At 38.9% G+C, this 144,179-nt stretch overlaps 1 long non-coding RNA gene across 1 annotated transcript; it reads left to right on the top strand.

Moving 5' to 3' along the window:
- Positions 1 to 79,231: 79,231 nt before the first annotated feature.
- On the top strand, positions 79,232 to 130,928 carry LOC126203820 (uncharacterized). The gene is made up of 3 exons (XR_007540381.1): positions 79,232 to 79,348; positions 80,731 to 80,863; positions 130,746 to 130,928. It is a non-coding gene; the product is annotated as an uncharacterized LOC126203820 (long non-coding RNA).
- Positions 130,929 to 144,179: the final 13,251 nt, after the last annotated feature.

The raw sequence follows: 144,179 nt of genomic DNA, 5'->3' as shown, positions 1-144,179 counted from the left end.
GATCAGAATTAACAAGCATTAACAAGAATATACTATACACATCGTATGATAGCGGTCTTAACTAATTTTTTCTTTCAGAATACGAGGCGATCGATGCACGCTGTCAGACAGAAATACACATCTTAGTTTTAGTGATGAAATATGCTAGAAATAAGAAACTCTATACTAGGATTAGTTGTATGAAGTAAATGCTAATATGAATAATTAAGTGTCTTTTTTTCAGATGATAATGAATGATGATGAATAGTTATATGAAGAATATGCTAATATGAATAATGAAGTTTTTCTTTGCAGGTGATGATAGTGATGAAGTTATGGTAATATGAATAATGAAGTTTTTGTTTGCAGATGATGATAATGATGACATTTATATATTTACTGTTAGTTAAGAAATGCTATGTAGTTATTTAAGTATTTGTTGCAGTTCCTTTTCACAGTATGTCTTATGTCGCATGGTATAATGACTGAATGTTTTGGAAAAGACAGCTAGAATACATACATATTGAGTACACGTTTCATTACCTGTTAATTCGAAGTTCACTACTTTTCAGCATAATATGCATTTCTTTTTTCAGCTCAATAATCCAGTTTTTATTTTTTCCAGGAGATGCTTTTCATGATATTAATATGCTATAAACACTTAGTTATGAAACCTGTTCTAATACTTGCATTTTTTTACTCATTTGTGTGTATCACTCATGAATGTGATCATATATACTCTACTTGTTTCATAACCTTGCTACAGCTGACTCATGATGAATGACGTTATTAATCCTTATTTCCAGCAATAAGTCAAAAGCAAATATTTTCACGCCACAGCAATTAATTATCGATCGCAACGCAATGCACTGCTAGCACAAAAAAATCTATTACCAGTCCCAGCTTTTACCGGTATACAACCAAATAATGCTACCAATTTTAGATATATTTCTAGTCCTTAATGTAACGCAAATTACTCTGATGTATTGATTCCATTATGTTTATGTATTATTGTAATACAGACTTTTAATAATAGTTCCAATGTCTTATATTTTAAATTTGTCTTATGTCACTTACATGATATCATATATGAATACCAGTAGCTTGATGCTACACTCATTAGCTCCTGTTTTGAATGATGACTTCTGAATAATACTGAATAATGTTTTGTAAAACTATATGAATACTTTGTAACTGGCCAATGAGTGCCAATAATTACTGCAATCAGATGAGTTATGAAAAGTGTTTTGTAATATTCAATACTTGCTACATGTTTAGTAACTGGCCAATGAATGCCACTGTTTACTGTAATATGATGACTTATGTATAAATGCTATGCCATTAATTAACTCTTGCTTTGAATGGTGACTTCTGAATGATGCATAAAAATGGTTTGTAACTGGCCAATGAGTGCCAATATTTACTGTAATCAGATGACTTATGAATAATGTTCTGTAATACTCCATACATAGTACAGAAATGTTTAGTAACTAGGCAATGAGTGCCAACAATTACTCAAATCAGTTGATAGACTAGTGTAATTCTCAAAGATGACTAGCATAAGACTTAATGTCCTTCACCTTCTGACCTAATTACCAGAAATTACTGCAATATCCGTTTGTCCTGTCCATCCTCATGATCATGGAGCACTATATTTGGTTTTTGCACTAATTCTACGTTGGTGAAAGAAAATGGATTCTACAAGAATGTGGTGTTGACAAATCATGCTGTCCACCACCTTGAACGATGGAGATGTTATTATGGTCCTACTGTTTGGTGTACCTAATGTACTACCAAAATGATAACATACAATATTAATACAACATTTCAGTGTCTTGGCTACACTGATAAATACTTCAGGGAAGAGAACTTCAGACTGTCTCACTTGGTGTTGTGCTTCTGTAGAAAGATAGAGACTTTCAGTGCAGCTATGTGCAACCTACTGTGCTACAACCATGATGCAATCCTTCCCATTCCTTTCCTAGTTCTTGTAAAATGCTAAAGATTTTTACAGTGCATGTGCACTTTATTTCATTTGTTAATAAGATCAGTTGTCCTAAAATACTAAAGATTTATAAAGTGCTTGTGCACTTTATGTCATTTGTTAATATATTTTGTATTCAGTGCGTGTGCACTTTATTTCACTTCATGATATGTTATGTAAGCATGCTAAAGACATATACAGTGCATGTGCACTTTATGTCATTTGTTAATATGTTTTGTACTCATTGCATATACATTTTGTCATTTCTTGATATGTTCTGTTCTCAGTGCATGTGCACTCTATTTCATTTCACGTTCTGCACTTATATATATGTATATACTCTGTGACTGTAGACTTAGTTAATTAAGTAGATTATAGAAAAATTTGTTGCTCATGGCAAGTCCAATTGAGTCACCATCGCTGCCAAATTTTTGCCCCCAGTGGAGGGTTATGTAAGAGGTCCAAGCAGATGTAATTTCGATGTATTGCTCACGCGCTGCCTGTGATATGCAAGGTATAAGAGAATCGCAGACCAGAGAGCTGTGTTGACTGCAGTAGGAACTGTGTAGCTGTAGCAGTAAGTTGTTGCTAGCGAGCAGTCTGGTGTATCATGTTGGCTGGGCCGGTCGTGGTGCAGCGATGCCGGAGCCTGAGCATTATTGTATAAGGTAAAAGCAGCCTCGCGCATATGTAGTATTGTTATCTCAAGTCCCATGTAAATGTTTTAAAAATCTCCTAATAATAATCTTTCTAATAAAAAATAACTTTTAACAGCCATTCATTTCAGTTTAAAGAATTTACTAATTTCTCCAATCCATGATCATCCCGATTATTGCAATAGAAAAATCAGTTGTTTCCTTTCATAAATGACAAATCTATCGGCCAGCGTTGCACAGGGCTGTGCCAGAAAAATTTATTGTGAGAGCAGATATATATGCATTATCTGGCGACTTCATTGAGGTAAGACTTTTTCTTTTTTATTCAGAATGATCTTTCAGGGCCATGACGCAGCACTGCCTACGTCCAAAATTTACCAAGTTAAATCCACAGTCAATTATTGAAAAGTTATAAGTGAGCGACAATTTAATAGAGAGTTAGTTACATTGTATTATTACCAGGTTACTGAATTTTTTTTGTTGGGATGTTACACTGAATGTGAACGACATAATTATAATTTTTTACTGTTTAGAAGTTTAGGAAGTTTTCTGTTTTGAGATTACACTAAATGAGGATATTATTTTATAGTATTTATTTTATTTTGTGGGGAGGTTACAATATCCTGTTGGGATTAGAACTTCCCGCCATTTTTCTGGGGGAGAGGAGGGGAGAGGTGTTAGGTTAGTGGAGGTAGCGCAATTGACCTATCTTCCCACCAAAATCCGCCATCCTGGATGATGTCATGCGCTGTCTACACGCCACCATCTTGGATGACATCATCACCGCCATCTTGGATACATCTGGCAACAATGGAATGTGGGGTGGAAACCGCCTTGCACCAATACTCACTGCAACTGGCATCTCACCTCGCAGCATCCCTTGGACGGGTTGTGTTAAGGCAAACAGTGTACAGAAGGCTTCAACAGAGTGGCCTTTATTGTTGGAGAGCTGGTGCCTGTTTACCTCTAGGGGGTTTATCTCTAGGAAGGGAACATCTAGAGTGGAGCTGTCAACATGCCACCTGGTCAGTCAAACGGTGGACCTATGTTCTTTTCACAGATGAGCCCCTATTTGGTCTGGAGAGTGATTCTAGATGGATTCGCTTCTGGAGGTCAAGTCGAACATGATTTCAGGACCAAAAGTTTCTGGAAAGAGACCAGTATCGAGGAGGTGAAAGAATGCAACTGTGAAAACAATGCATTCGCTTACAGATAACTTTTCTGCTACCAGTCACGTGTGTCTTTCATTCATTTTTCGCAAGATGCGTCTCGCAAAATGATTCCCATTTCCAAGTGCGTTTTCTCTGTGTACTATGCTATTTTTACGTTTTGATGTGAGAGGTTCTGCTCCGTTTCGTCGAATTTACTGCAATATATAAAAAAACGTTCATTATTTATTTAGTTACCGATTTTTATTTGCAGTTAGTTGCGAAATTTGGAAGAACTTGTATTTATCAGTTTTCTTATGGCTCATTTGTGCAGAGTCTTGCAAAAGTTAAACATCATACACAATTTTCTATGCGTAGTATACATCGAAATTAACATGAATAAACAAACAGTTAGAAAGATGTTTTTAGGTATAGTCGAGGGGGATAATGTTACAGGTCTTCCACAGGGTATGATGTGTTTTTGTACACACAGCATTTATCTTAACAATCTGGGTCATTATTTGCCTACATCTATTTTGAAATGGTGTTTATTTCTATGTGCTACTACTTTTATTTGAGTATATTGTCAAAGCATTGAATGAAATTCACTGATTCACTTTCAAGTTTTTCGTTTACCATTTTATCTTTAAATTTTCTGTAATGTGAATGGCATTTTTTTTAGTTACTGAATTTCCAGTTAGAATGCAATGCACAGTTGTTTTAGGAATTCCAGTGAGCTCCTTAATTAACCTGGAAGATGCACAATCATAATTTCCAAGAATTTCAGCCACATTTGAACAGTTTCTTTGACTCGATCTGTCGATGATACTTCAGAACGTGGATCGTTTTCAATGCTCTCTCTACCATCACTGTGCCTTGCATACCACTTAAAAACGATTTTACGACCTTCACCCAATTTCAAACAAAACTTTATGTTCGCACGTCGTGCCAGTGCCCCTTCATAGCTCCAAGTTCAAAGCATTACTGTTAAGGTTTCTATTATTACGAGCAATCTGTGATCCCAGCACTGTTAAATTTAGAACGGAAAGTTAGTCGAAGTGCCGCACTTCAGTCCACTACTAGCCGAGGGACACTAAGAGACACTATTCGTGACATCACGAGCCTCTAGCTAACTGGGCTATTAGCAGCCAGAGGATCCAGTGCATCTGCATCTATGTCTACATCGATACACTGCAAACCACTGCTAAGCGCATGGCGGAGGTTAGGTACTATTGTACCAGTTATTAGGGTTTTTCCCCGTTGAATTCACATACGGAGCGCGGGAAGAATGATCATTTGAATGTCTCTTTGCCTATTGTAATTGTTCTAATATTGTTCTCATCATCCCTATGTGAGCGATACATAGGAGGTTGTTGTATTTTCTTAGTGTCATTATTTAAAGCTAGTTCTTGAAACTTCATTAGTAAACTTCCTCAGAATAGTTTGCTTCTACCTTCAAGAGACTGCCAGTTCAATCTCTTCACCATCACTTACTCCCATGGGTCAAAGAAGCTTGTAACCACTCATGCTGCCCTTCTCTGTACACTTGGTTAGCCACAACTGAGCCTATGTGATAATTCCATTTTGTATCCCTACAAAGTGCTAAACCCAGGAATGTGTATGCATTGGCTGGTATCAACTGCAATCTATTGATATTATAGCCATAGGTTCACCAAGATGTGAAATCGTGCATTTCACATCTTTGAACATTTAAAGCAAGTTGCTAACTTTGGCACCACTTAGAAATCTGATCAAGGCCAGACTTAATATTAATGCATTTTCTTTCACACTGTAACTTATTATGGATAAATGCATCTTCTGTAACAAGTCTGCATTTACTTTTAATACTGTCTGTAAGCTCATTAATATACAATATGAACAGCATGGTTCCCAACATACTTTCCTGGGGCACACCCAAAGTAACTTCTACTTCTGATGATAACTCTCCATCCCAGATAACATTCTGTATCCTCCCTACCAAAAAGTCCTCAATCATGTCTCAGGTTCCACTTCATACCTCATATCATCAAACTTTTGACAGTAAGTTTTGGTGTGATACTGAATCAAATGCTTTTCTGAAACCAACAAATACTCCACCTGACTATCTCGATCCAAAGCTTTCAGTATGTCATGTTATAAAAGTGCGAGTTGTGTTTCTTGTGATACATGTCTTCAGAATTCATGCTGATTGGCATGAAGGAGGTCATTCTGTTCAAGGTACCTAATTATGTTTGAGCTCAAACCGTATTCTATGATTCTATAATAAAAAATCAATGTCATATACATTGCACAGTACTTTCGCGAATCACTTCTATAATCCTTGTAGACAGGTGTTACCCATGCTTTTGTCCAATTATTGGGCATGGTTTTTTGTTCAAGGAATCTACAATAAATTATAGTTAGGAGAGAGGCTGACTCAGCACAGATTCAATATGAGTAATAAGTGGGTACATTCAGCAGACTAAGGGAGTATTTAATGATGAAACCCACCCACTAGCAAAGACAAAATATAAAAAATTCAATCAATAAAAACTTACATAAGGAATTCCAGATTAAGAAATTCAGTATTGTTGTTTTTAGTTTTCTTCATTCCTTTATATTTTAGTTTGATGTTAACATCATCAAAATATTTAAACTCCAAGGCAGATTTATTATCAAGCTTCACACAAATTTTCTCCCCATACTAGCTTTTAAGTATTCAAAGCCTGTAATGTAACACAATTCATTTATTTCTAGCTCACAAATCTTTCAAAACAAATTAGAACTGCTTGTATTGTTAAGCTTCATAATTAGAGTATCCATTTATGTAAAATAAAAAATAATAACATTAAAAATTTTCTCTCAAAATTCTATGCTGATAATCACATGTTAAGTTTTTCTTACCTTACATGACAATGTAGGCAATTGTATCATTCAGAATTTTATCATTAAAAGTTGAAACTAATTTCATTGTAGTTTTCTGTGAGGCTAACACATTCATTCTCCTAGGCATATTTATGATGTAGATAAGACAATTTTCAATAAAACTGAAGGGATTTATATTGACATCATTGCTCAGTTGAGTGACTGAAAATCGAGGGAAGCATCATACGCTTCCCCATAATTATTTGGTGGATTTAGGTCCCACAATTCTTGAGGAAAAACTTCGTTTCATCCATTCTTCATACAGATATTCTGTAATTTAATATGATAGAATAAAGAAGAATCAATTAGCTGACTATTTTTACAATTAGTTTAAAACACGACAAAAAATAAATTAACATATATCAAATTCTGATGAATTGTAATAAGTACTAATAGCTAGTTGTTAATACCTTTTTCCTTTTAATGCAGATTTTTCAACTGAAAGGAATTAGAATTTTTTGATTCTTTAGTCTTTCTTCTTTTAGTTGTAGTGAATATTCTTGTTCATATGCTACAACTGGAACACGAATTTCCATAGAGTCTACTACAATTTTACCTTCTTTTGGAAGTATATTCTTTACTTCGATACCAGCATCGTTTTTATCAGCCTATCCACGAATAGCATCTCCAGCACTTGAACTCCAAGTAAAAATTACTGTTGAATCTCCTAACCAAATCACTTCTTTATAGTCTCTGAAAAATCCACCAAACAAATCTAGAAGAAAAAGTACTTCATTTTTCTTATTTTTTATCTTGTCATTATTATGGACATAACCTTCCATGGTTAACTCACAAGCTATAGTCGAAATCAATAGCATAAGAAAAGGTGAAGAACTGAATGGATGTTCCATTCTAGACAAAATATTGCTTCCTTTCTTTTTAGTGATGACTTTGAACAATTTTGCCTCATAGTTATCAATTAATTTTTTATTGAATTTTCCATCATATGATCGAATATCTGTACCATCATCTCATATAATACGAAAGCTCATATACCACTGAGCATGATTAGGATGAAACCACCCATCTCCAATATTTATATAAATCTCTGTGCTCTTGTTAGGGAGATTTAGATTATTTTTAGTCTTTTTGGTCTTCTCATTCACTGGAAAAGAGTAAAATTGATAACTCTCGATTTTGTTCATGATTTAATAAGAATAAAATTTATCAAGCCATTTCTAAAATTACTGTTACATAAGCACAATTAAAGTCAATCAAATTACGATTTTCATCAGTTACAAGTAATTTCTAAATCCTGCATTAGTTCAAAAATTGGAATATTTACAGGATGATGTGGTTTATGAATTATTGGTCTACCAGATTCTGCATGAAAAAAAATTATAAGATTCTCTAAAAAAATGATCTGTATGCTTTACAGACATTCCATCAGCTAGTTTGAAATTTAATGAATTAATTCTAATTGAATAATTTTAGGAAGATTTTTACCAACAGTTATTCCATTTGCATAAATAATTTGGTTATTAAATCCTAGCACACTCGCAATTTTATCTTCTTTTATATCCAATTACAACTTAACATCACTCTCAATAGTAACTCTGTTTAAAATTACATCTGCTTTAAAGTGAATATTTGGATTTTTCAAATGAATAACTTTTTTCTAAATTTTTTAAACTATAGGAATTTCCATTGTCTCTCCATTGCAATACAGTTCATTATTTTCCGACATAATATTTGGTGTTAAACAAGTTGTGGAACATTACTAAAGCCACCTCGTGTAGTTACAGTAACTCGTTTTTTGAGAACAGATAACTTACCACTTAACCGAAATATTGTACTCACTTACTACTAAACAATTTTATTAAATAAATGAAACCTGATTGTGAACCTAAAATAAAAATTTCAGAAATGAAATTAAAAAATAAACATGGTAAACTTTTACAAAATTCTATTTGAGGTGGAATAATAGGATCATGTGGATCAAGAAAATCTACATTATTGATCAACAGTTATACTCTAGCTCCAGAATGGTTGAATTTGAATAAAATTAATCATGTATATGTTTCTACAAAAAGTTTAGATCAAATCTAGTATCAAGAATTTATAAAGAGAAATGCAAAAATTGAAGATTAACACAATAAACAGTTACCACTTTTAATGAACATAATGAAGAAATTATTCAAATAGATCAATGTCTAGATTGTCCAGTAGTAGTATTTGATGACATCATTCTTGAAATTTAAAGTACAGTAAGAGAATATTTTACTTCAGATAGAAATAAAGGAATAAATTGTTCTTATTTAAGTCAAACTATTCAAAAATACCAGAACAGTCAGTCAGAGTTAATTTTAATTTTTTACATACTTTCAGACAAGATGACACAAATTTAGACCATACTTGTCTTGAGTTTGTTGGTGGTGATCCGAAGTTTGATGATTTAAAGAAATGTGTAGTACATGTTGGAATGACGAATTTTGATTTTTTACAGTAGACATGACTGGAAAATAGAATGTAATAAAATACAGGATTTCATAATGTTAAGAAATGTTCAGCTAATGTTTTTTCATCTCTAATAAATATGTGCAAAATACAACAAAGAAGTTGTTAAAAAGCTACATGAGACTAAAGTAACTAATTACAGAAAAGTTTAAAAATGGAAGAAACAACCAAGAATAGAATATGAAAAATTTTAAAAAGAAGCTTAACAAGAAACCGATGCAACTGTACAAGTAAATCAAGGAATCTAAAGATTAGGTGATAATTTAAAAGCAATTTAAGAAAAAGAGAAGCTGATAACCAAATGGTTCCTTATTCTCATAATCAGGTAGAAGAAATTAATGATATGCCACCAATTAAACAATGTGATAGTGATAAAAGGAATTATACATTAAGTGAATCAGAAATGTAGTATTTATTAGTGAAATATGAAGAAGAGAGAAAAACTCATGGTGAAATAAGAGGAGTGATGCTAGAGAAATAAATGTAAGTGAAAGATTGCTAAAATATATTAACCATAGTGAGGATAAAGTTTCTGGGTTAAGACTTGTTGGCTCATTTAAATTTGTTGGTAAATTACCAGTAGAATTCAATGGTGATAAATTGAAATTTGGTAATAGGACATATAAAGGTACAGATGGGCAATGAACCTTTTAACTAAAACACAAATAAATATGGAAGAAATGAATACACTACTTACAGGTTCTGATTTACCAAATTATGCAGATATACTCAGGAGCATTATATTGTGAAAAGATCCAAATCAAATCAAATCAAGTAGAAGTATTAAATATAGTTATTTGATAAAAGGAATTATTGAAGTCTGTTTCCTAAAATTAGCAATAGATTTAGACTCAAGTATAGATGAGGAAACAGATGAAGGTTTAATTAAAAACATTGAGAAAAACCGGTTGAATAGGTCTGGATGTTCATTGTCCACCAATTAATTGATAGAATAGCAGTAATTCATAGAGAAGAATTAGCTAGAAATAAAAATTATCACAATGAAAAAGTGGGAATAATATAAATGTTAAGAAATAAATTTGATGATTTCATAGTCAACAATCAGAAGGAATCCCAAATTTGATCATAATTTTGAATAATCCTCTACACACATTTTGTAAAAGTGAAAAACATGGTAAAGGTTTAGTCAATTAGGTTTTACATAATTCACCAATGCCAGAGATGCGTCTACCAGGGTATGGATGTCTTACTACATTAGAAGAAAGATTAGCACATGGTGATCCACAAATAAATAAGTTAGATGAAGAATGTAAAACACAGGATATTGCTTGCTGGGATAACAAAGATTTAGAAAAAAGACACGGAGCAGATAAAGAACTTCAGGTACTGCCAAAAGGTAGAATGCATGCAAGTGATGCTTCATTAGGAGAAAAATTAGCAGCAACTGCAGTTACAGAAATGATGTATGGAAACAGAAAATTAGGTATGGGATTAGGCATTGATGACAATGTGTGGGGAGTGTAAAAATATTAATAATTATAAATTTTTAATCTGTATAAATGAATAACTTTACAATTGATTATAGTTTGCTACCAAGTGGCTAAGCTACACCGAAATCTATTAAAATTGAACTGCATAATGAACAAGTACATTGTATTGAATCATTTTTACAGATTCACAAAAAAGAAAGAGAGTTAAGAAAACTGGCGGAAATTTACTTATTACATTAGGTGTTCTAGTTGTGAAAAATATTGTGGAATATCTAACAAAAAAGAAACATGAAGGCAGATTTCTTCCATTATTATTAGCTGCATTACCATGTCTAGGAACACTAGTACACTTGCTGGTGGATCTGCAGCAATTGCAATTATAAACAAGAAAAACGCTGATAAGGAATTAGAAGAATAAGAAAGACGTAATCCAGCAATGGAAAGGAAAGGTACTGGATCCACAAAAAAATAAAAAAAATAATCGTTTTTCTCTCCTTACGCATTAAGTAATTTCCATACAGAAAATTAGTAAAACATGTAATAACTAATTATTTTTGTGCCATTTTCACGATTTATGAATTATCAAGTCATCCTAGAGAATATGAAGTTGGAATAGTTAATTTAGATATATTTGATCATGTTGGTACTAATTGGATTTGTTATTTTAAAAATAATTGTACAAATTTTTTTATCAATTTGGTGTTATACCAATTCAATTAGTTTGGGAAAAACTGAACTGTACTACAATACTGAGGGAATACAAAATTTTGATTGAATCAGTTTGTGGACATTTACACCCATTTGCTTTAAAACTGTTAAGAGACAATTACAAGTTTAATGATATTTTGACATTAATAAATGGAGATTTTGGAAATAAGCTTAATAACGATTTAGAAAAAATAAAAGATTTTCAATCATTAGGACAGAAAATAATTGTTAATTAATTTCAGGAATATTCAATCATTAGTGGACTCAACAAAAATTAATGTATTTCAGCAATTTCAGAAAGAATTTAATGCCACTTTTATGTGACTAGAGGTTATATTGGTCTTAAGGGTAGAAGAAATGTGGATGTAAGTCATCCAATAGATTCAAAAGATGTAGTGAATGAACAATATTTACAGAATGAGTTATCAAATCTGGTTACAAAACCTAAATAGCCAAGTATTCCAACACAACTCTATATTCATGTAATTAAAGAAGTATTGAAAAATTTTGTTACAAAATCTGAATAGAGGAAGATTTGTCTCAGATTTAAAGCAAGGTAATGGTAATTATAAAGTTATTATCAAACATCATAATAAAGAAATAAATAACATGAAAACAAGTCTTCATCATGCATTAGACAAAATAGATTTACTACAAAGTAAATGTAATTTATAAGGTTCGAAAATTGGTAAAGATGTAGAAGTACTGACATGTTTGGAATAAAATTAAAACTGTAATAAATTCTTATTCTATATGAATGAATAATTTAATCACATCTGTTATTTGCAGTGCAAATAATTTACTGAAACACATAATCCTCACAGAGTCACCACTAAAAATGGAAGACAGAACATTGAAGGCCTTTGTTCAGTATGTAAATGAGAAAAGAGGAAATTCGTTATAAAATTTGTAGGTGGTCTCTTCATTATTCGTGAGCAAATTATTAACAAATTACACAAAACTGATGAGAAAAATTAAAAAAAGAAGAAATTTTGTTATACTTACTTTAGATTTATGACAAGTGGAAATGGATTCTGGAATATTAAATGGAATTTCAAATAATAAAGTTGCGCAATGGCTAGCACACTGGAATCATATTTGGGAGGATGATGGTTCAATCCTGCATTCAGCCATAATGATTTAGGTTTTCCATGATTTCCCTAAATCGCTCCACATGCCATGATGTTCCTTTGAAAGGACACAGCTGACTTCCTTCCCTGTCCTTCTCTAGTCCAATGAGACCGATGATATCGTTATTTGGTCCCCTCCCACAAACAACCCAAAACAAAAATAAATAAACTAAATAAATATTTATTTACGGTTATAGAGGTTTTTCAAAATTTTCTGGGGCTATTCCAGTATAAAAATAAATATGATTATTTCGAAGAAATATTTAAAAATAAATCACCAAAAATTTACAAATAGATGATGGTGAAGAATTTTATTATAAATATTTACAAGAATTGCTGAAAAATATAATGTTACCCATTATTCAACTTTTACAGAATTAGTAGCATCTGCTATTGCAAGGTTTAATGGAACTTTCAAGGAAAAGGTGAGGAGGAGATTAAGTCTTCAAGTAAATTACGGATTGGCTGGATTAGTTTCGAAATTATAACTATAGAAATGAAACCAACAGAAGTTAATGAAAACATTTATAAACTTACTACTATAGTATCAAATGAAAAACGAAATTTAAAAAAAAGATGAAGGTAGAATCAGTGAAATTAAAGGACTTTATGAAAAGGTTTATTCTGCCATCTGCTTGACAGAAATTTTCGAAACTGAAGATGTTATTTATTCTAATCTAATCACATTCAGAATGAGATTTTCACTCTGCAGTGGAGTGTGTGCTGATATGAAACTTCCTGGCAGATTAAAACTGTGTGCACGACCGAGACTCGAACTCGGGACTTTTGCCTTTCGTGGGCAAGTGCTCTACCATCTGAGCCACCGAAGCACGACTCACGCCCGGTACTCACAGCTCTACTTCTGCCAGTATCTCGTCTCCTACCTTCCAAACTTTACAGAAGCTCTCCTGCGAACCTTGCAGAACTAGCACACCTGAAAGAAAGGATATAGCGGAGACATGGCTAAGCCACAGCCTGGGGGATGTTTCCAGAATGAGAGTTTCACTCTGCAGCGGAGTGTGTGCCGATATGAAACTTCCTGGCAGATTAAAACTGTGTGCCCGACCGAGACTCGAACTCAGGACTTTTGCCTTTTGCGGGCAAGTGCTCTACCATCTGAGCTACCGAGTACTTGCCCGCGAAAGGCAAAAGTCCCGACTTCGAGTCTCGGTCGGGCACACAGTTTTAATATGCCAGGAAGTTTCATACCAGCGCACACTCCGCTGCAGAGTGAAAATCTCACTCTGGAAACATCCCCCAGGCTGTGGCTAAGCCATGTCTCCGCTATATCCTTTCTTTCAGGAGTGCTAGTTCTGCAAGGTTCGCAGGAGAGCTTCTGTAAAGTTTGGAAGGTAGGAACGAGATACTGGCAGAAGTAGAGCTGTGAGTACCGGGCGTGAGTCGTGCTTCGGTAGCTCAGATGGTAGAACACTTGCCCGCAAAAGGAAAAAGTCCTGAGTTCGAGTCTCGGTCGGGCACACAGTTTTAATCTGCCAGGAAGTTTCATAACCACATTCAATTTGAAAGATATTGAAGGACATTTTTATGTACAATAATTACAGAAAACAAAATATCCAGATGTATATCTTGTTCAAAAAGTTTTCATAGGAAAGGCGATAAGGTTTTTTGTTAAATGGCAGGGCTTTGATAATTCACATAGTAGTTAGGTAGGAAGAAGTAAAGAAGTTTTTAAAATATTAATAAAAAATTTTCTACAAAAATAGCTAAACTAAGAATGGAAAAACTTGCACTTTCATTTTTTCTGGCCTTATGTTATCCAAATGACAATGAAGAAGATATAGTCTGTAATTTATGAACCAATTAACATACGAAAATGTGACTTATTTAAATATTCCCAATGGAGAAGAAGTTTGTATTAATTATGAATACTGCAGAAAACAGATCATACATACTTAAACTGAGTGGCCGATTTTTTCGACTGCCGAATTCCTTTATATTTACAAAAGTTTAATTCTTGTGAGGTAGATGAATAGCTGGGTTTAAAAATGAATTAGAAGGTTCTTTACATCATTAATCAATTCTTCTTGTGAAAAATTATACAAAGTACTGACATAATTTTTATGGCAAGTAATTCTTAATGTTTCTTACATTCAGTGATATAAATATACTGAAGCTGGTAAATAATTATTTCTTAAAAATTCTTTACAATTTAGATGTCTATTTCTGATAATATCTATTTGATTTTCTGCATTTTTAAATTGTGTTCAAAAAAGAAGATATTCATAATTAATATTATATAAACTTAAAACAACAAAAGTTTTTCTTAAATTTTTATCACGTAGTTGATGAACAACATTAGGTAAAAGTGCATTTATTTCGCTGTTTTTTCTATTTATTACATCTAAACCCATATTAGCTGCTTCTTCCAAGTTTGGTATTCGTTTCTCGACCAATTTACTTATTTCTCGTAAATATTTTATTTGATTTTTGGGAATCTACTATTTATTTTCTAATCTTATATTCACCTTTTCCACGAATTGCTGGTAAAAATTCTTCAGTTACCCAAACTTCAAAGTTTTCTGCTTTTTTCCTTTTTATTTCATAATTAAAGAACATAATTCAGGTTCATTAAGAAAACTTTTTCAGGATACAAGAGGAATGAATTGATCTCCTTTAAATTTTTATATTTAATATGATGCTGTTCTCTAACATGATCTCTAATTGCCTTCCTTCTGTTCGTAAATTCTAAAAGCATGGCAACATCTTTTCCTTTAAACGATGGATTATTATTTTTATCCGTAATTATATACATTTGCTTCCCACTGTATGCCTTAGCAGGCATACCCATAATTTCGTCATAAATATTTTTTCTCCTCTCGCTTATTCCATCAACAATATCATTCGACTGGCTAGAGAATTTCTCAGTAAAATAAGATAAACAGTTGAAGTGAATATTGTACATTTCTTTACTTTTATCTACTCTGTTTACACCAAAATAAATATTAAGTATATGTTCTACTAATTTATAATCTGTACATTCATATTTTCTGACATAAAATATTTTATCTTGTTTAGGTCTTCCACAATTATAACTGGATAATCTTCCTGAATGTTGGTTTTTGGACAATACACCACCAACTTGAAAATAATTTTCATAGCTTATTGCTTGGATATGACTATGTGAGTAATTTGTTCTTTCTTCATCTCTACTACATCAGAAACTCAATTTTTAGCTATAGAGATTCCTCGCGTTTTGTTGTATTTCTACCTCTTGTTGTTCAATAATTGTTTTAGATTTATCTTTTTTAACAATTGCCATATACTTCAGACAATCGAATAAAATTTCTTCCAATGTAATGTAATATTTCTTGAATTCTTTAAATTAGTTTGTATTGAATGTAATGACTGAATTTTTAAAAATGTCATCAATTAATAAAATCCATTTCTTTTGAACAACATTACTTGGTCTCAAAGTTTTTATTTAATTTTGAATAAATTCAAATTCGAGCAGTAGTGGATCATCATTTTTTATTTCGTTAAATGAAATTTCGTTATCTTTCAGGAATGAACATAAATTCTGTTATTCTTGTTTCATATTTGTCTAGGGTAAATTTTTACCCTCGGGAATTCCATACTGAAAATATAAAATATCATTAGTTATAACACTTTTTATTTCATCTGACTATTACAATAGGCATTTAAAAAGCATTTCCAAAGATGAACACTCTAAACTGTTTTTATCTATAAAAAGTGATATGTGATAAGTCAAACAAAAAATGTATAAATCGTCTAGAATTTAAAACTTCTGATTGTTTTTACTTGAACCGTAGGCTAAAAGCAAACTATATAGTAGGTGTAACACTTGTATTTTGGATTACTATAAACAGCGAACTAAAATTAATAGAATTCCAAGTGATGACGATGAACAACAAACAGACTGTAAAAATGCATAGGTTGTGAAGAAATTAAAGAGTTTCGTTGTTGTTCAACTAGGAACAAGCTCTCAAGCAAATGTAAGATTTGTCAACTAGAAGATAACCTAAAATGAAAAATGGTGTGTAAATGTGGAAAAGAAATAATTACAAGTGATCTCAAAATACATATACTCAGCCAAACATATAAAAATAATTGAAGGTAAAATTTAATTAATTAAGGATTAACATTTTTTCACTTCTCATGTTTTGCAAACCTAATTTTTTTATCTCTGTTAAATATGGACTAAAAATCGAAGCTTTGCTAAGAAATTTTACAGTCACTCAACTCCATGATCATTGCAGAAGGAATAATTTAAAACTGTAAACATCCTGCCACTCTTGTTACTTGACAAGGTTTAAAAAACTGTCTATTTCTGTTGGATTTACTTTCCTATTAGTATGTAATTATATGTGACATTTGTTTGAGTACCAAGGCCTTTTAATGTTAAAATTTGTGCATCATGTTTTGAAAGGCCATTCACTCTTTTACTAACAAAATGCCCATGTAGTAATGAAGAATGAATAAAAATATTGTCTATGTCTGTGCTACTGTTCCCCTGCACCCTAGTTGGAAACAACACAGTTTGCCTCAGATCAAAGACCTACCAACATTCTTTTTCTTGCTTCATCATACACAAAATTTATATTGATGTCACCACATATAACTAATTTTTGGTACTTCCTACAAAGTGAATCAAGAACCCTCTCTAGCTTCAGCAGAAATGCTCTCAAGTCAGAGTTAGGGGGCCTATAAGCAACAACAATTAGAAGTTTAGTATCACCAAATTTGAAATGACCCTCCACAACATTCAAATATCTGTTCAGTGCAGTACCGTGATATGTATATGGACTAAAATAGAATACTGTTTGTTACATACATTGCCACACCCCCACCCTGCAAGGAACTCCTTGAAAAACAGCCAGCTAATCTGTATCCTGAGATACCAATTAAGTTTTTGACATACCTTCTGTGAATTCCTCACCCCAGACACTTTTCTCTTATTAGGTCATAGGCCAGAGGCAAGGTACTCTAACAAATTCCTCACATGGATGTTATTTCAGATTTCTATTTATATGTTTCTAATAAGTGCCTGGGCAATGATAACCCACCCGGTGTCTGGCTGTGAGAAGCTAAACAGATTCTTAAAGGGTGACAATTATTGAACTATATGAAAAAACCGTAAATTAGTTACAAACTACAGCGTGCACACACTTCATTCAACATTGCAACCTCCCCACACGAAATAATTAAATGAATTTAAATAGGATTAATGAATGTGATTCTATTTTAGTGTAACCTCCCCACAAAATTTTTGTATTTATAATCTCCGTGCTGAAATGCATTCACATTTAATGTACCGACAAAATTCTTTTCTCATTTAATGTAAGATCGAAACAGAAAAATTCGTAAACCCCCCCCCCCAAAAAAAAAATTCAGTAACCTGGTAAATTTTAGGACGACAGCAGTGCTGCGTCGTGGACCTATAAGATCATTCTGAATAAAAAAGCAAAAATTCTTACCTCAATAAAAACGGCGAATATATCTGCTCTTACTTAACATTTTTCCGGCACACCTCCATGCAATGCTGGCCTACACATTTCTGATTTGTGAAAGGAAGCAACTGATTTTTTTGAAATGAATGCTTTTTTTAAAAAAAATACTTTATATTACAAAAATTATTATTAGGACATTTTTTTTAAAACATTTGGATGACAGTTCAGATACATTACTAGATATGCGCGAGGCTGCTTTTTACCTTATACAATAATACTCAGGCTCCGGCATCGCTGCACCGCGACCGGCCCAGCCAACACGATACACCAGACCAGAGCAGACTAGCGACAACCGCAGACTCGCGACTAGTAACAACTTACTGCTACAGCTACACAGTTCCTAATCAGTCAACACTGCTCTCTGGTCAGCGATTCTCTTACACCTTGTATATCGCAGGCAGCGCATACCTCTTACAACATGTAAACATCACTACAGCTTTTCGGATTTAGGCTGACATGTTCGATTGACCTACTATGATTGGCGATGATGTGGCACAGACAAAGAGCGAAATTCTTTATGACCCACTGAAGTGTCGGAATGTCAATTCTGTCGATGACCTCATGACTGGCGGTTTTCAGCTCAGCAATGGCTTTGGGGTTACTGACGTACACCGTGTCTTTAATATAGCCCCACAAAAAGGAGTCACGTGTTCAGATCCGGAAAATATGGCAACCAACCGAGGCCCATACCAGTGGCCTCTGGGTACCCCAGAGCCTGAATGCGGTCCCCAAAGTTCTCCTCCAGGACATCATTCTCCTGCTTTGATGGTGTCGAGCTCCATCTTGAATGAACCATATCTTGTCTATTCAGGGTCACTTTAGATAGTGGAGATGAAATCAACTTCCAGAACCTTCACATACCGTTCAGTAGTCACCGTGCCTTCAAGGAATATTGCACCGATTATTCCACAACTGGATATTGCACACTACACAGTCACCTGTTGAGGGCGAAGAGACTTCCTGATCGCGAAATGCGGATTCTCAGTCCCCCAAATGAACCAATTTTGCTTATTGACGAACCCATCAAAATGAAAGTGGGGTTAGTCACTAAGCCAGACCATATTCGCATCAAAGTCTTGTTCTTCAGTTCTGTGGACAATAGTGTTGGCGAAAAACAATCGCTTTTCCATGACTAAGGGGCTTGATGGCTGATGGGTTTGTGTTTGTATTTTGTATAGTAAGAGAGGCAGGTCCTCAACAACAATTTGTCGCAGTGTCTCCCGCTTGATTCCCAACTGTTGTGCAGCTCGTCTGATCTATTTCCTGGGGCTGGTTTGAAGCACCGCACGTGTCTTCTCGATGTTTCCAGGAGTTTACACCCTTTGTGGAAGACCGACGTTGACAGCAGTGTCATCACGAACACCACCCGTTGTCTCAAGCTTCCTTCTCAATTGTTAACATGTTTGGACCGGTTGTCTTCAGCTTGAACTCTGTCGAAAACTTCCTTTGATCCGCAGTTTGGCTGTAATTGCTCGCATAGTAGGCGTTCACAGGCTCTATACGCTCAGGCACCCTGTACCGTGACATTTTCAAGTGCAAATTGCTGACAACAAGGCGCACGTGAGTGAGCATACTGATTCCAATCATGCCCCAGTGCCAACCATGCAGTGTGAACGTCCTAAAGCAAACCGTTCAGAAGTTATTTCGATTTTATTTCATACAGTTCAACAATTGTCACCCTATATATTATAGTGTAACAATTCATAATAGTCTCAGGTGGAAATAAAATGTCATTTATTTCCATATAATGTTGACAAAATAAGTCTGCAATAGTTCTTTTGTTATTCATTTCAAGAAAGTAATGTTGTCAACATGGTATACGTATCATCATACCTAAAATTCTGCGATAAAAGTCGGTAACAATGGTTTGCTTGCAAGGCTTGGTGTCAAAGCTTTATAGACTAACAGTGATCGTAACATGGGTCACATGGTGTCCACTGTCTTGAGTTACTGCGATGGTATGAGTGAAGGGTCTGAAAACGTACGTAATGTAATCGGTTATCGCTGTGTATACTGCTAACAATGACTGGTTTTGCTGTTGAAGTTAAGATGCCTCAATTCACTGTTGATTGTGCATAGTTTATATTTCTAGCCCTTCAGTTAGTGTGCAACGGTTTGAAGTACTTAGACGTGGAAAAAGAGTGCACCCGGAGCTCGGAAGGAAGTAAAGAACACTCAAAATCACAAAAGTGGGTAGGAAAATGAAGCAAAATTTAAGTGTCGGCTACAACGTAGAAAAAAGGCCGATAATTTTAGATACATTGTTTGTGAAAAGATTTCCGAATATAGTGCGAGTTTTGTATATGTGTATCACATTTATTAAGGTATAATAGTGGAGTATTAGCATGGAAAAGAGTCTGTCTAGTATCAGACAAAAACAAAAATTGTCAAAACAGACAATTCAACCCAAAGGCACATTCCAAAAATAACAAAAAACACAGATATCTACCAAAAAGCAGGAATATACCAATTACAGTGCAACACATGTGATGGAAGGTATATAGGACAAACCAGCAGAACATTTGACACCCAGTACAAAGAACGTATCAGAGCATGGAATATGAAACAAGCCAATCAACTTTTGCAGAACATTTGAGAGAAAATAACTACAAACCTACTGCAAGAGAAAATTATATGAAAATAATTAGAATAAATAATGAAAGCCATATCTTAACATTACAGGAAAATTATCATATATACAAAACAAAGGCTAAAAAGAAACAACTGCTAAATGACCAAGTAAAGATGACTAACAACTCACTGTTTACACTAATTGATCATATAATAGACAGAAATCCCAACAAATGATTACACATCTGATTCCTCTCATAAGTATATACAGGAACATATGTAATAATAATAATAATAATTATTATTATTATTATTATTATTATTATTATTATTATTATCATTAAGAATAAATAAATGAATAAAAAATAGTAGTAAAAATAAAATAAATAATTTTTATTTTATTAAAGAAAATAAAATTAAAAAAGAAATCTCTCTCCGTCTCTAATACACACACACACACACACACACACACACACATTCATAAAACAGTTAAATGCAGAAAACTGGTAATGTTGGTAACACTCAGAAAAACAAATGAAATTCTGTATTAGAAAGATGGCAGTTACAGTGATGCGTAATGTAAACAGTGAACTGAAAGTGAACTGTAAGATGTCCACCTGGTTGCCAGATGAGAAAAAGCAGTTTTCTTAGATGCATTGAATTAGAAGTTACCTGTAAGTAACTTTCCATTTAAGAAAAAAACGTTAAGGAACTGTTTTTAAATCTATAACCTAGATGTGAAACCATAACCTATGTGTAAAAATGGACAAATCGTGTAATATTTCAGGACACCCACTGAAGATGCCTTGTAAAAAAGGCGAAACGCGTCTGGATGCATAAATAAAAATTTCGATGTGCAGCAGGCAAAAAAGACATTTTCTTTGAAACAACTGCAATTTGTCTAGTATCTACTGGTATCTCCTGCTTATTATAGCTTCTGTCTCCTGAATTAGAGACTGTTGCACCTGGGAACATCGGCCTTTCCCACGGGACGGACTGTGTGGGTTGTGACATGAGAGACTAGTGCACTTACGAAGGCATAACAGATAGGCATTTTACCGTGCTCAATAGGTTAAGGGACTACAACTTGTGGGTGATACTGGTGCGAAGTACTCTGTGCATTGGGGAGTTGTACGTACAGACGTACTTGTAGATGGAAGTGACTGTTGACTGCCAGCAAGAGGTTGTAGTGCTTTGATAATGTCACACAGACTCCCTTATTGGCACGTGGAGGTTGATGGGCCTCTTACAATTAACGGCTCTTTTATCTCGCGCACCGACTGCGCCGCCACCATTAAAAGGGCGCCGGCCTTTCCCCGCGGGCGCACATCAACAAGAGAGGATCCGGCACGGCGATGGCGGCGGCAATGGCGACCCCAGGTTTCTTTCTTGTGGCGCTGCTGGTGCTGCCTGCCGTCCTCGTGGGCGCAGATCAGTCCGTCGTCGTTAAGGATGAGAGTAAAGTGGAAGTGAACATCGGCAAAGGCAAGGAAGGTCAGTTACTTCTACAGATTATTTTATTCGCTTATCTGAATCTGCAGCTGTATCTACACTCCGCAGGTCACCTGATGGTGTGTGGAGAAGAGTACTTCGGGTTCCACTCTCAGCTCCCACATTCCCTGTTCCAGTTGCGAATGGTGCATGGGAAGAACGGTCGTCGATAGCCCTCCAAACTGGCTCTAATTTCTCGTTTTGTTCATTTCGCGAAACATTCTTGGGAGGAACTAATTTGTTGTCCGACTCTTCCCAGAACGCACTGTCTCAGAATTTCAGGATTAAACCTCTAAATGACTCCCAACGCCTCTCTTATAACATCTGCCATTGGAGTTTATTGAGAAGCTTCGTAATCTTCCCGCGCCGTTTAGACGATCCTGTGAGAAAAGGCTGTCCGTTGGATCTTGTCTGTCTCTTCCATTAATCCAACCTGGTAAAGGTTGACAAACAGTACGCAAGACTTGCTCCAACCAGTGATTTGTAAGTCATTTCTTTCGAGGATGAATTACATTTCCTTAAGATTCTACCTATCAGTGTCAGTCTGGCATCTGCTTCTCCTAATATTTGTTTTATGTGCTCATTCCAATATTAAGCTCGTTCCGCTTAGTTACTTCTAGATATTTTACGGTAGTTACTGTTTCCAGCAATCTGTCGCCAATAGTGCAATTGTACGGTAATGGATTTCTACTCCTGTGTATGCGCTAAGTGGGTCCAACGCTTCCACTCAGTCTCTTATTGCCCAGTCTGGTGTGCCAGCTGAACATAGAATGAGATTTTCACCCTGCAGCGGAGTGTGCGCTGATATGAAACTTCCTGGCAGATTAAAACTGTGTGCCGGGCCGAGACTCGAAATCGGTACCTTGGCCTTTCGCGGGCAAGTGCCCTACCAACTGAGCTACCCAAGCACGACTCACGCCCCGTCCTCACAGCTTTACTTCCGCCAGTATCTCATCTCCTACCTTCCAAACTTTACAGAAGCTCTCCTGCGAACCATGTAGGACTAGCACTCCTGAAAGAAAGGATATTGCGGAGACTTGGCTTAGCCACAGCCTGGGGGATGTTTCCAGAATGACATTTTCACTCTGCAGCGGAGTGTGCGCTGATATGAAACTTCCTAGCAGATTAAAACTGTGTTTCATAAGCGTACACTCCACTGCAGAGTGAAAATCTCATTCTGGAAACATCCCCCAGGCTGTGGCTAAGCCATGTCAACGCAATATCCTTTCTTTCGAGAGTGCTAGTACTGCATGGTTCGCAGGAGAGCTTCTGTAAAGTTTGGAAGGTAGGAGACGAGATACTGGCGCAAGTAAAGCTGTGAGGACGGGGCGTGAGTCGTGCTTGGTTAGCTCAGTTGGTAGAGCACTGATCCGCGAAAGGCAAAGGTCCCGATTTCGAGTCTCGGTCCGGCACACAATTTTAATCTGCTAGGAAGTTTCAGCTGAACATAGCTAAACGAAAGCCGAAGTTTTAAATTTCATTTTCAAGGAATCGTTCGCACGGGAGAATCGCGTAAACATACCGTCCTTTGACCCTCGATCAGACTCCCGCTTGGACGACATCATCACTGACGTAAAGAAAGAACTGAATGATTTGAAAGCGAATAAATCACCAGGTCCGGTTGGAATCCCAATCCGATTTTACAAAGAGCACTCTACTTCATTGGCCCCTTATGTAGTCTGCATTTATCGTGTCTCTCGCCCGGTACAAAGTTCCAGGTGACTGGAAAAAAGCACAGGGTGTCCTTTATATAAGAAGGGTAAAATAACGGACCCACAAAATTACAAACCAATATCCCTAACTTCGGTTTGCTGCAGAATCTTTGAACATATTCTCAGTTCGAGTGTATTGAACTTAATAAATGATTTGGCGGACGGGGTGGGCAGCAATCTGCAGTTGTTCGCTGGTGATGCTGTCGTGTACGGTAAGGTGCCGAAGTTGAGGGACCGTAGGAAGATACTAGGTGGCTTAGAGAAAATTTCCAGTTGGTGTGATGAATGGCAGCTAGCTCTAAATGTGGACAAATGTAGGTTAATGAGGATGAGTGGGAAGAAGAAAACCTGCAATGTTCTTATACAGTAGTACTAGTGTCCTGCTTGACACATTCAAGTCGTTTAAATATCTGGCGTAACGTTGCAAAGCGATATGAAATGGAATGAGCAAGTGACAATTGTAGTATGGAAGGTAAATGATCGGCTTTGGTTTATTGAGAGAATTTTGGGAAAGAGTTGTTCACCTGTAGACTAAGGACAAATTGAGACGCGTATAGCACACGTGACGTGACACGACACTACAAAGCGACGCGCACGTTCGCGCTGCTCCTGCGCTTATTGGAATGCGTACACATTGTTTGCTCGCGCCGGTTAGCGACGTTATGCGCTGACACAATCGAAGCGCGCCCACCATGTAATGTTTCTTAAACGGTTTTACAGAAACTATTCGGTAAAAATATTTGATTTTTGCGTTACTTGTAGCGTTAGATGTCAGCTTCGTGGTGAAGTGATCGTCACCTCGCTAATGGTCATATTTATTGTGATATACCCATTTAAGTAAGACACTGAGCAAAATTGGAAAAGAGTGTAATGAACATTCGTACCCGCTATGATTGTACGTCTTTAAACAATTATACTAGACTGTGCTTAAACTGACACACAATATTTTTAGCGCGACGCAATCTGACTTTCAATAATCCCTACAAAAGAATGGCCCTGACTAACATTAACCTATACCTTTCACAAATCACTTACCTCACAAAAATCTTCGTTACTCGAACTACTGCAATACAGCGAGTACCACTACTGTCAGCTACATAAAAGATTCAAACTACGGAAGGCACTAACTACTGATAGGCATAGTTGGCAAATGAAAGATTTTAATGGAGAACAAACAATGTATTTACCTTAATAGTGTTGAAAAATCATAATATACATAGCAGTTCATGACATCCAGTCTTACAAATTTCAAAACTCCGCCATTTCTCTCCCCACATCCACCTATGCTGGCGGCTCAGCTCCAACTGCGCAACGCTACGCGCTGTTCATATCCAGCTGCCCAACACTACAATGGCAGACAACAATGCAAACTATCCACAGACTGCACACAGCACAGCCAGTGATTTTCATACAGAGCGCTACGTAACGTTGCCAATAAGAAAACATAAACAGCCTACTTACATAGCCCCCTTGCCCCCCACAAAAAATTTTACAAATTGTTTTGGGCACTGGCCAATACAGAATTGAAAAATTTTTTCATAATTGTAGTAAGAAAGATATCAAATGCACACACTTACTAATACAATGTTGGTCGAAAGTTAAAATTTTCTCACAGTCCATAAGGACAGTCCTGATCATTCATTACAGTAAAATTGCAGTTTTTTTTTTCTCAAAGTCTGAGCAGTAAAAGACAATGCACATGGAAGTAGTGGATTTCCAGGCAGTCTTGAAGAAGTAGTGTTGTCCCTCCAACGGAAAGACAGTGCTGACTATTGACATGCTGACAGGTAATGGGCCACAACAGAGCAAACCCACAGCAGAGTCATTCGACGTTTTGAAGAATATTGGTAGGTAGGTCATCACAGAGTAGACCCACTGTAGTCCTGGTAGAGATTACGGTATTAGTGGGCCATCAAAGATGCAGACCCACTGCAGTCCTTGTAGAAATAATGGTATTGATGGATCATCAAAGGTGTAGACCCACTGTAGTCCTTGTAGAGATGGCCAGCAGCCATCTGCTGCGACTGTGCTGGTGCACAATCACCATCGAAGAGTCTTGCGGAGAATATAGCAAGTCCATAAACCACCACATGTCCACTCACAAAAAATTTGTTTGAAATGTCCTTAGAACCAGCAATGCTGTTATCCAGTCCCTTGCTGAATTATTAACACACGTGCAAACGCTATCAGTCCCTACTTCTCACATATTGTCCATATACTATGACCAACAGAAACGTGTGCAGTGAAATGGAACTTACAAGTTAATAATATGATAAACTGGTGTCAATTACAATGTTATAACATAAGAATACAATTACAAAGGTACAAAATACATCATTAAAGAACATAACAATACAGATAACATTTGTAGCACAGGCTTTACAAAAGAATCGAAATAACATATACATCAATGTTACAGGAATTATGACATAAGTTCATACATAAAAGATCAGAATAACGTTTGAAACATCAACTTCACACATGAGCATTAAAACAAAACAGAATAAATAATGTCTAAACATCTTTACAAAGTAAATAACATATTATTAATGCCTATTATATTTGAGGATAACAGTATTCCTCATCATAGTGAATGTAGCTTAGTATTAGAAGAGAAAAAACTCTATGAAACAGTGCACAGGAAGAAAACAAATACACAAGGGTACACAAACACATAGTGGGATAACACAAAGGGAAAGGACAGGGTTTGTTTTCAGTGTGACATTTGGTACTGTGGTCCAACCCAAAGCTTCATTCCATAGATCTTTCGTCTTATTTCAACATTTGTTTTCACCAAAACATCCTATCCAAGCATGCTTTCTGTATTTATATGTTCACATATTTCTTACCTCATTATTTATTTTCCATTATCTTACATCATTTATTTCCAAGGAAATCCTATCTATACCTCTTTTCTGTATTCTAACCATATTTCTTTCAAAATAATTATGGCTCATTGTACAATACTCATTTTGGCCCAAATAGTTTTCATATAACTTCTCAATGCATTTCTTCCAATTTATCACAACCCATTCTCACATATAGCCTACCCCATCTTAAGCTAACTTAAATCTACTGAGCTCAGATGCTAAACTAAGGAACGAGGCAATGCAGCAGCACAAAACAGTTAACACAAACAGCAATAAAAAAAATGTAAATTGTCAAAGCAAGCTACGTTAAATCTAAATTACCAAGCAATGCAACATTACAACTAATATGAGCCAATGTCCAGCAACAAGAAAAAAAAATCAGTAGTAAAACTAGCTTAACAGAGTAATACAAAGTGAAATTTAGTAGCACTATGCCTGGCAAAGAGCAGCAGCAAATGCAATAACTTATATCTAAACATGACAAAGCTCAAACAGAAAGAATAGTAACCTAAAGACAACAATGCATATAAGGGAAATGTCTATACACATCTTAATGTCTATGTAATTTAAGTGGTGCACCACAAGAAGTTATTCTACCAAAAAAATTACCAAGTAGTTGAAAAGAAAATTCCGTATGCAATTCCTGTGAAGGGAAATGTCTTTTTATGCTCCTTCGTTTTTTTTGAATAGATCATAAAATTATTTACTGGATCTGTAGGCATAAAATATTTATATTAGTACATCAATTAAATTTTATTTTAACCAATGCTGCAGTGCAGCTAGAAACAAGATATTAAACAAAATGAGTAAATAAATACATAAAGCAGGCCATATGGCATTTCTCTCAACTAGCAAGACAATAGCCGTGAAATGTTTCTCATCATTTCATTAGGCATTTTAGTAAATATAAATTAAGAGCTCCACAGTATAATCATATGTTTTCAAGTTTGAGCGTGTCGTATTTGCGATGCTTTCTACAAAGGAATGTCAATAGCGAGGATAATGACCTCCCCTTTTTTTTTCTACCTGTGCCTCTGAAAAGGCACACACTTATGGCTTTTTCTCCAGGCATCTGACACAGCTGGGTGCCCACGACGCATTACATGCAGGTGGTCACTTAACTTTCTTACGGAAATATTTACGACAGCAGTTTCCGCTACAGTGACAGTCTCATATAAAAATATTTCACAGGTCAAGAATTTGCGTTACAAATCTGTAGAAACAAAATCCTATGAATATAACAGTGTTCAAAAAATTTTCGTCGGCATTGTAATGTATTCAGGCATTTACATACATTTCATAACTCTTAAAGTACGATTCTTGGTTTCCAACAACCTTTTTCACTAACCAGAGTCCGTAACCACTTCTCATTATTCCTTACCTTATTCGTCAACACTTCTTCAATATTTCATCATAACAGATATGTGGCATAATCAAATAACTCATATAGCATCAGCTTATTAATCATAAACATACCGCAACAGCATAATACACATAGTCATCATAATAATAACATCATAACACCTCAGTCAACTCTCAAAATCGTCGTAGCTTCCTCCAATAATTTCAAAACCTAAAAAAAAAATCTCTGCTCATTTAAATAGTGTCATATACCTCAAATGTACTTTAAAAATCATGCTCCCTTACCAAATACATCATTCAAAGCTCTCATAGTATCACAATGGTTCCGAAAAAATACGAACAGTTCACAAAGTACAGACGAAATACAATTTCATAAGTGTGAAGTTATCCATCTGTGTAATTGCGTAAACATATGTCACTGATGTAGTAAAAAAATGTTTGTTTCTCTGTTAAATAATCAGATAGCTGTGTAATTCTGTGTTCGAGAAATATGGTACCGATGAGTAAAGATGTATAAGCAAATAACATATTAGCTAGGGCTCCTTGTGCTTGCCAAACACGATACACAAAGTAAGCGTGTACCCCCCTGAGGATTAATGTAATTATACCCTCAGGTGTTACAGATTACAGCAATGGAATGAAATGTATTACGGAAAACCTTTGTATCATTGTACTTTAAATATCTTTAAAAATAAATTTTTTAAGTACAAAATTAATCACTCAAATACGTGTACTGTAGCGCTAAACTGTGCGTCTTGTTGTAAGACAATCTCTGTGGAAGTGTCGTAGTTATCGTCCTCCGAAAGCTAAGTTCTGTAGAAGTCAATGTACTTACCTCATTATAAACAAAAGTGAAATGCTTTACGTATAGATATCTTAGTTATTACGCTTATTGCCGTGATGAAGAAAGTACTGTGCTGTAACGTATTGTTGTGCTACTTAAAAGGCTGTCTCATTGTAGCTATACCACAAAGTTACTACTAAAACATGTTTTACTTTCCAGAATAATACAGAAAAACTGTGCAGATATAAAACAGAAACACCGCAAAAGCAACATTGTACATTGTCACCTATTAGTAGCGTCGTGATAAAATCGTGTAGCTGTCACATAAACTAACCACTGTGTCATCTGCTATCTCACAGTACTTTAAATCCAGAATGTATTTTCAAGTAAACCAAAATGTTGCATTAAAATCTCATTAGCAGTACCAGTATATGTTCTAAGTATGTAAGCCTTATAGTCGTTATATAATCGTGCAACTAACATGCAAGAATGTACAAATAACAACACTGTGTCGTCTGTTCACTATAAAAATGCATTCGTAATTTCTGTTTAAAAATGTTCGATAGGTTCTAGACTGGATAGTTAACTTCAAAACATTGTTGCATGTTAACAGTTTTTCAGTGTGACAAATTGTAATAATGCGTGAAGTGAAAGTTTTATGGCAAAGACTAAGTTAAAAAACAGATTATCTTTCAATAAACGGTTTTACATGAGAAATGTCGTGGAAACCTTTACTCTTCCTAGTACACAGAGTTTCAACTTCAACGCAATTATCGTGTGGTATACGTCGGTAAAGAATACTGGAATTTTTCTCAAGGTTAGCGTCTATGTTATTTTTTCTCTGAGCCAGCCGGCGCACGCGGCTGCCTGCGGTGCGAGTCATTGTCTGTCTCTTTGTTGGCGCGCGCCGTTATTGGGATTAGGAGACCGAACTTCTACAAATTCACCTTGCCGAGAAGGCCCTGCCCTGTTTGAAGCTCGCCAGTTCTGATGCAATTCAGCTCTGTCGTTACGATCACATCGTCTGTCGTCATGTCGGTAGATTCCATAGTTTCTTTCTCGCCAGTCACGTGGTGGGGAATTTCTTCCTGAATCGTAACTGTGCGCTGAACTGTTGCGTCTGAAGTTATTCTGTCTCCCTTGATAATAATTGTTTGTGTTCCCATATTGTCTGTTTCTATGGTAATCTCTGTCATATTCATTACTACGGAAATGCGATCTTTCTCTGTAACTATTATTACTCTGCCAGTGGTTGTCATATGGGTGGTGTCTGTTTTGGTCACGATTTGCGTTGTAAGAATAGACTTGTCGTGTCCAGTTATTGTTTCTGACGTCACGGAATTGTGACGGATGTGACCTGTAGTGAATGTTTTCCTGTTTTCGCATCCCGCGACTGTCTGTGTCAATTTCTAGTTCTTGTAAGAGTCCCTGAAAATCTTCAATGTCGTCTTTGCAACGTCCAGCCAAAATAATATTTCGTAAATGTTCAGGTAATTTGATTAAGCAAATGCGGATGAGTTCTGAGGGGCTGTATGGGTTTGACAGGTACTGATTCTTGTGCAACATGTCTTCAAAATATTTCACAAGACTGGAAAATTCTGATTGTTCGAAGTGTTTCATCATTATGATGCTATGTTTTACTCGGTCTTGTGTAGCTTGAGACCAATATGCTGAGAGGAAGGCATGGTAAAATTCTCCTTCACTGTGACAGTCGTGAATGACCGATCGCATTCTTACAGCTGGTTCATTCTCTAAGTAGCCACACATAAATTCTAATCTATGCTCTAATGACCAGTTCGGAGGAAAACAATGAGAGAATTGATGGAGCCACGCTTGTGGATGAATGTCGTTGCCGGAATTCTTAAATGTTTTGAATTTACGTGTAGTAATGAACAGCTTATAGTCAAAATCATCATGTCGGCGAGTCGCATGTCGGTCATTATTACGTCGTTTCGGCGGTTCCATCTCAAAATTCGGTGTGCCTTGCCAATTTCTTTCATAATTTCCGAAGGGTCCTGTGTTATTATTTTGTGGTTGTTCCATATTTCTAAATCCCTCTTCCCGTATTGGAGCGCGAGTGACCTCTGAAATACGTAATTCTTGTATTACCTGAGTCGGCTGATCTTGTACTTCCCAGATTTCTCTTTGGTGTTGCGTATTAATTTGATTCTGATTTTGTTTGAATTTCCTAATTTGTTCGCACCCTTCTGTGTCATTAAAGACTACCGGTTTTGTGTCATTCAGATTATCATCTACCTTCATAGATAAGTTAGTGAACTGATCCGAAAGTTCGGCTACTTTCTCCGATAGTGAACACATTTCCTCAGTGTGTTTTTCTGAACCAAGTTTCAGAGTGTCCATTTGTGTTGAAATCGAATCTACTGTGTCCTTTAAGTTTTCTTGAGTTTTTGCAAGTTGTGTAACCGAATCGGTAGATGCAACTGAGTCAATTTTAGCCCACAAGGTCTCATGATTTTCATGAACAATGGTTTGCAGTTCTTTTATGGCTGCTTCGTGATTCTGTAATGCATTTTCATGCCGCGAAAAAATAGGTTGAAAATGCTCACAAATTTGTGTTTTTACGTTGTTACAGACTTTTTGACATTTCGATTCGATTTTATGTAACTCAGTATTTAAATATTCACGTGTTTGTTCAAGCGTGGTGTGAAGATTTTGTTCCATTGCGTCTAACTGTTGCTGTGTTTGTCTCTGGTGTTGTTCCATTGTGTCTAACTTTTGAAGCTTTTGCTGTGTTTGTCTCTGGTGTTGTTCCATTGTGTCTAACTTTTGAAGCTTTTGCTGTGTTTGTCTCTGATTTTGTTCCATTTGTTGCATTAGCTGTAATAACAATGCATTAGTGTCTGGAATCTGTTCCTTTACGCTTTTCGGCAGTGCATTTGCACCGGCAACATTCACATTTTGACAAGCAGAAAATGTGTCTTGACTTATTTGAGAAAACGGTGAGGACGCAAAACCTGAATCTACAGTATCTGCAAAATTGTGTCCTGTCATTTCGGATTCCTGAGGCGAGCTATTGCCGACCGATCGATCGATAATGCTTCCCTGTTCACTAATTGTTTCACTGCCTACGCCATTGTTTGCCACCCACTCCATTTCCCTATGCACAATTACCAAATTACTATGTTGAACATTAGTTAATTCATTACACGGTGGCGCTAACACACTGCTTTCGTCTTCACTGTCATTTCTCAGTTTACTTTGGAGCCTAGTATTAAGTTTTTCACACGCCATTATTGTCACAATATTTCACACGACAACACAGAAAAACACAATTTGAAGAACAAAAATAAGAGAACACATTAACATAGCACTGAAAATGATATCTAGTTAATTGCAAGCGCAGCTGCAAAATACTTGGTGCAAATCTACATGCATGCCACACCTGTTTTACTGTACAACAATGAAAGACTGCAACTACAAAGGAGATTCTCTCTACAATTACGCGCTAGCAATAAACAAAATCTACACTAATTACACAAACTACAAGAAAAAAATCAGAAGATTCCAGTGAGGTATCCTCGGCTAAGGGTCGACATAAGAAACGTCCCCTTTTGAAAAATTATAAAAGTGACTGGGCTTAAACTGACACACAATATTTTTAGCGCGACGCAATCTGACTTTCAATAATCCCTACAAAAGAATGGCCCTGACTAACATTAACCTATACCTTTCACAAATCACTTACCTCACAAAAATCTTCGTTACTCGAACTACTGCAATACAGCGAGCACCACTACTGCCAGCTAAATAAAAGATTCAAACTACGGAAGGCACTTACTACTGATAGGCATAGTTAGCAAATGAAAGATTTTAATAGAGAACAAACAATGTATTTACCTTAATAGTGTTGAAAAATCATAATATACATAGCAGTTCATGACATCCAGTCTTACAAATTTCAAAACTCCGCCATTTCTCTCCCCACATCCACCTCTGCTGGCGGCTCACCTCCAACTGCGCAACGCTACGCGCTGTTAACATCCGGCTGCCCAACACTACAATAGCCGACAACAATGCAAACGAGCCACAGACTGCACACAGCACAGCACACAGCACACAGCACAGCACACAGAGCGCTACGTAACGTTGCCAATAAGAAAACATAAACAGCCTACTTACAATGCGTGTTACATCATATGTTGCTGCGTATGAAATTTAACTAATATATTGCATTTTTCTTCAGGCTTTTGAGGAAGTCTGTATCTACATCTACATCTACATCGATACTCTGCAAATCACGTTTAAGTGCCTAGCAGAGGGTTCATCGAACCACCTTCACAATTCTCTATTATTCCAATTTCGTATAGACATGTGCACTAATATCTAGTCTTTAAAATATTATTTTAAAGACAAGAAAACATTTTATTAACTTTATAATTACACCCTGGATACGAAAAAAAACACATTTACCACAAAACACAGAAGTTACACAAAAGCAAAGAATAAAGATATTGACAGCAGAGTCATGGAGCAGCACATAAACATAGACCTCAAGGAATTTTCTTCTTTTCTTTTAATAGTGTGTTATCACAACCGTTTACTATTCGCGTGGGCTCATGAACTAACTGCTCTGAACCTTTTTTTTTTTTTTTAAGATCGTACCTAGAGCGTTCGCTCCAGATAGCACGTCCACGAGAATTAAATATTCATAAGACCTCTCATACACCCTAAAACGCTCGAGACATCAAAACGAGATTTTGGCGAATGATAGAACCCAAGAAGGAGAGCATTTTGACAGATTGTCAACATCTGTGGCGATATATCAGGGATTATAGCTTTTATTTCTTTTCACCCCGGTGACTGTAACTTTTTAAGAGCCTACGATTGCTAATGAAACGAAAATTCCTTAGTATGAAAATACACATGAAATGTCTTCTCTTATGTTACTGGAAACCGATACATTGAGGTTTTCTGTAAGCTATTGATCTCTCTAGTCACCAATTGCTCGTTTAATGAGACACTCTGTTTCAGAATTGTGTAGCAATAGCTGCTGCACGGTGAGATTGTGAAAATTATACTGGGTTTTGGCAAAAGAAATACAATTAAACCCGTCAACAAGAGAAATGTAGCCGTTAGTAGTAAACGAGAAAAGATTAACAACTAACACAAAAATAACTCGTCAATTCTGTTGCATTTTTGGTTGAATCCCCGTAATCCATTGTTTTTTTTTTTTTTTTTAACACTGAACGACTGGAATGGAAACTTATAAAAGGGTTTTATTTCTGTTCTTCATCTGAGCAAGATCAAAACAATGATGGGTGCACCTTTCAGGCGGAGTGAGGCGCACATGCCAGACGATGGTTACTCACCTATGTCCTGCCAAACTGATAATGTGTGGTTCGCGTAAAGAATAACAGTTATTGAGAAAAATAAACAAATGATCTATCGCACAGCACGATGGTCAGCGTACTGGCAGCAGCTGAGAATGATGCGCGTGACAGGAATACTGGAGCTACCCCAGGTCTGCCTTTTGCGGTGAAGAGTTCACGTTGTTCTAAAAAAACATTGTCACGAATGTAAGCCTGCCTCGTCAGCAACACATTTCAGTAAATTAAATATATCATACCACCGGACTAATCTGTTGTTGTTGTTGTGGTCTTCAGTCCTGAGACTGGTTTGATGCAGCTCTCCATGCTACTCTATCCTGTGCAAGCTTCTTCATCTCCCAGTACTTACTGCAACCTACATCCTTCTGAATCTGCTTAATGTATTCATCTCTTGGTCTCCCTCTACGATTTTTGCCCTCCACGCTGCCCTCCAATGCTAAACTTGTGATCCCTTGATGCCTCAGAACATGTCCTACCAACCGGTCCCTTCTTTTTGTTAAGTTGTGCCCCAAATTCCTTTTCTCCCCAATTCTGTTCAATACCTCCTCATTAGTTATGTGATCTACCCATCTAATCTTCAGCATTCTTCTGTAGCACCACATTTCGAAAGCTTCTATTTTCTTCTTGTCCAAAGTATTTATCGTCCATGTTTCTCTTCCATACATGGCTACACTCCATACAAATACTTTCAGAAACGACTTCCTGACACTTAAACCTATACTCGATGTTAACAAATTTCTCTTCTTCAGAAACGCTTTCCTTGCCATTGCCAGTCTACATTTTATATCTTCTCCACTTCAACCATCATCAGTTATTTTGCTCCCCAAATAGCAAAACTCCTTTACTACTTTAAGTGTCTCATTTCCTAATCTAATTTATCTGCAGCTCGTGGTCGTGCGGTGGCGTTCTCGCTTCCCACGCCCGGGTTCCCGGGTTCGATTCCCGGCGGGGTCAGGGATTTTCTCTGCTTCGTGACGACTGGGTATTGTGTGATGTCCTTAGGTTAGTTAGGTTTAAGTAGATATAAGTTCTAGGGGACAGATGACCATAGATGTTAAGTCCCATAGTGCTCAGAGCCATTTGAACCTAATGTAATTTCCTCAGCATTGCCCGACTTAATTCGACTACATTCCATTATCCTCGTTTTGCTTTTGTTGATGTTCATCTTGTATCCTCCTTTCAAGACACCATCCATTCCGTTCAACTGCTCTTCCAAGTCCTTTGCTGTCTCTGACAGAATTACAATGTCATCGGCGAACCTCAAAGTTTTAATTTCTTCTCCATGGTTTTTAATACCTAACCCAAATTTTTCTTTTGTTTCCTTTACTGCTTGCTCAATATACAGATTGAATAACATCGGGGAGAGGCTACCACCCTGCCTCACTCCCTACACAGCCACTGCTTCCCTTTCATGCCCCTCGACTCTTATAACTGCCATCTGGTTTGTGTACAAATTGTAAATAGCCTTTCGCTACCTGTATTTTACCCCTGCCACCTTTAGAATTTGAAAGAGAGTATTCCAGTCACATTGTCAAAAGCTTTCTCTAAGTCTACAAATGCTAGAAACGTAGGATTGCCTTTCCTTAATCTTTCTTCTAAGATAAGTCATAAGGTCAGTATTGCCTCACGTGTTGCAACATTTCTACTGAATCCAAACTGATCTTCCCCGAAGTCGGCTTCTACCAGTTTTTCCATTCGTCTATAAAGAATTCGCATTAGTATTTTGCAGCTGTGACTTATTAAACTGATAGTTTGGTAATTTTCACATCTGTTAACACCTGCTTTCTTTGGGATTAGAATTATTATATTCTTCTTGAAGTCTGAGAGTATTTCGCCTGTCGCATACATCTTGCTCACCAGATAGTAGAGTTTTGTCAGGACTGGCTCTCCCAAGGCCGTCAGTAGTTCTAATGGCCTGTTGTCTACTCCCGGGGCCTTGTTTCGACTCAGGTCTTTCACTACTGTGTCAAATTCTTCACGCAGTATCGTATCTCCCATTTCATCTTCATCTACACCCTCTTCCATTTCCATAATATTGTCCTCAAGTACATTGCCCTTGTATAGGCCCTGTATATACTCCTTCCACCTTTCTGCTTTCCCTTCTTTGCTTAGAACTGGGTTTCAAAATGGTTGAAATGGCTCTGAGCACTATGGGACTTAACTACTGTGGTCATCAGTCCCCTAGAACTTAGAACTACTTAAACCTAACTAACCTAAAGACATCACACACATCCATGCCCTAGGCAGGATTCGAAACTGCGACCGCAGCAGTCGCGCGAGAACTGGGTTTCCATCTGAGCTCTTGATATTCATACAAGTGGTTCTCTTTTCTCCAAAGGTCTCTTTAATTTTCCTGTAGGCAGTATCTATCTTACCCCTAGCGATATATGTCTCTACATCCTTACATTTGTCCTCTAGCCATCCCTGCTTAGCCATTTTGCACTTCCTCTAGGACACCCATACTTTCGGATAATACCGAGTGCATTGTTCGTATGTATAGCCTTTTGTGCACTTAATTTATCGATGATGATACCGAAATACTGTTTCTCTACACTATGCGCCAATTAAAACATTGTCATTCAGGGGAGTTTCTCGACTGTTTCTAGTTTACAGTGAAGGTGTGGTGTCTGCATGCATGTAGTATAAAGTCTCTTATTACATTCATATCCGAGTAATCACAGTGAAATTCATCTACTTCAGATCTAGGACGCTTTGTAGCGGGAGCACAAACGGGACATATCCATGGAAATTTCCACTTTTCGAAGTTTTGTAATGGGTTATACAGAAATGTCAGTATAGGTAGCACGCAGACATACTTATTTCACTGTATAATATTTAAAATTTCCGGCCTTGCTTATTGACCTCTCGAATTTATAATATTATTTCCTATTTCACTACCCTTGAGATGAATTGCCTGTCGAAAGTATAATCCCAGTGGCGAATGGCTCACCATTCATTGAACTGTGCATTGTTCTTGACAAAAGAAAAGCAAAAACGAAATAAAACAGCAAAACTATATAGATATAAATAACTGAAAAATGTAATCAACTAATGAAAAAGGACCAAAGAGCTTAAATGGCAGAAAACGAAACACAACTCAAAGACAGTAAAGTTCAGTAATAAGGCAATATTTTTCGGACGGCCAACACTACCACCGACGATATGCGGAATGCCTGAGGCAGCATACGGCAGGACCGCTTTCCCGCTCCCCGCCTCACCCCTCCCGTAGTGCTCACGTGGCGCGCGGCGCAAGAAACTGTGCCGCAACCACAACGCCGCGCGACCCGGCGCAGGCGCGTGTCGCGACAACGCCGCACCGCTTCCCAATTGAACCTCTTGAGTTACAAAAATGCGCCCTGCGCGGTGCCGCGCGCTCTACAAGCGTCTCAATTTGCGCGTAGGGTAAAGGATACTGCGTATAAGACCTAACTCAAAAAATGGTTCAAATGGCTCTGAATACTATGAGACTTAACATCTGAGGTCATCAGTCCCCTAGAACTTAGAACTACTTAAACCTAACTAACGTAAGGACATCACACACATCCAAGCCCAAGGCAGGATTAGAACTGTGGGGCGGCGTATTAGAAAAAATATGATTGCTGTATAAATGTTTGAATGTAAAATCAGTTCCTATTATTTAGAATGTTATTTATGCTGTCTTTCGCCGTTTTCAACACTGGCTCTCTAATTACACTTTAGCAACCAGAAAGTGATTAGCAAAACGTGAAGCCTGTAATTAGAATTCCTAGTGCCCACTTCATCTGAGAATACAATTATAGCTGCAGCTTATAGCTCTGAGGAATTAGGAGATTGTCCGGGATTTATAATCAAAAACGATATTCCAAAATAGTTGAGTATATTCTGAAAGTCACAGATGAAAAACAAAAGTATCCATACAACCTAACTAACAGAGCAGTTCAGAGTCTAATGCGCTGATGCAACTATAAATGTGTGAATTAAATGTTAAAATGAATGCTCGCCATAATTTGATGATTAGTTTCATCAAACACCACGCTAAATAATGGTAGAATGTTTGTCCCGCGGCGGCACGTGAAAATACGACAATACACAAACTGAAGCTAGATAATGAAAGTCAACCCAGAATTAACATTTCACTCGCAAATGATTTCATGGTTACACGTATCTCGAGTAACTTAATACGGCATCCGAGGCTGTTTGTAGCAATGATACCGACGCGACGTGACTCCCGACACAGATGGCGTGTTATTCAGCATCTGCAGAGAACTGGGGCCTTGCTTCCTTGCGCAGCGTTCTTATATATAAAGCTGCGGTGCGGACGGCTAAGGGAACGCCTGACCAAATCGGCTCTCCCGACTAGCCGCTGGGCTAGTAATGCACCACTTTCAGTTACCTAATAAATCATAGCTTCTCTTGCTGATGGCCAATGAAGCTCTTAATTTAAATGAGCATTCAGCACGCAGGTAAGTATTGATAATAAAATTTTGACGTGGCTAAGTTAAATATTTTGGGCGAGAGAATTAATTTAATTACACTGCACGCAGTAGACGAGCTCTGAACTGGCCCTTTGGAGATACGCTATCGCTATTGTTTTATAGGTATTCAAATGAAACTTTTCACATCTTCATAGTTATAGCGGATCTCCAACCTACTTAAATATAAACATCCTAGCCTTATTTACTAGCCTACTTAATCTATCTTGCTTCCTTAAGTTTTGAGACGAAAACCAGAAAATCATGAATTTCCACTAAAATCTTAATTTGTGAAATCCAAAGTACTGTTTTTATTAAATTATTATGAAAGATGAATTTAAATATAAATTTTGAAGTCTCTAGCTCTTTTCTGTTGCGCCAATGATTTTTACAGAAAAACGTCCAAATTTCGAAAATGGCTAAAGTTATCGAACTGATATTCAACACATATTAATTTAGTATTACTCCTGACATGCTAGAAAATTTTTAGGTTATTTGCTTGATTTTTAAAGTATTGCGCAACATTTATGACATCAGAGCTAGTTACAGCAGACTAGCTGTCACACAATGGAAAGACTGATGAGAATTTACTACAGCGTGAGTAGGCTGCTTCCCTACATCACCCTCTACTTAAATTTTTTTATGAATGTTAATGAATGAAAAAAAATTTAATTACAAAAAGGGAAGCAAGAGTACAGCTTAACTTCCTATGAAAATTTAAAATTGAAATGTAAACATGTATAAACATTAAAAGAAAACTGATTACCTACATTAATTATTTAAATTGCGGGCATGTTCACTGCCTCTTAAGCAACATTATTACTCAAATTTTTAAGCAAAGTCCATGAAATACTTTGGCATACATATTGCCTTAGACAAACAAACACATACAATATGAAAAATTATGAAAATCTCAAATCCATTAAATACATTTTTACATACACAAATTCAGAGAAAATAACATGATACATAAACACATGATTATCTCTTAGCAGTCTTTTCTAAACCTGAAAGAAAATTTCACAAATAATTTTTACACACGTGGTTGTAGCCGCTCTGGCTGGCATCCTACACTTCCATTCCCAAGGGTAGACGAGGGAAGTTGCTATGGTGTGCGTCCTTCACGTTCACTCTAAATTACATGGGGAAAGGGGAGGGGTCACTGTGAGTTGTGTCCAAGTCACTCCACGCTTTCACGCAGCTACCAGGCTGCCATTATCTGGTTTGTCCTGTAGACCAAACAAAAAGAGTGCCTCAGACTCCGTTCACTTAATATCTAAGGGTGGGTCACAATGAAATGGGGATATACGAGGTGTGGCTAGAAAAAAACCGGACTAGTACTGGTGAAACAATAAAACGAATGCAATAAGGCTGAAAGTCGCGTGGCCTGTCACGTGACTCTCGCTCCGCCTACTGCTCGAGTTTCATCTGCCTCCTGCACTCAGTCTGCCCGTGGCGTCTCTTTTAAGTAGTTGACGTTTTGTCTGTGCGTCGGAAAATGTTGAGTGTACAGAAAGAACAGTGTGTTAACATCAAATTTTGTTTCAAACTAGGAAAATCTGCAAGTGAAACGTTTGTAATGTTACAACAAGTGTACGGCGATGATTGTTTATAGCGAACACAAGTGTTTGAGTGGTTTAAACGATTTAAAGATGGCCGCGAAGACACCAGTGATGACACTCGCACTGGCAGACCATTGTCAGCAAAAACTGATGCAAACATTGAAAAAATCGGTAAACTTGTTCGACAAGATCGCCGTTTAACAATCAGAGCAGTGTCTGAGTTAACAGGAGTTTTTTCTAGCCACACCTCGTATACATTTTATCCTTCAATATTTTGCTGGAACATAGTTAACAGAACCTTTTTAATTTTGCTCTTACGGTTACTTAACTGTCATAAAATCGTTAAACAAATGGCTCAAAACGCCTTTAGTCATGTACTAAAGAAAATTTATGCTCTTAAGGCATACAATCATAAATCCTATTTAATCTGAATTTATTATTTCTGGGCCAGAACACTGAACCAATGCTCGGTACGTTCCTGATACATTTGTATTTTATTCATTTAGCTGACTCATCTTCGATTAACTTATTCTTAGAGATAGTATGAGTATATTTGATTATTAGTTGTTTTCTCAGCTTCTTTGTACATGTGAGTAACTTTTGGTAATAGTACAGTTCTGAGTGTTCAAAACGCACTACGTTTAGTTGACTACTAAATCCACTTATTGGTCCTCTGCTGCTGTGTCGGTTCCACATCTGCAATTATGTACTTACATACTCGAAGTGTATTTATGCTGAGCTAAAATAATGTTTCACGTCTGCCATTATGTTACTTATTTACTTTGCTAGTGTATGAACTTAAGTAATACTCACTCTATTAAAATTTAAAGCACAGGATAGCACATTTATTTCATATCCATAGTGTATTGCAGCTGATCAGTTTGCTCACGTGGCAATCCATTTCCACTCGATTGGACGCTGAAACCACAGGTAGTCTCTCTCGACCTACCACTGAAGTGCATCAAGTAATTATGGACGTGCGTAATGCTAAATTCCTTAAACCTATAGGACACCATGAGCTGCTCTGTCTCATTTAACATAAGGGTACCTATGGTCGCATTCACGCCTCCAACTCATAACCTCAATACGTGTAGGTGTGTCCTCTCACACACTACACCAAATAACGGCCAGCTCCAACCTTATAAATACTTCAGGGACGTGTCCTTCACGTCTCAACCACAAACACTACAATTCTATTACACTGCCATTCCTTGCTACACAAGGTGAGTTCATTCTTACAATTTATCTGCATATTTTTCATATTACTAAGCAATCTCTTTTACTATTAATTAGTTAGCTCTACAGCATACAATAGGTTTCACTGCCACTTCAGATCCTGTTTGTACACGAATTTGTACATCTTTTTAAAATATTATTGTGGGACCATTTCCAATAAAACAACACTTTGTACTTACTATATTACCAGGGTTCTATACATAATTGTTACTCAAATACATTTTATCTTAATTACATCATACTTCTCTGTTGTTTATGTCACTGTTAGGTATGTCACAGGTATTTTTCTTCACTAAACGGTGGATAGAATGGTTACATAACTCATGGCTTGATAGCCATGACGGAAATTTTTTGCATTAGAGAGTAAGCGCCGAAATTTTTGTAGACAGGAAAGATGAAGAGTGAGTGAGACCTGAAGAGGAAAGAAGATCTCACACAGCTGGGGCTGCACAGCTGCCACACTGTGTAGAGGTTACAGAACAACCTCCTCCCTACAGCATTCATTAGCTTAATGCTGGCTTGATAGTCATACCGGAAAATTTAATGTGCTGGAAAGAAGAGGTCGAAATTTTTGGGGACAGGAAAGATGAAGAATGAGTGAGACCTGAAATGGGAAAGAAGATCTCACACAGCTGGAACTGCGCAGCTGCCACACTGTGTAGAGGTTACAGAACAACCTCCTCCCTACAGCATTCATTAGTTTCAGAAAATTTTCGTAATGGAAAGAAGGGGTCGAAATTTTTGTAGATAGGAAAGATGAAGATTGAGTGAGACCTGAAATGGGAAAGAAGATCTCACACAACTGGGACTGCACAGCTGCCACACTGTGTAGAGGTTACAGAACAACCTCCTCCCTACAGCATTCATTAGCTTATTATTGGTTTGATTACCATACCAGAAAATTTAATGCTGGAAAGAAGAGGTCGAAATTTTTGTAGATAGGAAAGATGAAGAATGAGTGAGACCTGAAAAGGAAAGACGATCTCACACAGCTGGGACTGCACAGCTGCCACACTGTGTAGAGGTTACAGAACAACCTCCTCCCTACAGCAATCATTCATAACCTTTGACCACGCCACATCGATCTGAAAATACTTTATGATGCCTTTTTAGAACCTGTCTCAGTTCTTCCTTCTGATTAGCTGCAATTTTGTCGATTTCCTGCAATTTAGCTTCTATTTTGTCCAAAATAATTGCTTCTTCTTCTTCTTCTGTGTTCAGCTTACTGTTACTAAGATTAACACTTTTGTCCCAATACCTCCTATTTTTCAGAACTCGTATAGGCAGCTCCCAAGTTTCATCATCAGTTACTACATGTTTATCACTAAAAGGTACTGTAATTACTCCGGTTATTGGCAAGACCATTCTTAACTGGCTTCTTTCAAAGTCAACAACACTCTGATATTTCGACAAGAAATCTATGTCAATTAAAACCTCAATACTGAGATTGTTTACAATTAAGCATGGATGATCAATTAAATTACCATTAATGTTAAAGGGCAGCAAAGCTTCTTGCTTTACCGTTTTTGACACCTTGCCAGTAGCACCAATTATTCTTAGTCCTGATACCCTCATTACTGTAAGCTGGTCTTTACCAGGTAATGCATCAAAGAAGGACTGAGATATCGCACTCACCTCACTTCCACTGTCTAAGAGACAACGTACATTGATACCCAACATATTCACTATTATTATAGGGTGGCTTATTCTAGGTTGTACAGGTGGTTCCTCAAACTCATCCAATAGTTCCTTTTGGATTTGTCTCCAACCAAAGTGATCGACATCTGTCTTCATTACATTTAGGTCACAGTGTGTAGGGGTTTCCTGAATTACATTTTCAGCTGCCTTTTCCAGTCGGTCTATTAATTTCAAATCGAAACACCGCACGACTTCATTACATTTAGTTTGCTGAACATAACCCAAATTACTGTAGTCTGAGCGATTCTGCATCTCCAGACCGGGCATATCACTAGTTACAGCTAAAACACTTTCTTTATTATCGTCGGGTTCCTTCTCAAGTGACAACTGGTCACAGCTACTGGGTTCATCGACCCCCAACAGTCTACCCTCTACATTCTCATTTATCTCCTGCCCTAAATCTATTAGTACATTATCAATATCCTGCACAGGCACTTTAGATAAGAGCACATCATCTTCATCGTAAATATAAGCATGAATTTCTTCTGCTTCTTCACCTGACAATTCAGTATTTTGTAGCTCTTCCCTACCATTACACTGCTGCGCCTTCTCTTTCTCTTCCCACTTAGAAAGCGTCTCTAACACGGTATCTATCAAATACTGTGAGTGATCTAATATTTCTGTTGTATTCTTAGATGCTACCGACTCTTCATCCACATGTTCAGTTTGAGTATTCTGATCTGTCTTACCAATTATTGTAATTTCTGGCTCAGGAAAAGTAACCGCCTGGTGAGCGCCAGTGTCCTCATAGACGGGAACTTGTTTTCCTGTCTCGGCCTACTACAGTTTCCTTTATTTATATTATAGTTAACTGGCACAGCATTGCTTTCCGTACTGTTGTTTACATGCATAATTCTGTTTGGAACAAAATTATTATCACTTGGATGCCACTGTTGGTTCTGATAATAATTTTCCAATTCCTACCTCTCTTAGGATGGCGAACACCTACTGTTCTGATGTTTACATTGCCATTTTGCTCGTTCCTAAAATTACTACTATTGTTATTAGCATTTCTGTAATTACGTGCTTGCTCCTCATTGGCAGCAACACGTTCTACTCGTTCCAGATACTCAATGAAACGATCCAGATTGTCTCTAGGGGCAGATATAATTCTAGTTTGCCAATACCATGGCAGTTTGGCTTCAAGACCTAGTATTATCATTTCAGGTTTTAATTTTTCGGCCAAATGTGACAAACGTGAAATCCATGACCTAGCAAACTCTTTAATTGATTCCTTGCCTGTATTGAAGCGTTTTCCACTCCAAAATCCTCTCAACACTTCATTTTGCTTATTACTAGACCAATACTCATTAATGAAAGCTGTTTTAAACTCCGCTAATGTTTTACACTTCAACATAACATCAGCTGACCAACGCATGGCGTCACCTGCTAAATGGCTTCAAATAAATGAGATTTTCTCTCGTTCAGACCAAGTTGGTGGAATCACATCTTCAAAATCGTTCCAGAAATCTAGCGGGTGGATATTTTTATCTGGATCGAACCGCAAGAACTGCCGACACCCGATAAAAGCGGCGTTTGCAGCTACAACTTGTTGTATACTACCATTACCAGAAGTTACTGAAGCTACTTTACTCTCAATGTTAACAATGTCAGTACTAATATTTTCTACTTTCATTTCAACATTATCTACTCTTTGTACAATATGAGTAGTATCAGTTTTGATTGCGTCTGCTTCTGCTTGACATATGTTTACTTTTATGTTAACATCTTTAAACCTATCTGAGCACAGTTCAGATTCCGCCTCGATCTTTTCTGTTAACTTGTGCTCCAGCTTCGCATCTTCCATTTGGAAGTCTTTGCGAACCTCAGCAACTTCGGATTTTGCTGTTTTATACATTTTAGAAAATTGTTGAGCAACCTTTTTCTTAATATTCTCATAATTGTAATCAATTTTATAATTCAAACTGTCTAGATCCTCTTTCAACTTATTGCAACCAGCCTTGAAGGTATCGTCCATTACCTCCAATCGTTTATTAAAATTAGTTTGGCTGGCCACAATTTCATACTTTAATTCAGCATTATTGGATTCTAATTTATTGTCCATTGCCTCAAACCGTTTATTAAAATTTGTTTGGCTGGCCACAATTTCAGACTTTAATTCAGCTGTCATTTTTGCATTACTGGCTGACATTTTTGCATTACTGGCAGCTATTGCTTGTAATATAACATTTAAATCAACAGCCCCAGCATCTTTGGGTTGCTCACTAGCTGGCTTATTATCACACTCAGGTGACGAAAAAGTAGCTCCAACACCAGAATCATCAAAACTAAATGAAACTTCTGATTGATTAGTCATATCTAACTTCTCCTTCTTAAACTGTACCATCTCTGTTGACTGTTTCATTTTTAATTCATCAAAGAAACTATCATCCAATAAATTTACAATTTCTAATTTCTGCTTTACTACAGGGGTCTCTATTATTGAATCATTGCCCCTTCGCACACTACTGTCAGGAGACAATACTTCATATTTCACTTTAACATTACTACACTCCTGGAAATTGAAATAAGAACACCGTGAATTCATTGTCCCAGGAAGGGGAAACTTTATTGACACATTCCTGGGGTCAGATACATCACATGATCACACCGACAGAACCACAGGCACATAGACACAGGCAACAGAGCATGCACAATGTCGGCACTAGTACAGTGTATATCCACCTTTCGCAGCAATGCAGGCTGCTATTCTCCCATGGAGACGATCGTAGAGATGCTGGATGTAGTCCTGTGAAACGGCTTGCCATGCCATTTCCACCTGGCGCCTCAGTTGGACCAGCGTTCGTGCTGGACGTGCAGACCGCGTGAGACGACGCTTCATCCAGTCCCAAACATGCTCAATGGGGGACAGATCCGGAGATCTTGCTGGCCAGGGTAGTTGACTTACACCTTCTAGAGCACGTTGGGTGGCACGGGATACATGCGGACGTGCATTGTCCTGTTGGAACAGCAAGTTCCCTTGCCGGTCTAGGAATGGTAGAACGATGGGTTCGATGACGGTTTGGATGTACCGTGCACTATTCAGTGTCCCCTCGACGATCACCAGTGGTGTACGGCCAGTGTAGGAGATCGCTCCCCACACCATGATGCCGGGTGTTGGCCCTGTGTGCCTCGGTCGTATGCAGTCCTGATTGTGGCGCTCACCTGCACGGCGCCAAACACGCATACGACCATCATTGGCACCAAGGCAGAAGCGACTCTCATCGCTGAAGACGACACGTCTCCATTCGTCCCTCCATTCACGCCTGTCGCGACACCACTGGAGGCGGGCTGCACGATGTTGGGGCGTGAGCGGAAGACGGCCTAACGGTGTGCGGGACCGTAGCCCAGCTTCATGGAGACGGTTGCGAATGGTCCTCGCCGATACCCCAGGAGCAACAGTGTCCCTAATTTGCTGGGAAGTGGCGGTGCGGTCCCCTACGGCACTGCGTAGGATCCTACGGTCTTGGCGTGCATCCGTGCGTCGCTGCGGTCCGGTCCCAGGTCGACGGGAACGTGCACCTTCCGCCGACCACTGGCGACAACATCGATGTACTGTGGAGACCTCACGCCCCACGTGTTGAGCAATTCGGCTGTACGTCCACCCGGCCTCCCGCATGCCCACTGTACGCCCTCGCTCAAAGTCCGTCAACTGCACATACGGTTTACGTCCACGCTGTCGCGGCATGCTACCAGTGTTAAAGACTGCGATGGAGCTCCGTATGCCACGGCAAACTGGCTGACACTGACGGCGGCGGTGCACAAATGCTGCGCAGCTAGCGCCATTCGACAGCCAACACCGCGGTTCCTGGTGTGTCCGCTGTGCCGTGCGTGTGATCATTGCTTGTACCGCCCTCTCGCAGTGTCCGGAGCAAGTATGGTGGGTCTGACACACCGGTGTCAATGTGTTCTTTTTTCCATTTCCAGGAGTGTACTTTCATGCATGTTTACACTTGAACCGTTGCCTGTATTTACAGTTCCCTCAACAGACATAGGTTCTGATTTAAGTTTAACCTCAGTTTCTTTTGGCGGTTCCATCGCCGACAGTCTTTTAGTGCAGGTTAGTAAAATTTTTAACAGCTTTTCACTTAACTTAGTTCCTTCTGCACGACGTATGGCGTTGCCTGCGTGGTGTACCAGGATTACTGAAGCGACGCAGCACGTTGAACTGCAGACGGCACTCCGACGGCTGTTGTGTGTTTGCATGGCCCGCAATTGCAGGCGCGGTTCCGGCTGCTCCGGCGGACAACTGCGGTACGGCGAAACTGGCTTCTCTCGATGCCTGCAGCGCCGCTAGACTCAGTGCCAGCTCCATCAATCCAGATGCGTTGTTAATCCAATTGCGTCGTCCACATGCACACGTAACACTTTCACTGTTCTATTACTCAACTGCGTGTCGCATTTCATTCGCGAATCCGAATAGTAAAAAAATCACTTTCACTTTTACTCAGTTTATTTCCAGGCCGATGCACCATATGTGGGGCGGCGGTTATTGGAAAAAATATGATTGCTGTATAAATGTTTGAATGTAAAATCAGTTCCTATTATTTAGAATGTTATTTATGCTGTCTTTCGCCGTTTTCAACACTGGCTCTCTAATTACACTTTAGCAACCAGAAAGTGATTAGCAAAACGTGAAGCCTGTAATTAGAATTCCTAGTGCCCACTTCATCTGAGAATACAATTATAGCTGCAGCTTATAGCTCTGAGGAATTAGGAGATTGTCCGGGATTTATAATCAAAAACGATATTCCAAAATAGTTGAGTATATTCTGAAAGTCACAGATGAAAAACAAAAGTATCCATACAACCTAACTAACAGAGCAGTTCAGAGTCTAATGCGCTGATGCAACTATAAATGTGTGAATTAAATGTTAAAATGAATGCTCGCCATAATTTGATGATTAGTTTCATCAAACACCACGCTAAATAATGGTAGAATGTTTGTCCCGCAGCGGCACGTGAAAATACGACAATACACAAACTGAAGCTAGATAATGAAAGTCAACCCAGAATTAACATTTCACTCGCAAATGATTTCATGGTTACGCGTATCTTGAGTAACTTAATACGGCATCCGAGGCTGTTTGTAGCAATGATACCGACGCGACGTGACTCCCGACACAGATGGCGTGTTATTCAGCATCTGGAGAGAACTGGGGCCTTGCTTCCTTGCGCAGCGTTCTTACATATAAAGCCGCGGTGCGGACGGCTAAGGGAATGCCTGATCAAATCGGCTCTCCCGACTAGCCGCTGGGCTAGTAATGTACCACTTTCAGTTACCTAATAAATCATAGCTTCTCTTGCTGATGGCCAATGAAGCTCTTAATTTAAATGAGCATTCAGCACGCAGGTAAGTATTGATAATAAAATTTTGACGTGGCTAAGTTAAATATTTTGGGCGAGAGAATTAATTTAATTACACTGCACGCAGTAGACGAGCTCTGAACTGGCCCTTTGGAGATACGCTATCGCTATTGTTTTATAGGTATTCAAATGAAACTTTTCACATCTTCATAGTTATAGCGGATCTCCAACCTACTTAAATACAAACATCCTAGCCTTATTTACTAGCCTACTTAATCTATCTTGCTTCCTTAAGTTTTGAGACGAAAACCAGAAAATCATGAATTTCCACTAAAATCTTAATTTGTGAAATCCAAAGTACTGTTTTTATTAAATTATTATGAAAGATGAATTTAAATATAAATTTTGAATTCTCTAGCTCTTTTCTGTTGCGCCAATGATTTTTACAGAAAAACGTCCAAATTTCGAAAATGGCTAAAGTTATCGAACTGATATTCAACACATATTAATTTAGTATTACTCCTGACATGCTAGAAAATTTTTAGGTTATTTGCTTGATTTTTAAAGTGTTGCGCAACATTTATGACGTCAGAGCTAGTTACAGCAGACTAGCTGGCACACAATGGAAAGACTGATGAGAATTTACTACAGCGTGAGTAGGCTGCTTCCCTACAGAACCTGCGACCGTATCGGTCGCGCGGTTCCGGACTGTAGCGCCTAGAACCGCTCGGCCACTCTGGCCGGCCGTATAGGACCTATTGCTGAGTACTGCTCGAGTGTTTGGGATCCGTACCAGGTCGGAAAGACATCGAAGCAGTTGAGAATCAGGCTGCTAGATTTGCTACCTCGTAGGCGTGAACAACACGTCAGTGTTACGGAGATGCTTCGGGAACTCAAAGAGGAAGCCTGGGGGAAGGCGACGTTCTTTTCGAATAACAGTGTTGAGAAAATTTAGAGAACCGGCATCTGAAGCTGACGGCCAAACGGTTCTACTGCTGCCGTGATACATTGCACGTAAAGACCTCAAAGATAACAGACGATAATTCAGGGCTGATACGCAGGCACATAGACACTCTCATCTAGACACTCTTCTCCTCGCTATATTTGCGGGTGGAAAACGGAAGGAAATGGCTGGTAGTGGTACAGGGTACACTCCGCCACGCAACATACGGTGCGTTGCAGAGTATCTATGTACACTACTGGCCATTAAAATTGCTACATCAAGAAGAAATGCAGATGCTAAACGGGTATTCATTGGACAAATACATTATACTAGAACTGAGATGTCATTACATTTTCACGCAATTGGGTGGATAAATCCTGAGAAACCAGTACCCAGAACAACCACCTCTGGCCGTAATAACGGCCTTGATACGCTTGGCCATTGAGTCAAACAGAGCTTGGATGGCGTGTACAGGTACAGCTGCCCATGCAGCTTCAACACGATACCACAGTTCATCAAGAATAGTGACGCGTATTGTGACGAGCCACTTGCTCGGCCACCATTGCCCACACGTTTTCAATTAGTCCATGCTGACGCTCTGGAGAATGAGCTGGCCAGGGCAGCAGTCGAACATTTTCTGAATCCAGAAAGGCCCGTACAGGACCTGCAACATGCGGTCGTGCATTATCCTGCTGAAATATAGGGTTTCGCAGGGATCGAATGAAGGGTAGAGCCACGGTTCGTAACACATCTGAAATGTAACGTCCACTGTTCAAAGTGCCGTCAATGCTAATAAGAGGTGACCGAGACGTGTAACCAATGGCACCCCATACCATCACGCCGGGTGATACGCCAGAATGGTGATAACGAATGCAAGCTTCCAATGTGCGTTCACCACGATGTCGCCAAACAAGGATGCGACCATCATGGTGCTGTAAACAGAACCTAGATTCATCCGAAAAAATGACGTTTTGCCATTCGTGCACCCAGGTTCGTCGTTGAGTACAACATCGCAGGTGCTTCTGTCTGTGATGCAGCGTCAAGGCTAACCGCAGCCATGGTCTCCGAGCTGATAGTCCTTGCTGCTGCAAACGTCGTCGAACTGTTCGTGCAGATGGTTGTTGTCTCGCAAATGTCCCCATCTGTTGACTCAGGGATCGAGATGTGGCTGCACGATCCGTTACAGCCATGCGGATAAGATGCCTGTCATCTCGACTGCTAGTGATACGAGGCCGTTGAGATACAGCACGGCGTTCCGTATTACCCTCCTGAACCCACCGATTGCCTGTTCTGCTGACAGTCATTGGATCTCGACCAACGCGAGTAGCAATGTCGCGATATGATAAACCGCAATAGCGTTAGGCTACAATCCGACCTTTATCAAAGTCGGAATCGTGATGGTACGCATTTCTCTTCCTTACACGAGGCACCACAACAACGTTTCACTAGGCAACGCTGGTCAAATGCTGTTTGTGTATGAGGAATCGGTTGGAAACTCTCCTCATGTCGGCACGTTGTAGGTGTCGCCACCGCCGCCAACCTTGTGTGAATGCTCTGAAAAGTTAATCATTTGCATATCACAGCATCTTCTTCCTGTCGGTTAAATTTCGCGTCTGTAGCACGTCATGTTCGTAGTGTAGCAGTTTTAATGGCCAGTAATGTACATTTATAGTTATGTTTATATGTCCTACGACCCTTTCTGAAAACGAGAATGAATTTCGCTTTTGTTTTTCAGTTCAAACGTACCCTTCGATGCTCCAGGTAACTACGAACAACTGGTGCTAGAAGAGGTGCAAGTTCTTTCGCATAATTTCTGTAGAATCTTACATGTATCTCATCTGTTCCTGACGTCTTTCCACTGCTAAGCGACTGTAGTTGCTTTTCTATTTCGGTTGTTTCAATGTGATACATGTACCTTTGTGAACTTATCATTTCTGAGAATGCATGCTGTTACAGCGTGATTACCTGTAAATACCACATTAATGCAATAAATGCTCAAAATGATGTCCGTCAACCTCAATGCATTTGGCAATACGTGTAGCGACATTCCTCTCAACAGCGAGTAGTTCTCCCACCGTATGTTCGCACATGCATTGACAATGCGCTGACGGATGTTGTCAGGCGTTGTCGGTGGATCACGATAGCAAATATCCTTCAACTTTCCCCACAGAAAGAAATCCGGGGACGTCAGATCCGGTGAACGTGCGGGCCGTTGTATGGTGCTTCGATGACCAGTCCACCTGTCATGACATATGCTATTCAATACCGCTTCAACCGCACGGGAGCTATGTGCCGGACATCCATCATGTTGGAAGTACATCGGCATTCTGTCATGCAGTGAAACATCTTGTAGTAACATCGATAGAACATTACGTAGGAAATCAGCATACATTGCACCATTTAGATCGCCATAGATAAAATGGGGGCCAATTATCCTTCCTTTCATAATGCCGCACCATACATTAACCCGCCAAGGTCGCTGATGTTCCACTTGTCGCAGCCGTCGTGGATTTTCCGTTGCCCAATAGTGCATATTACGCCGGATTACGTTACCGCTGTTGGTGAATGGCGCTTCGTCGCTAAATAGAACGCGTATAAAAAATTTGTCATCGTCCCGTAATTTCTCTTGTGCCCAGTGGCAGAATTGTACACCACGTTCAGAGTCGCCGCCATGCACTTCCTTGTGCATAGAAATATGGTACGGGTGCAATCGATGTTGATGTAGCATTCTCAACACCGACGTTTTTGAGATTCCCGATTCTCGCGCAATTTGTCTGCTACTGATGTGCGGACTACCCGCGACAGCAGCTGAAACACCTATTTAGGCATCATCATTTGTTGCAGGTCGTGGTTGACGTTTCACACGAGGCTGAACACTTCCTGTTTCCTTAATTAACGTAACTATCCGGCGAACGGTCCGGACACTTGGCTGATGTCATCCAGGATACCGAGCAGCATACTTAGCACCCGCCCGTTGGGCATTTTGATCACAATAGCCATACATCAACACGATATCGACCTTTTCCGCAATTGGTAAATGGTCCATTTTAACACGGGTAATGTACCACGAAGCAAATACCGTCCCCACTGGCGGAATGTTACGTGATGCCACGTATTTATACGTTTGTGACTATTACAGCGCCATCTATCACAAATCGAAAAAAGTGGTCCAACTAAAACATTCATATTTCTTTAAGTACTACACGAATATGTAATAAAAATGGGGGTTCCTATGTTAAAAAACGCATTTGCTATCCCTTTGACCTATGGCAGCGCCATCTAGGGGGCCAACCATGGTTAATCCGAACATGAGAAATGTTAGTCTGAGGATGGACAACTGTGTGGTAAACTGCTGTACTTACACACGATTTTAATTTACGCAGTACAGTAAACATATATTAGAAAAATTGGCAAGAAAACATTAGGTTTAAACAACGCATAACGATTGGAGAAAAGCTGTCAAACTTACTAAAATACAGCAGAAATTTTATTCCTTTTTTTTTAGAGGACAAAAACTCAGCCATTGTTTTTTGCGACATCGTCTCATAAACATCAAATCAGCAGGTGTAGAAGTAGGCTATTGCTCCAAATAACTAGTGCTAGGTCAAGGTCTTCTGCTGCGTTACCGTGTGGCACCAGCTCTTCTTTGTCGCTTTCAGGCTCATTGTCACTTCCGTCACAGCAGTCCACTTCTTCCTGGTCTTGAGTCACAGCAGCAACTAAATCAGCGTCAGTAGGGTTCTCCACACATGTCCCATCCACTCATCTACTTCTCCTTCACTAGCTTCTTCATATCCAGGGATTGTCTGCATCATTTGTAGTAGATTTTCCTCTTCATTTGCAACTAGATTGTCCTGAAATTCATGAGATGTCCACTGTTTACTCCACGATTTTCTCTCTGAAATATTCTGCCATGCCTCAGCGGCCCAATAAACAGCATCCTTCACATTGGTCTTTTTCATTTTGTCCACTAAAGGAATGCTATCATCATGGATCAGCATTCTTAAAAATTGTTTTCTGTGAGTCAATTTCAATGTTTGCAGTACGCCCTGGTCCATCGGCTGTAGAAGTGGCGTAACATTCGGCGCAAAAACTTCGCCAAAATTTCTCCGTCACATAATTCCTCAGTGCTAGGGTTAGAAAGCACGTTATCAATCAAAAGGATTAAATGGGAAGACACATGATGTTCCTTAGAAAACCGTTGAACAGAGGGAACAAGCTGGCCGTGAAACCATTCTTTGAACAGCTTACCATCGATCCATGCTTTTTTCTGGTTGTGATAATATACAGGTAGGGACTTGATGTTGCAGTTTTTAAAAGCTCTGGGCCTAGCAGTTTTGCCGTTCAGCATTAAAGGCAGCTTGTTATTACCAGCAGCGTTGCTGCACATTTAATAAAGTCACACGATCTTTGCACATTTTAAAACCAAGAGCATGGTCTTCTGTTTTTGAAGCCAGGCTTTTTGTGTCAATGCCCTAAAATTAAGGCCAGTCTCATCAGCGTTATGTATTTGTTGGAGAGAATACTTTCCCTCTCTTTTCATTTTTTCAAACTCACTCAAGTATTCCTACACTGCATCATGGTGATGGATTCCATGACGTTCTTTGAATCTGTCCAACCAACCCGTACTCACACTAAAAGACTCATCACCACTCATTAACTTGTTCAGGTAAACAGCCTTCTCCTGAACCAGTGCTCCACTCAAACGTGTTACCCTTTCCCTTTCCTGCGTAAACCAAAGGAAAGGAGCTCCATCCACTTTATCGTACTGGGATTGTTTCAAAATCTGCCGAATTTTGAGTATTTTTCCTGAAGACGTAGCACGGGACTGTTCAAGCTTCACTCGGTTCTTCTGTCAATCACAAATGGTTGCTTTACCAACACCCAGTTCCATTGCCAGTTTAGATATATTCTCACTATTGTCTATCCACTTCAAAGCATTCAGTTTTTCTTTGGGGGTTAACGTTGTATGTTTGTGTTCACTCGTGATGAAAATATGTACACCACTATACCTGAACGAATACAGTACAACTGTTACGCGTGCCAGCAGTCAATAACTGACATAACCAACCGCTTTGCAAGCCAACTGGCAGTGCATTGACCTCAGACTCTACAAAGGGTCGCAACAATGTACAACAAGAAGGGCAGGGAATGAGAGTGAGCCATTGTTCCCACACTTGTTCCCATTTGTTACCATGGTGTCCCTACTTATCTGCTTGGTATACTTCATTCTAGAAACTTGTCACCATAATTCCGGCTAATCTGAACAAGTCGGTAATCTGAACAGGGTCCAGTCCCAGTTACTTCGTATTAATGGGACTCTATATGCTTTTTTACAAAAGTGTTTTCCGAGTTTCTTGTAATTAGAACGCTCATAGCTTCAGCAAATTGAAATATTTTACTGCTGTCATTGCTTATATTTAGGTCATTTACATAGAGTAAGGACAGAACAGGACCCATTACTGATCCTTGTGGCACACCAAATTTAACAGTCAGTAGCTTGGAACTATATTTCCTAATGACATTATTCCTTTCCTCATCTATTTCCACATATTGGTCCCTGTTCTTAAGATAAGAGCTGAGCCAGTTGTTAGCTGTTCCCATAATGCTAAGATTTTCTATCTTGTGTAGCAATTTGTCATGATTTATGGTGTCAGATGCCTTTTTCAAATCAAAAAATATGCCCATGGTAAGTTTTTTCTTGTCTAATGCTATCAGCACCTCTAACAGAAAGGAGTGAACTGCTGATTGGTTGAACAGTTTGCTCTAAATCCAAGTTGAGATTCTGACAGAATGCCATTATCCTCTAAGAAGTCTGTGAGTCTCTTATTGAAGAGCCTGTCTAATATTTGTGAGAAAACAGACAGAAGTGTCAATGGTCTTGAGTTGGAAATATCATCTTTGTTTCCTTTCTTGTACAATTGCTTACTATTTCTATTTTCAAACATGATGGTTAAGTTCCTGTAGCAAAAGGTAGGTTACATAGGTGAGTTAAGGGCTCAGTAATCAAGTCCCCAGATTTCTTTATAATGAAAGGGGGTATATCATCTATGCCTGTAGAGTGTTTCATTTTGAGACTTTTTATTGTAACTGGTACTTCTTCTACATTTGTTGGGCACAGAAGCATTGATTTTCTTGAGAATTTTTCCCCTGTTTCTGTATGCTGTCTTCTATTGGAGGTCTGTTGTAGTAATTTCTCTCTTACATTGATAAAATAGTTATTAAACATATTAGCTACTTCCTCTGGGTTATTAATGTTTTCCAAGCCAGCCTTTAATACAATATTATTAACTCTGTTTTTGTCAGATTGGGTCTCTTTCTTTACAACTTGCCAGATTGCTATGATTTTTTTAAGAATTTTCTAAATATTTATCACTGTCTCATTTCTTTGCCTCCTTTATTATTTTATTTAAGATAGATTTATATTTTTTGAAGTAATTATCAGACTCTCAAGTTGTGTTTAACTTCTTGCAATATTGTGTACATACCATTTTCTAGCACAAGATTTCCTTATACCACTAGTAATCCACTTGTTGCATTTAGTGGTTTGGATTGTTTTGACTTTCATTGGAAAAGCAAGATCAAAATAGTATTTAAAAATATTCACGAATGTCTGAAACTTATCAGAAATATTTTCTGTACAATACACTAGCTCCCATGATTCTTGTTGGAGATAATTCTGGAATTTTTGTACTGCAGCAGTACTGAAAGTTCTGCCCATATTTGTAGTCTTCCTCATATAATTACATGACGGATTAGTGTTTACACAAAAGCTCATAGCCTCTGGATGATGGTCTGCCAGTCCAGCTATAATTACAACTGATGTATATTTTGTTTTGGAGCTAATTATTATTTGGTCTATGGTAGCACTAGAATGATTCATTTCACGTGTAGGGGAGTGGATTGTAATCTCCAAATTATTGGCTGTTAATATGTTCATCAACTCAGGTTTTGAATTGCTTCACTTATTAAAGTCTACATCGAGGTCTCCACATATAAGAACTGTTTTTGATTTGTTACTATTTTATTTAGTAAAGTATCAAGCTGAGTGTTAAATTTTTTAAGTGGCTATCTGGAGACCTATATAAACATATTACAATTAACTTGAATGCTGGAATTTCTATGCCTGATATCTCAAAATCTTTCTCAGTGTTTAAGGATTTAACATTGTGTAAGTTATTGAATTTGTTATTTTTCTTTGTGTATATGCAGTTCCCTCCATGTGTAAACTGATTTCTACAAGTTTGTGCTGCTAACACATAATTTGTTATTTTCACTGTATTTAACTCATTTTCTTTCAGCCAGTGCTCAGTTAAGCAAAGTATATTAACATTTCTGAGTTCACTTGATAGCAAGATTTCCAGCCCTCTTACTTTATTCCTAAGTGATTGTTTATTCTGATGAAGAAGAGTGACCTGATGAGATTTTAGGTTTGTTCTGTTTGTACTTGGTTTACACTTACCTTTATTCCTGAATTTAAATTGTGTGGGAAAACTGCCTTCTCATCTAGAAGCGTGAGTTGGTTTTCTCCGTTGGTCATAAAATGTCCTGATGGTGAAAAGGGGCATTTCTCATCGCTTTGGTCATTCTTCTTGTGTGGTTGATGTGGTTTCTGTTTTTACTTCAAGGACTGCTGCTGGAGGTGTTGTTGATAGGTGCACTATTTATCCTAATTTGGTCTTGAGACCTTTTGGGAATAAAAAATCTTGCAGATGACATGGTCGCCTTACATTTCTTCTCACTGGAATTGCTGAACTTCCTCCTGTAGCTGGGGTGGTAGTAGTTGATTGTTGCTATTCACTGATACATGTTAAAATTAGATGTCCTTGGTGATACTTTTGAGACTGGATCTGCTGTTGTCGTTAGTGGGTCTCCTGTAGGTACTGCTTCTGGTTTCCAGTGCCCAGTTCTTCTTTTGTGTCTTGAATATCTTCAGGTGTGGCACTTGGTTGAGTTGCTATTTTTGGGTTAAATGCTTTTGCTGGTATCACAGCCTGGTTTAGTCTATGTAGTTTTGTTTTGCTGTGTCTTCTTTGAGTAATGAAGGTGTAGTAGAGTTCTTTCTTGCGGCTCCTCATCTATCTTTCCTCACTATTGAGTTGGATAAGTCTGTTTCTGCTGTTGATTTTTCTTGTGTTTTTACTGTCATATTTGCTGAAAAGTCTTCACATTGTATGTATGTTAGAGCTGGTATTTGCAGATTGCCTTCCATTCGCAAGTGAACTCCATGCTTTGTATAATCACTTCTCCTGAGGAACGTATTGACATTCATTACCATTACATGCTCACAATTTTTTGCAGTGCTCATTGAGAATTTGTTAACAGCATAGATTCACTTGTTCAGTTTTGGTACATCATATCTGTACGGAATTGTGCACAAGATTACTTTTGTTATATTGAATGTTATCCTTTCAAAATGGAGTAAGAAGGTATATTAAGTTTTTACTACAGACAGAATTCTGAAAAGTGTTCCTAGGTAAAACACTCACCCCTAATTGGCTGAGCAACCCTTTCTGGTTCACTTCTTTTTCTCATTTGTGGATGACCACCTACAAAACAGTTGAAGGGAACTGGGGGCAAACCGTCACCCTGTCTGGCACCTGCTGTAATAGAGGAGAGCTGTACAGTATTGACCGACACAAGTTTTTTGCTTCACTGTGTAACTGTGGTGGTTGATCTTAATGCTAATACACTATTCTCTTATCTCAAGGTATGTTTTATGGATAGCACAGTGTAATGGCTTTTTATTTTTAGTTATAGTACTTAACCATATCAAAAGTAAAGAAACTACAAGGTTTGTAGACAGTATCTTGTGGTATAACTCATGGTCTTTTCTGTGATAATATCTACTTTTAATCTCTTCTCTTTGGTGATGATCTCTTTCTTTTACAACTGTTGAAAACACTTCATCAGCATCCGTTGTGGTCATTTTGTTTGACATAGCGTTACTCACAGCCATTTTCATGTACCCTTCATTCCATGATCCTCTTACTTTCCTCTCATTCTCCAGCTTTGAAATCTCAAAAAAGTAGGAATAATGAAAAATAATTTAAAAATGGAAATTACTTCTAGCTGAATCTGAAAGGCAGTTGGGTGGTCAGTACTGCACAACAAACATGCAGTTGGATCTAGTCAAAATGTATGTTCTTTTATAGAAATTATCATGAAACATTTGTTAGATGCCATTCCTTACATAACACTGACAACCAAAATATAGCAATGAAATTAATTTTAAAATGGGTACCACTGCCCTCAAAGTATCTTCCTTGTGCTAAGACCTACAGCAACACTGTCATGCACTAAGAGCAGACAAAGTGCTGAAGAAAGGAAGAAGACATCCAACTCCAGTGCACATGGATACAGAAGGTTGCTTCTGCTTACTGTGCTCTTCTGCCATTTGGAGGCGGAAAGGGAAATCACAGTAGTGGCTGATACTGTTAGCCCGGCCGATACTAAATTCCTCTCCCTATAAAACTCCTTGGACAGCCACCCTGTAAATTTTACTTTCTAACGAGTCCCTGTTAACACTTGCTTGATAATTTCCATTGTTTTGGTGTTCACTCTGAAATATATTTGTTAAATAGCACTTTCTTACAGCTTAATTGGTACACTTTTTTTTAATGTACCAGGTAGTTGTAACTAAAGTACAGCTACTCATGGAGTTCCAGCATGGGCTGTAATTATCGTATGGCAGCTAAACTTGCTAGATATTCTGATGTGTTAATGCAGAACAAATTTACGTTGGAAATAATTAGTTCGAATTCTGGCTGTCAGGTGCAAATCTGGTGCTGTGAATGCAAGAAAGACATGTAGAAATGTTTTGATATGTAATATATAAGGAAAAGGATGTGGGCAGTAAAAGTCCAGCAAAGTGAGAAAGGCACAATGATGATTGTATTGTTAACCACCACCATCATTATCCATTCTGTATCAGCACTTGAGATGTTGACAAGATGCTGTACAGCACCAGATTTACACCTGGAGGCCAAAATTGGAACTAATTTCTTTCCAGGGTAGATTTTTTCCACATTAAAGCATTAGCATATCAACCAAGTTTCGCTGACATATGATATTTCCACTCCACACTCGACCTCCTTGAATAACTGCAGTTTAATTGTAACCACTCAGTACAAAAACTATGACTAGATCTTTGCAGAGATATTTTTCTGGCACTCTTCTCAGGCTACAGATCTGCTCCAAGCATGATATTATATTCTTTCCTGAAGACCGATTAATATTCCTCAAGCTGAAAATCCAAGCTGGTACTGCTAATACCATCAAGACAAGCTCCAAGTTTTCTTATTTCTGGGAAGGCTCTTGAAGTAAGATGACATGATGTTAATATGAAAGATTTCGCTCACTTCAGATTCTCCTGTTATGAGCTGCTTAGCAGCCACTTTTTCCTGAAATTGTCATCTCTTCCATCTTGCGCACGCATGACAGTGTATAGAATTTCTGCACACTGTGAAGAAAATGGTTCCTGGAGATTTACTATGATCGTGAATTTGTAAGGTGTTTAAAAGAAAACTGCATGAAGAAAATTAATATTGTATAAACCCCAATAATCTGTTTCACTTCCGGAAACTTCAAAAGCACACCTCTATATGAGAAGTTCTTGAATGCTGTTAAAATCTTGGTAATGAAATCTTTTGATAGTGGAAAACAGTAAAACACCCTGAAGCTAATTTGATAAATAATGACACAGTGTACTGTAATTTTTCTTACCAGTAACAGTTAAACCCAGATAAATTTGCATCTGAACATGCATGAATGGGAATATGACATTAAGTGGCATGTAAACAAAGATTGCATACTTTGACAACTGCCAGATTCAAAGTTTCCTCGAATATGCTAACTTGAACCAATGGTGCATAAGCTACTTCTTTGTAATTGGTTGGTGTAAATAATGTCAATGGCAAATGCCTCAATTTATACATTATGCCACATTTCGCAGTGCAACACATGAATTTTCCAGTCTAAATTTCTGTATATACACATCAAAGCACACCCTTCCAAAAGACACATACCATGCGTGCAACGACTAGTACAAATACACTGAGAAGCAAAATCAAAAATATGATGGCAATAACTACTGTTATGGGTGTGATCAACAATCACTGAAGGTGAACAGTCTTTAAAATATGCTGCTTTTATTTACAGAGAGAAACATTAAGAGGCTATTACAAGGCATAAAGCAATTAAATTGGTTACAATTGTGTTTCTCGAAGAGAGAAACATTTTTGATTCTTATCTTTTCTGGGTCAGGATGATGTGGTGTCAGTGGTAGAAGCAGTTTGAAGTTGCTGATATGAATGCTATAAGTTCATCCAGTCATGTCCTTGGCATTAAAATATCATATTTTCTTACAACCTGTTTCAGCTGGCAGTGGTATAAGTGGTGTAGCATCCAATTGTCATAGGCTGGAGCAAATTAACTGCTTATGCAGCACCTGAAGGTCATATTAGTTCAACTGCAACTGTCATACATGATAGTTTGGCACAGTCCTCATGATGTGTTAAAATTAAGACTCCATTTGTTATAACGTGCCAATTACAGAGTTAGACAGTCCATCTACTATTAACATTCATGGTGCATAATAACACTGTTCCCACTAAAACAGTCATTTATGTAGCAACACGGTTCACAGTTTCCACATTGGCAGTTAGTGTTTCAGCACACGTCATATATCGTAGTCAAGACAATGAGCAATAATTAAATTCACAGTTTGTGTAATGCAACTCAATTGTAAACTGATGACAATACTCTCTGTTTGTGAGTGCGTTGTCACTGCCACAAGCACCATTCCACAAAAACCAACAGTGTTTGCGTAATGCAACGTCTATTTAGAATATCCATCTTAAAGTCAAATTTCAAACTGGTCTAACACAAAAAAGTCTGGTATTAATATTGCATTAAATGCATACCATTACTATGCTCAGTACTTCCTTCCGTACCACCATGCTTATGCACCATCTGCTACTGACTGCCTCACTGTTCGACCTGACAACTATCGATATCTCTCTCTCTCTCCACAGTTCTTACAAAACGTCAGCCTACTGCATTCTGTTTCACACAATACATTTAAGAAAACTATTTGAAAGATAATGAGAAACCAAAGCCAACTCTCTATGTAAGGAATTCGTATAGAAAATAGCACAGTAAACATAGTCATACACACTTCATGTTCTACACTATATAACCAAAAGAAAAATATTCTACACCATCAGAAATATATCTATGGAGTACAAGGTAGTAAAAGAAAGGAGAAAAAACTATAGCTCATTATCACCCATGGCATCACAACACATCGCTGTTATATGCCGTGCAGGTTTGTTACTATTGTGATTTGTCCTGTACCGATAGGGAGGTCACTCGTGATGTTATTTGTAACCTTAGTCACAGTTGCCAGGAGCACTACTTATAAGTAGAACACCACACTTAAAAAGATTTCTGCATTTTAGGTCAAAGCAAAGCACTACTGGGTACCCATTAGAGATGTCTGTGAAACAATAGAGTTAACATCCATCATGCCATCAAGAACAGTTGCGATTAATGACTGTGTCCGCATTATCACATCAACCAGGGAAGTTGTTTGACATGTGGATCTGAATCGTAGTAATGTGGTAATTATGTGGAATCAGTGCCAGTTGACAGCTAGCGTTGAGTACTTGCAATACACAGGCTATCCACGTTCGACAGATGTACGGGTGATCGATTCCTACAGCTTTTGCATCAAAGGAAGCATGAGCTGAGTGCTCCAGAACTAAATTTGGTGTTCAAAGAGGCTACAGGACATCATCATAAGATCAGACGGTCAGCAAATAGCTGTATGATTCAAATCTCCACTCCCAATGATCATGGCAAGCACCACATCATACACAACTCCATAGACTCCATTACAGATGGGCAAGGAGTCATACAGAATGGACAGCCCAGGATTGCCATTGGGTGTTGTTTAGGGACAAAACTCAGATTTGTTTGTATGCTGATAATTATGAAGAATGTGTTTGGAGACATCCCAGTAATATCGAATGCTTTCCACACTGTGTCCAATATGTGCAACAAGATGGTGGGAGAGTGATGTTCCTGAGTGGAATTACATGGTACCATTGTACAACTCTTGTGATTGTTCATGGTAATCCCACTGCTCTGCTGTACAGGGGCAATATACTGCAACCATAAGAAGTGCCATATGGCTAACATTTTGATGACGATTTCATCCTGATGCATGATAATTTGCGTGCTCTCATCATACCATTCTTGTGTACACATTCTTCTGGCATGCTAGGATCACCAGAATGATGTAGCCTGCCTGTTCCCTGGCATGAGCCAAATTGAATGTGAGTGTGATCAGATGAAACAAGCTGTTTTTGGACGTCGACAACCACCAAGTACTCTGTGCGACTTGTGCAGAATCCCCGTAATAATGATGGGACAGTTTGAACCCGGGCTGGCTTGATGATGCCTTTGGTGGTACGCTATGATGGATTCAAGACATCATTGGAGCAAGGGGACATTCCACCATGTATTGACGATGCTCAGGAGTGCTGTGAAAAACCCCTCGTCGGAATTAAACAATACTGTCGTTACACAAATGTTTGTTTTTATGATTGGGGATCTGGACACACAGGAAATGATACGTATGCATGCCTCAGAGCCGATATTTGTTTCCTGTGCCATGAATTTCAAAATAAAGGAGTTAGTGTGTACATTTTTGCTTGGAGTTCTCTATAGATTGTTCTCTAATCTCAGAATGCTTTCACCTTCTCAAGATTTCTTCAGTCCGTTATGAGCATGTGCCTATTTCAGTGTTGTAGTGGAGAACTTTCCAGAGGTACTCCCTTACATATTTATCAGCTTGTTTGTGCAAAACATTGTGCCAAGCTGCTGAAAATCTCTTGCAATCTTTAGTTCAGATTCTCCTTAGAATATTCTGCATTTCTATGAATCAAAGGTACTCATGTCCATAAAACAAGTCGCTGTAATGCAAATGTTCAATTACCCTGCTTCTCCATTTTGTCCAGAGCTGTTTCAATATTCCATTCTCTTGCAGAGTTCCTTTGTTGATAATTAACTTCTTGGTTTGTAATCTTCATCTGATGGCAGTCGACTTTGGGGTATCTGATCCTATCACTACAATTGGATCCGACCCCCATCATACGTGCTTATCTTCAGACTGAAGAGCGAGCAGGTAAATCCCTAATCTCCCTATTCAGCTATGTTGCAAGGTGCAACTGCAAGTTTTTTCAGGAGATTAATACCAACTCTTCCACAACATGTCTCTTAAATCCATGTTTATTTTTCAATAAATGCATTAAAACAAATCAAATTAAATATATTAGTACGCAACAGTAATACACACAAACAGAATCTACATAAATCACAGCACTGCTAGACAGGGAAGTGATTGTTTCACTGGTGGCCATTAATACAGCAACACCATGAAAGGAATTTAACCACAACAAACTGGAATAAAGTATACTACATGTTTAGATAACAAATAGTTACCATTTCAGTGCAATCAAGCAAAGTAGCATGGAGTAAAGCCATCGGCATTCTTTGAGTAAGGTAAAACTTTACAGCAAGTTGATAAGCATCTACCATTTGATGAACATCATCGTTCCAATTGGTGTAAGTATCTGCATCAGCTGGGATACTGAGAAGAAAGTCACTCCCCCGGAGATCTTAGATACTGAATTAAGGATTCTTTGCAAAGGATTTGATGACAGCTAAGGGGTGTGATCTTGCCAAATGAATCCTGGGTGTTGGGCATGGCAAAAATCATTAATGATATGCAGATGGAGAAAGACAGATTCACTAACCACGGAATTAAAATCTTGGCCCAAGTGAATCTAAGTTTATTACAACAATTCTCAGTGTGTACATGTCAAATGTAACATTAACATGAATTTCAGTTGGGCCCACAATAAAAGCAACAGTTAATTAGGGCAAATAAGTGAGATGGAATTTGCACTAATTAACTTGGCAAAGTTGTCAGAAAAGGAATTGGTGATTTCAGAAATATTTAATACGCTAACAACCTGTCACGGGAAACATAGCCTCTGGTTGTTACACAGTGATTGTAAGATCATACCGAACAGAGAATGAAGAACAAACATGCAACTGATCCCACTAGTCTGGTCATGGACAAGCCCAAATGAATTTAATTTAGTGACAAAAAATGCTCACCTTTAATCCTCCCTAAGGCCAGTATTACACTATCAAATTTCTTTGCCAAAATTGATATGTCAAATATTTATGTCAAAGAAATTTGATGGTGTAATAGGGAATTCTGTCAAATGTTGCCTGTCATCAAATAAATATGATCAAACCTGGGGCCTTGCTGTAGATTTGATCACAAAAGTCGTTTGTCTTCTGTTCACTGCAATTTGAAATGTAACTGCTTGGAGCACTGGTGTCACTACAGCTATTTTATGTCTCTGTAGTGTGTTTGTAAATATAGCTCAAAAGGTGGTGTATTCCTTTGACTCTTTTTTTTATATTTTTAATAAACTTGCCTCAACAAGGTTGGGGTTGAGCAAGAGGCACAGTGCATGCTATTAATTGTGTGTTGATGGGCAAGTGGAATATGCTGCAGGTGACATCATGTTTACAATCACAGCTACAGCCATCCACCTTGACATCTGGAAACATCCAGGCAGCTTTTCAGCAAGCCAGAATAGAAAATAAATTTTTTTTGTAGTTTTCCATTCTACATTGTTTATCCTTGAACTCTAGATGCCACAAGTTAAAAAGCGCTTCATCTGTTTCATACTTCTTATTATTTTTGTAGTTGTTGGAACACTTAATTCCATTATTCAAAAATTAAAGTAGTTCTTATTGCCCGTATAGTGTACTAAACATTTATTTACATTCACGTATTGCCCCTTCAGTGCTTTATAAATAGCTTCAGACCTTTCTGGAATTATTTTGGTTAATATGCAATGTGATATTCGAGTGCTGTGTTGTAAACTAGACTAGCTCTCTCCTGTGTCAAGAAATCCCAATGTCACAGTTTGCCTGTCTTCTGCACATAAAGTGTTCCTCAAAAGACTCCTCTCTTTTGTAATATGAGAAGCCGCTTTACTGAGCAAATACTCAAATACACTCTCACCCATACGTAAGTAACTTATGTCCTCCATTAGCAGCTCGCATAACTCATTTTGCTGAATGCTTTTACTATCTTGACGTAATACTTATGGCTTCATCCAGTTATGTTTCCTTTTTTTCTGCCACTTTTCTTCCAAATACACACACAGTGCAATTGTGGTACTAGCAACTGCAGTGCATAATAAGAGGTTGTTGTCCGCCATCTTGCAATTTGATGAAAAATATGATGACAGTGTGATACCCTTTATTAGCATGACGTCAAATATCTTTGTCAAATATCTTTATCAAATAAATTTGATGAATATTTGATCATATCATTGCTCAAATCTTTGTCAAAGAAATACGATAGTGTAATACTGGCCTAACCAGCCAATGGCTGCCAGCACCACTCGTTGAATGATGCACAGATTGTCTCTCAGAGCAGAAGTTTCTCTCACTGATGCATCTCATTGCTGAGCGCCTATATCTACATCTACATCTACATCTACATCCATACTATGCAAGCCACCTGAAGGTGTGTGGCGGAGGGTACCTCGAGTACCTCTATAGGTTCTTCCTTCTATTCCAGTCTCGTATTGTTCGTGGAAAGAAGGATTGTCGGTATGCCTCTGTCTGGGCTCTAATCTCTCTGATTTTATCCTCATGGTCTCTTCGCGAGATATACGTAGGAGGAAGCAATATACTGCTTGACTCCTCGGTGAAGGTATGTTATCGAAGCTTCAACAAAAGCCCGTACCGAGCTACTGAAAGTCTCTCCTGCAGAGTCTTCCACTGGAGTTTATCTATCATCCCCGTAACGCTTTCGCGATTACCAAATGATCCTGTAACAGAGCGCGCTGCTCTCCGTTGGATCTTCTCTATCTCTTCTATCAACCCTATCTGGTACGGATCCCACACTGCTGAGCAGTATTCAAGCATTGGGCGAACAAGCGTACTGTAACCTACTTCCTTTGCTTTCGGATTGCATTTCCTTAGGATTCTTGCAATGAATCTCAGTCTGGCATCTGCTTTACCGACGGTTAATTTTATTTGGTCATTCCATTTTAGATCACTCCTAATGCCTACTCCCAGATAATTTATGGAATTAACTGCTTCTAGTTGCTGGCCTGTTATATTGTAGCTAAATGATAACGGATCTTTCTTCCTAGGTATTTGCAGCACATTACACTTGTCTACATTGAGATTCAATTGCCATTCCCTGCACCATGCGTCAATTCGCTTCAGATCCTCCTGCATTTCAGTACAATTTTCCATTGTTACAACCTCTCGATATACCACAGCATCATCCGCAAAAAGCTTCAGTGAACTTCCGATGTCATCCACAAGGTCATTTATGTATATTGTGAATAGCAACGGTCCTACGACATTCCCCTGTGGCACACCTGAAATCACTCTTACTTTGGAAGACTTCTCTCCATTGAGAATGACATGCTGCATTCTGTTATCTAGGAACTCTTCAATCCAATCACACAATTGGTCTGATAGTCCATATGCTCTTACTTTGTTCATTAAACGACTGTGGGGAACTGTATCGAACGCCTTGCGGAAGTCAAGAAACACAGCATCTACCTTGGAAACCATGTCTATGGCCCTCTAAGTCTCGTGGACGAATAGCGCGAGCTGGGTTTCACACGATCGTCTTTCTCGAAACCCATGCTGATTCCTACAGAGTAGATTTCTAGTCTCCAGAAAAGTCTTTATACTCAAACATAATACGTGTTCCAAAATTCTACAACTAATAGACGTTAGAGATATAGGTCTATAGTTCTGCACATCTGTTCGATGTCCCTTCTTGAAAATGAGGATGACCTGTGCCCTTTTCCAATCCTTTGGAATGCTACGCTCTTCTAGAGACCTACGGTACACCGCTGCAAGAAGGGGGGCAAGTTCCTTCGCATACTCCATGTAAAATCGAACTGGTATCCCATCAGGTCCAGCGGTCTTTCCTCTTTTGAGTGATCTTAATTATTTCTCTATTCCTCTGTCATCTATTTCGATATTTACCATTTTGTCATCTGTGCGACCATCTAGAGAAGGAACTATAGTGCAGTCTTCCTCTGCGAAACAGCTTTGGAAAAAGACATTTAGTATTTCGACCTTTAGTCTGTCATCCTCTGTTTCAGTACAATTTTGGTCACAGAGTGTCTGGACATTTTGTTTTGATCCACCTACCGCTTTGACATAAGACCAAAATTTCTTAGGATTTTCTGCGAGGTCAGTACATAGAACTTTACTTTCAAATTCATTGAACGCCTCTTGCATAGCCCTCCTCACACTACATTTCGCTTCGCATAATTGTCTGCAAGGCTTTAGCTATGTTTATGTTTGCTGTGAAGTTCCCTTTGCTTCCGCAGCAGTTTTCTAACTCAGTTGTTGTACCACGGTGGCTCTTTTCGATCTCTTACGATCTTGCTTGGCACATACTCATCTAACACATATTGTACGATGGTTTTGAACTTTGTCCACTGATCCTCAACACTATCTGTACTTGAGACAAAACCTTTGTGTTGAGCCATCAGCTACTCTGAAATCTGCTTTTTGTCACTTTTGCTAAACAGAAAAATCTTCCTACCTTTTTTAATATTTCTATTTACGGCTGAAATCATCGATGCAGTAACCGCTTTATGATCGCTGATTCCCTGTTCTGCATTAACTGTTTCAAATAGTTCGGGTCTGTTTGTCACCAGAACGTCTAATAAGTTATCGCCACGAGTTGGTTCTCTTTTTAACTGCTCAAGGTAGTTTTCAGATAAAGCACTTCAAAAATTTCACTGGATTCTTTGTCCCTGCCACCCATTATGAACGTTTGAATCTCCCAGTCTATATCCGGCAAATTAAAATCTCCACCCAGAACTATAACATGGTGGGGAAATCTACTCGAAATATTTTCCAAATTATCCTTCAGGTGCTCAGCCACAACAGTTGCTGAGGCAGGGGGCCTATAGAGACATCCAATTACCATGTCTGAGCCTGCTTTAACCGTGACCTTCATCCAAATTATTTCACATTTCGTATCTCCATCAATTTCCTTCGATACCATTGCACTTCTTATCGCTATAAACATGCCTCACCCTTCACTGTCCAGCCTGGCTCTGTGGTATACATTCCAATCTGAGTTTAGAATTTCATTACTGTTTACATCTGGTTTCAGCCAACTTTCTGTCCCTAGTACTATGTGGGCATTGTGACCGTTTATTAATGAGAGTAGTTCTGGGACCTTTCTATAGCGCTCGTGCAGTTTACTATTAGCAGATTAATATTGTTATTCCCTGTTGCATTTTGCCTACTCCTACCTTGCTGCGTCTCAGGAGGCGTCTTGTCGGGCCTAGGGAGGGAATTCTCTAACCTAAAAAATCCACATGTGCACTCCACACGTACTCCGCTACCCTTGTAGCCGCTTCCTGCGTGTAGTGCACGCCTGACCTATTCAGGGGGACCCTACATTTCTCCTCCTGATACCGGAGATCGAGAAATTTGCACCCCAGATCCCCACAGAATCGTCTGAGCCTCTGGTTTAATGCTTCCACTCGGCTCCAAACCAAAGGACTGCGATCGTTTCTGGGAACGATACTACAAATAGTTAGCTCAGATTCCACCCCACAAGCGAGGCTTTCTGTCTTCACCAACTCCGCCAACCGCCTGTTTGAACTGAGGATGACCTCTGAACCCAGATGGCAGGAGTCATTGGTGTCGACATGAGCAACAGTGCTCTCTATCGCCGCTTGCAGGGCTTCCTCCACATTTTGGATGAGACCCCCTGGCAAGCAGACAGAGTGAACACTGGCCTTCTTCCCCAACCTTTCCGCTATTTCCCTAAGGGGCTCCATTACCCGCCTAACGTTGGAGCTCCCAATCACTAATAAACCCCTCCCCCGTGTGTCTGCTCAGACCTTGCTGAAGGAGCGGCCACATGTCCACTCACAGGCAGAGCGGGCGACGTCACACGGCCAGCCTCCACATTGACCCTCCCCCTCGTGTGCTGCGAACGCCGTTGAACCTGCCACTCCCCTTGGGGAGAGGGTGGCCGAACCACGCCCGGTACCCGCGAAGATGCCTCGACAGCAGGGACAGTGGGTGAAGCATGTAACACCTGGGGTGTACCATGCGACGCACCAGACTCCCCACTGCCGCTACACACTGAAGCAGCAGCCTGAAGACGGCTGACCGCGGCCATCAATACGTTCAGCTGTTCGCAAACAGTGGCCAACTCCTCCTGCGTCCGTACACAGCAGTCACACATCCTATCCATCCTAAGAAATCAATTTACTGTATAGAGTTAATCAACTTTTAACTAGACTGATAATTCACTAAAGGTGGCTGATAGTTGACTAAACTGTGGTTAGTAGACACTTCTTGTAGAAAACAATGAAAATAGCACTACCTGTCTCTGGACTTTATTCAAAACAAACACTAGCGCTACTGGCACTGTGGCTGACTAAAGGGACTCTTATCTGACTGTATTGAAAACAAACACGAAATCTATGGAACACTATTACTAGCACTAGACAATTAAAGCTTCCTAAAAGCAAAAACACACGGAAGAAGAAGTGACAAGTAAGAAAAATACAGTTAATACTTAAATTAACGTAGCTCGCTGCACAGCAGACGTGACACAGACGGCAGTTACAATGTCTGAATGAGTGTACTCTTTCAAATCATAGTCCACACTAGGAAAAAAATCATCGTATGAAAAATGTGCACCACATTCCGGTCACTGAGCAATTAACTGTTAAGGTGCTGTCTGCTTTTCCACCGAAGAACTGGTGTGAAAAGTTCTCCAATCAGGCTGTTTCCCACTGTTTCTGTAACATTCTATCTCGCTGTCCTACATCATCAATTTGTTGTTTAGCCTGCCAATCCCTGGATTTTCTGGATACAAAATTTCCAGAAAGTCAGCTCCAGGGTCTCCCGTCTTTGAGTATTTTTTAAGAACGCCCAATAAGAATGCCTTTTGGTGGAAGAAATCCTCACACCATCGTGGTGTCAGGTTTTTGCAACTTGCTTTTTTCACGAGGCTGAAAACACAGAAAATGAAACTGAGCACCATCACTTCCCTCGGAGCAGCAGGAGACAGCAATCTGCACGAACTGTTTCCCAATCCACCTGCCTATCAAAAAGTCACTGAGGTGAGGATAGTGGCCTCCATAAAGCATACTTTGACTGACCTGGACCCTGATTGTAAAACAATCATTTGCTTCCTTGGACAACTCTCCACTGTTCATCCTCAAGTTTTTAGCCAAACCTGTGTGGGAAGCACAGTATCCTACATCACGTGAAAAGAAATTAGTAGGTCCACTGGAACGGTGCCCAGCAGAACAATGGTGGTTGGCAGAGTACTTGTACCATGGCTGACCAGAAACATTACCCCCTCCTCCTGTCAAAAGGAGTCTCAGAAGTTGACCACTGTGCGTTTGAAAGTACCTTGCTGTGAACTCTGCCCACAGCCCCTGCTGTGGCGTACCACTGATTCACTAGACTGAGGATCACAAGTGACATTTATTTTTCCACATGCAAAAATCCCAATCAGAATAGAGAAGGTTAATATATAGAAGAAGATGGCTTGACATTTAAAATAACTGACATCACCTCTGCTGGTGGCAACCAGTGTGAATCAAGTGGTGGAAACATGGCTGATGTTGAGATTAATAGAATTTATGAAATAAAAATCAAATGTCCCTGGTTGAGAATGGGCTAATGCCTCTCCACTCCCAGTTCACAACAAAAATTTGGGTGGGTGATATCACACAAATTGATTATGGTGTAACACCAACAATCAAATTTTCTCCTATTCTGTCATTCATTTATGTTTTTCTTATTTTTTTATTTATTTACTTCAGGGAGGATCACTCTGCCTCAAGTGGAAATAGGAATGTCAAGGACATGGAAAACAGGGTAACTTTACCAACAGTGAAACATAAAATTCAGCCGCTTATACTTTGGAAACTGCCAAACCCATTCATCCCCACTACTGCTATGGGCACTGGAGGCATTTATTTAATATTTTATTTACATTTTATAGAGATAAGATTTCCTTTCCAGAACATACCCAGCTTGCAAATCCCATTCATCTCAAAGTAAAAATTTTACAAATATTGTTAGTTTTAATCTTGATTTATTCTCTCACATATTTATAATTATTATCCTTTCATATACACACATCAAAAAAAGTTTCACATCACCTCAGTTCTGAGAGTTCTGTAAACTGTACATAAAATTGAAATAGACATCAACATGCCCTTTTTATTGCTCATGAAAATCACGCATTACATGTTGTACCACCATAAATTGAGACCTTCAGAGTGGTGGCCCAGATTGCTGTACACACCAGTAGGGTACCTCTAATACCCAGTCGCACGTCCTCTTGTATTGATGCATGCATGTATTCGTCATGGCAAACTATCCACAAGTTCAACAAGGCACTGTTAGTCGAGATTGTGCCACTCCTCAACAGCGATTTGGTGTAGATACCTCAGAGTGGTTGGTGGGTCACGTCATCCATAAATAGCCCTTGTCAATCTATCCCAGACATGTTGGATAGGGTTCATGTCTGGAGAACATGCTGGGCACTCTGGTCAAGTGATGTTGTTATCCTGAAGGAAGTCGTTCACAAGATGTGCATGACGGGGTGCGAATTTTCGTCCTTAAAGACAAATGCCTCGCCAATATGCTGACGATATGGTTGCACTATCAGTCGAGGGACGGCATCATACTGCCGTTCCAGCGCCTTCCATGACCACCAGCCATGTACGTCAGCCCCACATAATGCCACCCCGAAACAGCAGAGAATCTCCACCTTGCTGCACTCACTGGACAGTGTGTCTAAGGCGTTCAGCCTGACTGGGTTGCCTCCAAACACATCTCCGATAATTGTCTGGTTGAAGGCATATGCAACACTCATCGGTGAAGAGAACATGATGAAAATCCAAAATGGTCCATTTGGCACATTGTTGGGCCCATCTGTACTGCACTGCATGGTGCCATCTCGCCATGGACATCAGGAGTGAAGTTGTGCCTCATGCAGCCTACTGCGCACAGTTTGACTCATAACACAATGTCCTGCGGCTGCACAAAAAGCATTATTCAACATGGTGGCATTGCTGTCAGGGTTCCTCCAAGCCATAATCCGTAGGTAGCGATCATCCACTGCAGTTTTAACCCTTGGGCAGTCTGAGTGAGGCCTGTCGTCAACAGTTCCTGACTCTGTGTGTCTCCTCCATGTCTGAACATCACTTTGGATCACTCCAAGATGCCTGGACACTTCCCTTGTTGAGAGCCCTTCCTGGCACAAAGTAACAATGTGGTCACTATCAAACCGCAGATTGACTGTCTAGGCATGGTTGAACTACAGACAACACTAGCTGTGTATCTCCTACCTGGTGGAATGACTGGAACTGATCGGCTGTCAGACTCCCTCCCTCTAACAGGTGCTGCTCATCTTCGGGCCAGTTTAGTGAAATCTCTGAGCAGTCAAAGGGGCTGTGTCTGTGTTACAATATCCACAGTCAACATCTATCAATACGGTTCAAATGGCTCTAAGCACTATGGGACTTAACATCTGAGGTCATCAGTCCCCTAGACTTAGAACTACTTAAACCTAACTAATCTGAGAACATCTCACGCACGCATGCCCGAGGCAGGATTCGAACCTACAACTGTAGCGGCAGTGCAGTTCTGGACTGAAGTGCCCAGAACCGCTCGGCCACAGCAGCCAGCTCAATGTCTACCTTCATGAGTTCTGGAAACCAGGGTGATGCAATTTTTTAAATTTTTTTTAAATGTGTGTATATTGCCCATTCAATCACTCATTCCTCCTAGTGAGGGTTCCTTTGATTTACTCACTCACTCTGCATGTTGATAATTAGTCACGAAACACATCCATTTTTAGATAATACAATCTTTGTTCACAAAAGAGTATTTTCGTAGTCAGTTTTGACTAAATGCACTCATTCCTTCCTAGCAAAACATGACTATAATTTTATTTTAGTAATACTCTAGTGAGAATTACATAGACATCAGCACATATTTAACAAAAATAATTAATAACAAAAACAACTGCAATAAAACATGCCTATCAATATATGCTAATGTGACTCATGTACATTACTTGACATGCATTCTCACACCAGGAGACTGACAAGAGATTCAGCAATACAAACTGTCAGAAAGGCTTACCCATAAAATTGCACAAAAAAGTAAGTTTACACATAATTTATACCAAGATCATTGATTTTAAATGTACATAGACACAGCTCACACAGCTTTGTACAGCATAATCTAAGTGTATTTAACACAAAAGCTTCAATAGAAAATATGTGCAGTAAAATTTCAAAATAAATGTTCAGTTTCTTGCTCAATAGATCCTTCATGGACATATCCACTGAAAAAAAAAAAAAAAAAAAAACATTACACAATGTCACCATCTTCTTCATTTTTACCTAGCCTTGTACAACCCAATGTCAACAATAAACATTCGCGTCTTGTTTAAGTTCAGCACTCGAGAAATGAACACTGCTGGCCAGATGAAAAACTAGGATGACATTGATCGGGGGGGGGGGGGGGGGGGAGGAGGTGGGTGCAGGAAGGGTAGGTGGAGGTTTTATCTGTCATCATCAACAGCTGGCAGTTGCGTGCATAGTAGCATGTGATGCCCAGTGGTAGGTCCGTTTGTTAAGCAGGTCTCCTACTCCCACAGGAACTGACTGTCTAGACAAGATCAGCGCTGCATCTGTGTGATGAGGAGTGTTGAAAAGTATCATTGAAAGGTATCAAGAAGGAGACAAAAAATGACCCTCTGCTATCAGTATCATATGGAAAAAGAGGAAAACACTTGTAAGTCCCAGAATTTGGACTTGAGATTACTAAGTGTCTCAAGTAATGACAACAATAAAATATTGTGACCATCACACTTGACACGTGAAGAGACTTGCCCTGCTATTGAATCATTCTTTGCCCAAGTATCAGCAGGGCCAATAGACACTGAATCACTCATATCAATTATAACAATAGCAGTACATTTTTCCACTGTTCATTTTCTGAGCGTTCAGCTTGTCTGACTGCCATGCAGTGGGCTTGGGTTCAGCTTGGGTCAGAGATTTTTCTCAACTCGGGGCTTGGCGTTGAGTTGTTCTCATCATCATTTCATCGCCGTCACACACAAGTCACCCAGAGTGATGTCAACTGAAAAGACGTCCAAATTGGAGGCCAAATTTCCCCAGTTGGGGAAATTCCTTTAACTTCACCCCACGAACTGGAATCTGCTTAGTTTTTATCACTATCGGCAACTCTTTTCTGAAGTGCAAAGTTGGAAGATAATTTGAGACCTTAGCTGTTGCAGGCTGCTGCAGTAGGCCACTTCTTGCTGCATTGACCAACTTTGTGGCAACGGTGAGGCTGCTGCCGCACTGTATGAAGTTGCATGATGCCATTTTCAGTTCATTTCTTGCAGCAATGTCCAGACCTCCCACTGATAAGCTTCACACCTAAAAAGCTGATCTTATATATGTCCAGTTAAAGTGCTGGGTGATTTCATTTTCCAATTCTCTGCTGTCAAAAGCAATGGACCAAAATCACAAGCTGTGGGTTTCCAGGGTTGCTTCCCTGAGCCCACAATACATGTGGAGAAATCGCAACAGATTTGCTACTGTCTTACTCTTTCCACAGCAATATTTCGTACTGATACTTGGCATCACAGTGCTCCAATTTGGAATGTGGTTTACTTCCTCTCAGTTATGAACTTTATGTGGTTGAGCAATTTGCAGTTGTTGTTGTTGTTGTGGTCTTCAGTCCTGAGACTGGTTTGATGCAGCTCTCCATGCTACTCTATCCTGTGCAAGCTTCTTCATACCCAAGAGGACGCCATCATCATTTAACCGTACAGTAAAGCTGCATGCCCTACGGTCGCCAGTTGTAGTGGTTAATAAAAAATAAAAAGAGAGAAGAAAAGAAAAGGTTGAAAATGTGGGAAGAAATCGTGAGTAAAAAGGGGTTTTTAAAATCGTTAATGACTGTGAAAAAGGGAAAGAATGAAATGCAAATCGGACTTTGTATTACAGAAAAGTTATCGGACTTCATGTTTCGGAAAAAGCTATTGTTGGGGTGGTCCTTGTGGCGTTTTTGAGAGAAAGTTAAACCAATTTCCACTACAAAAATTATTGAAAAAGAACAGAGAATAACAAAATGTAACTGGCAGGGGGAAATGGCGTAGATAGAGTTCATCCTTTACCATGTTAACATGTCTTCTTCTTTCGTGCGGCGTCCAGGTCTTCAAAAATCTCCTACTTCATTTCTGCGTGAAAAGTCTGCTCCGAAATCTTGCAATAAGTTTCATTGTCCAGGAATTTCTAATGTACACAAAACCGTCTTGATATTAAATGCTATTTATTTTACGTTGCTTCTTCCCTCCTCCAAATTTCATAACAATTTCCTCAACATGTCTACACATTAAAATCAGATCAAGACTAGCTATTAAGTTTTTTACGTCAGCATTAAGCTTCCGCTCTCGAGAGACAATAGACGGATAGAAAACAAAAGAGAGATACAATTTTAGTATTTTCTCTGCCGTTGCAACGGTATAATTTATGTCTGAGGGAACAAGTGTAGCGTGGCGAAATTCAAAGTCCCGCTACATCGCCCCCTCGACTGTCACGCTAAAACATTTAGCGTGGCAGGCTAGCAAACAATATAATGATATACCTAAATGTCAATATATACATATATATTCATAGGGGATAATCTTTGTCATACTTACTTTCTAAATCTATATACTAAATACAATTGTTACAATTTTGATCCTTTTTACAAAATTAATATACATATATTTACATAGAGTTTGTTTGAGCAAGCTGCTCGCCAGCACAGTTAATGTTGTGTGCTTCCAGCGTTGGTTTCCCAATGCACCTCTAGCAGCACGTAGTCTTTGCGCATGCACAATAGCATCACTGAAATTCGCGTGCGGCAGTTTCAAAATCGCTGTGTTATGACTCTTGCACAGTATTCACTTTCACCTAGTGTTCATTACAAGTTGTTATTCCAGCATAAATGGCGTGTTAAGTCCGGTGACACCATAAGATTGAGCGTGTGCCTGATCTGAAGCAATGTCCATGTCTTCTGTTACGACACAACACTCCAGGTCCTTGTGTGTTTTTATGACTATTGTTCCCGGGGCCAGTTAGATAGAATAAAACCTGTCATCCAGAAAATTGCACAGATAAATTATTATACCACTGCAAATACACCCATTTATTGCAAGAGAAAAGACAAGCCAAAAACTTATTTCCGCAATACAGTTTTGAAGAACCTACCTGGGATGAAAAACGTTGGTCCAGTAGGACTGCATGACTTAGTTACAACACAAGCATATATTCTGATGCTGCGTACTTGAAGTTAAGCTACAATATGTGAATCTGACTGAACTTTACTGGAAAACAACCATGCTTTGCGAATGGTCAGTACACCATTAAAAAAAGTGCAAAGTAATCTGGTGAAATCAAAGATATTATTGACTCTCTTTATCCTCCAGTTATGTTGATGTGGACATGTTAGAACATGATAGGCACTCTTCAGAATTCTCGGAGCTTGCAAAACTGGAAATTCTGCTGGTCAAGACATTTCTGCTCTAATGAATTGGCTACTTGCACGTACCAATACAAACACTCTGCTGTTCTTCCATGCGGGACTTGGACTTGAACTGCCAGGATAGTTTTGGAACCGCTGACAATAAGTCACACAATTTCTCCAAGATACAAAGTATGCTGACCCCTTGGTTGCTACCAGACAGACACCGGTAACAATCTATAGCAACACTGACTTGTCAACACCATCTGACAGGTCCAATCTTGGTCAAGCCCTGACGCATTCTCATCTACACAATGGTCTGTCTCTCCTACTTATAACTTTTGTGACTTCTGTGACATAAGATGAGCCACTTTACTAATAATTTTCCTATCAAAGTTGCATAATCCAACTTTTGACAAATCTGCCAATGGTACAAGATTAAATCAGTTTGACTCTCACTGTACTTCTGATGAAATATGAGCTAATCAATACAAACCAAACTGACTTCCAGATAAAAATGTGCCATAGATGTAGTCACAGATTTAACTGAGAATGTCATAATCAAAATTAGACTCAACAATTAAACGTGTAGTAGTTTTCGTGTATGTAACAAAGGCATCTGACTGTGTAAACCATAAAACTTCATATAGTACAAAATGGAACACAGGAGATTGGGTCCTTTCATACCTAACAAACGTGGTCCAATAAACAGAACTGACAGAGACATCAGGAGAGAAATTTAGATCTGAAATGAAAACTCTACACTTCTGCCACACAGGGATCAATTCTTGGTCCACTACTTCTCATATCATACACAAAAGACATCCCAACATTGTTAGTTATGACAATATAGTTACTTATGCAGATGATATAATGTAGGTATCCAAGGATAAAGATACAGAAAAATCTAGATATATAAGTCAACTTGGAGGTAAATGGTGCTATCTAAAAACTTACTGAAATAAATTTGCTTAACAATATTACTAAAACACTTTGTCAAAATTTCAAAACAAAAATTCAACATAGTGAAGATATCAAGATTTGTATGGTCGAGTGCATTACACAAAACTCAAAACATATGAAATTCCTTGGAATAATGACTGATGAAAGTATAAACTAGCATAAGCACATAGAATATGTAAGCAGAATACTGAACCCAAACATATATGTACTGCACAACTCAGCTGCCTAAAACACACAAATATGAAAATGATATATTATGCTCTGATTCATTCTACTTTAAGTATGGCATAATTTTGTGGGGATTCACTTCCAAAACAAACATTAACAAAATGTCCAAATTAAAAAACAGAGCAATAGTAATGATAGCTGACCTTAAATGGAGGGATTATGTAGGCCAGCATTTGAAGCTCTCAGTATACTAATACTACCCAGCATGTCACCAGTTGGTGCTCTGTACAAACAAACTACAGCTATTCTTGGGTCCAATATTTCTATTCATGATACCTCTGCATCTTTATCTTTAACTATATATTCAGGGAAATGAATGTTATTTCTTACATAGGCACAACAATAACCTTATTTGTAATTATTTTGACAAAAATTACTGCCCAGTGCATAAAGTGAAAAAACAACCACCACGAGTTTTCTTGTGTTGAACAGAAAAATGATGTATTTTTTTAATTAACTTTCTAACAGTACTTGAAGATCATTCTGGCAAAACACAACAAAATTTTAATTTAATTTTGTGCTCTGGAACTTATTTGTACTTGTTTTCGACTGTGTGTTAGCTTGGTGTTTTATCTGTGGGTTCTTGTCATGTGTCATCATCTAAAATACTGGCTAGATGCTGCAGTTCTATATCTCCTGGACAATGACCTCGCAGTCTTGCAGGTGACTGGAGTTATTCTGTCAGATGTAATGCCTTCTTCTGTTACTGAAATAGATACAATGGTATCCGCACATGATCTTGTTTCATCTATTTCTCTGTCCTCTTCCTCTAATGGAATTTCACTCCATTCCCCTGAAGATGTAGTTCCCTCTGCAACAGCAGGTTCAGTTCCCTTATCTGCTGATATAGATGTCATTGTTTCTGCTATTCTTTCTGCTTGTATGCTCTGCTGTTGTGGCCCTTTTCTACTTTGTACTTTCCCTATCCTTGATGCTGATACTGATTTTTCTGTAATGAGGCACACTGAACAGCTTGTATTGCACAGGGATGTAGTTTTGTTTGATGTTTGGTTTAAAATGTAGTAGTCAACGGAATTTCTTGTAGACTAGTAGCCATAGAAATTATCACTTCTTTGTAGAATTCTTGTAGGCCTGTTTGAGATATGAACAACAGCCTTTTTTGTTTCTCCTGCAGGACAGTTTATATGGTCAGACTGATGTGATTGTTTGAGAACACTTTAGTAAAAGATGAAGATGGCAACTGAGTATTGTGATCACCAGCTTCTTATCTGCAAGCAGTATTGATATTTTTGGTGAGACTGCTATTTAGACCTCCATTATTACTGCTATTGATTTGGCTGCAAATACAGTTTTGTGTCATTGGTACCCAGAATAAATTGCATACATTCTATTGAAATTAGTATAAAATGGAAAGAAGGCAAAGATGTACATTTTTTACTTAAAGTAACAGACTTGACTGACATATGAATTTGAAATATTATAATTTTAATGGTTAATTTAAGTTACATTCTAACTAATAGTGTTATAACAAAACTGTAATTCATTTCATGTTAATTCAACTGTTCAATGGCACTGAACAAACTAACCATCAAAGGTTCTTCAGTTCATTCATACACTCCACTATATATGTCGCTGGAGGAGTTTTAGTATGCTATGCTAAGTTGTTGGACACACATGAAAACATGTACCTGACACACTAAAGTTAAACCACTGAAATATTTATAGATGTTTCTTCTCGTCCTGGCATTATTTTTATGCATATTTGTTATTTTAGAAAAGAAAATAGGTAAGATGATATTATGAACTTGCCATTTTAATTACATTATACAGGGTGTTCAGGCTAGAGGTATACAAAAACATTTGTTTACATTTCAGTACCTATAAAGGTTTGTAACTTTATTTGTCCAACATTGGACACAGGAGCCTAAATATTTTTATGCATGTTGATACAGTTCAGTGTGGACACTGTTGGTAGTTCAAAACTTGTCTATAAGCATGCCGAGTGTTATGGCCTCTACTTCGGCATAGATCCATTGTCTCAAATTAACCAAATCTTGAACCTTTATCCTGTAAACAATGTCCATGATAAACCTCCAAGCAATAAAATCCATTGGAGTCAGATTGGGAGACCAAGGTGGCCAGGCAGTGGGACTCCCCCCTCCCCACCCTTTCCAATCCAATGCTCAGGAAATGTGCCATGGAGAAATGAGGTAATATTGCCATGATAGTGTGGTGGGCCAGACCCTGCTGGAAAATGATGTCGAGAGCTCTCTGTTGAGCTGTATAGTTCATCAACATCTTGGGAAAGGTATGCTTAATCACTGGCACACATGAGCCATGGAATCTGCACTGTTCATGAAATGGAGAGGATCACATCTTGGAGAGTGTCTCTATTGACTGCAAATTTATATATATAAAATGTTGAGTTATTTCATTATGAGGATTTGTTTGTGTTTACTTCTAGTCTGGACACCATGTATATTTACTTGACTTTTACATGATAATATTACTGTTAATATAATTATAGCCTTACTACTTCTATATGACATGTGGTAAGATGCAAGTGAATACTTAAGGTGCAAGTATATACTCTAAAACCATGCATGTAGTATGAATGCAGCATACTTGGCATCACAGGCAGCATGTAATAATATCTGATATTCATGTTCTGCAGCATCTGGCCAAAAGTGTCCCATACCTGAGACGTCAGACACATTAGAGGTTGGAGGTTCAAAACAAGCCAGTGGAAAATGTGTATTATATAAGTGCCAGATGAAGGGTTCAAATGCAGTTACCATGTCCTATTCGTGAGTACCACAGACAAGTAATTAAACTCTGTATTGACACTCCTGTAAACATTTCTTGAAAGTGTCATTTATTTATTTATTTATTTATTTCATGTTCTGTCGACCCATTAGCGATAAATTGCTTGGGTGTAGAACGTGTCATTTACATGGATTTGAGACATCTGTTTATAATAATAGGTTGTACAATGAATAATATATTATATAGAAAAAAATGTTTACAATAATTGTTTTTTGTAAAAAAAGTTACATTGAACAGATTTACAATAGATCAAAATCAATTCACATATTCTCAAACATAAATTCATCCAGTGAGTAAATGGTTTTACGTAGAAGATATTGTTTAAGTTGATCTTTAAAAGTAGGTGGATCAGTAACTGACATTTTTATTGCCTGAGGGAGAGCATTAAATATTTTTATGCAAGAGTAGTCTACTCCTTTTTTTACCATACTTAGATTCTTTTGTTCAAGATGTAGATCATTTTTTACCCTAGTATCATAGTTATGATACATGCTGTTCATTTCAAAAATGGAATGGTTTTTACACAAGAAACACATGAGGGAGAAAATGTACTGAGATACTGTTGTGAGTATTCTCAGCTCTTGGAAGAGTTTCCTGCAGGAATGTCTGTAATTGACACCAAAAGCTGCATCACATGATAAGGTCATAGCTTTACTGTAGCTGTTATATTTCACACAGCTGTAACAAACAGCAAGTCTAACATAATCCTAATAAATAAGGGAAAATTATCATTAATTTTTCGGAGAGCCTTCTTACAGCAAAGGTATTCTATTCAATTTCGAGTTTGTGAAATGTAACAGAATTATAGTGTCGCAGATTCTAGAACACTGAGATCTACCAGTGTTGACAGCACCTTGCACTGACATGATTACTGTGATGAGTATTTATCACTTTGGCTTCACAGTGTGTGGTCACTGATTAACTGCACATCCTGCTGTCAGTCATACATCAGTGGTGAAAGACACAGACATAAATCAAGAGGCAGGAGAAGCAGGCTTCACAGTATTAACACTTAAAATGAAAGCTTCAAAACAGCAAAAAGTATTCTGATATACAAAATACAGATAGCCCCCTCATCAACAGGGATTTTTTTTATTTATTTTTTATTTTTATTTTTTTATTTTTTTTTTTTATTTATTTATTTATTTATTTTTTTTTGCTCTAATTTGAGGTCAATTCTCATACTGTGTGTTTTCAACAGTGTGTGTGTTTCGAACAGTGTACTATTAACACTCTATGAGGCTCCTTTTCATCACTCTGAATCTATACAATTTTTAACACAATACCTCAGTCGAATCATCTATCATTTATTTCAGTTTCTCTAACTCTTGCATCAACTCAGAAATTGAACTTCTCAATTATAATTTCATAACTTCATGCTAAGTAGAATAAATCAGTGTATACCTTTCTTAGATGGTTTCCCTCTAACACTAAGTTTGCTAGCTGCTTGTTTGCTTCTGATGCATTTATTATACTTCCACTATGTGGTTCCATGAAGAGATACAAATAAAAACTTCATGACAGATTATAACTGCATGCTGAACCAGACTGTATTGTAACCAATGTGGCAGGTATTTATATATGAAATGATAGCTTTATAAAACTATTATCCACTAGAGGCAAGGTTTCAAATTTGAATCCAGCACTGTAATACAGTTTTAATCTGCCAGGAAGTTTCGTAATGATGTATGTTTTGCTATAGTGTGAAGCATTTCATTCTAGGCAAGAGTTAATTTTCTGCAGAAAGTAATACTTTCCAGACATAAAGCATACAAAGGTGCAAAACACTACATTTATGGGAAGAAGTTATTATTATTAAAAAAATATATATGTACTTGAGATCTACCTATTGTCCACTGGATTTGACATTAACTGGGGTCTTCAGTAGTAATGTAGCATCCCAAGTCCACAGCCCCCATTGATAGTAGCTTGTAGTTGTGCACTGTTCAGAGTGCATATTAATGTTTAAAGTCATTTTCAGGTTTTATAAATAATAAACAGACACTTCAAGTACTCTTAGTTTCTTTGTCTTCTGTTTATAAATGACAAGACATCGATGCACTAAACAACTTGTAAGTCAGTGTTTCCATCTTCACAGTAAGCAAAAAATAAATAAAAATAAAAAATAAAAAAAAATCTAAATCAGTTATTTATCTGTGATCAGATATATAAGTTATTTGAGTAACACTTTGTAAGTGACAAAAAATTCATAGTATTTTGAACATGGCATTAAAGTTACAGTGTCAACAATGGAAATTGTAGGGTTTAAGAAATCACAGTAATATAAGAATGACCTACTGCTGCTACTCTACTTCCACAGAAAACTGTTCATATATATTAAGAAAAAGTTGTGAATCATAATTAAAATGAAAGTATGTAAAATTGTTAAATTACCTTGCTGCTCTCCAATGGGATGCAGTTTATCCATGTACTGAGTTGTCACGTCACATGGTCTTAGCATGTGTAGTTGCAAAACTTAATGGCTTAAAATCATGACAGTTTATGATCTGACATTAATGTGAAGTTGTAAGACATTGACACTGAACAAAATGACGGAAGTTAAAGAAATTCTGCACTTTAAAGATTTTTAATCAAATTATCAGAAAGACTGGCACTCAGAAAGTGTACATATAATTGAGTTACATGATCCGTAATAAACTCACACACAAACAACATAAAAATGTTACAAGAGTAAGTGAGGATTCAGTAACCCACCAATTAGCTTAATGTACCTTAACTAATTTGGAATCCAATGGATGCCTGTGGCCACAGTGACAGTTGAATATTCAAATTTGAAGAATGATAGCAGTCAATCACAAAATTAGTAATTTATTGCAGACTATAATTTAGTCATCACTGATCTATCACTAGAAGGGTGATACAGGTACCAATATGTCAGAGCCTAACTTGTGACAAATGACACTAGCCTTTACATGGTAGACACAGTGATTATTTCTGCCATGTAAAGACTATTGTTATTTGTCAAAAGTTTATGCTCTAACACGATGGTACCTGTATGACGTTTTTGGTAATGCATTGATGATGTTGCAGTATAAATCTATATCTGCAAAAATTATGGATTTTGTGACAGACTCCTATCCTCCTTTAAATCTGAAATGTTGTCGTTGTTGTGGTCTTCAGTCCTGAGACTGGTTTGATGCAGCTCTCCATGCTACTCTATCCTGTGCAAGCTTCTTCATCTCCCAGTACCTACTGCAACCTACATCCTTCTGAATCTGCTTAGTGTATTCATCTCTTGGTCTCCCTCTACGATTTTTACCCTCCACGCTGCCCTCCAATGCTAAATTTGTGATTCCTTGATGCCTCAAAACATGTCCTACCAACCGATCCCTTCTTCTAGTCAAGTTGTGCCACAAACTTCTCTTCTCCCCAATCCTATTCAATACCTCCTCATTAGTTACGTGATCTACCCACCTTATCTTCAGCATTCTTCTGTAGCACCACATTTCGAAAGCTTCTATTCTCTTCTTGTCCTAACTAGTTATCGTCCATGTTTCACTTCCATACATGGCTACACTCCATACAAATACTTTCAGAAACGACTTCCTGACAATTAAATCTATACTCGATGTTAACAACTTCCTCTTCTTCAGAAACGATTTCCTTGCCATTGACAGTCTACATTTTATATCCTCTCTACTTCGACCATCATCAGTTATTTTACTCCCTAAATAGCAAAACTCCTTTACTACTTTAAGTGTCTCATTTCCTAATCTAATTCCCTCAGCATCACCCGATTTAATTTGACTACATTCCATTATCCTCGTTTTGCTTTTGTTGATGTACATCTTATATCCTCCTTTCAAGACACCATCCATTCCGTTCAACAGCTCTTCCAAGTCCTTTTCTGTCTCTGACAGAATTACAATGTCACCGGCGAACCTCAAAGTTTTTACTTCTTCCCCATGAATTTTAATACCTACTCCGAATTTTTCTTTTGTTTCCTTTACTGCTTGCTCAATATATAGATTGAATAACATCGGGGAGAGGCTACAACCCTGTCTCCCTCCTTTCCCAACCACTGCTTCCCTTTCATGCCCCTCGACTCTTATAACTGCCATCTGGTTTCTGTACAAATTGTAAATAGCCTTCCGCTCCCTGTATTTTACCCCTGCCACCTTCAGAATTTGAAAGAGAGTATTCCAGTTAACATTGTCAAAAGCTTTCTCTAAGTCTACAAATGCTAGAAACGTAGGTTTGCCTTTTCTTAATCTTTCTTCTAAGATAAGTCGTAAGGTTAGTATTGCCTGACGTGTTCCAATATTTCTACGGAATCCAAACTGATCTTCCCCGAGCTCCACTTCTACCAGTTTTTCCATTCGTTTGTAAAGAATTCGCGTTAGTATTGTGCAGCTGTGTCTTATTAAACTGATAGTTCGGTAATTTTCACATCTTTCAACACCTGCTTTCTTTGGGATTGGAATTATTATATTCTTCTTGAAGTCTGTGGGTATTTCGCCTGTCTCATACATCTTGCTCACCAGATGGTAGAGTTTTGTCATGACTGGCTCTCCCAAGGCCATCAGTAGTTCTAATGGAATTTTGTCTACTCCCGGGGCCTTGTTTCAACTCAGGTCTTTCAGTGCTCTGTCAAACTATTCACGCAGTATCGTATCTCCCATTTCATCTTCATCTACATCCTCTTCCAGTTCCATAATATTGTCCTCAAGTACATTGCCCTTGTATAAACCCTCTATATACTCCTTCCACCTTTCTGCCTTCCCTTCTTTGCTTAGGACTGGGTTTCCATCTGAGCTCTTGATATTCATACAAGTGGTTCTCTTCTCTCCAAAGGTCTCTTTAATTTTCCTGTAGGCAGTATCTAACTTACCCCTAGTGAGACAAGCCTCTACAACCTTACATTTGTCCTCTAGCCATCCCTACGTAGCCATTTTGCACTTCCTGTCGATATCATTTTTGAGACGTTTGTATTCCTTTTTGCCTGCTTCATTTACTGCATTTTTATATTTTCTCCTTTCATCAATTAAATTCAATATTTCTTCTGTTACCCAAGGATTTCTATTAGCCCTCGTCTTTTTACCTACTTGATCGTCTGCTGCCTTCACTACTTCATCCCTCAGAGCTATCCATTCTTCTTCTACTGTATTTCTTTCCCCCATTCCTGTCAATTGTTCCCTTATGCTCTCCCTGAAACTCTCTACAATCTCTGGTACTTTCAGTTTATCCAGGTCCCATCTCCTTAAATTCCCACCTTTTTGCAGTTTCTTCAGTTTCAATCTGCAGTTCATAACCAATAGATTGTGGTCAGAATCCACATCTGTCCCTGGAAAAGTCTTACAATTTAAAACCTGGTTCCAAAATCTCTGTCTTACCATTATATAATCTATCTGATACCTTTTAGTATCTCCAGGATTCTTCCAGGTATACAACCTTCTTTTATGATTCTTGAACCAAGTGTTAGTTATGATTAAGTTATGCTCTGTGCAAAATTCTACCAGGCGGCTTCCTCTTTCATTTCTTCCCCTCAATCCATATTCACCTACTATGTTTCCTTCTCTCCCTTTTCCTACTGACGAATTCCAGTCACCCATGACTATTAAATTTTCGTCTCCCTTCACTACCTGAATAATTTCTTTTATCTCATTATACATTTCATCTATTTCTTCATCATCTGCAGAGCTAGTTGGCATATAAACTTGTACTACTGTAGTGGGCGTGGGCTTCGTGTCTATCTAGGCCACAATAATGCGTTCACTATGCTGTTTGTAGTAGCTAACACGGACTCCTATTTTTTTATTCATTATTAAACCTACTCCTGCATTACCCCTATTTGATTTTGTATTTATAACCCTGTATTCACCTGACCAAAAGTCTTGTTCCTCCTGCCACCGAACTTCACTAATTCCCACTATATCTAACATTAACCTATCCATTTCCCTTTTTAAATTTTCTAGCCTACCTGCCCGATGAAGGGATCTGACATTCCACGCTCCGATCCGTATAACGCCAGTTTTCTTTCTCCTGATAACGACGTCCTCTTGAGTAGTCCCCGCCCGGAGATCCGAATGGGGGACTATTTTACCTCCGGAATATTTTACCCAAGAGGACGCCATCATCATTTAATCATAGAGTAAAGCTGCATGTCCTCGGAAAAAAATATGGCTGTAGTTTCCCCTTGCTTTCAGCCGTAATACCTTTCTTGAAAATACTAAATACTTAAATTTCCTTCTTGTGTCAAATCTGATCTATTTATTTATTTATTTATTTATTTTTTTTTTTTGCTCCTTCATTCCAACATTTTCTTTGGCTTCAGGTAAGTTAATTTTTATGTGTTTGGATTGTGATTTTCTGCTACAACATATGGGCCAAAATATATACCTAAGAATATATACCAAAGAATATATACCAAAAAATTTTCTGATTTCAAATGTCACCTAACAAGACTAAGTATCAACTAGAACCAGATTACCAGCTTTAAAAATTGTAGCTCTGGAGGGTGGGAGACTATCATGCATTTTCTAACCAGTGGTTCTTTTCCTTGACATGTCACTGGCATACATGGGGAAAAATTTTGTGGATGTACACTGCAGACTATTAATTACATCCTCAAAACTGTGTAAAAAGTAGGTCTCAGGGTTTGTGTATTTTGCTTCAGTAAGTTCTGCAGAAACAAACAATTATCTTCTGATAGCTTTCTTCAGGATTACTGATATTAAATGCACACATCACAAAAAGTTTTGCATCACCCTGGTTCCCAGAACTTCTGGAGATAGACATTGGCTGTGGATATTGTATCACAGACACAGTCCCTTCTACTGTTCAGAGATGTCACTAAACCCGTCCAAAGATGTAAACAACCATGTATGAGCAGTGTATATTAGACAGAGGGTGTCTGACAGCCAATCCGTTCTAGTCATTCCACCAGGAAGGAGGTATACAGCTCATGTTGTCTGTAGTTCAACTGCGCCTAGACAGTCAGTACCGCAGTTAGATCATGTCCCCGTTGTTGCTTTGTGCCAGGAAGGGCTCTCAACAAGGGAAGTGTCAAGGCAGCTTGGAGTGAACCCAAGTGATGTTCAGACACAGAGGAAATACACAGAGACAGGAACTGTTGATGACATGCCTCACTCAGACCACCCAAGGGTTACAACTGCAGTGGATGACTGCTACCTATGGTTTGTGGCTCGGAGGAACCCTGACGGCAAGGCCACCATGTTAAATAATGCTTTTCGTGCAGCCACAGTACATCATGTTATGACTCAAACTGTGCGCAATAGGCTGCATCAAGCACAACTTCATTTCCAATGTCCATAGCAAGACGACACCATGCAGTGCGGTACAGATGGACCCAACAACATGCCAAATGGACCACTCTGGATTGGCATCACATTCTCTTCACCGATGAGTGTTGTATATGCCTTCAACCAGACAATTGTTGGAGACGTGTATGGAGGCAACTTGGTCAAGTTGAACACCTTAGACACACAGTCAGTGAGTGCAGCAAGGTGGAGGTTCCCTCATGTTTTGGGGTGGCATTATGTGGCACCGAAGTACACCACTGTAAATGCCATCCTCCAACCGATAGTAAAACCATATTGGCAGCATATTGGCGAGGCATTCGTCATCATGGATGACAATTCGCACCCCCATCGTGCACATCTTGTGAATGACTTGCTTCAGGATAACGACATTGTTCGATTAGAGTGGCCAGCATGTTCTCCAGACATGAACCCTATTGAACAGGCCTGGGTAGATTGAAAAGGGCTGTTTATGGACCTCTCTGAGGGATCCACACTGAATCGCTGTTGAGGAGTGCGGCAATCTGGACCAACAGTGCTTGATGAACTTATGAATAGTAAGCCACGACAAATACAGGCATGCATCAATGCAAGGGGATGTACGACTGGGTATTAGAAGTACCAGTGTGTACAGCAATCTGGACCACTACTCTGAAGGTCTCACTGTATGGTGGTACAACATGCAATGTGTGGATTTCATGAGCAATAAAAATGGCAGAAATGATGCTTACGTTGATCTTTATTCCAATTTTCTGTACAGGTTCCAGAACTCTCATAACCGAGGTGATGCAAAACTTTTTTTGATGTGTTTATAAAACATTAATAGAAGTTCCTTGATGGAAGAGTATGAACAACGAGGGAAAACAACCACACCCTCATAGTGGACTGATGTGTAGCACACAGACACTTATAGAAGTAAACAGTATTCATGCTAGCTGTCGAGCTCTTGCTCTTCTTCTAGTAAAAGTACCTACATTCACAAACACAGGCAGGCACCTAAATGTACATTCCCGCCATGACAGCAAGACTGATTATCGATTAATGATAATAGAGAGAGAGAGAGAGAAAACATCCACATGGAGGGGGGAGGAGGAAGAGTTGTTGGAGAAGGCAGTACATCTGGCTGGGGAAGGAGTTGCGTGGACAGAAGAGGGAAGGGAAAAGGAAAGTGAAGCAATGGGAAACAGGTTAAAGGGAGAGGGGGGTGTAGGCCATGGACATTGCAAAAGGACAGGACATGATAAAGGGGCCATTCCCACCTGTATAGTTCAGGGAAACTTGTGATGGAAGGGACTGTCCAAATGCCACACATAGTGAAGCAAATGATGTCATTTGTGTTGTGCTGTGCAGCATATTTGGCAAAAATGTTGTAAAGTTCACAGTTTGCCACAGTGTGACAGGGTCCATTCAAGCGAGTGGACAGTATATTACTTTTGATTCACGAATCTGTTGCAACATACCTGCAGAAATCTACCAAGGATTTGTCAAAACTACACCATGCAGAGTTACTGCTGTATTGTGTACTAGGGAGGTACAATCATGCTTTTAAGCAGGTCATCATCATATGGTTATAACAGTTTTCCTTTTAACACTTGATTACTTAATATATCATGTACCTTTGGATTAATTTAAACTATGTAAGGACAAGGATCTTTCTGTTTCCTTTCCAGTCATAAACTATGGGGGTGCTTATTACCCAACCGTATGTTGCTATTTGCTCTTACTTCGCTTACTACTTTCTCTGAGTATGGATTTATTCACTATTTATTACAATCTGGAGGAACCCTGGGTAATAAAAGGTGTTCTTCTCAACACATGTATCTTCACACAAACATAACACTGCAAGCGAGAACAAGAATTCAAACATACTGGAATAATCTCTACAAACTGTGTTACTTTTGTCACGATACTGCCCTCTTCCTTTAGGCACAGTACCTATACCTTACCTGATGGTAGACACTATGAATGCACTACATCCTTCCATTTTGGTAGGTACACCCCTTTAAATAAATTCCTGATACACTACGGTACAGGTCAATCCCCTTCTTCATGCCCCTGCCTGCACAGTATAGGCAGCCTTCCTTGGGTCTGCCTACCTGCCCTTATCCATCCAATCAACTCTGGGTGTGCCCTCCTTATCCTTCATGAGTAGGCTTCCTCATCCATTACCCGAATTTATGTACACTATGTTTCAAAACTACCTGGAAAAATTAATATCCTGCTATATCCATCACACTCACTTCACAATACTTCCTTTAACCCTTTTCTTAAGTATATGCTGTAGCATAATGAATCACATGATGTTCCTCCTTATACTCTGTAACCAATGTACAGCCACCACGATGTAATACTGTCGTCATAACCATAAATACTCTCAGCTCGTACTTATATCAATACCCTAGTACATGACCATGAATACTCCTCCGTACATACCTTTATGTAATGTGGAACCGTCAACTCACATGACCACATGCGCATACCCATCGCTATGTGCACAATTTTCCCCCTCTGACACATGATGGTTCTTACATTACCTTAAACTGTATTCCCCCTCTTTGCGTATTTGTATTTCACTGTGTGGATGCATATGTGTAGTTGTGTAGCCTGATTCTTCAGCCAGCTTATGTAAAATAAGTTGAAGGTTATAGAAAACCACAGAGATTGAGAAGGACTTCAGCGACAGAAATGTATGCATATGGACAGAGGGAAAGATAGACTGGTACTCAAAAGAGAAGGAAGAAAGGAAAAAAATAGAAATGGTTGCTAAGATCAAATAAGAGAAAGAAGATAGCCCCAAAGACAGTAACCCTTCCCACGCTCCTTCTCCAGGATCCCCACTTCACCGGTACTTGAGTGAGATGCCAGAGGAGGTACGATGTTAAACGTCTCCTGCAGAATGGACATTCTCACCTTCACCTTTGAAGTCCCTGAAGAAAGATTATGTATCATATCATATTATATATCATATCATCACAAATAGAAACCATATATTATATCATATTATGTATCATACCATCACAAATAGAAATTATATATTATATCATATTATTTGTCATTCTAAATAGAAATTATATCATATTATGTGTCACATCATCATAAACAGAAACTATATATCATATCATATTATGTATTATATCATCACACCCTGTATCGTATCATCCACATCACTTTTACATTGAGACTAGAGTGGAGCATTCTGCGAATTCGTATATTATGATATATTACCTAATGCTTCAGTCTTGACTCAATACAACAACCCAATTCATCGTAGTGAATATACAATGGGGAATTACAGCACCCATAAACCAAGCAAGACAGTATAATGACACGACCACTTACGTCTACCTCCACAAGAAGGAGTATGACCTTGATATCAGTGATTTGCTGCCACACTTGACTGTTTGCCCCATTAAGACAAGTACTAAAGTCTAGGACAGTATAATAGGATGAGAACAGAATACAGGGTAGAATAAGACTTGAAGAGAATCCGGTGTGGGAAAACGAGCAAGGAAGTAATACCTAACCCAACTCGGGATCCGACAGTCGTCACTCTGCCTGTTAACACAGATTGTTAAAGTCCCTGGGGAAAATACCACATCATATCTTTAACATTATATTTTCCTTTTTCTTCTCCAGTTGTAGGATCCACTAAAAATAAAGTTTTTGGGTGGATCACCAATTGTACTCAGTAAGGTCCCACATACTTTTGAAAAAATTTATGCATTTCTTTCTTCAAGGCAGAACTCTGAAGATGTTTTACTAAGACCAGATCATCTACCTTATACAGAGGTTCTATAGCCGTCTTTTTGTGCTCTCTTAACTAAGTTCTTAGCAACTATCATTTGATTCAGTTGGTAATCAGTAGTATGTTGTTCAGGCCATGTAAAACATTTAATAAGTGATTCACCTATAAAGGGTTTACCTTTTATTTCTAATGGTGTTAGTCCAGTTGATAAATGAGGTAACTCATTTATAATAATTTCTGTCACCCATGATGTGTGGGTTTCATGACAGTAAGTGTGGCATAATTTCCCAATTTCCTTCATAACTCTTTGACATGGGTTAGAAGAAGGATTATAGTTGGATATTAGTACTTGACGATCCCTTTCCATGCTAAAAGTTCCCTAAACTCGTTGCTAGTAAACTGAGGTCCATTATCAGAAAGAAATCATTTTGGTTTGCCTACTTTGAGAAAGTATTGTTGTAGACAACGTCTTACTGTTGGTGTGTTTGCCTTTTTAATTGAATAGAATTTAACATACTTCAATCAAAACTCTATGAGGACAAAAATGTAGGCTACCCCTCCTCTTCCTTTCAGAATTGGTCCAAAGAAATCTGCAGCGGTTAGATCGTGTAACACTATGTCTGCTTGTGTCTGTATATGTGTGGATGGATATGTGTGTGTGTGCGAATGTATACTCGTCCTTTTTTCCCCCTAAGGTAAGTCTTTCCGCTCCCGGGATTGGAATGACTCCTTACCCTCTCCCTTAAAACCCACATCCTTTCGTCTTTCCCTCTCCTTCCCTCTTTCCTGATGAGGCAACAGTTTGTTGCAAAAGCTTGAATTTTGTGTGTGTGTTTGTGTTTGTTTGTGTGTCCATCGACCTGCCAGCGCTTTCGTTCGGTAAGTCACATCATCTTTGTTTTTAGATATATTTAGGAATAATTGGATACATATTATATTTAACGTGAGAGTTATCCTCTTTTACTTTCTGACAAATATCACAAGTCTGAATTTCTGATGCCACTTTATGTCCTAGTTTTTTTTTTTTTTTTTTTTTTTTTTTTTTTTTTTTTTTTTTTTTAAATAATAGAACTTATTCATATGTGCAATGCATTTCTTTACATTGAAAAGTCCGTAACCCTTATGACTGTACCACACTAACTCATCTTCCACTAGACTTGGTATACATAAATGCCAATGTTGTGTTGTCTTACTGTCTCTCCAGAACAGATTATATTGCACAACTTTCCACCTTCCCTCTTGACTAGGCAGGAGCGATTTCCTAATGCACATAGTAAAGATATCCATAAAATAAGGATTGTGTTGGATGTTCTCTGCAATTTTCTGAGCTATCTCTTGCACCTTGTTTCATGAATATTCTAATGTTAGAAAATTAATCGCAAAGATTACGCCAGGTTCTTCTGAATGCTTTAGTTCTTTCATGCCTACTGGTACCCGAGACAAAGCATCGGGTACAATGTTCTCCGACCCCTCTACATAATGGATCTCAATGTCATACTCTTGAAGAAACAACATCCACTGCATTAATCTTCTATGTAACAACTGGCTATTCATTAGAAATGACAGAGCTTGGGGATCTGTATATACATATATTTCCGCTCCCCTTATCAGTGTTTGGAATTTTTGTATACTCCGTGCTATGGCTAATAATTCCTTTTCTTTTGCCATATAATTTAATTCATGTTTGTTAAGACTTCGGCTAGCAAAAGCTACTGATCTATGCTCTATGCTATTTAACCCCCATTCACCTTGGAATAGCTCTGCAGCTATACTATAGTGTGATGCATTGATCGAAATCTTAAATGGTTCACCCATTACCAGATGATGGTGTAGTATCAGTGATTCTGACAGAGCTCACTTTGCATTTTCAAATGCTTCCAGTGCCTCTTGGTCCCAGCACCATGGTACTCCCTTTCGTAATAAATGCAAATTCGAGGGTCATTCAACTCTTGACTTCATATGTAGCAACTATAATACCCTGCCATTCCAAGAAATCTCTTCAATTGTCTTATATTTCTAGGTAGTGGACACTCCTTAATGGCCTTTATACATTCTGTATTGGGCTTAATTCCTTGTACACCTATGATATCTCCTAAAAATTTTTGTTCTTGCCTTGCAAAGTGAGACTTAGACAATTTTACTGTAATACCTTTTTTCTTTAAATTTTTTCAGTGTTTTCTTCAAGGTTAGACAATGTTCTTTCCAGGTGGGTGATATTATCAATATATCATCTACATATATAATTAAATGCTGTAAGAATTCTCTACCTATCGCTTTGTCCAGCACTCGTATAAACACTGATACTGAGATATTCAGCCTAAATGGTAACACATTAAAATAATATGATTTTCCATGAAAAAGGAATGCTGTATATTTCCTTGAATCTTGATGTAACCAGATCTGCCAGTACCAAGCAGTCAGGTCCATCGAACTAAAGTACTGTGCTTTCTCGAATTTTGATAATAACACGTCTATCTCTTTCGGTTTCTGTATGTTTATTCAGGGTGTGTGTGTCCAGTGCGAGCTGCACACCACCTGTAGCCTTTTTCACAACAACCAAGGGATTATTTATAATGCTTGTACTGCATTCTATTATTTTATTATCTATCATTTTATTTATTTCCTCCTTACCTGCTCCTTTTAAACTCACTGGTATCGGATACGGTTTATAGAAAAATGGTTATCATCTTTGATCTTAAACTTACATATGTAGTCACTAATACTACCTGGATTATCCGAAAATACCATCTCGTATTCTAATAGAATTTTGGCTAAATCTGCTTTCTGGTCATTGGTTAATATTTGGGATTCATTTACTCTATTTTGAATGTCAGCTCATTGTATTGCATGACTTGTTTTCCATCTCTGGTGACAACTGAGCTGTCATGGTTATTCGTAAACTCTGGTGTTCAGTTTTTTTGTTTTTCAACATAACTGTCTGCTAGAAACTTAATACAATGTTTATCATCCCCGAGCCCAAAATAAAGGAACTCTCTTGAAAATTCAATATAACCTTAAACTCCGACAGCCAATCTGAACCAAATAATACCTCTCTATTAATATTTTTACTACTAGTAGTGTCTGCTGGAACATAATCTCACCAATGTTGCAATTTACCTGGGTTTCGTATTTAATAACCTTACTTTTAGTTCCAGTTATTCCAATTATATATACCTCTGTTACCGGTAATATAGGTAAGTTATTGTTAGTTCTTAACGTATTAAAAAAAAAAACCCTGGAAATAAGTGATACTTCACTACAGAATCAATAAATATGTCCACTTCAGAATCTTCTGCTTTTCCAACTATAATAGGCCTAGGATTAATTCTAGCTATGCTAGGTTCTTCTAGTAGCAACCACTCTTTTGTTGGTACTTTATGCGTAAATGAAACATATTCATTATGAGGTAAGCCTCTTAATGTATTTCCACGACCTGGGCCCCAGCCCTGGGTCCAGATCACCCTATGACGTCTCCATTTGGAGCCCTATTACTGCCAGGTATGAATTCTTGAGTATTTACTGGTCTCATATTAGAAGCTGGATGCCTATTTTGATAATTTCCATTACCCCTATTCTGCTTATATCGGTTTACTGTAGCCAAATTTGTCTTATGTCTTTTGAAATTACTAGAGCTATTATTATTATTACTACTCCTCATGTAATTTTGGTTCTCATTCTGATGCACATTCTCATTTCTATCTTTATTTATTGCATCAAGTGCATCTAAAAAGGATAATAGCTCTTCTACTGTCTCCCACCTGCTACATAATATGTCTTTCCTTGTGTAAGTGGGTAATCGCCTTATCAAAATTTGTACCAACAATGGTTTTTAATTTCACAGAGTATGATCCCTTTACTCCATGGGCAGTATGTGTAACTTCTCTGGAGGGCTCGTTGACTACCTGATCGCACCGATCGCCTGTCCGATACACTTCCGTCCTGTACAAACATAATTGTGGGGCAGTAGATATAGTTTACTTTACCACCCTTATCTCTAAAATAATGTGTGTTCGAGACAGTGAAAATATGAGTGTCTCTAGAATTTTCTCCGCAATTCTCGAGGCACCACAAATGAGAATATTATTAGTCAACCAGAGAATGGTTTTATGCTCTTGAATGGGTGTGTAGGTCTCCCCGAGATGTCCATAAAGGTGTTGAAGACAAAGGTGTCATGTGATGTCCATGTTGTGCAGTGGATTTATTTGTATGGGGTACGAAGTTTTGGCTGAGATTATCTCAAAAACTATACATCGTGTAAAAATAGTGTGTAAGACAAGTTCGTAAGCTCAAAGAGGGACATCAAATGATACTACATGTAACCTCCCCATGGGTGGGGCAGGGGGCAACTTTTAAATCTTAAATTGAAACACTCATTTTTATTGCAGATTCGGATTCCCCATAAAAAAGTAATCAAGTTTTGTCTGAAATATTTTTTAAACAATTGACAGATGGTGCTAAAATCGAGAAAAAAGTAAAATTGGGGAATAACTCTGATTTATTTGGAATTATCCAAGAAAGATGCATCAAAACGATAAAAAAATGTTCACCAATTCTTTCGTTATGCCAAATTAAGCTATTTTTGTACAAAATGTACTGTATCCTACTTTTAGCATTACCCAGGAACAACGACATGGACATGGTATAATGTTGTTTCCATGGGGTGCTTCATTAGTGTAAGTCCCCTTGCCTCTCACAATTTGAGGTGCTTAATTAATGAAATTAGCCACGGAGAAATTGTTCAAAATTATGCCCATTTGCTTCAATGCATAATGTCAATCTTCTGTGAAAGTTGTCCACAGTTTTGAACAGCACATCCCGTGGTATGGCTGCACGCGCTCTTCGAATGCATTGCTCCATATCGTCTCTGGTTGTGGGCTGTCTTTCATAAACATTATTTTTTAAACAACCCCACAAGAAAAAATCAGGAAATGTTAGGTCTGGTGAACGTGGAGGCTACTGAATTGGTCTGCCGTGTCCTATTTACTGACCAGGGTACAGTATATTTAAAATGTTCCACACATTTTTAGCACAATGGGGAGCTGCTCCATCCTGTTGGAACCACATTCATTGCCTGGTTTCTAAATCAACGTCTTCAATTAGCTCCAACAAATCATCATGAAGAAGTTGTAAATAACATTCCCCAGTAACAATTCGGTCAAAAAATACGGTCCTATCAAGTAACCATTTAAAATTCCACACCAGAGCATTAACGACAATTTGTGTTGATTGTCAATGGGTCTGTGCCACTGTGGATTGACAGCGGACCAGTAATGACAATCATGACGATTTTATTGACCATTGTTTTTGCATGTGGCTTCATTGGTAAACATATGGAATCTAAAGAAATCATTGTCATCTCTTATCATTTCCAAGGCCCATTGGCAGAAATGCACGCAAGTTTGCATATCTTTCGGCGTTAATGCTTGTGTCAGTGTGATATGATACGCATGACATTTATGTGCCTTCAAAATCCTCAAAACAGTTGATTTTGGTATTCCAGTTTGTCTCTGAATTGCATGAATACTCATTTTGGGATTTAGTCGAACACAGACAAGAAGGGTAAGGGCACGAGCATCATTTTCATTGTATTCGCGATGACGAGGTGGACAGTGCATGTATCCATCTTGAGCTCATTGAATGCAATTTCGAATAATGTTTTCGCTTGGATGTCATCTCTTTGCGAAACGATCCGTGTACAATTGCGTAGCCGCAGCATAATTGTTATGGCATTCACCTAAAATTAACATCATATCAACACTCTCTGTAGGAGGATAGTGAGCCATGTTTTGCTATAGAATAATTTACTTTCATCAGTTGATGTAAACGGTTCACAATCTGAAAGTGAAGTGACGTCTGATCACATTGCACTGACCTTTATACTGAGCCATAGTTTGCAGTTAGGCCACGGTAGCGCCACAATCATGTGAGTAATGCAATTGTGAAGAATTCTCTAATGAGATTTTAATACCATTCCGCCTCACTCCGTCATAAACTGTGGCAGGTAGGATACATTTTGTAAAAAAAGCTTAATTTGGTGTAATGAAAGAATTGGTGCACATTTTGTATTGATTTGATGTGTCCTTCTCAGATCATTCTAAATAAATCGGAGTTCTTCCCCAATTTTAATTTTTCTTGATTTCAGCACCATGTGACAATGGTTTAAAAAACGTTTCAGACAAAACTTGATAACTTTTTTATGGAGACTCCAAATCTGCAATAAAAAATTGGTATTTCAATTTAAGATTTAAAGTTACATTAACATCTTAATACTATTTATATACATAAGTACATCAAACAGATCAATATAATACCTATATATTAGGAGTGCTTGTTCAAGGAATTGTAGCAGTTAATAAAAACAGGAAAAAGTTGGTATTATATTACTTTGATAATAAGTAAATTGTGCAAACATGTTACTCACAGTACTGATTTCAGCATCATGTGTCAATGGTTTTAAAAATGTTGCAGACAAAACTTGATAACTTTTTTATGGAGACTCCAAATCTGCAATAAAAAATTGGTATTTCAATTTAAGATTTAAAGTTACATTAACATCTTAATACTATTTATATACATAAGTACATCAAACAGATCAATATCATACCTATATATTAGGAGTGCTTGTTCAAGGAATTGTAGCAGTTAATAAAAACAGGAAAAAGTTGGTATTAATATTACTTTGATAATAAGTAAATTGTGCAAACATGTTACTCTCAGTACTGAGAGTATTAAGGAATTATATCTTCTTCACAAATGATTGATACTGAGTGTATATCTTAATTAGGTTCTTATTTTCATATACTCTGTATGAACACTATTACTTTAATAGTCTGCTGGAAAATAAAAAAAAAATCAACAAAATAAAATTTGGAGAATACTTTCCATCTTATAGCAACAGACAGCAACTCTTTCCTTATATGTGTGGTGATATTTCTCATTGTCCATTTGGATGGGGGCAAGGGTTGCAGGGGTGCTTATAGTTGCTTGTGTTACTGGTGCATGGTGTTTGTTAGTCAACTTTGGCACATTATTCGATGTGAGCAGAATAATGTCAATGCTCCTGCATATGAAAACTGGGACTGGCAGCATGGCTGATGGTGACTGTCTGCGCATACACGTAGTCATATCACTGGTTCATATCATGACCAGATGCATCCACTGCAAGAGAGAGGAGCAAACAGATTTGCTCCAGACCTGTGCAAAGTGGAGGTCTGGTGCCAGCGAAGTTTGCTGCATTGGATGAATGGGCATCCCTGCTCCATGTCTGAGTGGAGTGTTATTTGTTTTTGCTTCCATCACATCATTTTCCTTGCATGCAATCCTTTTTGATCTAGTTCTTGTACATTCCTAATAATTTTCCATTGCAAATATCCCTTTGGAGGTTAATAAACTCTCTCATACGCCTAATGGATTTTATCAAAGTGACTGTTGTACCTGTAACTACTATGTAACAAGTCTCACGGTTTTTCCTAATCTTCTTCTTTCCATTCTATTTCATGCTGTAAAATATGTTGCTTCTTTTCTTCCTTTTCATGCATCTGATGTTTTCAAAACAGCCACGAGTATTCTGGGTTGTTCTTCTTCACCATATTTTTCTTGTTTCCATCTTCTTTCATCACTGATCATTCCTTTTGCCTATGTTTTCTTTCCAGTATTTTTTTGGTCCTCTTACTAATGTCAGCTTTATTTAACGGCTATTCTGACCAGTACTCTACCAGGAATGCCATATAAATAAGTGCATAGTTTTTCACTGTATTCATAGGTGCAAGCGCCAGTTGACAGAGTTCCATTAGCTCTGTTAATACAAAACTAATTTTTTCTCTGCCATCCAATGAGCAGGCAAGACTCCTTCGAAGACTGCCAAATGTGTAACAGGATGTATCAAGCCTTTTGGATCAAATATGTCTGTTCCACACAACTGAGAGTTGTGACACCCTATGACTATAGTTTCACTGTGTACTCTATGCATGTCTGCACTTATTTCCTTTTAAATGTATTCCTCTATGGTTTCTTGGATCTTTTTATTTTTATTTGCAATTTCATTTCTCACTGTTTCCATTTGGTTATAGAATCCATCACATTTCTCACAAGTTTCTACTGCCGTCTTATCAATTTTGGTGACATCATGCTTGTACTATGGATTCTGCCTTCACATTATCTTTCCTATATAAATCTATGCTTGCTTGGATTTTCTTCCAAATACCTGCAACTGTTTCAGATTGGTTTCGTAACCCTGATTCCATTTTTGAAACTCTTTCTTGATTGTTTGTTCCTAATTCATCACAATTGTCTACATATTCTTCTGGCTTACAAAACACTGATTCAAAAATTTCTTTAATATCTTACTTCTCCTTAAGCCATTGTGCCTCCCAGTTCTCCCTTAGTCACTGTGTCTCTCTTTTACACTCTGGACATGTTCAGTACTGCATATAGGCAAGCTGTGGGCAATCTAATGTATTCGTCAGTAAGAAACATTGTAATGTTGTGAAAAGAATCCTGAAATATGTTAAAGGGGCACTGTGGACTGTGGGATTTATTTTCCTTCAAAACAGGAAAATTACCTTCAGGCCTGCAATGATGCTAGTGAAATGGAAACTAGGAAATCTGCAACTGGCATGTTGTTAAAGCTTAGTAAATCTAGTATTACATGGGATTCAACAAAGCAAAGAGTGGTAGTGCTCTCTACAACTGAGGCTGAATACATTTCAGCCAGCCAGTGAGAAAAATTGTTTGGGTTAAGAGTATAAAAACAACTTTGGACATTGACAATTTGCCCTAAGTACAGTGAACCAAGAATTTCATCAAAGAAGTAAGCACATTGATGTGTGTTAACTTTCAGTGTGCAATAAGTACAAGGAGAGCGAATTTGTACTGCAACATGTTTCAACCAAGGACCAGTAGGCTAATTTGCAAACTAAGTGATCTTCAAAGGTGACACTTCAGAAGCAGGGAAAGGTGCTGACCAACTGAAGCATTTAGGACATTTGTGAGGGAGCTCTAAACACTTTATAATAAATGTGAGTGCTGTTTAAATTGCAATGTTAAAAATATGATAAAGTAGAACAAATTCATTTACATTGTATACATCAGAAACTTAATGATATTCTTCTTTGATTCTCTAAAGAATCTTTGTTGTGTGCACTTTCTTTGTATCTAAATGTCTCTCTGTTTTTCTGTTTGTACATATATGTCTGACTTTCTGACTTTCCAAGTAACGTGTGTGTGTGTGTGTGTGTGTGTGTGTGTGTGTGTGTAAATAAAATTTAGCTTCATTGCATTCGATGTTTTATTTGTTAACCCATTAATAATCAGTTCCAACAATATCTTCTGTTTGACATGTTCTAAAGGATTAACAAATTGTAGAAATGGCATGATTTAACACCTTAAGCAGCTTTTTAATTTATTCTTAATTGTGCACCTTTTGTGCTGCTGGCTTTGGTCAGAAGCCATTATGCAGCACTGGATTCTGTTACAGCAAGTCTTACATGTATCCCTAAAAAAAAAAAAAAAAAAAAAAAAAAAAAAAAAATACAATATTTTTGAATAATATTTCGTAACACTGAGGATGATGCATGCATAATGGTCTTCAAATGAAACAAGTCACACAACAAACAATGAATTAAACAGCAATGTAAGTCTTTTCATCATGTCATTTCCACAAGTATCAAAACTTAAGCTGGAAAGACCATCTCAAGTACTTATCCTACAGGCTCAATTCGGCATGTTTTGCATTGAGGATATTATCTAGAGTATGCAGCACAGACTGTACTAGACTAGTGTATTTTGCTTACTTTCAGTCCATCGTGTCTTACGGCATAGTGTTCTGGGGTAAAACTAAATCAAGCTTGACAGATATCTCCAAACTTCAGAAAAGAGCTATACGAATCATAACACATAACTCTCCAAGAACTCATTGTAGGCCCCTTTTCAAAGAACTGCAAATACTCACAATACCATCACTGTATATTTTTAAAAGCATTCTCTCTGTACAAGAGCACATATGAAAAATCTACGTACAAATGAAGACTGCCATAATTATAATACTAGAACTCATAAGAATTTGTATGTAGAAAGCGTAAGGACAACACAAACCCAAAAGCATGTAAGTTATTTTGGAATAAAACTTTACAATGCTCTGCCAGTGTACATGAAGGAAATAATAGATGAAATAAAATTTAAGACTGAGCTTAAAAATTACATTTTAAGCAAAACTTTCTATGACGTAGATGAGTACTTTGATTGTGTGTAAATTTATTGCCAAAAATTTTAATTTATATGTCTAAATTTGTACTTTTAAAAAATGCCTTGAAAGTGATATTCCATTATTATGTCTCTAGTACTTGTACTAGTATGATAACTTTGTTGTGACAATTCCTACATCATGTAAATGATTTACAGGAAGATAATAAAATGAAATGAAAAGTAGATTAAATAATGACTCAGGGTGGAATGAAAGAAGATTAGGGTTTAACAACTTATCAACAATGAGGGCATTAGAGATGGAATAATGTTGAACATTGTAGTGGTTGGGAAAGGTGTGAGACAGGGTTGTAGCCTCTCCCCGATGTTATTCAATCTGTATATTGAGCAAGCAGTAAAGGAAACAAAAGAAAAATTCGGAGTAGGTATTAAAATTCATGGAGAAGAAGTAAAAACTTTGAGGTTTGCCGATGACATTGTAATTCTATCAGAGACAGCAATGGACTTGGAAGAGCACTTCAACGGAATGGACAGTGTCTTGAAAGGAGGATATAAGATGAACATCAACAAAAGCAAAACGAGGATAATGGAATGTAGTCAAATTAAACCTGGTGATGCTGAGGGAATTAGATTAGGAAATGAGACACTTAAAGTAGTAAAGGAGTTTTGCTATTTAGGGAGTAAAATAACTGATGATGGTCGAAGTAGAGAGGATATAAAATGTAGACTGTCAATGGCAAGGAAATCGTTTCTGAAGAAGAGAAATTTGTTAACATCGAGTATAGATTTAAGTGTCAGGAAGTCATTTCTGAAAGTATTTGTATGGAGTGTAGCCATGTATGGAAGTGAAACATGGACGATAACTAGTTAGGACAAGAAGAGAATAGAAGCTTTCGAAATGTGGTGCTACAGAAGAATGCTGAAGATAAGGTGGGTAGATCACAGGAGGTACTGAATAGGATTGGGGAGAAGAGAAGTTTGTGGCACAACTTGACTAGAAGAAGGGATCGGTTGGTAGGACATGTCCTGAGGCATCAAGGGATCACAAATTTAGCATTGGAGGGCAGCGTGGAGGGTAAAAATCGTAGAGGGAGACCAAGAGATGAATACACTAAGCAGATTCAGAAGGATGTAGGTTGCAGTAGGTACTGGGAGATGAAGAGGCTTGCACAGGATAGAGTAGCACGGAGAGCTGCATCAAACCAGTCTCACGACTGAAGACCACAACAACAGTGCAACTTTATTATCACTAGGTCCCCAACTAACAACTTGTATCACTCGTGTAGATAAGTATCTTGGTATTGTGCATTAGTGTTATGTCATTTATGTATAGAGGATAAATATTCTGTCTCTACACCAAATGAGAAATAGTCTCTGTAAGTCCATGTTTATTCAGATCATTGCAAGGCGTCAGCAGTTCAGTATAAAATGTTGAATCAAAATACCTTCAGCCATCTACATTTCCAGTCATTATTATATTTGGAAAACCAGTTTCAGCTCTAAATTATGACCTCTTCAGGTCCCCTAACTGATGTGTAGAAAGAATCCCACTGCTGCTCCTGTCAAAATAGAGGCCATCACTCAGTGACTGGTATTCACTGATTTTTGAAACTGCAAGCCCTTCAATTATCACTTGCTGACATTTTATAAGGGAGAAATATGTGCAGCTGAAAGAGAGAGAGAGAGAGAGAGAGAGAGAGAGTCAGACAGGCAGACACGTACAGATCAGTTGTTAAATGTAGTTAAAATATGTCAAACATTGAAGATACATTGTCAATTAGCTCATGAAGTATTAAGTGAGCTGAAAGCATTAAGTGATGCTGAGTACGGCAGTGAAGCGTACACTCCTTACTCTGTAGGTAGACTCATCTACAAGTATCTGACAAAGGAATAAGCTGAGCAGCAGGTGATAAGCCTGTGATGTATACCAGCCAACAACAGATGCTGACTTTGCAGTGAATTTACTGAATGAACAAAGAAAAGAAATTTACAGGAATAAGAATAGGGATTTAGATGAGAAATTTAATTGTTTCCTTAAATTGTTCTTACATCAACATGGGTGCAGTCTTTCTTTACATTGGTTCAGGGAGAGTTACAGTGTATGCCAACAGTAAGGGTGCCTAACATCTGGGAATCTTGCACTCTATGACGAGAGAAATTCAATTCAGGTGATTAGTTATGATTTAGACATAAAGACACATTAAAACTGTTTCTTTCACATGTAATCAAACTGGCAAAAATGCGCCCTTTGCACATTAAATCCTAAATTCCTAGAGCCAAGCAAAGAAAATTTGGAGCACAAGGCATGAAACCAATAATCTTAGTAAGTGAATATAAGCAAGAGGTCCCTGACTATAGAGTTATCTACTATCTTTCCATGCTCAGGAAATATTTGGAGAAGGTTGCTTGTGACATTTGTTCATTCATTCATTCACTGATTCAAAAATTATTTTTCACGAATTCACTCATGAAGCAGAGTATCCAGAGAGTGGAACAAGTGAAGGTACACAATAACAGACAGAAGCAACCACTGTTGGCTGTAAAGTATAGGGAAGACTGGGGGAATACCAACACCTTAAGGGATCTCTTTTTTATGTTTTGGAATCTGTCACTTCCATAGAAAAATTCATGGCACACTGCATGGCCCAGGAATGTTAGGTACATAGCTGTGCCAGAGAGAGAGAGAGAGAGAGAGAGAGAGAGAGAGAGAGAGAGAGAGAGAGAGAGAGAAAGTTGAATACCTTCATAGCTGTGGAAACATTTTCCTAGGTCTCTGATCTTTCTAACAAGAAAGTAACACTTTTATTGCCTTAACACATTACAATATGAAAACAGCATGTTTTTCGAAAATATTGCCCAAGTTGGAAACAACAGATCAGCTTCAGATTTATTGAAACCTAGAAGTACCACAAACCCAGTCCTTTCCAGCCATTTTCTTAATTTTATTGAAATTGTACTCACTGCCTCATGTTTGGCAAGATCATATGCAATTTTCCTCATCTCAACTACAGAAATGCCATAGAATATGACTAATGCAGTCCCACGGTTTAGTATTTCATGTTCTTGTTCAAGGAGTAAAAACAGATGGCATTCCCAAGGAAGGTATAGTGTCTGAACTCGGATTTAACGAATCATAAAATGTAGTTCTTGGTATGTACAGCTTCTTTAATGCACTGTCTGTTCGATTTCCCTGATTTCACTAAACTTAATGCCTTCTTTGGGGTGCTTGCAATCCACTTAGCCCTTTCTGATTTTATTTTTATTTTTGTCTCACCATATGAAATTAGATACAAGATCTTACTTAATTGTGTGGGGAACAGTGACATATTAATCTTACTGGCTATTGACTGTGGTCTCACGCAGATTATTTTGGAACATGGAAATTACTGGCTGTCTCTTATAGAGACACAGTCGCATACTTCAGTTATTTATGTAACAAAGAGAGTGCAGTTTCATACTGGGACATGTTACCTGTCTCCCTGGTCTTACCCCAGGGTAGAACATTTTAGTAATGGTGACCAGTGACAACCAAGTGATGATGTATTTTAATGCCAATTTGGATACTATGCATCAACAATGCAGTTACTGTGCAACTTTTGGGTGCCTAAATTCGCAAAACAAAACAATGATTTCAGTTTTGGAGAGTTCAGTGCTTCGCAATCAACTCTTCAGCAACCCACATTTGTCAAACGTTAAAGTGACACTCATCAGAGCAATGGTCCGACAGGGGATAATAATGTCAAACAGTAGCATAATATAAATTATTTACTGTGTAACTTTGCTGCCACTTCCATTTCATGCAAAAATCTGGCTCATACTGAGCCATAACAACCCAACCAGCCAAATTTGTGATCATTCGCTCTGGCTGCCATGTCTTTTGTGCCATGTACAAAACCATTCAACCTGATGCTGGTGCAGCCAGCTACATAGTATTTGGATATTCTTACCACATTCCCTATTGTGCTTCAAACAGATATGGAGAATTAATCTATCATAACCCTGCAGATGCCTCTCTGGCAATCAGCATGACTACCCAACGATATCACCCCCACCCACTGTAGTGCACATCCTAAATGGCCACCATTTCACCTGGAGCATACCACTTTATGGTTTGCAATAGTTGAAAGCATCTTCTCCATACTTGATGTCTTCAGTGACAGTGCTAAATTTGTTACGCCTCTCTGTCATTTAGGAGAGTACACTGGTGTGATAAGAGACATTATCCTTGCGTACCCCATGGATAACAAGTACATTGCAGCAAAATTGGACCTTCTTTAGTGCTTCTCATGAATGCCAGAATAACAGCTACAGCAAGTGATTTATATTGAATATATGGGAAAGAGAACTTCATCACAGATCTGGCATAGGTCACACACACTAGTTGATTATCAAATGATGCCAGACAACATGCTAGGGATAGCATGATAGGATGGTCTTTGAATATGTCTGCTTGTGTCTGTATATGTGTGGATAGATATGTGTGTGTGTGTGTGTGTGTGTGTGTGTGTGTGTGTGTGTGTGTGTGTGTGTGTGTGCGTGTGTATACCCGTCCTTTTTTCCCCCTAAGGTAAGTCTTTCTGCTCCCGAGATTGGAATGACTCCTTACCCTCTCCCTTAAAACCCACATCCTTTCATCTTTCCCTCTTTCCTGACGAAGCAACCGTTGGTTGCGAAAGCTAGAATTTTGTGTGTATGTTTGTGTTTGTTTGTGTGTCTATCGACCTGCCAGCGCTTTTGTTTGGCAAGTCACATCATCTTTGTTTTTAGATATATTTTTCCCACGTGGAATGTTTCCCTCTATTATATTCATATTAAATTAAATAGGTAAATAAAAGAAATCTTAGTCCATGTACCATTTGTTACTTTTCTCAAAAAGTGATAACTGATTGGATACTAAAAAAAAAAAAAAAAAACACCCGTATACTCCTAATGATTCTAATTTTTTGAAACACTGCTCAAAAATCAGGTTGTTTTCAAGAACCATATCAGTCTTCAGGCATTACAAATAGTCTATACTAAAGGGTGAAAACTGAGGCTGAAGAATTGAACTTTTCATGTTAATTTGTCCATTTTCAGTGGCTATGGGTAGATAAAGACATATTATGCAGAAACAAGTAGCAGATTGGTTGTTTTCTATTTTTATTAAATACTATGAATGAATTGTTAAGTTTTTTCCTTACATTATGTCACAAGTTTGTTGTGGCTCTTCCCATTTTTAATTATTTAATGCAAATGGAGTGTTTTATCTAACTGGTACCACATTTCATAGAATACTGCCAGACCAGGTATGGGGCCTTTCTGTAATAGAACTCTCACTTGACAACGTCAGAGAGGAAATACCATGTAGACAAGATGAGTCAAGTCTTGAACACTACATGTATGTGCATACCATCTAATAGGCCTTTTGACATGGTAAAAGGTGCGTTATTACCTCAGCAATGCTGTACCAATTCTTATGCTATGTGTTTGTTGCTCATTGACATCTGCATTATGATTAAAATAGCACTGATTGCTTTTCTCATTTTCTATAATAGTACAATGGAAATTTTATGATTAAAAACTACTCATTTACTTAAAAAGTTTTACTTAAAAGCCAAAAACTTTAGCACTGCTGCTGTGGCTAAGTGATATCTTGCTTTTTTTAGCCCGTAATTAGCAAAAATAAAAAGCATGATTATAAGTGAGACCAAACAAATATGAAAAAATGCTGGTTATTCAAAATCAAAACATCAGGATTGGCTTTAACCTATTGGTTTTTCCCATTTCTATCACAGGCTTTGGGTGTTATGTGTGGTCTTCTGTTCCAAGTCCAGCCTACCATGATCACCCACAAACGTGAATCATTGGATAACAGGCCCAAATTAGCAGACAGATTCCTTGCCACACTGAAACATTGACACTGCATCGATACTGTCACCAATAATACCACACACACAGATTGCAGCATCAGCCTCAGTGTGCCCATGATATTCACAACTGTGAAGACACGTCCCCTGCTCCCCTCATACTGCCTCACACACATGAGTTTGACCTTTATGGCTTCACATTCAGTTTGGTGGTGCTGTGCATAACTGTCATCTGCCTTATGACTTCCCAAAAGAGCTGCATGGTCCACAATAGATGCACCGGACCATGGAGACTATTCAAGTCACCTAACACCTAGGTGATAAAAGTCATGGGATACCTCCTAATACTATGTTGGACCTCCATTTGCTTGGCATAGTGCAGCAACTCAACATGAGATGGACTCAAAGAGTTGCTGGAAGCCCCTGGAGAAATACTGGTCCTTGCTGCCTCTACAGCTGTCTGTAATTCTGAATGTGTTTGCTGGTGCAATATTTTGATTTTGTATGTGAAAAGACCGCTTGATGTCTCATAAATGTTCAATGGGATTCATGTCAGGTGAGCTTGGTGGCCAAATCATTTGCTCAAATTGTGTAGAATCTTCTTCAAGCCAATCATGAACAATTGTGGCCTGGTGACATGGTGTATTGTCATCCATAAAAATTCCATTGTTGTCTAGGCACATGATGTCCCCAAATGGCTGATATAGCCTTCAGGTAGTCAAACATAACCATTTCCAGTCAGTGGTCAGTCCAGTTGGACCATAGGGCCCAGTCCATTCCACTGCAAACACAGCCCACATCATTATGGAGTCACCACCGGCTTGCACAGTACCTTGTTGACAACTTGGGTCCACGGCTTCAAGGGTTCTGCGCTACATTCAAACACTACGATCAGCTTTTACCAACTGAAATTTGGACTCGTCTGACCAGGTCATGATTTTCCAGTCATCTAGCCTCCCACTGATGTGGTCACAAGCCCAGAAGATGCTCTGCAGGTGATGTCATGCTATGCTCTTAGCAAAGGCACTTACAATGGTCATTTCCTGCCACAGCAAATTAATATCAAATTTTGCCACACTGTCTTAATGGATACATTTGTCATGCACCCTACATTGATTTCTGTGGTTCTTGCATGTAGTGTTGCTTGTGTGTTAGCACTGACAACTGTATGCAAGTGCTGCTGCCGTCAGTCATTAAGTGAAGGTCGTCAGCCGCTGCATTGCCCATGTTGAGAGGTAATGCTTGAAACTTTGTATTCTCAGCATGTTCTAAACACTGTGGACCTCAGAATATTGTATTTCCTAACAATTTCTGAAAAGGAATGTCCTATACATCTACCTCCAACTACCATTCCACTTTCAAAGTCTGGTAATACCTATCGTGCGGCCATTATCACATCAGAAATGTTTCCAGTGAATCACCTGAGTAAAAACACAGCTTTGCCAATGCACTTCCCTTTTATATCTTGCATATGTGATTATACTGCCATCTGTGTATGTGCGTATTGGTAGCCCCTGATTTTTGTGACCTCTATGTATGTCACACCATGGCAATGAATCATCTCCCATGCCGCCACCATGGAACGGTAGCAGACTTCATATCCTCAACCACTCAAACCAACAAAATGACATCATCGATTCAGGCTCCAACATGAGTACCACACCTCCAGCCCTTCCTCTCATGTCATGCAGTAGCTGTGCTGCACAGCTCCAAACACCGAACGACTCTGTGATGACTGTCTGTGACTCCAGCTCTTGCACACTGGATCAGGGTCTGGAAGATCTGATCGTATATACCTTCCTTATTTCAAATGTCAGTGACCTGTATTCAGCAGTGATTTCCTTTCCCATTTCTTATTACTACTAGATTTGGCTAGTGGTACATTGATTCACCAACATACTGGCCACTCTGTTGCTGGTGTCATCAGCTATGCCCTTCCTACAGTGCAGTACATCCTTGCTGTGCCTCCTTTGGATGACACACAGTGTTGCACTTCTACGGATGATCGTTGTCGTTATTTACAAGACTGCATCACATCATTTGTCAAAATCCAACAAGTCCACCTACTACACTTCACAACACCACTGGGTTCCCTACACCTACAGCATGAAAATGATGCAATGCATAAGATGTCGGAGGAACTCATCACAGAACAGCAGCATCTAAAAATTTATTGGATACATCAATCACCTCCATTCACCCACAACTTTGTCACTCCATTTCAACCCAGTCTTGATACAGCAGTGGCATTCTCTGAGGCAATTCCTGTGTCAACACAACCTTCATTCAACAAGGTCAGTCATGTGCCGCCTGTTCATGTGCTTCCTGCTGAAACACCATGCAGTTGTCTACAGCTCGTGGTCTAGTGGCTGGCGTTGCTACCTCTGGATCACGGGGACCCTGGCCAGGTCGGGGATTTTCTCCACTCGGGGACTGGGTGTCTATGTTGTCCGCATCATCTCATCATCATTTGCGAAGTGGCAAGATTGGAACTGGAAAGACTGGGAACTTGTACGTGCACTGATGACCATGATGTTGAGTGCCCTACAAACCATCATCATCATCATAACCATGCAGTCCTGAATCCCCAGTCTCTCCTCAAGTGATACTAATGCAGTGTGCGATCAGAAGCAGAACAGTACACAAGATTACCACAACAGCAGCCCCTCTGATCCACCACAGACCACACAGGTTACCTCTAAGGCAGCAGTTGATGAACTTCTAAATTCCAGAGTTGGGAGACATTCAGACAGCTGGTGGGCTTCACCCAAGAAAGATAGGACTGTGTGTTTATGTGGAGACTATAGGGCCCTTAATGCTTGTACAGTAATTGACAGTGACCTGATACCTAACATTCAGTATTTCACCATCTGCCTCAAGAGTGCTTCCTTTTTGAGTGTCCTTGACTGCACACATACTTTCAGATACTGATGAGTGCTGAAGATGTTCACAAGGCAGCAGTTCTCATGCCTTTCAGCTTATTTGAGTTCCTGTTTATGCCATACAGTCTCAAAAATCTGGCTGAAACCTGACAGCGGTTTATTGACTTTATTTTGATCTAGCTTCCTTTGTGCCATACTTAACCTTGTCAACATTATCATTTTTTTCCCAGACAAGGATATGCATGTATTTCATCTTAAACAACTTTGTGACATGCTTGCTGGTAATGTTATCGTGATTAATGAAGATAAATGCCAAATTTGACAAACTGTGGTCACCTTTCTGGATATACCATCAACACTGCTGGCACTCATTCTATGTCACAGAGAACAATACTCATCCATCAGCTGCTGCCACTCCATCAATTCCTAGGGATGATTAATTTGTATTCACCTTCCACAGGCAGCCACCTTTGAGGCCCTGCATGTGGAGGTTCTTGTGGGCAAGAATACCACTAGTGAATGCAAGCAGGCATGCACCCACCAATGTAGTTTTTTTTTTTTTTAAGACTTGCCCACAATTTTGGCACATCCACTTCCTGCTGCTCAACTCACTATTACATTTGAAGTGACTGATTTCACCACTGGGGCAGTTCTGCAGTAAGAAGTAACAGGTGTATAACAACAAATTGATTTTTCTCACATAAAATGACAGCTTCACAGTGTAAGTGGTCCACATATGACTGTGAACTTCTAGCAATTTATGAAGCAGTTTGCCAGTTCAGTGATATGGAAGACAGACACTAGTCATTCATATAGACCACCGACTGCTGGAAGACTCAGTCTGAAATCCATCAAAAGACATTTGCCCCAGGTGATTCTGCCACCTGGACTACATTGCACAGTTTACGATGATGTCTGCCACCTGAAGGGTATGGATTACATTGTAGTGGATTATCTCTCATAGATCAATGTTATCTCCACACAAATTGAATATAGTAAGTTCACAGAGTCACAGCCGCAGCTTCAGCAACTATGAGACCTTCTCCGTGATTCCACTATTAACCTCAAACTGAAACATCACTCAGTACTGGGCCCAACTACACAGATCTTTCGTGATGTGTCATAAAACTAAACTTGCCCCCTCATCAGAAAATCATCTTCAACCAGCTGCACAACTTTTCGCATCCCGGCATCCACCTGATGACACACCTTGTCACAGATTGCTCCATGTGGCTAAACATTAATAAAGACTGCAAAGAGTGAACATGTCATGACAAAGCAAGCTGGGATAATTTTACTTCCCCTCTTGTTTTTTTTTTTTTTTTTTTTTTTTTTTTTTTTAAACTGAATGAAATGAAATGATTGTCTGGCATTGTTGGCCGGGAGAACTAATTACCATTAACATGCGTGAATATAATCTGCATTTCCATAAAAGAGAAAGGTTGTCCCTTAGTTTTAAAGAATATAACACCAGTCTAATTTTGTGTTTAGTTTTATGTATGTAATTGATTTTCAAATTTATTTTGTCTATTCCTAGTTAGTATCTTTTGCTATAGGATGAAATCAGTAATTGTTTCGTAACTTAAATTCTGTTGTTAACTTCTAAACAAATATAAATTCTATATGAATTATAAACATTTGGATGACAGAATGCTAGTAATCTTAAAGTATCTATTTGACTCTATTCAAAAACATGTTAGCAAAGCCAGCCCATAATTAATTCCAAAGTAATTTATAGTTTTGTCAAAATTATTGTTTGCATAACGATATTTGTTAATTTCATTATTTAAACAAATAATTTGGCTTAAACCTTGTAGTAAAAGAAACTGTTAAAAAGACAGAAGTTTTCAGTTTATTCAGTTAATTTAATGATTTAAGTTTTATTTGTAATTTCTGTAAATTTAACTTATTTAATGTGTAGTTTCAGTACCCATTATTGTGAGGATATATAAGGGCCCGATTTTTGGTCATGAGACAGTCAGTCCACGGCCGAGTTTCAGATGAGAAATCTGTGTTGATTAGAACGACAACAATGCTTCAACTTAACCATGGAATAAGTTTTAAATAATTAGGCCATGTGTAAAAACATTGACAGCGTCTGCTCCATACTTGCCTGATTATTCTTCAAGGACTGTGAACTTTGTGGTTGGGTTTTACTGCTCGTAGATGTTCAACAGGAAACTATTGTAGCAGTATGTCGAGGTTTGCCTGCAAACTATTCATGAGGCTTATTGAAAGCTAAACAGTAGTGCACTGGCCATATAACTGTGTATTATTAGGGGGTTGTGATCAGTGAAATTAAAGTACTGGGAAACACAACTATGCACCTGTCGGCTACATTATTTACAGTAGTCAGTGTTGTATCCACAACCCATGTTTCAGCCAGTGTAGTAATACAGTACATCGACACCGAGAGCAACAAACGAAGAAATAAATATAGCAGGCAGAACTGCTACAATGTGCATACATCCCTTGTCAGTGGAATAAATTGGGGCATTTTGGGCAATGACCACTTGGACAGTTTGAGATTCCAAAAGGATGTTTGCAACATGTGCATCTCAATCTGGAATGACCTCTCCCCAAGTCTGATGGCTATCAATACATTATTTTCATCATCGTCATCAAGAGGCCATACCTCGCAAGGTCATCATCCTCAAGAGGCCATATCTCTAAGGGTTACCACAGCAAATTCAATACCAGGGAATGAGTGAGGTAGTGCAGTGATTAGCACACTGGACTCACATGCAGGAGGATGACGGTTCAAACCCGCATCCAGCCGTCTAGATTTAGGCTTCCTATTATTTTCCTAAATTGCTTAATGCATATGTCAGGTTGATTCCACCGAAAGGTCATGGCCACTTTCCTTCTCCACCCTTCCTTAATCTAAGCTCGTATGCCATCTGTAATGACCTCAATGTCAATGGAATGTTAAACAGGGCTTTCATTGATACATGGATTTCTTGGTTTGTATGCCTGACTTCTAACAATATCTATCAAGGTCAGCAGTTCAAAATGACCCTTTTCAGTGAACTATGCAGACTTTGCAGCACTCATTGACATCAGACACCTGCCTGCCACCTATAGAACAGAGGCCTTTTTGAAAGGTGGCACCATACCTTGAAAATTGCACTTGTGTGTTGGGGAGGCCAGTGGACCAAAAGCCCTGCCTTGAGTACTGTTAGGTACGCACTTAGCACACAAATGGGCCTTAGCGACTTCTCTGACAGAGATCCTGTATGGCAAAACACTTTCCTTACCAGATGATTTCATGTTTTACAACCACCAGTCACAGTCATAGATCTTTCTGTCCTCATTGCACATGCCAGGCATCATGTAGCACACTTCCACATCCCTCCTCCACAGCCACACAACATGCCAAAAATTTTCTTGAGCAATGCACTGGCAACTTGTGATTTCTTTTAGGCTCCACACTAATACAATCCAGTCGGCTTTGCAGCCACAATACGTGGGCTCACTTATTGAAGGTTTACACACTTTTGAGATATTACTGAACAGTAACATTACATCAGTAACAGTAAACCACTTTAAGTCTGTGTTGACCCCGCATGATGACTCATCCACCAATGATACACCAGTTGCTTTGTGCCAGCCAGCTGCACCCTCTGCCACTCATCTGGGCAGCCCAACAGCACAGGCTGATGCTACAATTGATTTCAAGGTATACCTTGACGTCTAGAACTTCTTTCACAGTGACTTGAACGTCAAATTCGTTGACAATTTTGTAGTCATAGATGGACAGCACCCGGAATTTGCCAAGGATGGCTTCAATGCCTGTCACTTCAAATTTACCTATAACCTGCCAAATGATGTGGACTTGACCACTATTGCATCATGAGTATCACCACACAGCTACCTCATTATCACTGCTCCCAGAACATCACATCTGCTCAACACCACTTCTGAGGATTCCGATGCTTCCACACTACAGATTGACCACATGGCCTCCACTCCCACAACAACCTGCTACAGCTGGACTCGGCAACCATTAGTACATCTTCAAGACTATCACCTCTACCCAAAGATGGGAACCATTTTGACACATACAGACGATCCAGTCAGCACAAACACTGCAATGACTTTTACTTCACTGTGCTTTTCCTGCTGCACAGGTGTGAACAGTTTCAGTATTGGCAGATCACCTCCCCACAGTGCTATGCTCTACTAGGAAGGAAAGGGGGGTGAGTATGCCGCAATATATTATATATTACCCTCACTGACTATCAAATGTCTCACACAGGTGATTTTTGGAATTATGGGTGTGCTTTAGTATGTTCTGCTTTCTATGGCTGTCACTTGCATGAACATGGTCTTTTATTGCAGTTATATCTGTAATAAAGAGAGTGCTGTCTCGTATCAGAACATATAATCTGTCACCCTGGTCCTATCCCAGGATAGGACACTACAAGTGTAAACAACTTTTTCTCTGAAGTCTATTTCTGTCTCAATATTACCCCATCCAGACATCATGGCAGAGACCAGAGTTTAAAGGCTAAAAGATGAACTAAAAAACATGCTAACTACCTATATTATAGTTGTTATAGTCAAAAAGTAGTGAAACATTTACCCCAATTTACTCATAAACCAAAAATAACATAAGTAAGACTGCTGTTTACAAGAATCTGGTGCCTCTCCAGTCAGTTTCTGACATCATTTGTTATGCTACAGCTCTAGCTCTCACTGACTACTGTACTACTCAGCTGAAAAAAATGACGGTGTCAGTATTGTCTGGTATGTTGGTATTCCCTTCCATCTCCTAGTATTCCCTTCCATCTCCTGTACCAACAACAATTTATGGCTAACACTAACCTACTCAAAGTTATACTTATGGTAATTATTTACAGAATGCTTTATATACCTTAGTTAGAAGAAAAACAGCTACTATGAAAAAAGCCACCACTCCTCCTCCTATAATTCTCAGATGATGTTGTTACCTAATATCTCAAACAAATTATCATGGCCTTGTTCTTAGAATAATGAATGTCTTGTGGCATGATTCACAATGTTTGCCTTTTAGATGACACACTGGAGAATTTTGCAATACAGATTGTAGTAACAGGTGCTGAACCGATTTTCTGGCAATAACCTTTTAAAAACTGGCCAGTTTGGCTTCTATAAATAATTTTCTCAAAAGAAGGCAACATATGGCCACCCCAGAAACTAATGTGCAGTTGAAATAAACATGATTACGATATTAGTATTTATTGGTGCCTTACCATAGCCTTTGGTTGTATAGATAATAAAATTATAGTTGTGAAGTTAGTACATTATGGCATTAAAGGCTTCCCACCCCTCACCCCCCAACCCCCCCCCCCCCCACCCCATCTTTCACGATTGGAGCTATATCTTAATAACAAAAACCAGTCACATTAACAAATTCCATGACGGATATGAAACAAAATTCTGAGTTGTAAATCGTTAAATATCAAGTCCCACATGGTTCAATACTTGGTCCATTCCAGTTCTGAAGTACATAAATGGTTTATGGAGGATACAGGAGGTTCTTCAAAAACAGTCTGTTATATTTGTGGGCAACGGCAGTATGAGGTATGGTTATAAAATAATGAGACTTATGCTGTTTCAGAATAAGTACGCATGTGCAAAGATGAATGACAAACAGCTGAGAAGCATGAAGCCTTCTCAGTCAAATGCAGAATCTCTGGTGTCTATAGACAAATTGGAGTGGCTGTGGTCTTTGTTTGTGTAAGAGGTTTTTTTTTTTTTTAAGTGTAATAATAGATCAGTGGATCGTCATGAAACTTGGAAAAACTGCTGCTGAAACCTATCTTTTACAAAAACAGTTGTATGATGAAGACTGCTTATCACTGTACACAAGTTTCTGAATAGTTCAAGTGTATTCAAGATGGCCTAGAAGGTGCTGAAGATGACTCACGCCTGGGGCACTATTCAACATCAAAAATGGATGAAAACATATAAAATATAGAAATCTGATTCGATCTGAGCATTGTTTGAGTATTCGATCGATTGCTGAAACTGTAGGAGTTCAAAAAGAACACATAAGGCAAATTTTATGTAACCAGTTTAAGTTGAGAAAAGTGTGTGCAGAACTGGTGCTGAAAATACTCACGATTGAACAAAAAGAAGCTTGTGAAATTGTTTGTACTAACACTTTTAATTCCATTTACATTGATCCTAATTTCATAATTTCTTGGAAAGGGTGGCAATAAGTAATGAATCTGATTTTTCACATATGATCCAGAAACTAATCAGCTATCGATGCATTGGAAGGCCCAACTTAACTGAGAGAAAAAAAAGCTCAAATGAGCAAATCAAGATTCAAAGGAGTGGTGACTTTTTTTTCATGGAATTGTGTATCTGTACTGGGTCCTGATGGTGAAACTATTACTCAACATTATTTCTTTGAGGTTCTTGCTCAACACCATGAGCAAATAAGACACACATGACTCAAATTGTGGAAGAACCAGTTAACACTAGAACCGCTGATATTTGGACATACCTTGAACTGCGGCTGGGTCACTAATGACCTGCAATCTTTTCCTTTATTTCCCCTATGTCAATGGGTTATTGTTACTGCCAATTAATCTATTGTTAGAAGCACTAGGAAATTTAGAATGAAATTAACAAAAATAAACAAGGTTTACACAAATTATAATTTTATATTTTAAAACTTACATGTATTTGCTGAGTGTTTTTACTGGCTACCGTTACATAATGAACACAAATAATAGTCTTTTGATGTACATTTGTTGCACATAGTTTTCTTACAGATGTGACACTTTACAAATGATTTGTTTCCTTCACAGGTAGACTTTACAAGGCAACGTGTTCACTTTTGTCTGTCAGGAATATTTTCAGGTCTGACAGGGACGCTAGTCTTTCTAGTCATTGCGTACTTCTCAGCAATCTCCTCCCCCAGCTGCAGGATGAAATCCCTGCGGTTGAATTTTTCATCATTTAGAGAATTGAACAATACCCACACATTTATCCCAGCCAAATCCAGCAAGTTGTAAAATGTGTGAACAGGCCAACGTCTCAATGGTGCTTTGACAGAGAATTTGCGAGCCATTTGGTTGACCACATCCACTCCATATTTAGAGCAGTTATAAAATGTAACTGTATCTGGCTTCTTTTTTATACCATCCTCAATCATCACATAAGGATGCATAGTGCTCAGAATCAGGACATTCTTGTTGCTCTTACCCTGATAAACAGTCAGTGTGGTATCATCTTTTTTCAACAATACTGTTCTGTATAACTGTTCTCTTGCCTTCTTGATACAGACGTATTTCCCTGCAAGATCGATTTATTGTGCCCACAAGACTCGTAGAATTAGCTTTCAGTGTCTCAGAGAGCGCTAAGGAGGTGAAAAAATTGTCACACGTGACATTTATTCCTTTGTTGAGGTAAGGTTGCATCAATTTTTTACAACAAAGTCACCAAGACACTCATCACTCCGCCTAGTGTCATCCTTTCCTCGATAAGGGATAGCATTCACAATATATTTTGAGTCTTTATCTACTGCCATCCAATACTTTTGCCCATATTTGTCCAGTTTTGAGGCCATAAACTGCAGGAATCTGCAACAGCACTTTGAAGGAAAAAGCTGTTCGTCGATTGTTATATATGGACCTGGTATGTAGCTAGACAGTGCATTCGCAATGAATTCATTCCAGATTTCTGATACCAAAGCAAACTTGTCTTTTCTTAGTCGTTCTGATCTTGTGTATCTAATGTCAAATCTGAGATAATGCATTATCTCTCTGAATGTGTCATGAGCCATTGATGATTTCACAAAATTATTTCCCCACTTCACTGACCACAATGTGTCTAATTCTAAGCTCTTAGCTCCAATAGCACCACGGACGTACAATATAGCTGTAAAAGCTTCCAGTTCTTCAATTTTTATAGTCCTCTCATCTGAGCTCAGTACACAACGTGCTTCAGTTTCTGTACATTTTACAATATGTTCCAAAATTTTGTCCGTTATCATTAGATGCTATGCATGTAACAGGTCTCATTCACGTTTCGTTTTGCATGCAAAGATGGTCCAGTCCTATCTTTGAAAGCAATCTGTTGTCCATATCTTCCAGCTGAACAGTCACCTATTACTCCAACTTTTTAGGTTGTTCCATCGGGTGCTACAATATCGCTACCTGAAGGAAACCAAAGTAGTCCAGAACCCTGGGCATTTTGTTGTCCATACCGACCTTGAGGATGTCCACTTCCTCGAGCTGACTTAGTCTTTGTGGCAGCTGTTCCTCTAATAGTAGTTATACATATTAGAACACGATTTAATATTGAATATATTGTGTAATATTAGAACAAAAAAACACCTTCGTAAATGTAATATATAACTTGTAAAAATTCAACACAAAACAAAGCAAACAATTGAAATTAGTGTCTACGCAACATATACATAAACAAAAATTATTATAAAACAAACACATAAACAAGCATACGTTTTCATCAGTATTCAGTAGAACCTTCTCAGGAGTAACATCGTCTTCTGATGAAAAATCTGGAACTATTGGTCATGGAAATTCTTCCTCAGATAAAGGCTCCAGCAGTTCGCCCTCAGATTCATTATCTAAAATCTCATTTAGAGCATTTATAATGTCCTCTTCTGTGCGTAGAAATTTGGACATAATATATTCATAAGTTACAAGCCCTATCTACACAGACAGAATGCACTACTAAACCCATTTTCGTGGTACAAAACTCTGGGTGTGCAATATCTGCATACAAGGTCAGACTTGTTTGAACCTCTCTCCCTCTCGTCCCCTGCTGAAAACTGGAACGTCAGCCGGAAGTGAAGTAAAAACGAGTTTTGTGATTTTTGACCAAACACACACTAACAATAGGTATGAAGCTACATGAAAAATGCGATTGTTATAGTGACTGCTCCGGGCGGGTGAGAACAGACCCTTCCGCAGTTCTAGGTGAATCTTCATATTTCTCTTTTATGTTTTCGCCATAAAATGTGAAATGAAGTATAATCTCTAATTACCTTATTTCATAAAAAGTCACAGAAATGTAACACTCTAGGCAATAATACAAAAGAGTGACAAACAAAAGAATTATCAAGTGGGTCACGAGTGACCCAGCCGCAGTTCTAGTGTTAAGGGTTCTTTATTAAGACAATGAAGTGCCTAATACCATATTGCCTGTTAAGAGGTTTCTAGTGAAGTACAGCATCCCAATGTTACATCATCCACCTCACTCACCTGACCTAGCACCAAGTGTATTATCTATTACCCAAGGTCAAATCTGCATTAAAAGGAACAAGATTTCAGCCCATTTAAGAAGTGGAAGAAAAAGCAGCACATGTCATCAAGGAGATCACAGAGAAAGACTTGCAGCACTGTTTCCATCAATGGAAAATCTGTTTGGAGCATTGTAGAGATAGGGAGGGGAGAGCATTGAGGGTGATAATAACTGCATTTGTATGTTTTTGAAATAAAATGGTTTATAGCAGTAGTACCATTATTTTACAGCATACCTCATGTACTGAAAAAGGGGCCCAAACATGTCAATACCAAAACAGCCAAGAAAGCAGAGGACCAGGCTTACAACTGGTTCACAGAAAACAGCTTAATTCTTGACATTATGGAATTGAAGCTATGCAGTTCCAAAGAAGTAAAGGTGCTGAAAACACAAATTATTAGGTATACCATAAATGAAACTCTGTTTGTGAAATTTCCAGATATTTCACAAAGAAAAGCCTCAATTAACTGGACAGGAACTGAACTGGCACCATCACGACAAGACCAAAAAGGGTTGAAGGGTAAGGAAGGGGGGTGAAGGAAAAGGTGTGGTGCACTTTAGGAATATGGATAGAGCTCAGGAAAGTCACCCACAATGCTGGGTTATGGGAGACTTTCCAGATGGGATGAGAAGGAAAGAGTGATTTTTGGGAACTGCACCAGATGAGATTTGAAAACCTGAGAGGTTAAAAGTGGAAGATAGAGTATATGCAAGAAGGGGATAGCTGCTAAAACATTGTGTACAAGTTAATAAGAGAGAAAAGCTATGTGAATTGTAAGTGGTAGAGATGGGCGGTTGACAGCTAAAAATAGACAGGTCAGATAGTGAAAGATGTACAGAACTCAGATCAGTTTGAGTCACACGAACAGAATGTTGATGGCAGGTGCTGTATGTAGAGGTCAGACAGCTGGCATAGATCTTCACTTACAAACTCCCATTGGTCGAGTACCACAGTGGTAGATCCCTTGTCTGCTGGGAAGGTAATGATGATCTGCAGTTCCTCCTTAAAACCTCAGGCCACTCATGAGGACTAACATCACAATTCATAGAACTTCTTACCCCTCTCAAACCATGCAACCCCAGCTTTTACCTTCTCAAGATCAAGCAACTCAATCATCTGGGCCACCCTGTAGCTGCTTGCTTCAAAGCACCCACTGAAAATGTATCTGCCCTGGTTAATCAGCAGCTGCAACCTATAATACAACCCTCCTGTCCCTCCTGTGTCAAAGACACCATTTCCTAGATCGTCTGAAAACTGTGCCTGTCCCACTCTCACCACACACCTTGCTTGTCACCATTGATGCCATATCTGTCTATATTAACATCCTCCATGCAAATGGCTGTATCGGCTGAACATTTCCTCAGCCTCTGCTCAAGTGATTCCAAACCTATGACATCCTCCCTGCCCATGCTAATCAACTTTACACTTACCAACAACTACTACACTTGAGTGGCAGATTTACAGACAGATCATAGGTACAGCCATGGGAAGCGGTATGGATCCTTCCTATACCAACATTATCATGGGTCACTTATATGGGGTGTTCCTGGGATCCATAAGCCTTCAGTGCCTGGTTTGGTTTAGATACACTGATGATATCTTTCCCAAATGGACTCATGGTGAAGCTGACCTCTTAAAATTCCTGGACTCTCTGAATACTTTCTCTCAACTGAATTTCACATGATCCTATTCTGAATCCCATGCCACTTTGCTTGACATTGGTCTCATCCACACATTAAACCTACTAACAAACAACAGTACTTACATTTTGACAGTTGCCATCCTTTCTACGTCAAACATTCCCTCCCATACAGTCTTGGAATTCATGAAAACATACTTGTTCAGATGCAGACTCTTCACGGTGATAAACCATCATTCCCACCTCAGCCTTCACTGGAAGTAATTTCCTCACCAGCCTCATTCAAAACCAGATTTCCTGGTCTATCGCATCCACTCTTGGTGCTGCTGATTCCTCCAAAAAACAACTTAGGAGTACACCTCTGATGACTCAGTACTATTCTGGCCTTGAGTGTACTAATCAGCTACTTCAATAAGGCTATGACCTCCTAAAATCATGCCCTGAAATGAGGTACATTTTATCCAAGATTTTTCCCACCACACCTAATATAGCTTTTTGTCACCTTCCCATTTCTGCAATATCCTTGTCAGACCCTGTGCTCCATCTGCTTCCATCTCCCTATGGCTCCTACCCATGTGACCATCCCAGCTACAAGACTTCCCCTGTGCATCCTCCTACCACCATCTATACCAGCTCTGTAACCAGTGAAACATATACTATCAAAGGGAGAGCCACCTGTGGAACGACACACATAATGTACCATCTGTTATGTAAACACTGTTCGGCCTTTGACATCAGCACGACTACCACCAAGTAATAAATTAGGATGAATGGGCATAGGCAGAGGGGATATACTGGCAACATACAGTATCCTGTAGTACAGCGTGCTCTACAATATGACGGTCATGACCTACCTCAGTACCTGTCTCCCCACACGTGCCATCTGGATTCTTTCCCCAGACACCAGTTTCTCAGAACTCTGCAGGTGGGAACTGGCATTCCAACATGTTCTTGGTTCTCACCACCCACTTGGCCTTATTGTACTTGTATGTTAATTTCTTTGGTCTCAGCATTTCTTCACAGCAACTATACCTTTCTTCACTCTAGAGTTTGCTACATCTTTCATTCTCAGACCTGTCTGTTTTTCACTGCCACCTCCCACCTCTATCACATACAATGCACATAGCTTTCCACTCTTGCACAATGTTTTAGCAGTTATCTCCATCTCGCATCTTTCATGTACCCATCTTGCACCTTTAAGCTCTCAGGCTTTCAAATCTTAACTGGGGCAGTACCCAAAAACCAGTCTTTCCTTCTCAACCCATCCAGTAAGTCTCCCCTGACCTGAGGTTCTGGGCAGCTTTTCTGTCTCTATCCCTTTTCCTAAATCTCACCAGTCCTTTTCCTTCACCACTATTCCTTCCGCTTCAACCGTTCTGCCAGAAGAATAAACCACTGGCTCCAAAAGCTAGCACATTGTAATACCATTTTTTACATGTGTTTTTTCGTGCCACTGCTTGGTGAGTGGATTTTTTTTTTTATCTCCCCAGCTTTATATATTCACATGAAATCTGGTCAGTGTGCCTACCTTTGCCTTACTCTTAATGTGGGACCTCGTAACTGCAGGTATGGTGGCGCCATCTATTGGTAGACAGATTGACATGTGTGCACCATTGATGTTGCACAGCACCAGTGTGGTTTCACGCCGAAGAGAAGGTGGTCACACAAGTTATCATCCACTATCAGATATGCAGGTGAGTAAGCAGGAACGAGGAGTGATTCGATTTTTGGTGGTGGAGGGAGTTGGAGGCCATGAAATGTATCGACTGTGTACGGCGAGTACAGTCTGAGTTGTCCAAGTGTTGTGGAATGGCAAAAACGATTCCTTGAGGGGTGCAAGTCACTGGAAGACGACGCTCATCGTGGACGGGCTCATTGTGTCATCACACTGGAAATTGGTGCGGAAGTGAATGCTTGAGTCTTGGACAACTGCAGAATTCCCGTGGATGAGATCCACGAGTTACTGGGTATTAGCATGGGCACCATCCGCACCATAATGCATCAACACTTGAACTTTCAAAAAATCTGTTCGCAGTGGGTTCCCCACCAAGTGACCGCCGAACAGCGCAATGCTCAAATGGTGCTGTCCTTGAGTCATCTGAAACATTAACATGATGAGGAATATGGCTTTCTGTCATGTGTCGTCACAGGTGTCGAAACATGGTGTCACCATTTTGAACTGGAAAGCAAGCGTCAGAGCAAGCAGTGGAAACATGCAACTTCACCACCTCCAAAGAAATCAAAGGCCGTACACACCAGTTCTGGTAAGGTCATGACATCCTTCCTTTTTGACCACAAGAGCCCACTGCTTGTCAAGCTCCTGGAACAGGGAATTACCATCAATGCCCAGCGTTTTCAGGCCACTTTACAGAACCTTAGATGCCATCTAGTCGAAACGCTGAGGCATGTTGTCCAGTGGTGTTATTCTCCTGCATGATAATACCCGCCGACACATGGCCAATGTGGTGAAGATGACATTGCAGCAGTTTCGATGGGGAATGCTGGAACATCCACTGTACACTCCCGACCATTCACCATGTGACTTTCATGTGTTTGGACCTCTAAAAGAAGCTATTCACAGACATCAATTCGCAACAGATGACGAAGTGTGTGACTGGGTCCATGCCTGGATCTGACAGCAACCTACTAGTTTCTTCAAGGATGGAATTGACCTGCTAGTGTCACAATGGGATAAATGTGCCAACAGTTTTGGTGGCTATTTTTGAGTATATGTACTGTGTATGACTACATTTCTGAGTTAATAGAATCATTACCATTACTTTCCACTACTGACCGGGTTTCGTTTGAATGCTCTTTGTGTGTGTGTGTGTGTGTGTGTGTGTGTGTGTGTGTGTGTGTGTGTGTATTAAATTGTACTATCATCTCCCAATGCTAACAAAAATATCACAGAGCTAAAAGATTTTAGAATAAATCTAAGATCACTAGTAATAAAGCACTGCCTTTGCAGCTTATAAGCTTTCTTATAATTTGACAAGGCACAACAAGCAACAATATGTGTGAACAACACAAGGTATATGTCTAAGTCAATTTATCATAAATAGAGAAATGAGTATAAATTTCATGGTTGTAAATCTTGGTGCCTATAACCTACATGAATAATGTGATAACAATACTGTCAGCAGAGTTCAAATATTCCTTAGTTATCTTTTGTTATCAAATATCGATTAGCTTTTTATTTCCGGAACTCTTTAGCACATATTTTCTCTCAGTTTAATATCCATTATGTGAAGCAATGTACACCTCATTAGGCAGTTCTTCTATAATTTATCAGGGATGGGATCACAAAATCAATCAAGTGTAACTTACAAATGATATTGTTCACAGCAGTTATTCTCTCAGTAACTGTAGTATAACTGTCAACTGATAATTGAATTTTATTCTGAAAAATATGTAACATACAAATAATTGTATTTTTTCATTGTATGGAAGTAGAAATTTTGGGAAGTCAGAAATAAAACAGTATGGGAGAAGAACTAAGGTTAAAAACTTCTATTACACTGAAACAACAATTTGCAGAGTCCAGGATGGAATGTAACAAGGAAGTTAGACAGAGAGTGGGGGAGTGAAAAAAGAGAGAAGTAAAAAGATGGATGTGTTGGTAGAAAAGATGGCTATGTAGTGCTGGAATGGGAACAGGGAAGAGGCTAGATGGGTGAGGAAAATTACGTACAAAGATTGAGGCCAGGAGAGCTACAGGAATGTAGGATATATTGCAGGGAAAGTTCTCCCTACACAATTCAGAAAAGCTGGTGTTGGTGGGAAGGATCGATATGGCACAGGCTGTGAAGCAGTCATTGAAATGAAGAATGTCGTGTTGGGTGGCATGCTCAGCAACAGGGTGGTCCAGTCCTTTCTTGGCCACAGTTTGTCAGTGGCCATACATGTGGATAGACAGCTTTTTGGTTGTCATGCCCACAAAGAATGCAGCACAGTGGTTGTAGATCACATGACTGGTTTCACAGGTAGCCCTGACTTTGATGGGATAGGTGATGTTTGTGGACAGATTAGAGTTGGTGGTGGTGAGCCAGGCCTTGCTTCTAAATCTATTACAGAGATATGAGCTATGAGATAAGGGATTGGGAGCAGGGGTTGTGTAGGGATGGTCAGTTATACTATGCAGATTCAGTGGATGGCAGGATACCACTGTGGGAGGGGTGGGAAGGTTGGTGGGCAGGGCATTTCTCATTTCAGAGAATGATGAGAGCTAGTCAGAACCCTGATGGAGAATGTAATTCAGTTGCTCCAGTCCTAGGTGGTACTGAATTACAAGAGAAATGCTCCTCTGTGGCCAGACGGTGAGACTTTGGGAGGTGGTGGGTGACTGGAAAGGTAAGCCACAGGAGATTTGTTTTTGTACCAGTTTGGGAGGATAATTATGGTCTGTAAAGGCCTCAGTGAGACCCATGGTATATTTTTAGAGATACCGCTTGTCTCTGCAGATGTGACAGCCATGTGTGGCTAGGCTGTATGGAAAGGACTTCTTGGTATGGAATGGGAGGCAGCTGCCAAAATGGAGGTAATGCTGGTTGTTAGTAGGTTTGATACAGACAGAAGTAATGACGTAGCCATCTTTGAGGTGAAGGTCAACATCTAGAAAGCAGCTTGTTGGGTTGAGTAGGACCAGGTGAAGCAAATGGGGGAGAAGGTGAGGTTCTGGAGAAATGTGGACAGGGTGTCCTCACCCTCGATCCAGATCACAAAGATGTCATCAGTGAGTCTGAACCAGGTGAGGGGTTTAGGATTCTGGGTGTTTAGGAAGGATTCCTCTAGATGGCCCATGAGTAGGTTGGCATAGAATGGTGCCATGCAGGTGCCTGTAGCTGTACCCCAGCTTTGTATTTAGGTAATGCTTTCAAAGGATAAGTAATTTTGGATGAGTATATAGTTGATCATGATGGTTAGGAAGGAGATTGTTGGTTTGGAATCTGTCAGGCATTGGGAAAGGAAGTTTTCAAAAGTGGTAAAGCCATGGGCATTAGGGATGTTGGTGTAAAGGGAGGTGGCATCAATAGTGATGAGCAGGGCACCGTGTGGTAAAGGAACAGGAACTGTGGAGAGATGGTGAAGGAAATGGTTGGTATCTTTTATATAGGAGGGTAGGTTCTGGATAATAGGCTGAAGATGTTGGTCTAAGAGAGCAGAGATTCTCTCAGTGGGGGCACAGTAACTGGCCACAGTGCGGTGTCCTGAGTGGTTGGGTTTATGGATTTTAGGAAGCATATAGAAAATAGGAGTGCAGAGAGTGGTAGGGGTGAGGAGAGAGATGGATTCCAGGAAGAGAGTCTGGGATGGGCCTAAGGATTTGAGGAGAAACTGGAGATTCTCCTGGATTTCTGGAATGGGGTCACTGTGGCAAGGTTTCTAGGTGGATGTATCTGGTGGCTGGTGAGTTCTCCTGCCAGGTAATACTTGTGGCCCAAAACAACAGTAGTGGAGCCTGTGTCAGCAGGTAGGATTATAAAGTTGGGATCAGTTTTTAAGTGGTGGACTGTTGTTCTTTCTGCAGATGTAAGGTTAGTTTGCCTGTTGAGGGATTTGGGGAAGGATGATGAGGCAAAGTTTGAGGTTAAGAAATTTTGGAAAGTTAAGTTGGGGGTAGTGGAGGTGGATCATGGTTGGACTGAGAGGTGAACTGAGTCATACAGACTTCAACATTGGTCTTTGGTTGAGTCTGATTGGTAGGGTTTGTGGCGAAAAAATGTTTCCCTGTAGGGACCAGGAGATGGAGAGAAGGTTGTTTACAAAGCCTGCATGATTGAATCTGGAAGTGGGGCAAAAGATGACACCTTCAGACATGACTGATATTTCTGTGGGGCTAAGGTTTTTGGGGAAAGTTCATGACTATGTTTCTGGTCTACGTAGATTCTGGCTTCTGTGTGTTGGTGTGAGGGAGTTTTGGAGGGTTGGGTAAATGAAGTAGGTCTTCGAGACAGGGTTTGTGAGCTAAAAGAGGATGTGGGGGAGGTTTGGAGCTGGTGGAGAGGTGGTGGACAGTGATACTCCAAGGTGGGGGTTGGAAGTGATCAGGGTGGAGAGTTTTTTGAGATGGTATTGTGCATGTTGCCCTAGTTCCTGGAAGAAAAGAGTTGTAAAATTTTACAGATGGAAAGAAGGTATTGCAAGAAGGTTTGGACTTGATTGATATGGCTTTGCAGGACTATGTTGGTGATGACTAAGGATTGGTGGAATCTGAACAGATGGAGGTCACTGTTGGAGGAAGGGTGGCAGCTAGAGATGGGTAATCTGATGGTATAATATTGAGACATTAATTTTTTATGTATGTATCACAGAAGGCACAGTTTTTAACTAATCAACAATTATGGATCCCTCATATAAGTATCAGGGTGTTGACTGCTTACACTTTGATTTTATTTCGGTCATTAGAGTTTTGGAGTGTTGATATAAGTACATATCAAAGATGATTTGTTTTAGTTTTATGGTGCAGCAGTGCCAAAGGCACAATAAAAAACTTCTTGACATTTTGAGGTGTCCTATGTACTACCAGATAGCAGAGTTGTCCATGCACAATATTTTGACAACGTGACTTGTCTTCATCAGGTGCTACCTAAGATTGCTAGTTGAGTGGACTGGATCCATTATTTATACCTACAACCTTCTCCCTCCATGCACAGTGCTAGGTGCTCTGGCTGTGGTCTGTTTCTGTTGAAATCATCCTGAAATGTTCAGTTTTCAGTCCATTGTGCCTGGCAATGAGCTGGTGTTCTGTTTTTGGTATTGTGCAGATAGTGCTTTGCTGTGATTCATTCTTGATGTCGACATTCTCAGTTTTGCTTTTTGTTGAGTTCTTCCATTGCGACCATTGCATTTCAGCAGCTTCAGGGCAGGATTCCAGGCTTTGCTGAGTTTGTACCTAAGGTCACAATTCATGAAGTTTTTCTGCCACCTTTGTCTCTATTTACTCTCTTATAATACTGTCCTGGTATCTGGAGTTCTGCACCAGAGCCGTCTGTTTTTTGTAGCTCATGTTATGATTAAGTCACAGACAGTGCTTGGCAATGGTTGATTTAGTCGCATGTCTCAATTGTTTATTCCTATGATGTTCTTGACATTTGACATCCACTGTCATTGTTTTTTGGTTTATCTGTGAAATGCCACATTGGCAAAGTGTATTATAATTCCCAATTTTTTTTTCAAATCAAGATCATCTTTCTCATTTCCCAGTACCCCTCCTATTCTGGGAGGTGGGCAAAACAAAAATTTGATGGAATACTTCTTGAGAATCCTGTTGACCTTGGCAGAAATAGATCCCGCATAGAGCAGGTAAGCCAAAATCTATTTTTCATCTTGTTTGTCTTCTCTATCATGCAGCAGAATGACATTCTGAATCTGTTTGACTTTGTGTCAATTTTTGCAGAGGACTGATTGTAGATGCTCTATTTGTGATGTTGAACTATCATGGTTTGACAAGATGCATGCTCACTGGACCAATGTCTTTAAAGCTCCATTCTTCTCTGCTGGGTGGTGAAAGCTGCTAGCATGGAGTGTATAAATCAGTGCCTGTTCATTCATGATACACGCTATGGCCAAATGACACACCTTGCCAGACCAAAAAAATTTGACATCAAAAATAGAGCAACTATTTCCTGCCAAAATAGACAAAAACTCAGATTCAGAAGGCCTCACAACCAGCCTCTCTACCACATACAGAGAAGAAGAGCAAGATGAAGCAGAGTCTGTGGCTTACGTGCCCTATGTGGGTTCTATTTCTGCCAAGATCAACAGGATTCTCAAGAAGCACCCCATCAAGTGAATGTTCTGTCCACCTACCAATATAAGAGGACTACTGGGAAATGTAAAAGATGACCTAGATTTATTAGAACAAGGAATTTGTAATATAACTCACCAATGTGGCATATTGTACATTGACCAAACAACTAGGACAATGGACAGTGTATGCCATGAACATCACAGGCACACACAGCAGGCAACTAAATCAGCCATTTCTGAGCACTGTCTGTAACTTAATCATAACATAATTTATATATATTAAAAAAAACAACAACAACAAGGGGTATGGCACAGCCACCCAGATGCTGGGACAGGGTTATAAGAAAGTCAGCAGTGATAAAGATGACAGAAAACCTCTTGAATCACGACACTGGGTACAAACTCAGTAAAGCCGGGGAGCCTGCTCTAGAGATGCAAAAAATGCAATGGTTGTAGTGGTAGAACTCAGCAAAAAGAACTGAGAATGTACAGGTGGGAAATGACCCTAGTCAGAGCACTGTACCAAGAACAGAATGGCCAAATTGCTGTCAGGTGTACCAGACTGAAAATAAAATGCCAGCTCATTGCCAGGTGCACCAGACAAAAATATGGAACTTCTTGGGGCAATTCTAGTGGGAAAAGGTCACAGACAGAGTGCCTAAAACTGTACATATGGACCTGTTCCACTCAATTAGCAGTCTCAGGTAGCTTCTGATAAAAACAACATGTCACATTGTCAAAATATTGTGCATGGATAACACTGATATCCAACAGTACACCGGGCACCTCAAGATTGCCAGGAGAGCCTGAAGAATTAAAAAGAATTATTCTTAGTTCTGTATCCAAATCCGCTTAAATCATGTGTGCATTGTTAAAGATGAAGCCAGTTTTATAAATGCTAGTTAAAGCATGTTAATGCTCATACTTTATGGTAGTACATCAGTTCAAATTTAAAGGATTAAAGGAAAGATAAATTTTTGTGAGAGTAAAACTCACATGCCAATAATAATGTACGTAGTATATAGTATTTCCAGTAGGATTGTATTATTTCTGAATCCATGGACATAAATAAAGAAACAACAAGAGGATGTGAAGTGGTGAAAAAAACATGCAACATGCAGAACTTAATTTATAAAATGTCATATTTTTCATGATGCAGACACTGATCTTGAATGATAATAAGCCATGTAGCTTGTCATCATCCCTTGTAGCATAAGTGACTTATTGTTGTTAAAGTAATTGTCCTCTTTGTTGCAGATGTGTGGTAATTAAACCTGGAGAGGGATGCACTGTCAAAGAGCAAGACGTGAGCTTACCATTCCCAAAATGCTGCCCAGTAACAAGATGTACTAAAGGATGAAAATGATGTGACCTGTGTCTGTTCATATTTTTCATTTACAATAATGGTCAAAATATAACTAGAACTGTTATATTATTTCTTGGCAGACACTATTGTAACTTGCAGTAAACCACATAATAAAACAGATATTTATCATTTCTAGATAACTTTTGCCTCATATTTAAAATCTCTGCATATCAATACCACTGTGGAATTTAAGTAAAATGTTAGTTTATATAGATTATAATTAAGATTATTATAATTATGGTCTTAACTGTTCTCAGACTACTTCCAAGAGAGCCTAAACATTATGACCACCTGCCTGACAGCTTGTTGGCCAACATTTTGAATGCAATACAGCAATAATTCTGCATGTCATGGATTCGGCAAGCCTTTGGTAGATCTCTGGAGGTATGTGGCACCAAATGTCTCTCTGCAGGTCACACAATTCCCATAAAGTATGTGCTAGTGGTTTGCAGACACAGAGTTGGCTCCTGATAGCATCCCAAATGTGTCCCATTAGTTTCATATCAGGCAAATTTGTTGGCTGTGACACCAACATAATTTCATTACTACATTTATCAAACTTCTTTAGCACAATTCTGGTCAGGTGACAGGGACAGTTATCCTTCTGGAAGAAGCCAAACCACAGGGGATTACTTGCTGACCTAGTGACACTGACAGCTGTTCTGCTGGAAGAAGCCATCGCCTTTGGGATAACACTAAGGAATGCAGGTGGTTCACAATAATGTTCACATAGACCAACACTGTCATGGTGTCTGTGATTGCTATCCCAAATCCCATGGAAGCCCAAGTGAATGTCCTCATAGCACAATATCATCCCAACTGTCTTGTATGCATGTTGCATTTCAAGCAGCCTTTTGCCTGGATGAGGGTGTTCCTGAACATGACCACTGATCTGGAATAACAAGAAACATAATTCATCTATACCAGGTAACATGTCTCCAGTGATTCTCAATCTTATCTCAATTAGCCCATGCCCATTGCAGTCATAATTACACATGTTGTTGGATCAATATGTGAACATGCAAGGGTCATCCCATGTTTACAGTTTGTGCTAAACAGTGTGCTCCAAAGCACTTGTGCCTACACTAGCATTGTAGTGTGTTATCAGGTCTGCCACAGATTCCAGCCTCTCCTGCTCTTCAATAGCAGGCAAACCTCTGATATCTACTTTCAGAGTTGAGGTGTGGTTGTCCAACCCTTGTTGTCCACTTGTAGTTCCACCCTTCAACTACTTCCCATAGATGCTCACAGTGGTAGCAGATGAACAACTCGACCAGCTTTGATTTTATAATAAACTACTTTTCAAATAAAAACTGAAAAATAACTTTTATGTATGTGTCATAACAACAACTATTATTGTAAATATCACTGGTAACAACAAATAATTAGGTGCTGATTAGACAGCACTACATTGAAACAGGTTTTTTGTTTTTCCCCCAAATAGTGTGTCAAAATCTTTTCTTCCACCAAGATGGCTTTCCTTAAATATTTTCCTTTTTATTCAAGGAAAATAATCAGTTTTTGAAAATGTAATTGGATATATAAAAACTTCTATTCACCAAGTGGTGGCAGGAAAACGTACATATGAAAGTTATTAAAGTTTGCACATTTTCAGAGCCAGTGGCTCCTTCTTCCAGCAGAAGGGTTGAAGGAGAAGGAAGAGGGGTGAAGAAAAAGGGCTGGTGATATTTAGGAAAAGAAGTAGAATTCAGAAAAGTCACCCAGAACCCTGAGTCAAGGGAGACTTACTGGACAGAATGAGAAGGAAAAAGTCTTACACTTAGAATAGTTTATAAAATGATTCAGTCCAGAAGTAAGTAGTAACTATTGTTTGTACATGTTAGTACTTTTATTTTCTCTTCCTTCCTACCTTCCTTGTACTTACAAGAGCTTGACTGAAAAACATAAGAAGGCATGTTCAGAAAGTGAGTGTACTGTGAGCATAACGGGCTCTGGTTTTCTTGTTTTTTGGGGGTTGGCATTATTGAGTGATGGACGAGGATTCTCTGACAAGCATCACAGGAACATGTTGTATTAAAGATGTTGGTAAGAAATCATGCCAAGTGTGAGCCATGTGCTATGACCACTTAATACTCACAGAAGGAATAACACCTATTGAATTTGTTTTTTACAAATCAAAACCGTTTATAGTGAAGGTTTTGTGAAAAGAATGAGTGTGTTCAAGTGGTGTAGTGAGTTTAGTGGAGGCAGAACAAAACTTCATGATGAACACAGGAGTGGAAGATCATCCATTTTGACTGATGAGTTGATGTAAGAAATTGAAGAAACTGTTTGTGAAGACTGCCGATTGACAGTGGATGAAATTCCTCCAATGTTTCCACAACTCTCCAGAACTTTCTTATATGAGACATTCACAGAAATGCTGGGATACCGATAACTGTTCCCAAAATGAGTCCCAAAACAGCTGACAGAGTAGCACAAGAAAAATCGGGTCAGTAGTGCTTACAAGTTTGTTGAGTGACATGAATTGAAAGGTAAGGATTTTCTGAACTCTACTGTAACTGGAGATGAAACTTGGGTGGCTCATTAAATGTCTGAAAAAAAAAAAATACAGTCGTCACAGTGGTATCACCCCAATTCCTCATCTACCAAAAAATTCAGAACCACAATTCCAGGAAAAAAAGTCATGTCCTCCATGTTCTAGGACCAAAAAGGTATTGTTTTGGTTGAATTGCTGTCTCAGGAAGAGACCATTAATGCACAACAATATTGTGTGACCCTAAAAGTCTCAACAGGAGGCTTCAGAACTAAAGGAAGGGAACACTGATGAGAGGAGTGTGATTGTTGCATGACAACACCCATCCTCAAACAGCATTAGCTATCTGTTCACCTCCTTGAAGATATGCAAGCAAAGCTTGTACCACAGCTCGCCACATTCATCGAATGGGGAGCCTATTATGTGGAAAAATAGTGAACAAGTGCATCAATAAATATCCCATTACTTTTTATCAAATACACTTTTTCTAAAAAAAATATATAAAAATCTAGGACACTTACTTTTTGAGCATGCCTCATAGTTGACTTTTATGTGTTCCTAACACTGTTGTAAACACCTGATATGGCCCTTTCACATGGGTTGCCATAAATTTAGATGCTGTGAGCTGTGCATAATTTACATGAGAGCTGCAAGGCCTCATCTTTGGCTCACCGTGCTTTCATTGTTTCATGTTCCACTATATCCAGATCCACATGCTTATCAATTTAGACAACAATGGAAGTCACTGTTAGCATTGTTAAACATTTAAATTTTGGAGAGCAAGAAATCATTACCTATAATTGACTGTTGAAGGAGGATGATATATTTTTAGCTCCTCCTCTAAAGGGTGGCATTTTGTTATGGCAAAATTTCACCTAATTAGAAGCAGTAGGCAATGCATCTGGTAGAAGGAAGAATATTTCAAAAAAAGAAAGCCATACTAGTGAAGACGCATTCACCTTATGTCAGAATCAGAAGACTGTGCTTCAGAGAATGAGGTCAGTAGCAAAAACCTGTAAACTACAGAAGTAGTTCAGTCAAAAGATAAGAACATTAGTTGGAGTTCCGTACCCTTTTCATGTCAGGGAAGGGCATCCAGTGGAAATGTGATGAAAGAAACACATGGTCCAACCAGATATGGTACATCCTAAGTAAATGATATCAAATAAGCTTTTCAAGTAATTATGAACATAACACTCTTGATTATTGTGTTGCAAATGACTAATATTGGGGGGCCAATGAGTGTACAGTGATAAATGAGATTTAGATGAAGTTACAGTAGAAGTACAGTACAGCTTCATTCTTGCTTGCTGATGTTTATAAATCATATGTGGAATCAACAAGTAGTTTATGGTGTTCAGAGTCAGGCACGGCAATTTTTCTTCCAAAAGTGTCCCAAAGATGTTTTTCACAACACTTGAGTGTTATGTTTTGATGACAAGTCTGATCAACTGGTGTGAAAAGTAAACGACAAACTAGCACCTGTAATGGGCTTATGGCAACAATGGGTAGAAATACTTGCAAAATTATATAATCCTTGAGCAAATGTAACTGTTGATGAGCAACTGGTGGGTTTTAGAGGTCACAGTCCATTCAAACAGATATTATAAGTAAACCTGGTGATTGGATAAAGATATAGACACTGTGTGATAGTGCTACCTTGTATGCTCTGAAAACGCAAATCTGCATAGGAAAACCACCTCACATAGCATGTGAGAAAACCTAGTTTGCATGCTGTCATAGGTCTGACATACGCTGAGGTGACACAAGTCATGGAATACCTCCTAATATCATGTCAGACCTCCTACTGCTCAGTGTAGTGCAGCAACTCAATGTGGCATTGACTCAACAATTCATTGGAAGTCCTTTGCAGAAATATTGAGCCATGCTGCCTCTATAGCTGTCCATAATTGTGGAAGTGTTGCTGGTGCAAAATTTTACGCACAAACTGACCTCTTGATTATGTCCCATATATGAGGCATGTTTTTTAAGTAAGTACCATTTTGAAATTAAAAAAAGACGTGCTAAGATATCTCAGTAATTTTATTTTTACATGAAAGCCTGTACCTTAATCTACTTTTCTACATAATTTCAGTCAATATTGAGGCACTTGTCATAACGTTGTACCAGTTTTTGAATACCCTCCTCATAGACATCTGCCACCTGACTTGTTAAACACTGCATCACCACTGTTTTGACTTCATCATCATCTTGATGATGCTGACTGCCCAGGTGTTTCTTCATGTGCAGGAACAGATGGTAGTCACTGGGTGCAAGATCGGGACTGTATGGAGGATGATCTCGAGTTTCTCATTGAAAAGATGTGATGAGATCTTTGGTCTGATTCGCCACATGTGGACGGGCATTGTCTTGCAGCAAAACGATGCCCTTGCTCAACTTCCATGGACTGTTGCTTCGATTCTGGTGTGACATAGGCCACCCATGTTTCATCATCTGTAACGATTTGGCTTAAGAAATCATCACCGTCATTGTGGTACTGATCAAGGAAAGTCAATGCCCTGTCTAAAGGTTTGGTTTTGTGCACATCTGTCAACATTTTCGGTACCCAACATGTGCACAATTTTTGGTAATTCAAGTGCTCGGTCACAATGCCGTACAAAACACTACGAGAAACATTAGGAAAGTCATCCCGCAAGGAGGAAATCGTAAACCGTCTGTTTTCTCTCACCTTATTGTCCACTTCCTGCACCAAACTTTCATTAACGACTGAAGGACGCCCACTCCATTGTTCATCATGCACCTTTGTGCGGCCATCTTTAAATTCTTTCACCCACTTTCTTACCATTCCATCACTCATAATGTTTTCTCCATAAACTGCAAAGATGTCACGATGAATATCGATCACTTTTAGGCCTTTAGCACTAAGAAATCTTATAACAGCCTGTACTTCACAGTCAGCGAGACTCACGATTATCGGAGGCATCTTAAACACTCAGCACACATTGTAAACAAGGAAGAATCAGACTGTAATGGCGTCAATGCGTAGATTAAGGTACAGGCTTTCATGTAAAAATAAAATTATTGAGATATCTTAGCATGTCTCTTTTAATTTCAAAATGGTACTTACTTAAAAAACACGCCTCATATGTTTTATGGGATTCATGTAGGGCAACGGTCTGGATGATTGACTGATCTGGCCTTGTAACAATAAACAAAACGGCCTTGCTGTGCTGGTACTGCGAACGGCTGAAAGCAAGGGGAAACTAGGGCTGTAATTTTTCCCGAGGGCATGCAGCTGTACTGTATGATTAAATGATGATGGCGTCCTCTTGGGTAAAATATTCCGGAGGTAAAATAGTCCCCCATTCGGATTTCCGGGCGGGGACTACTCAAGAGGATGTCGTTATCAGGAGAAAGATCGGAGCGTGGAATGTCAGAACCCTTAATTGGGCAGGTAGGTTAGAAAATTTAAAAAGGGAAATGGATAGGTTAAAGTTAGATATAGTGGGAATCAGTGAAGTTCGGTGGCGGAGGAACAAGACTTCTGGTCAGGTGACTACAGGGTTATAAACACAAAGTCAAATAGGGGTAATGCAGGAGTAGGTTTAATAATGAATAGGAAAATAGGAATGCGGGTAAGCTACTACAAACAGCATAGTGAACGCATTATTGTGGTCAAGATAAATACAAAGCCCACACCTACTACAGTAGTACAAGTTTATATGCCAACTAGCTCCGCAGATGACGAAGAAATTGAAGAAATGTATGATGAAATAAAAGAAATTATTCAGATAGTGAAGGGAGACGAAAATTTAATAGTCATGGGTGACTGGAATTCGAGTGTAGGAAAAGGGAGAGAAGGAAACGTAGTAGGTGAATATGGATTGGGGCTAAGAAATGAAAGAGGAAGCCGCCTGATAGAATTTTGCACAGAGCACAACTTAATCATAGCTAACACTTGGTTTAAGAATCATGATAGAAGGTTGTATACATGGAAGAACCCTGGAGATACTAAAAGGTATCAGATAGATTATATAATGGTAAGACAGAGATTTAGGAACCAGGTTTTAAATTGTAAGACTTTTCCAGGGGCAGATGTGGATTCTGACCACAATCTATTGGTTATGAACTGCAGATTGAAACTGAAGAAACTGCAAAAGGGTGGGAATTCAAGGAGATGGGACCTGGATAAACTGAAAGAACCAGAGGTTGTACAGAGTTTCAGGGAGAGCATAAGGGAACAATTGACAGGAATGGGGGAAAGAAATGCAGTAGAAGAAGAATGGGTAGCTTTGAGGGATGAAGTAGTGAAGGCAGCAGAGGATCAAGTAGGTAAAAAGACGAGGGGTAGTAGAAATCCTTGGGTAACAGAAGAAATATTCAATTTAATTGATGAAAGGAGAAAATATAAAAATGCAGTAAATGAAGCAGGCAAAAAGGAATACAAACGTCTCAAAAATGAGATTGACAGGAAGTGCAAAATGGCTAAGCAGGGATGGCTAGAGGACAAATGTAAGGATGTAGAGGCCTATCTCACTAGGGGTAAGATAGATACTGCCTACAGGAAAATTAAAGACCTTTGGAGATAAGAGAACCACTTGTATGAACATCAAGAGCTCAGATGGAAACCCAGTTCTAAGCAAAGAAGGGAAAGCAGAAAGGTGGAAGGAGTATATAGAGGGTCTATACAAGGGCGATGCACTTGAGGACAATATTATGGATATGGAAGAGGATGTAGATGAAGATGAAATGGGAGATACGATACTGCGTGAAGAGTTTGACAGAGCACTGAAAGACCTGAGTCGAAACAAGGCCCCCGGAGTAGACAACATTCCATTGGAACTACTGACAGTCTTGGGAGAGCCAGTCATGACAAAACTCTACAATCTGGTGAGTAAGATGTATGAAACAGGCGAAATACCCTCAGACTTCAAGAAGAATATAATAATTCCAATCCCAAAGAAAGCAGGTGTTGACAGATGTGAAAATTACCGAACAATCAGTTTAATAAGCCACAGCTGCAAAATACTAACACGAATTCTTTACAGACGAATAGAAAAACTAGTAGAAGCCGACCTCGGGGAAGATCAGTTTGGATTCCGTAGAAATACTGGAACACGTGAGGCAATACTGACCTTACGACTTATCTTAGAAGAAAGATTAAGGAAAGGCAAACCTACGTTTCTAGCATTTGTAGACTTAGAGAAAGCTTTTGACAATGTTGACTGGAATACTCTCTTTCAAATTCTAAAGGTGGCAGGGGTAAAATACAGGGAGCGAAAGGCTATTTACAATTTGTACAGAAACCAGGTGGCAGTTATAAGAGTCGAGGGACATGAAAGGGAAGCAGTGGTTGGGAATGGAGTAAGACAGGGTTGTAGCCTCTCCCCATGTTATTCAATCTGTATATTGAGCAAGCAGTAAAGGAAACAAAAGAAAAATTCGGAGTAGGTATTAAAATCCATGGAGAAGAAATAAAAACATTGAGGTTCGCCGATGACATTGTAATTCTGTCAGAGACAGCAAAGGACTTGCAAGAGCAGTTGAACGGAATGGATGGTGTCTTGAAGGGAGGATATAAGATGAACATCAACAAAAACAAAATGAGGATAATGGAATGAAGTCGAATTAAGTCGGGTGATGTTGAGGGTATTAGATTAGGAAATGAGACACTTAAAGTAGTAAAGGAGTTTTGCTATTTGGGGAGCAAAATAACTGATGATGGTCGAAGTTGAGAGGATATAAAATGTAGACTGGCAATGGCAAGGAAAGCGTTTCTGAAGAAGAAAAATTTGTTAACATTGAGTATAGATTTGTGTCAGGAAGTCATTTCTGAAAGTATTTGTATGGAGTGTAGCCATGTATGGAAGTGAAACATGGACGGTAAACAGTTTGGACAAGAAGAGAATAGAAGCTTTCGAAATGTGGTGCTACAGAAGAATGCTGAAGATTAGATGGGTAGATCACATAACTAATGAGGAAGTATTGAATAGGATTGGGGAGAAGAGACGTTTGTGTCACAACTTGACCAGAAGAAGGGATCGGTTGGTAGGACATGTTCTGAGGCATCAAGGGATCACCAATTTAGTATTGGAGGGCAGCGTGGAGGGTAAAAATCGTAGGGGGAGACCAAGAGATGAATACACTAAGCAGATTCAGAAGGATGTAGGTTGCAGTAGGTACTGGGAGATGAAGAAGCTTGCAGAGGATAGAGTAGCATGGAGAGCTGCATCAAACCAGTCTCAGGACTGAAGACCACAACAACAAACGTTGGGCAATCTGAGTGGCCAAATGATTTGCTTGAATTGTCCAGAATTTTCTTCAAACCAGTCATGAGCAGTTGTGGTCCAGTGACATGGCACATTGTCATCCATGAAAATTCCATCATTTTCTTGTATCATGAAGTCCATGAATGGCTGCACTGGTCTCCAAGTAGCCAAATATAACCATTTTCAGTCAGTGGTCAATTCAGTTGGACCAGAGGACCCAGTCCATTCCACGTAAACACAGTCCACACCATTATGGAACCACCACCTGCTTGCTGCGCAGTGCCTTGTTGACAACTTGTGTCCATGGCTTCATGAGGTCTGTGCCATGCTCGAACCTTATGATGAGCTCTTATCAGCTGAAATTGGAACTCACCTGACCAGGCTATGGTTTTCCTGTTGTCTACGTTCCAATCAATATGGTCACTAGCTCAGGAGAGGCATTGGAAGCAGTATTGTGCAGTTGGCAAAGGCACTTACTTCAGTTGTCTGCTGCCATAGCCCATTAACACCAAATTTCATCACTGTGACATAATGTATATGTTTGTCATATGTACCACATTGATTTCTGTGGTTATTTCATGCAGTACTGCTTGTGTGTTAGCATTGACAACTCTATGCAGTGCCACTGTGCTCAGTCAGTAAGTGAAGGCCATTGGCCGCTGTATGTCTGTGGTGAGAGGTAATGCCTGAAATTTGATATTCTCGGCACACTCTTGACACTGTGGATTTCAGAATATTGATTTCCCTTGCAATTTTCAAAATAGAATACTCCATGCATCTAGCTCAAACTACCATTCTGCATTTAAAGTCTGGTAACTCCCATTGTGCAGCTATAATCATGTCAGAAAACCTTTTCATCTGAGTACTAATGACACCTCAACCAATTGCATTGCAAGTTTATACCTTGTGTATATAATATTACCACTATCTGTATATGTGAATATCATTATCTTTGCCACCTAAGTGATTTTTTTACATCCTATATACTGAATCAAGCACGGCTCCAAAGAAAGGTTATGGTGTTGGGTACAGTTAGAGAAGGAAAAAAAAAAAAAAAAAAAAAAAAGACTGGACTGCCTAAGTTATCGTGTAAATATGTCCTCGGTGGAAAAGAAATATGAAATATTCTTCACACAAAAAGAATATTCCTTGAAGAACTAGGAAGACTTCGAGTTACTCCATGCACTGAAGCCAGGGAACAATTGCCATAAAATGTAACATCCATTGCTACTGTAAGAATGATACAAACACAGGACCAGGCTATACCAGGCTCTGTACCAAGATGTAGCAGCTCTAAGCCAAGCTGCAAACATGCCAGATGTACATTTTGTTGTTATACTTGTGTCAGTAACAGCCTTATTAAGTGTTCAAATTGCAAGAAAGATGCTTGTAAAGGTTGTGTTGCATATTATTGCCCCAACTGTAAAAAGTACTGTGTTATCAATGTTCTGTACCCAAAACTAGTGTGTTTACTTTTATTTCCATGAACAATTTACATACATCAAACAAACACATTACTTGCTAGATGTACACTGCAGAGCCTGTAGGATTTGGGTAATGAACATGATGTTCATGATGTTTAATGACTGGCAACATTACCGATTCACATACACACTATTTATTTACGCACATTATATGGACAGATACAACTTAAACTCTTGGTGCCTCAGAACACACTGCCCAAGGCCCAGAGATACTGTTTTTGCAGCGATATTTTTGGTGATGGAAGTCCATAGAGCTTGTGACCCTACTGCCCCCCCCCCCCCCCCCCAAAGACATGGAGTGCTTAAGTTGTGTTGCCGGTGTGGTGCAGGTCATCTCTGGAGATGCTGTCTAGCTCATACTTGTCTAGATGTTTTGGGGGGCCTAGTGGTCTGCCTGTCTGTGACATCAGTACTGGCTGAGTAGGTGGTACTGGAGGTGCCGTCATTAGGTCATCTGCCGGTGGTTGTATGTAATCCTGTGGTGGGGATGTAGACTGATCCTGCATCCGGTTTTCCATGTTCTGGTCTGGTGCTGACACATGTAGCATACCGTCCCTTGATAGCGTAGATAACAGTGCAGCTGTATCAACTGACTGTGGTACCAGTGTGGATTGGTACAATGATTGCGACACTGTGTTGTTGCTCACCTGTCGGCTTTCGTATGTGGTGGGTACCATGATTGTCTTGTCATGTAGAGACACTGTGATATCTTCTGGAAGATAGTGCTTGATATAAACTGTGATAGAAAAGCCAGTTGTGTTGTGGCATGAGGTCCAAGGGGAGGTATTGCTCCCCAGTGTATCCATCAATATCCTTGCTGTATTCAGTCTATTGATGGACACATTAGTGGGTTTGCCGGGTTGCATGATTTCGAATGTATGGCTGGTTGTGTCTTAGTACTTTATAGGGTCCACTGTACACTGGGTGCAGTGCTGGCGTGGTGGTGTCTGTGTGTAGGATTATGTGAGTGCAAGTCTGTAGGTTTTTTTGCATAAATACAGTGGGTGTTGTGTGGTGCAACAGCAGTGGGACTCTGATGTGTATCTGTTCTCTGATCCATCATGAGGTCTGGGAGGTCCTCATTGCCTTCATCCATTGTATGTGTGACAGATTCCACAAGGAGGTTTATCGCTTAGCCGTAGAGAATATCAGCTAATGAGGCATTGAAGTCCTCTTTGTGGGCCATTCTGATACCCAGTAGCACCCAGGATAGGGCCTCTGACCATTTGTTATCATGGCACACCAGTGCTGTTTTCAGTGTGTGGTGCCACTGTTCCACTAGGCCATTTGACTGTGGATGGTAGGCTGTGGTAGGCAATCGGTGGCAGCAACAGAGGCAGCACAGTTCCGTAAACAGGGTCAATTTGAATTGTGTGCCCTGATTGGGTGTTAGCAACTCAGGGCAGCCAAATTTGCTATCCATAGGTCAATGAACAATCTCACCACTGTCTCCGCTGATATGTCCCTGAGTGGAGTGGGCTCCACCTACTGACTCATTCAGTCGATGACCGATAGGATATAGTGAAATCCATTAGATTCAGGTAGTGGCTCCACTAAATCTATATGTGCGTGCCAAAAATAGCCCTTCAGCACAAGGAAGCTCCCTAAGGGTGGCTGGTTGCGTCGTCCATTCTTCACCCTCTGGCAAGGAATACATGCTCATGTCCAAGTGGCACAATCCCTCTTCATATTCGGCCACACATAATGCTCTGAAACCACTTTCATCGTGAGGCGCACTCCAGGGTGAGCTAAGTTATAGAGCAAGTCGTATATTGTTCAGCGATAGTTGGCAGGGATGAAAGGCCATTGCCTCGCCATTGACACCATACTAGTTTCTTAGTTCCAGGCACTGGGCATTGTAGCAGTTGTAATCCAGTGCTGTCACCTGACAAGAATCGTTCCAGGTCCATATCTCTTGCCTGTGCATCCACGAGGTTATCAAAATCCAATTTAGTGGTCATGGTCGCTAGGCAGGACAGGTAGTCCACAACCATATTGTCCATTCCGAGCATGTGGCAAACGTGTTGTGGTCCAAGTACCTAAACCTATGTGGTGTGGCGTTGGTAGGTGGAACCGTTACTGTGTCAGCTAATGGTCGATGGTCTGTATAGATAGTAAGTGGTCTCACTTCAATATCCTCGCGGAAGTAGCGCACCGCTTCCTACATGACCAGCAGTTCATTGTCAAAGGTTGATCACTCCCTTTGAGAGTCTGTCAGTTTCCTTGAGAAAAAACAGAGATTTTGTCATCCCTGGCACTTTCTGCTGTAATACAGTGCCTATCATGCAGGCCCTTGCGTCCAATTTAATGATAAGGTGAGCATTCGGTGAAGGTAGTGTGAGTGTGACAGTGTGGGCTGGTTGAGCTTTAATGTTGTCGAATGCAGTTTGCATCTCGGCTTTCTATGTTAGCTTCCTCTTCCCGATGTATTTTTTCCCCCATAGAGCTTCTGTGATGGCAAGTAGAGTTTCAGCTGCATGGGGTAGGTGTCATCAGTAGAAACTAACAATGCCAAGAAATTTACATAGTTCTTGGTAATTTGTGGGAGGGGACCAGTTATTAATCTGCTGAATTTTGTTCTGTGTGGGCCGTATGTCTGTTGTGTCGACGAGGTGGCCGACGAATGTGACGCAAGGCTGTCACAGTTGGCATTTGTCAGTATTAATTTCCACCCGGTGTTGTGACAGCTTGTCGTATACTCCATGCAGGTGTTGTTCATGTTCCTCAGTGGATTTAGAGAATATAATTAAATCGTCTAAATAGCAGTAACAGTGTGGCACATTTAAAAACAACCCAACAATGAATCTTTGTCATGTCTGTGTGGTGTTTTTCAACCCAAATGGCATGAATAAGAATTCATATAACCCAAATGAAGTGAACATCCTCCGGGACCATAGGTATTTGGGAGTACGCTCTTTTACAGTCCAGTATGCTGAAGATGGTTGCCCATGCCAACTTTTGTGTGAAATCTTGGATATTCAGGACCAGGTAATTATCTATAATCATTCAGGCATTGAGGTACCGGTAGTTGCTGCAGAGGTGCCATGTACCATCTTTCTTTGGCCGCATAGTGATAGGTGTTGAAGGTCTGATTATATCATCCTGGAGAAATTC

The sequence above is a fragment of the Schistocerca nitens genome, chromosome 9 (genome assembly GCF_023898315.1).
Source record: "Schistocerca nitens isolate TAMUIC-IGC-003100 chromosome 9, iqSchNite1.1, whole genome shotgun sequence".
NCBI lineage: Eukaryota > Metazoa > Arthropoda > Insecta > Orthoptera > Acrididae > Schistocerca > Schistocerca nitens.
The sequence above is the reverse complement of the archived record's forward strand: the minus strand, read 5'-3'. Positions and strand labels throughout refer to the sequence as shown.